The sequence below is a fragment of the Eubalaena glacialis genome, chromosome 8 (genome assembly GCF_028564815.1).
Source record: "Eubalaena glacialis isolate mEubGla1 chromosome 8, mEubGla1.1.hap2.+ XY, whole genome shotgun sequence".
Lineage (NCBI taxonomy): Eukaryota > Metazoa > Chordata > Mammalia > Artiodactyla > Balaenidae > Eubalaena > Eubalaena glacialis.
In genome coordinates, this window is record NC_083723.1 from 122,668,294 (window position 1) to 122,807,037 (window position 138,744).

The 138,744-nt window shown below is 49.5% G+C and overlaps 7 protein-coding genes and 1 pseudogene across 15 annotated transcripts; 6 read left to right on the top strand and 2 right to left on the bottom strand.

Annotated features, from left to right (window-relative positions):
- Positions 1-5,884: 5,884 nt before the first annotated feature.
- LRRC61 (leucine rich repeat containing 61) lies at positions 5,885-20,483 on the top strand. 2 transcript variants are annotated; one of them, XM_061198898.1, is made up of 3 exons: positions 5,885-6,016; positions 8,213-8,367; positions 18,966-20,483. In XM_061198898.1, exon 3 carries the CDS (start codon positions 19,127-19,129, stop codon positions 19,907-19,909), a length of 783 nt encoding a protein of 260 aa, XP_061054881.1. In that variant the 5' UTR covers positions 5,885-6,016; positions 8,213-8,367; positions 18,966-19,126; the 3' UTR covers positions 19,910-20,483. The 2 variants fall into 2 exon arrangements, with proteins under 2 accessions (XP_061054881.1, XP_061054882.1); XM_061198899.1 differs by lacking the exon at positions 5,885-6,016 and adding an exon at positions 6,023-6,150.
- LOC133096962 (putative protein ZBED10P) lies at positions 13,149-18,958 on the top strand. The gene is given in 4 exon segments (XM_061198897.1): positions 13,149-13,167; positions 13,170-13,382; positions 13,385-14,078; positions 16,308-18,958. Coding segments are annotated over 3 exon segments (780 nt in total). The 3' UTR covers positions 13,933-14,078; positions 16,308-18,958.
- A 256-nt stretch (positions 20,484-20,739) lies between the features above and the next one.
- Positions 20,740-23,864, bottom strand: RARRES2 (retinoic acid receptor responder 2). Of its 2 annotated transcripts, none has more exons than XM_061198903.1 (6): positions 23,755-23,864; positions 22,621-22,817; positions 22,276-22,380; positions 21,397-21,492; positions 21,052-21,178; positions 20,740-20,879 (listed from the first exon to the last, which is right to left on the bottom strand). In XM_061198903.1, the coding sequence occupies exons 2-5, from the start codon at positions 22,792-22,794 to the stop codon at positions 21,062-21,064; spliced, it is 492 nt and encodes a 163-aa protein (XP_061054886.1). In that variant the 5' UTR covers positions 22,795-22,817; positions 23,755-23,864; the 3' UTR covers positions 20,740-20,879; positions 21,052-21,061. The 2 variants fall into 2 exon arrangements, with proteins under 2 accessions (XP_061054886.1, XP_061054885.1); XM_061198902.1 differs by having other exon boundaries at positions 20,740-20,858; positions 23,755-23,863.
- Positions 23,865-40,968: 17,104 nt separating this feature from the next.
- Positions 40,969-46,177, top strand: REPIN1 (replication initiator 1). 4 transcript variants are annotated; one of them, XM_061198881.1, is made up of 3 exons: positions 40,969-41,136; positions 41,805-41,990; positions 43,394-46,177. In XM_061198881.1, the coding sequence occupies exons 2-3, from the start codon at positions 41,846-41,848 to the stop codon at positions 45,106-45,108; spliced, it is 1,860 nt and encodes a 619-aa protein (XP_061054864.1). In that variant the 5' UTR covers positions 40,969-41,136; positions 41,805-41,845; the 3' UTR covers positions 45,109-46,177. The 4 variants fall into 4 exon arrangements, with proteins under 4 accessions (XP_061054864.1, XP_061054867.1, XP_061054865.1 ...); XM_061198884.1 differs by lacking the exons at positions 40,969-41,136; positions 41,805-41,990 and adding an exon at positions 41,305-41,804; XM_061198882.1 differs by lacking the exon at positions 40,969-41,136 and having other exon boundaries at positions 41,898-42,333.
- Positions 46,178-49,810: 3,633 nt separating this feature from the next.
- On the top strand, positions 49,811-69,240 carry ZNF775 (zinc finger protein 775). 3 transcript variants are annotated; one of them, XM_061198148.1, is made up of 3 exons: positions 49,811-49,886; positions 59,474-59,553; positions 67,012-69,240. In XM_061198148.1, exons 2-3 carry the CDS (start codon positions 59,520-59,522, stop codon positions 68,547-68,549), a joined length of 1,572 nt encoding a protein of 523 aa, XP_061054131.1. In that variant the 5' UTR covers positions 49,811-49,886; positions 59,474-59,519; the 3' UTR covers positions 68,550-69,240. The 3 variants fall into 3 exon arrangements, with proteins under 3 accessions (XP_061054131.1, XP_061054132.1, XP_061054133.1); XM_061198149.1 differs by lacking the exon at positions 49,811-49,886 and adding an exon at positions 50,300-50,325; XM_061198150.1 differs by lacking the exon at positions 49,811-49,886 and adding an exon at positions 52,424-52,459.
- Positions 69,241-76,410: 7,170 nt separating this feature from the next.
- On the top strand, positions 76,411-81,526 carry LOC133096984 (zinc finger and SCAN domain-containing protein 2). Its single transcript, XM_061198942.1, has 3 exons — positions 76,411-76,558; positions 78,289-79,176; positions 80,802-81,526. The coding sequence occupies exon 2, from the start codon at positions 78,317-78,319 to the stop codon at positions 78,926-78,928; it is 612 nt and encodes a 203-aa protein (XP_061054925.1). The 5' UTR covers positions 76,411-76,558; positions 78,289-78,316; the 3' UTR covers positions 78,929-79,176; positions 80,802-81,526.
- Positions 81,527-81,763: 237 nt separating this feature from the next.
- Positions 81,764-116,115, top strand: GIMAP8 (GTPase, IMAP family member 8). Of its 2 annotated transcripts, XM_061198932.1 has the most exons (7): positions 81,764-81,976; positions 89,612-89,819; positions 102,771-102,944; positions 106,192-106,852; positions 108,483-108,528; positions 111,191-111,817; positions 114,011-116,115. In XM_061198932.1, exons 3-7 carry the CDS (start codon positions 102,889-102,891, stop codon positions 114,685-114,687), a joined length of 2,067 nt encoding a protein of 688 aa, XP_061054915.1. In that variant the 5' UTR covers positions 81,764-81,976; positions 89,612-89,819; positions 102,771-102,888; the 3' UTR covers positions 114,688-116,115. The 2 variants fall into 2 exon arrangements, with proteins under 2 accessions (XP_061054915.1, XP_061054916.1); XM_061198933.1 differs by lacking the exons at positions 81,764-81,976; positions 89,612-89,819 and adding an exon at positions 102,202-102,323.
- A 6,534-nt stretch (positions 116,116-122,649) lies between these two features.
- Positions 122,650-123,065, bottom strand: LOC133096538 (ubiquitin-conjugating enzyme E2 C-like; annotated as a pseudogene).
- Positions 123,066-138,744: the final 15,679 nt, after the last annotated feature.

Genomic DNA, 138,744 nt, shown 5'->3' on the forward strand with positions numbered 1-138,744 from the left:
AAGATGGCTGTTACTGCAGACCGCAGGGTCTGATAAAGCACCTAAAGCAAGGCCCTTGATGAGGGCCTTTGGGTTGCTTTGTACACAGATCGGTTCGTTGATAACATTGGGAATACAAGGAGCAGAGAAATAAAGTGGGGTTGGTTTCTCTTGTTCCTGAGAATCTCCAGGTCCATGTGCTGGACGTGACGTTTGTTTATAAACCTTGGGGTTTCCAGGAATGAAGTCACTTGGCAGCCACCACAGTTTTGCTTGACTTGGAACCAGAAGAGTGAGGGCAGGTGACCAAAGTCTATGCTAATTCAGCCCACACTCCATGTAACGAACCTGCGTAAGAATCACTCGGAACAAACAAACCCATAGAATGCTGGGACCAAAGCCACGTCTGTTAGGACAGGGGTTCCCTACCTCGGCACTGCTGACAGTTCGGGCTGGATAGTTCTCTGTTGGGGACCACTGGGGGCGGGGCTGTCCCGTGCATTGTAGGATGTTGAGCAGCACCCCTGACCTCTGCCCAGTGGATGCCAGCAGAACCACTGTCCCTGCCCTGGGCTCTGACAATCACACACGTCTCCAGCCATTTTGAAATGTTCTCTGGGGGTCCAAGTCCCTCTCCCCCACCCCTACGTTGGGAATCACTACTCTAGAATCTCAACCCCTCAAGTGACTGATAAAAATTTAATCAGTTTATCAACCCAGACAGGAGGTTGGGGAACCTTGAGGGAAGCTGGTATCCTGAGCACCAGGGTTCCCCATGAGCCATTCCCAGCAGGACCTGGAGCTTCTGACCTGGAGACCATGCCCTGGGGAGAAGGAAGCACCGAAGCTTTAGGGGATTATTGGGTGCCTGAGCGGACTCTTAATCCCAGCGCCATGTGGTCCAGCAGAGGCCAGATGGGGGTGGGGTGCTCGGCGGGGGGGTGGGGAGGGGGGAGCATCGCGCAAGCCCAGTAGAACTTTGGCTCACCCTGCAGACATCTGCCCGGAAAAGGGTTGGGACAGATATTCTCAGAAACCCGCAGAAGCCCCACCTCAGCTTCCTAAACTCAGGATTAAGGGCCGGGATTGTAGCATGGCTTCTCGCCTGCTGCAAAGGCCAGCCTTTCTTCCCCTGACCAAGCCCGGCAGACATTAGGGAGATGATTCTCTGCGCCCACCCACACTCCGTCTCGTAAACAGGAGTACGGGAGGCCGGAACGGTTACTGCAGAGGCTGCAGCCTTGATCCGTCGTGATCCTAGGTGCAACGGCCATGCCCTTGGTCTGCAGCAATTGATTTGGCAAACATACTTTTCGCTTGTTTCTTTCTGCCCGGCCTTCCAGAAGCTGTTGACTGAACAGCCTCGGCTCGGCTTCGAGGTCGAGATAGAGAATCGAGACCTGCGCTCCCTGGGTTCAAAGTCCAGCTCCTCCCGATTATGAGTTGAGTGAAAGTTAGTTAGTCTTTCTGAGCTTCAGTTTTTTAATAGCACTAGTGCCTGCTTCGTAGAGGCTTTGACTGTGAGCTGAGAGAATGGATTAAAGTGCCTGCCTCGTCAAAAACTGCCATCAATAAATCACACGACTTTTACATAGTAACTCTTTACTTCTATGGCACCCTTCATTCTGCCAGGATCTCAGCTTCCTTCACCTTTTCTTGTTCCCACCATGGACACCACACTGATCCACCCTGTGGAAAAGGAAGTGGCAAGCCCCCTGAGTACTTTGACGTGTGAGATAGGACCTGGGAAATAAGTGCCATGAAAAATACCTGGGGCCTGTGTATGCATCTGTATTTCTATGCTTCATGTCAAATGTCCTTAATGTAATCTATAAATGTAGTGTCCTCTTGATGAAAACAATGCTTTGGGGGAGTGAGGAGAGAAGAGAGAATGGGTACTAGACTAGATCTGCTGAATTCTAAAGTTCTCAGGGAAAATAAACATGTAAGAAATAACCAGGGGGACTTCCCTGGCGGTCCAGTGGTTAGGGCTCCAAGCTTTCACTGCCGAGGGCCTAGGTTCGATCCCTGGTTGGGGAACGAAGATCCCACAAGACTCGCTGCACGGCCGAAAAAAAAAAAAAAGAAGAAAGGAAGAAAAAGAAAGAAACAGGAAATTTCTGAAAAAAGCAGAGTATTTACAGGGACATTAGCCCTCCCAGATATTTAAAAGTATTATAAAGTCACAATATGAAAGGCTACAGAAATGAAGACAGTGGTGCTGGGACATGAATAGACACATCAATGGAAGAAAACGAGTCCAGAAATAAACTCAAATTGATAAACATGGCAAAGCAAATCCACGAGGAAAAGATGAATAAAGGCAATGAACAGTGTCGGCACTCTCTCCCTCCCGGCAACAAAATAAATGCCAGCTGGATCAGAGATGTAACAAATGTAAATGAAACTATAAATGTACCAGAAGAAAACATAGGGGAATTAAAAAGAAATTATCTTGGGGCTCGCGCCTGCCCGGTCTGCGCCAACCCGCGGGCAGCTCGGAGGGACGCGCCCGCTGGGAATCCTCGGGACCAGCGTGTGTGGAGGTTCCCTCCCGCCCAGCCGTGAATGCGGGATTACCATCCCAAATAGCTCATTTTTTTTCTTGAGGTCTTCGGAGTTAGTCCCACACCACAGATTTTAACTGTTTATTTTTATTTAGAAGCCAGCCTGTTCTCCTGATCAACTGTTAGCATAATTGCTAACCCTTAGACGCTGAATGATTTATGGTGATGAGGGTGGAGGAAAGGGTGAAAATTCTGGTGAGAGCAAGGCGACCATGTACACTAATGTGATTAACAAGTATGTTAAAGTTTGCATTTTGTTTGTTTGTTGTTTGAGTCGAAGATACTGTGACAGATTGGACCCCTGAATTTTTAATCATGTAAACTGAATAGGATACATGCACTTTGGAGTCGGGTAAAATCTTCAATCCAGACCCTCCAACTTGCTAACTGTAACTTTGGGTCACAGTTAAATAACTGCCCTGAGCCTGTTCCGCCTTTGCTTAAAAAAAGAAAGAAAAAGAAAAGAAATTATCTTGTAATGGGGAAGATCTAACTAAGAGGGGGAAACAAGAAATCCAGCAGTGATGAAGATAAAGTTTGATAAATTTAAATTAAAATTTAGATTTTCTGCAAGGCAAAAAGAAAAAAATTAAATAAAAAAGATAAATGACAAACGGGAAACGATTCACAACTCATGACAGACACAGAGGTCATCAACAAGATAAAAAGGACAGAGTAGGTAAATAGAAAAGGAGTCAAGCAGACAGATCACAAAAGAAGTGGTAGAAATGACTTTTGAGCATGAAGAGATGCTTCCCATCATTTATAATCAAGGAAAGCAAATTGAAACAACAATGTAACCCCATCAGTACCTATTATATTAGCAAAGATCAAAACTGATAATAGGTTATAGTAGACACATATATTAGTAGCCATAGTCAACGTCCCCTGCATCTCCCCGTGCTCTGAATACTTCCAGGCATACCAGCCAACTTCCAACTGCCAGCACTGTCTTTGTCCTGTGCCGAAGGCTGGAAGTGCTGTCAGGAAATTATTGCCATCAGCACACTCCTCAACCAATGACTGATGGGACTTGTATGTACATGCTTCCAGGGTTTCTCCAGCTCCAGGCGCCCATATAGCAGATGGCTTGCGCTTCTGCCTTCACCATGAGAAATGCATGCCCTGGGCAGCCTACCGACCCCAGAGAAGAAACATGGGGAGCAGACTAATCACAAAATGACCTGGAGCCAAGTCTGGCCAAACCTCAGCAGAAGCAGAGTCAAATGAGCAAAAAAATAAATGCTTGTTGTTCCAAGTCAGGGTTTTCAGGTGTTTATTATGCAGGATTATGGTGACATAGCTGACTGATGCAGTGTTATGACAGATAGATCTAGCCCAGGGTGATATACATGTTATGTTTCTACTCCCTTGTTGATGACACTTGCATTACTCCAGGTCTTCCTGTTATAAACAATCAGCATCCCTATATATGTCTGTGCAAATGTGCTGGAACTTCTTTAGGATGTATGTCTCCATGTAAGGAGCGGAGTTCTGGGTGATGTTTACTTTCAACATCACAAGATATTGCCCAATGGCCCTCCAAAGCGATTGTTTACACTCCTGCTAAACTTACATGAACTCCTGGACTTCATCTGTTATTCAGCCTTTTTTATTTTTTCAGTCAGATAATGTGTGTGAAATGGTATCTTGTTTTAACTTGCATTTCCCTAATAATCACTGGTGAGCCTGACTCTCTTTTCATCTGTTTGTTGACCATTTGGGTTTCCAATTCTCTAATTTGCCTGTTCATATTGTTTGATTGCTTTTCTATTAGTTTTTTTTGGGGGGGGGTATTTTTCCTATTGGTTTATAGAATTTCTTTATGTATTTTATCTACAAGTCCCCCTAATCCTAGAGAATCTAGTGCCAGGAAGAGAGAGGGAAGAAGACGGTGTGTTTGGAGGGGATGGTGGTGAGATCAGACAGCCCCATCTTTTCTACTGCTCTTTGAAACCATCGTTAAAAAAATGAAAAGCTAATCACAAATTAAGAAAAAATATTTGCAACGCACATATTTGTCAAAGGATTTGTATCCTGAATATATAAAGGACTGAACAAAATATAAGTATATAAAGAATTCAACAATAAGACAAACCCAGTTTTTAAAAGTGGGCAAATAATTTGAACCCACACTTCACAAAACAACAGTTTTTTCAGTTTATTATTTGTATCTCCCAGTTTTGCAATCAAGTCATCCTTGGTTCTAGAGTGCCTCTGGGTTAACACTGCAAAGGGACCAGCTGAGCCCATTTTATACGGACCCTCATGCAACAGCACAAGTGTGAAACCATCTGTGGCTCCCTCCATCTCCTACTTTAACTCTCCGTGTGACTGAGTCTCGTTTCCTCATCTGTATAATGGAGAAACCAATACCTCCATCTCTGAGGCATGGAGAGAATCAAATAAGATTAAAAATAACTTTGATAAAGGGCAAAGATATATACTCTCATTGCAGGGGTCCTAGTTTTAGCTCAAGGTGGAGGACTGCACCAGCCTGGAGTTGATGGGCCCAGAGCGGGGGCGCTGGAAGGAGATGGAAAGAACTGAGATCAGCCCTGGGAAGGTGAGCAGGGAGGACTGCCCAAGGCCCGGTGGTGCCCAAGCCTAGGCCCTTGGATTTGTCTGACTCTGGCGGTGGAAAGAAGCTCAAGGTAGCCTATGAAACAAGAGTTGGGTACTTTCGTGTCCAGGTGGGACCAGCGTGAGGAGAGGAATTCTCCGCTCAGCCCAGGAAACGCGGCCTTTTTGACCCCGGGACAATTCAGTTTGGGGAGTTGGCAGAGCACCTCAGTGGAGGCGCGCACGGACTACCCCTGGTTTGTCGGCGAGGGCTTCGCGGTGTCACCGGGAATTTGCCCCAGGAGATACCCTGGGTGGGTGTCATAATGCTGGGTGAGCCCTCAAGGCGAGAAGAGACTCCGACACACGGATCATTATCATTACCGTGGTCCCTTCCGTCCGCACGTGCGCACAAGCCCCGGGCTGCACTCGGGCGGTCGGGCTGCACTCGGGCGGTCAGACTGCCGCGGCGCAGAGCCGGGGATGGAAAGGGCCTTACGAATCCGCCAGTGGAGGAGGAAGACTAGGCCACCGTCGGGCCGGAGCGCCTGCGAGTGCTTCCTCCCAGGCCACACAGCTAAACTAGCACTATTAACCACAAAGAAACAAAGTAACCCCCCCCCCGCCCCCCCCAAAAAACGCAAAAAACCCCCAGCGCTGTTAAATGTGTACGAACGAGTCCCGGTCAGGTGAGAAAAGCGCGCGACTTCCGGCGGAGGAGGCGGTGTAACACCACCGCTTCCGGCCGCTGCGGCTGCGCCTGCGCACTCGGAGCTGGCTGCCTGCTGGAGGAACGTACCAACCGCTGGAGTGGGGTGGGTGTGGAGGACCCGCCGACTGTCGCTCCCGGAAGTCGCCCCGGAACCTGGACCGCCCACCAAGCTCTGCAGGGCCCTTGGCTCCTCATGGTAGGTCCCGCTGCGGCGCGGGGGTGGGAGCGAGCGGTGGGCGGCGGATGGCGTGTCCTTACTACCCGCCGCGGGAGCTGCGCCGGCTTCACAGCTTCGCCAGCCCAACTAGCCAGCCAGACCTTTGGCAGTAGGTGAGCCGGGGAGGGGGCGTTGTGGTCACAGACGTAGACTTGGGGGCTAGGCGGCTTTCCCTGACCTGCCCTGCCCATCGGGCGGCCCAGGTGTCCCCCTCCCAGCCTCCCTCCCCTTCCCAGTGCCCCGCACCTGAAACACCCGGTGAGGCCAGAACTGGACAGCGGCTCGTATCCATCACTCACTCTGTGCCAAGAAGTGCCCTTAAACACTGCTATATGCGTACATTAACTACGTTAATCTTTCACAAACCAGCGAGGTGGATGCTGTTATCCCTGTTGTATAGACTCGGAAACCGAGGCACGGAGCAGACGAACACAGCTGGTGGGTAGCAGCCAGAATTTAAATCCCCATAGACCAGCTCTGGACTTCATGCTCTCCCAATCCATTGTGGAGAGCAGCCTCGCAGAAAAGAGCAAAGGGTTCTGCTGGTGTGTAGTTTAAAACATCTCATTTTATGTCACTTTTGCATATTGTGAAATCTAATGAGGCTTGGTTATTTAAAATCTCTCCCTTAGGGTTTAAAAGTAGCCAAATTTGCATGTGGGACAAAACCCCAAAATGTGTAGTGGTTTGCTCTACTCTCTTCCTTCCACACATTCCTCTGGTCCCATGCTTTTCTTCATCTTCTATCTCCTCATAGGTGAGCGGGTGGGGGGATGAGAAGCTGAGGACTTGTAGGCTCACCAAGTGCTTTGAAGTGTCCTGGGGTCTGGTGGATAGACAGGCACCACCTCCTCCTCCCCCAGTGCAGGGGCTGAGAGAAGAGGGGGCTGGTGGAACTGGGCAGAGTGAAAACTCGGAGAAAGGTCTGGCATAGGTATCGAATGCCCAGGGTGGACTGAGCTCTGCATGAGGCCCTAGGGTGAGGCAGGCCCAGGAGAAAGAGAAAAGTGACCGCAGTGCTTCTGGGCATGCGTGTGGGAAAAGGCCTGGTGAGTGTAGTGAGGAGGAAATCTCTAATCCATGGAGCCAGCACACGTGTAAGTGCTGAGGCACTTCCTGTCTCAGGCTCAGCCAGCAGGTTGCTAACCCCTTGGAAATCTATAGGCTCTTGGGCATAACTGCCTTGGGCCCTCCCCCTGCCCACACTCAAGGACCTGCCTGCCACCATAGCCGTCCTTCTTTGCTGTGTCAGGAAAAAAAAAAAAAGCTTTCTCATCTGCAAAGATAAACCCACCCACCTGTGCCTTGAGTCCCTCTCCCTCAGGAAGCTCCTGCCATCAATCCTCCCTTTTTTCCCACTGTACCTTTTCTCTCTTTTGGGACAGAGCCCAGCCTTTTCCCTCCCACCCCAAAGCGTGACCCTTTGACATTGCAAGTGCCTGCGTCCCCTGCTTCTCATTGCATAGACCCGGGGCTCCACCTGCTTCATCTGCTGAAGGGACCCTGTCTGTCCTTTCTGGAAAGTCTTCCCTTGGCTTCCCTAACATCACTTAGGTTTTTCTGTGTCTCTGTCCTCTGCCTGTCAGGCATCTTTGGAGTCTGCTCATCCTCTACCCTCCCCACAGTGTCAGTGTTGCCTGGGCAACCACCCTCCACTCTCTTCTCCCACCGGTGTTTTCCCTCAGTTTCTACGGAGACTTTTACACGGATCTGTATCTTTAGCTCAGACTTCAATCGCCTGACCCTGTATCTGTCACATCTACTCCTGAAGATTTGTTCCAGAAGAACCTCAAAATCACTATATCTGTAACTGAACTATATATAGCAGGGACTGGGGTGTCCCTCTTGTATCCCCTCCTCCTCCACATCGCAGCCCAAGTATCATCTGCCCCCTGCATGGCTCTCCAAACTGTCCCTTCCCCTCCAGTCCCACCTCCGTTACCTGCTCCTGCCCTCCTCCCCGCCTGCTTCCCAGGGCTGCACCTACCGCCTGCCTCGTGTGGTCCCACCCGATGCGGCCCTGGAGTCTCCACCTTGTCGCTGTATCAAGTGCGTGTATCAGCTGTTATGAGAAGTGTCACAAACAACTTCTTACTAATAAAGTCCTGGAGTTTGTGGGTGATTTCTTTTTCAATTTTACATTTTTACATTTTCTTTTTCAATTTTACATTTTAGGTTTGTGTAGACTCCAGGCTGGCTCTCCACAGCGTCCACCCCGCTGTCATCCTGGTGTGCTTCAGTGAAGAGAAAGGGGTGCCAGTCATTGCCCAAGATCCTGGACCTGCCCCGGGGACTGTCAGGAGATGAGGTTCCTCAAGCAGTAGCCTAAGGTAAGCGACCCTGCCAAGACAGAATCTAAACTCCCTTGTCATAGACTCGATTTGCCTCTCAGTCAGCCCGGGACCTGGCTCCACAGCACTTACCCTGCTTGCCTTGCCCTGGTGCCGGTAGCCGTTTCCAAGTTGTCTTCTCGTCCTGAGCCCCATGTGCCAGCCAGGCAGTGACTCTCCTGTGTTTGTATGTTTAGGGCATGGTGCTGGCTCATGGTAGATATTTGACGAATTATTGTTAAATGGTCAAGTGGCTCAAGGGTATCTGCAGAATACAGATGGACTGGTGGGACAAGGCTGGTCAGGGAACAGAACAGGGTTGGTGCCCTGGGTTCAATTAGTGCGTCCTCAGGTGAAGGCTTTGGGGTGTAGCCCAGGCTGCAGCCTAACTCACAGGTGTTTTCTTTTTCTCTGCCATCATCAGTGAGATCAGGTGGGACACAGGCCTGGTTTCAGTACCCTGTTCTGTGTTCTCGGGAGCAGTGAAGCCTATGGACTGCTCTGGTCCTCTGCTCTGCCACTGAGCATCACATTGCTGCTCTGGGTTTCTGTTTCTTCAATCAAAATAAGAGTGAAGGTTAGTCCCCTCTGGCTCTGACATCTAGAGCCCTTCCCCTGGACCATGACAGTGTCTTGTACTTCATTTACACCTTGATCCAGCCCCTCCACCATGTCACCTCCCGTGAGCTTCAGACCCCTGGTTCAGTGGAGGCTGACTGGGTCGTCGAGTGATGGGCTTGGGTGGTTGCCTCTCGGTTCTCCCGAGGCCCCTCTGGCTGGAAGGGGCTTCTCAGTGTCGCATTGTCCACCCTGGTTCACGGCCGAGTCTCGCTTGAGCCGCCCAGCGGGCTCGTCCCCAGTAAAGGCTGTCCTGCCATCCCTGGTGATCCTTCTGAATGTTTAACATCACTCAGTGTCACAATGTTCTGGTTTAAATCTCCTCATTTAACCTGCATCTCGCTCTGGTCTGAAGAGATGCCTCACTCTCAGCTCTTTGGGGCAGGGTCTATGCCATCTTACTCTGAATCTTCTCTTTCCCGAGGAGACACAGCCTAGCTCACTGGGCTTTTCCTTCCCTCTCATTTTCTTTTCTTCTTTCCGCATGTTTCTTCTCTGACTTCTTCATGTGTCTTTTTTTTTGAGAGCCCTGAGTTTGACCTCATCTGCAGGAAAATGAACGGGGGGGAAAGGAGTCGAGGATTGTGCTGAGGTTTGCGGTCTGAGCATCTGGGTGAACAGGAGTCCTGTTTGCTGAGCTCGAGTTGACTGTAGGCCGAGCAGGTGAGGGGAAGCCTGCGAGGGAGTCGTGAGCCGAGAGGGGCTGGCAGTGCTCAGCCAGTAAAGGTGGCTCTGGTCAGGGAGAGGGTGTGGAAGGAGAGACGAGACCTGGAGACGAGGAAGCCCGGGAAACACCATTAAGGGGCGGGCAGAGGAAAAGGGACTAGAACAGAGACTGAAAAGGAGTCGCAGGTGACTGGGAAGCCAAGGAGATGTGCTGTCCCACAGCTGCGGGCAGCAGCATTCCAGGTGGAGGACGTGGGCAGGTGCTGCTGGTGCGGAGAAGCCTGCTGAGGCGGGGCACCGGGGGTCCCTGGGGCCTCGGCGGGGGCAGTGTCAGGGAGCAGCAGGGGCCGGAGCCAGAGAGGAGTGGGCTTCGAGGGGAGGGGGCGCGGGGGGCCTGCGTCGCTGGCATCAGGAGCTGCCCCGTACCACGTGCTCTGACAGAGGCTTGGGAAGCCTCAGGCCGCTTCGCTCCCCGGTACCAAGCGACGTTGCCTGTTTAAGAGGCCCTGCGGGTGCCAGGCATGACCCGGGTGCCCAGGACGCAGAGACCGGGCTCCACACCCCCGTGGCCTGTGCTGACAGCGCCAGCGTCCGCAGCTTTTCCCGGGAAGCCTGCCTGACGTCTTGGTGAGGTCCTTCCCGCCGGGGTCCCACAGCCCTGCAGCGCTCCTTTACACCCTGCACCTCGGCTCTCGTCTCCCTTGTCGTGTGTGTGAGCATTTTATTCTCATCTGCCCCCCGCCAGCCTGGGGTCCACGTGCACACAGGGGCCTTGCCTACCTTACACTGTATCCATCGCACAGGAAGACTGCCAAGTGCTTACTAGGCTCTGGATAAACATTGAAGGAAAAAAGAGATGTGAGTTAACGTGGCAAAGAAGATGGACACAGAAACCACTCCTGTGCAGAGGGCTGGGGGCTCTGTTCAAGGGCTGCTCCGTTGGGTCTGGAGGAGTGAGTGTCAGGCTTCACCCAGGAGGTCGGCATCTGGAGAGTTTTGTCCTGGGATTGATTTCATATGGTTACTACGCCTTACATCCTCTGCTCTCTTTTCTCCCCTCTGGCCTCACTGTCCCGTCAGTGGGCCCCGAAGTGAGTAGGCAGCTGGCTGAGAGCCATTCTTTTCATCTTGCCTTAGATCTTGCCTTGTCTTCTGTCATCTTGCCAGAGGACAGCCTGGGCCTGTCTTCTCATTGCCCCAAGCTCCCAAGCACGTCGGAAGTCGGAAAAGTCAAAAAGCCCCACAAGAAACATACACTCTCAGGATCCATGGGGCAGGAGCCCCCTGTGTGTGCTGACTCCTCCATGATCAGAGCCAAGACCCCACCTGCCGCGCTGGCTTCTCCTGGCTCCAAGTTCAACACCGGAGCTATCGACACCCCTTGTGGACTTGGCTGGGGCGCCAGGGAGCACCTGCCAGGGACTGAGGTCAAACTTGAGTTTGTACGCATAGGGGAGGAGGCCGCAGTGGCCCCAGGAAAATCAGAACCCCCGGCTCCCAAAAGAAGAGCGGGAGGGACCTATCCCTGCAGGGGAAGCGACCACCCCGCGCCTCCGCAGCAGCCTGTGGGTCCCTGCACCTGACCAGGCTTTCCGGGAGGAGCAGGAGGAAGGTCTCCTGGGCCTGCGTGTCTGCAGTGAGAGGAGAGCAGCCTGCTCCCTGGAGAGGCCTGGTCTTGGCCCGGCCGCCCCCTGTGAAAATTGCCAACCCGCTGCTGGGCACAATAAGCCAGAGGGAGACTCCGGACCCTGTGGCCTGCAATCCGTGCTGGGGCAGGAGTCCCCTGTGCGGCCTGAGAAGAAGGTGTCCAAGTGGAAGGCCCATGGACGGCGAGAGGAGGGGCAGCTGGCAGGAAGGAAGTCGGGGGACCCAGTGCTCAGCTCCAGTCACGTCCCCTCTGACTTGCTGCTGGTCCAGGTGGCCAGCCAGACAGGCTGGAGGCGGGCCAGCCTGGCGAGGACGAAGAGGCGAGACCAGCCGACATCCTCATAGCCCATCCGGCCGGAGAGGTGCGTCAGCTCAAGACACGGAAGAAGCAGCACTTGCTTCCTGGTGAGGGTGAGCAGCCGCCCCTGCTGAGCCTCCAGAAGCCACTCTGCCTGAAGAAGCTGGTGAGGACCGCGCAGGCCGAGGCCAAGGGCTGGGCCCCCGGGCACTCCCCGGGCCCCCTGGACACCCTGGGTCAGAGACCCGTGCCTGACGTGAGACGCTTCTTTACCATCAACTGCAGGAATGTCGGCCGTGTCACGTGCGCTCTGTGCCACCGAGCATCAGACAGGACAAGATCAAGGGGCGGTCCCAACCTTCAGCTCTGGTCCGTCACTTGGCAACTAAGCACGGGCGGGAGGTGGGGAGGAAGCCAGCTGCAGCCGGCCCTGGGGAGGAGCGGGGAGGGGGGCCCGAAAAGAAGCAGAAGGACCTGCCCACGGGGGCCACCAGCCGTGCCCCTGAGAGCTGCCATCACCATGCTGCCGCCGGATGCCTCACCTCTGGAAGATGGTGACGGACAGGCGGGCCCGAGCGGCTGATGCAGGCTCGGCCTCCCCCGCCTACTCCCCCCGACGGCAGCTGGGGAGGACTGAGGTGGCGAATGTGCCCCCAGCCAGCTCCGAGCACAGGCCCGGAGCCAGAGCACCGCTGAGCTGCTCTGCAGCCTGGTGCTGGCCCTCTCCTTTGTCTCGGCCCCGCTCTGCAGGAGGTTTATGGCCCAGGTGGGCCATCGCCGCCGCCTGCCGTATCCAGTCTTCTTCTCCCGTGAAGCCCTGCCCCTGCTGCACGGGGCGATGGGCGAGCAGGTGCGTCAGGGGGTGCAGTGGGCCGAGGGCGGCCGCGTCCACCTCACCGTTTCTGTGGCGGCCCAGGTCGCGGACGTGGACTGCGCGGCTGGCACTGCCCGCTGTGGGGTGACGCGGCTGGGTGGCCGGCAGGTGGCGCCAGGGAGCCCGAGGAGGCTGGCCGTGCCTGGGTCTGAGGCCTGCCCCTGGGCAGGGCTGCGGAGGACGAGCCGCGGGGGCTGCCGGGGCAGCTCAGCCTGTGGCTTGGCCACGGCTCTCTGCGCCTGGGCTTCCTGGTGTCGGGCGGCTGCCCCAGCCTGGAGCAGGCGGTGAGGACGGAGGGCTGCACCCACGCCCCTTGCGTCGCCCACTGCCTCGACTCCCTGGTGGGAAACTTTCTGTGTCACCGTCATAGTGTCCGGATCATCCTGGGCACGGCCGGGGCCATCTGCAGCCACTTCCAAGGCTCTGTGGAAGCCCGGCGGCTCCTCCCAGCTGCAGCGGCAGTGGCAGTGGCAGTGTGGTATCCCAGCCCCGCAGCCCTTCCTGGGGCTCTCGGATCCCTGGGTGTCCGCCTGCCACTTGCTGGAGCGGCTGGTGGAACGGCAGCGGCTGCTGCAGGGGTACGAGGAGAGGCAGCCGCTGGGGAAGGCAGGGGCGGCCCTGTCGGCCATGCCGTGGAGCCTGGCGGGCAGTCTGGTCAAGCTCCCGCAGCCCTTCTGGATGGTGGTCTGGGAGGCGAGCACGCACAGGCCGCCTTAAGCCTGGTGCTGCCCCAGCTGCGCTACCTGCACGTCTTCCTGGCGCAGGTTCGCGGGCGCTTTGAGGAGCGGAGCACCGGCGAGATGGGCGCGGCTGTGCGGCTGGCCGAGGGCCTGGCCCTGCCACTCTCCACAGACCACCAGCTCCCTGAGCTCTTCCACCGTGAGGGGTTCATGCTGGCGACCCTGCTGGACCCGGCTTCAAGGGCAGGATAGAGGCTACCCTCCCCGAGGGGGCCGACATCAACCATTGGAAGCAAGTTCTCGTGGACGAGGTGAAGGAGCTCGTGGTGTCCGAGTACTTCTGCCACCCTCCCCTTCCCTGCAGGGCCCCACTGCTGTGTGTGTGGTTGCCCCCGAGCCGCGCAGGAGCCAGGAGCCCTGGGGCCGCAGGGAAGGGCCGGGAAGCGCCCGAGCAGAGAAGCAGGACCTCTGGGTCCTTGCTGCTGGGCCAGAGGGAGAGGAGCCTCCCAGAGCCGGTGGAGAGCGGGGGGCTGCTGGTCTCGGAGAGGAGCGGCGCTTCCCTCTCCACGGAGAGCCACCTGGCCAGCGTCATCCGCAAGAAGTACCTGCGTGAGAACAAGACAGTGGGTGCCCAGGAGGACCCCCTGCTTACTGGCAGAAGCGACGGGACGTCTGGCCAGACCTGGCGAGACTGGCCACCATCATCTATCCTGCCCCCTGAGGGGCGCCTTCTCTGCAAGTGTCTTTGCCTCCCTGGGCAGCCCCGCCGTCGTGGAGCATGACCCCCCTCTCCTGGTGGAGGCGGCTGAGCGTCTTCTCTTCTTGAAGACCAGCCTGGAGCACTTCCCGAGCTACACCCCCGCCCCGTATCTTCCCCAGCAGAGACCTGCCGAGCTGCTCTGCAGCCTGGCGCTGGAGGCGCAGACCGGTGAGTCTGACCGCAGGGTCCGATGCCCTGAAACGCTGCCTGTGGGAAGTCTGCGTAGATGACGGGAGGGGGCACAGTGTCGCGTCCTAGGACATTAGACAGGGACAGCCGGGCTCACTTGTTTGAAAAGAATGAGGACAGTTTCTCAGTTCTTGACAGATTGTCATTTTCGTTTTCGCGGAGATGTTATCTTCCATCTGCCCACTGCTGGAGTCACTGCCGGCGGTACGTGCGCGGGAGGGTGAGCTCTGGTCATCGGTGACTCTGTGTTGTACCACGCAGCGTAGGGACCGTGGTGCTCCTTTAAAGTGTCGGTGGGCAAGGGGCCCTACACGCGGCTTGTCTGCGTGTGTCGGGGCTGCAGGCCCTCAAGGTCTGCGTTCTCAGAGAGCAACCAGGCGTGTGTGGGATATCCTCAGCCACCTAGGGCTTGGGTAAGCCGTGGACACTCTTCCTGGAAAAGAAAGAAACCCTAATATGATAGAGTAGCCACTTTAAGAGGGAGGTGCCCACACACACACCGGTCTTCTTAGGGTCTGTACTTTGCCATGGATCCCGGGGTTCCCAAGAGCCCTGGTGAAGGGCACCGCCCAGCTCCTGCGGGTGTGTGTGATCGAGGAGAGCTGGGACGCCCAGTCATCACGTGGCCGTTGTCACCTGTAGTTTGTTTCCAGACTACCGGAAGCCTTGGGGTTTCTTCTTTCTACAGTGAAAGCAGTCTCAGGAAGCAAGAAAGGGCATGTATCCCAGTGACAGACCAGCCTGAGTTCCTTTAGGGTCGAGTGCAGGACCTGAGGGCATGGGGCCCAGGCGCTGGTGGGATGGGTGGGAAAAGAAGGAAGGGCGAGGCCGGAGTGTTTGGGGTGGGGCCCGTCTCACCCACAAGACACAAGTCCAGCTCTGCTGAGGTGCTGGGCCGCTGGGAGAGGGATTCTGAGAGGGAAGGGGGGGTGTAGAGGCACCAAGGCCTAACTTGCACTTCGGCCCTGGCTGTGGGGTTGAGCCCGGGAGCCTCGCGTCCCCTGTGTCACTGTGACTAATTCACTGTAGGACGTTCGGAAGTTACTGAGGATGTAAGGAAGCAGGAAAAATTCACCGTAATCCTTTCACTCAGCCTCTGTGAAAACTTTGACATGTTTCCTTTTTTACCTTGAGATCATACCCTCTGTGCTAGTTAGTGTGCTGTATTTTCAGTTTAACAGTGTAACGTGGCATTTTCTTGAATAAACCTTTACACAGATTGTGTTCAGTGGTTGGAGCACCATGAGAGGAAGTGGAGTCTCAGCTCCACACTGCTCGGGTCGTGTCTCCTTCCCCAGCTGCTGGAGGGCATGTCTGCACAGGCTCCCTGCGAGGAGAGGCCAGCGCCCCCGGGGGAGAGGCTGGGACTAGGGCTGCGCTCCCTTAATGTCTGGACTCTGCATCCCGTGCATTTGGGTGGTGAGATCAGGGCCCGGCCCTGGACCTCGCCCCGCCTCCCTGCCTCCTTTCCTTAAATTGCACGTGCGTCTCAGACTTCAACGAGAATCACCTGAGAGCATCTTAAAACTGAGGCGTCCTGTCTCTCCCTCCCAGATTCGGGTGTAGTAGGTCAGGTGGGGGCAGGGATGTCATGTGCCCTAACTAAAGCTGTCCTGGGGGCCATGTATTGGTCAGTGCTGCCACCCCTCGAGCTCCTCCTGGGAGAGGCACCGTCCCCTTGCTGTGTGGCCTCCCCGCAGCGGCTCTCCTTGTTCTCGGAGAGGGGAGGCCTGGACCGGCAAGGCACCAGGGTGGGGGGGGTGTGAGGAAGACAAGGGCAATGAAAGGGAGGAGAGGAGAAGCTTGACGGTCCCGAGCTTGGGGGCTTGGGCTCTGGAGCGGTGGTTCTCAACCGGGGGCAGTTTTGTCCCCCAGGGGCCATTGGGCAACGCCTAGAGATGTTTTGGTTGTCACAGCTTGTGGGGGGATTGCTACCGTCCTCTCGTGGGTGGAAGACAGGCATGCACAGAGCAGCCTCCGCAGCAGAGACTTACCCCGGCCCCAGATGGCGGCAGTGCCGGGTCCAAGAACCCTGCGCCAGGTTGCGGTCGGGAGGGAATGGGGCGGAGGAAGGGGCCCCAGTTCACCGAAGCGGCCAGGTGACTGTCCACCTGAGGCTGCTCCGAGCTGGACCATTTCTTCCCTAGACTTAGCTGTGCCCTGCCCTGGTGACTCATGGCATCCTCTTCTGGCCCATTTTCTACATAGGTAAACTGAGAGTCAGAACTGCTGGCTCTGAACAAGGGAAGATGGGCCTCCCCACGGAGATCCAGAGTCACCTGTTTCAGTCATAGCCTTGTCCGTGTGACCGAGTCCTTTTCACAGACACACGTTGGGCCAGCGGCCTCTGTTCGCTCATTTCCATGAGAGGACCAGGGTGATTCTGGTTTTTTAGAAGAACATTGACGCTGTGGACGAGCCATTTTCGCATCGCGCGGAGCTTGCTCTCCGCTCCTGGCCTCTGCATTGGCTGGGTTTGCACAGGCGTGTGGGCCCCTGCCTGGTGGAGGTGTGCAGATTTGAGGTAAGATGGGGCCCAGGAGCAGAGCAGAGGTCATGGACACGCTGGAGAATCAGGTTTTGATTACTGTGCTGTTCATCTAACTGCAGACAAGGGCGTGGGACCCAGGGCCGAGGGCACAGAGCCGAGTGCTGGAGGGGCGTGTGTTTCCTGCCAGATGGGACCCTGGGGGCACAGGAGGCCTGATGTCCAGTCCCAGTGTGATCTTCCCGCTCCCCTTTCCTCTTCCGCAGAACGTGGGCACACGCACACCGTTCTCTGCCCGCCCCCTTGTTCTTTCCCTCCCTTTGCGCACCACCTCCATCCCCATCGCTGACGGGGTTCCTCAGGGCATCGCTTCCCCCCCCAGCCCGTCCCCCCGCGGCGGCGGGGCGTTTGAACACAGGGCTGGTGGCTCTTCCCTGGAGGCCTGGCGTGTTGTCCTCCCCACCCCCGGCTGCTCATCAGTACCCTCCGTTCAGCCTCAAGCATGTGGGTGTTCGCCCGACTTCAGCCCCTGACTGTACACCAGGGCTTCCTGACCGCTTTCACCCCCAAAATAGTGTGGCTGCGAGGATGTGCGTACCCCTGGAGAGAGGCCCGCAGATACTTGAGGAGGTGGTGTCCCCCCGAGGCTGGCCCGTTGCGCCTCGCTCTCACAGACGGTGCCTGGACCCCGTCATCCTGGACTCGCCGCTGCCTCCTGAGGCCGATGCCACAGGACACCCCAAGTGCGAGACGGGAGCCCGGCCTCCGGTCACATGGCCAGGTTCTGGGCACACGTTCTCCTCCCTCCTCTCATCGCTCCTTGCCCTCGGGCGGGGTCCTCGTCTCTGGCTAGTGCTTTTATGGCCCGTCTCCGGTGCCCGGTGGCCTGTGGGCCAGAGCAGATTTAACCAACGTGGAGGTGACTGCGTCGCTCACTGCTTACAAACCCGGCAGATGTTTCCGCAGAGTGACCAGGTTTCTTAGCAGGTGCCTCCATGCCTTCTGGACAGAAACGTTGGTAGAAGTGAAGAAGGAGCTGGGCTGCTGCAGACTGGAGGGGGGCTGGGGAAAGATGTAGGGCCCCCTTCTCAGAGATGGGGTGGGGGTCAGAGGTGTTAGCCGCTTCCCCAGCTCCCTGGGGCGTGTGGGAGGAGCTCTGGGTCTGATTTCCTTGGAGGGGGCCTGAGGAGTGACGTTGCTATGGGAACGCAGCCTCGGGCCCGGCTGAGGCTCTGGAGCCCCAGGTTTTGTAAACAGCAGGAGTGAATGGCTCCTTGTTTCTCTGCAGGCCTCACCCTGCCCGGCCACCTGGCCTGGGCCCGGCCAGAGGCTGTGGGGTTGGGGAGCTGCCACTTGGAGCAGAGGTCTGCTTGTTTTCCTCTCTTCTTAGACCCTGACCCTTCTGCGCTTGCTCGGCATCGCCAGCGTCCCTCCCCCTGGCCTCCTGCCTCGTGCTCTGGTCTTGCACTGACACCTGGGTTTCTGCCACCCCACGGCCACTGACGACTAGAAAGTACCCTCCCTCCCCTTTTCTGGATCCAACATAGGTGCCACCCTGCCCCTCCTTCCAGGACAGCTTCCTTGACTGCCCGGCCTCCCCTCCCCAACCCCCCCTTCGCCCGTGTTTGCAGCTGGAACCATGCTATCTGGCTGGCAGCGATGGGCACTGTTCTGTTGGTGCCACAGTGAAGAGCTGGTCTTGACAGGCAGGGGGCGGGGGAGCAAAGGTGAGGGGCCTGGCAGCGCTGCCACTCTCCCTGTGCCTCCGCTGTCCCTTCCCTCCCTCCGCCTCAGTTTCCTCATCAAGGACTGAAGGCTGAGCTCTCAGGCCCCACAGCTGCCACCAGAGGTCACAAGTTGGCCCATGGAACGCGGAAACCACTTTGAATTCCTTGCTGATTTTAAAAAAAATTGTCAAGAAGGCGCAGGTGCTCTCATTTGTGTTTGCCAATGCATGGCTCTCCCAGGAAGGAAACAGAAGAAATTGGCGATGATGGTGACCTGTTATCTCTTCAAAAATAAATGTAAATGGTTAAAAGGAAACACCTCAATTAATACAGATAATCGTGAGCAGTTACCGAGAAAGGAGAGTAATGAGCTTGTGTCTCCGGAGCAGATTTGGGAGACGGGAAGAATTGGTAACGTCAGGCCTGAATCCCATCCAGCATGGCCATAACCGCCATGGCCGAGTCAGGACTCCCTTAGGCAAGGGCCTGTGCCTGGCCCACCTCCCTCGGAGGGGCTCTTCACCCTCCTGCGCCCTGGACTCCAGTCTTCAGGTCCCGCCGGGCCATCTAGGTTTCTGGCCCTGGCGGTGGAGGCTGGGTGGTCACTGAGGTGCTCAGAGGCCCGCTTACTATTTGACTGTTTCTCCTTAGGGACCTGCTGGCCCTTGAGCGGGGGTGTCGGAGACAGGCGTCCAGCCCAGGCCGAGTGGACGGGGCGTCCTTTGGGGTGAGCAGCCCGCTGACCGCCAGTGGCACCTGCGTCACCGTGACGGAGCTGCTGGGGCCCCGGCCACCTGGACCCACTTCGTCTTATGGAGCCTCGGGGTGAGAAGTCGGGAGAGGCCGACGGGGTGCGCGTCACCCCTCAGCTGCTCAAGGCGCGCTCAGGCGAGTTCGCCCTGGAGTCCATACTGCTGCTGAAGCTGCAGGGCCTGGGGCTGGCGGACCTGGGCTGCCTGGGGGAGTGCCTGGGCCTCGAGTGGCTGGACCTTTCGGGCAATGCGCTCACCCAGCTGGGCCCGCTGGCCTCCCTGCGCCAGCTGGCCGTGCTCAACGTGGCCAACAACCGGCTGACGGGGCTGGAGCCCCTGGCCGCCTGCGAGAACCTGCAGAGTCTCAACGCCGCGGGCAACCTGCTGGCCGGCCCCGGGCAGCTGCAGTGTCTGGCGGCGCTGCGGGGCCTTGAGCGCCTGCGGCTCCGCGACCCCTTGGCCCGGCTCAGCAACCCGCTGTGCGCCAGCCCCTCCTACTGGGCCTCGGTCCGAGAGCTGCTGCCCGGCCTGAAGGTCATCGACGGCGAGCGCGTGAGCGGGCGCGGCAGTGACTTCTACCAGCTGTGCCGGGACCTGGACAGCTCCTTGCGCCCCAGCTCCGGCCCCGGCCCCGGCCCGCGAGCCGTGGAGGCCCAGCCCTGGGTGGAGCCCGGCTACTGGGAGTCCTGGCCCACGCGCAGCAGCTCCATCCTGGAGGAGGCCTGCCGCCAGTTCCAGGACACGCTGCAGGAGTGCCACGACCTGGACCGCCAGGCCAGGGACAGCCTGGCCCAGGCCGAGCAGGTGCTCAGCCCCGCAGGCGCCACCTCCTTTGTCTTTTGAATGCGCCCTGTGGCCGTGGCCTGTGGGGTTGGCACGCTGTGGTCTCCCTGCTTGTCTTCATGGTTTCATCATGCTGGCCACTGGCCCTGCACACGGGCCTCTTATGGGCCCCCTTCCCTAAGAGCAGCCCCCCTCCCTTTCACACCTCCCCTCCTTCTCACACCTCCCTCAAGGAAAATTCCCCACCCATCCATCAGGGACACACCTCCCTTGGACCCTCCTCAGGCAGCTGGCACTGTGTGAGGCTGTCCTAAACCTACGCTGTGCTCCTGGGAGGAGGCCCGGCCTCCTCGTGCCCATAGCTGCTGCCACTCCTGGCTGCCTGAGCCTGAGGCTTAGTGGAATAAAGTTGCTTGGTCCTAAGGCTAAAGGTGAGAGGCAGGGATGGCGAGCCTCCTGCCCAGCCCGTCCTGGGAGAGGACGCGGCAGAGCTCGGAGCGTGGAAGCCGCATCTTCCAGGTTGGCCTGTCCAAGTGACCCTCTGCTGTGCCCCCCCGTCCCAGGTCTCCCTGAAGCCTCCACTGCCATGCCCACCCATGCCAATCACCATTAAATTCTCGTGTTTTAATTTGCATCGCTGCCTGTCATTGCACGTGGGCGTGCTTCGTTTTCCCCAGTGTGGGCCCCTGAAAGCGAGCCTGGGTCCCTGCTGCCTCTGGTCTCCCCTGGGGAAGGAGGAGGAGCACACAGCTTTCGGGGTGTCCTTCTGATGGGAGGTGTCCTGCTCCCCCTCGGGGCTTTGCTTCCTCCCTGCGAGGCTGGAGCACTGGGGCCTTTTCCTCCCGCTGCTCTGCAGGAGGGAGGTAGGGAATGCGAGGGTAGGAGAGAACGCAGCTCTAGAGCACTTTTATTAGGGACTATGGGACAGTCCTCCCTAGGCGCAGAGAAGGGAGGGCCGGCTTTCACTTGTTACCTCCCTCACGCTGCTTCCAGGAAGCCGGGTGAAATTCTAGAGGGAAGGGAAGAGAAACTAAGACCGGGTATGACGGAGGCTGTTCGGGCCCCATCCCAGCTGACTTCCAGGCTCCCAGCCCCTCTCCTCCTGCCTCCTGCAGCCCAGCCGCAGCTCCAGCTCCCTCTCCATCCCTGCCCCACCTGGCTGGCGTGCTCCACCTCGTCCTCCGTCCTGGCCGGCCACCTACCAGTCAGGCCTCAGCTCGGGGGCAAGGCTTTGAAGAAGGCGAACTGCCCGGGGAAGTAGTGGCTGTGAGGGTCCTCGCCGGCGCGCTCTGCCCTGCTGCACTGGGCCTCCTGGCGCTCCTCCAGCTCCTGCCGGCAGCCGCGCTGCTCAGGCCGTGCGGAAGGGGGACTGCTGGCGGCCCCCTCCACGTCCCCATCCCCGAGGGGATGTCCGGGCCAGGCCCAGAGCCCCTCCTCGCCCCTCCATCCAGGCTTCCGCCTCCACGTCTCCCACAGGCCCAGTTTCTGTCTACCAGCTCCCTCCCCAACCTCTGCTCCCTCCTCTGCCCAGTCTTGCCCACTCTTACCCGTTGAACCTGTGTCTCTATGGGGCAGTGGACCATCCGGCCCAGGACTTTATCTTCAGAGTCCAGCTTGATGCAGGCCAGGCATTTCCGCTTTCTCTGGGGAGGGGGACATAGAGCCCAGAGAGGAAAGGGGTGAGGGGAGGCCTGCGGCCCCACGAGGGTGAGAGTGGGAACTGGGGGGCAGCGTACAAGGGGGGTTCCCCTGGCCGGCCAGGTGGTTCCAGGCTCAGCCCCACCTCAGACTGGGAAATTTTGGAAGTCAAACCATATAGAAGTCTAGAAGTCTAGAAAACCACTAGTATAATCCAGTTCCTCCCTTAACAGATGGAGGAAACTGAGGCCTTCAAAGAACCTGGGAAGTAACAGGGCTGGTGGTTGGCAGAGCTGAGACTGGACGCCAGAGGGTTGCGCTCCCGGCCCCAGGATCGCCCCCACGGCAGTGACTTTGCCCCCAAGGTGGCTGATGACAGTCAAGCCCTGTTATGAATCAGCCCGGGCTGGGCCATCTCCACTTGAAAACACACAGGAAATGGGGAATTCACCAGGCCTAGGGTGGGGACCACCCGAAGCCCATACCATGGCCTCCTTCCACCAATGACTCGAAGCCTGAGAGAGGAACTTAGATCGCATGGAAGGTGGACCCACTCTGAAGAACACGTGTCCTCGGGGTAGCCCAGCCGTCCCTCCTCCTGCCTGTCCAGGCCCCCAGCCCACCTACAACCATCACAACCACCGGCCAAGACAGGCAAGTCAGCTGCCAGGGAGGCTGCTCCGCCCTGGGGTCTCCAACCTTAGGCTTCTCGCTGGATCTCCTACTGAGCCCCAATCGCACACCCCCGCACTGAGCACATGCGCCATCACACACGTGCCTCCACTCACCCCGCTGGGCTTGACCTTGCACTCAGCTTTCTTCCAGTCCTTCTTCCGGCAGTTCGTCTGCTGGAGCTTAAACTCCAGCCTCACAAAGGTCCCGGCCGGGAAGGGCTACCAACAGACAGAGGAAGGCCAGCAGCCAGCTGAGCAGGCAGCGCCCTTCCCGGACGTGACCTGTCCCTCCTCCCCACCGTGAGACAGCACGTCCCAGGAGACGGCTGGGCCGGTCGGCCTTTCTCTGGAGAGCTGGGTGCTCCTGGGGCCCAAGCACTTCTGTACCTCCTCCCTGGGCACATGCCGGCCTCCCGGGCTGCAGCCCTATCCCCCTCCCCTCCCTGGGGTGCCGCTCACCGTGTCCATGGCACTGTCCACACTGGTCTCCCGGAAGGCCCACTGCACGGGCGGATGCTTGTGGAACTCCTCCAGGGCCACCTGCAGGCCCCGGTGCTGGGCCGCCGTGAGCTCAGCCCTGCCCAGGCCCATCGCGCCCAGCCACAGGGCCAGCGAGAGCAGCAGCTGCCTCATGGCTTCCCCTTGTCACCCTGACCCTGCGAAGGGTATGTGTGGATCCTCAGCTCACGTGCCAGCCCGCGGAGCCACCGACTCCCGGGCCCTGTGGCTTGGGGACCACATCTGGTAGACCTCTGGGCAGAGGTGGAGGGACAGGAAGTGGCGCTTTGCAGAGATTCCCCTGGTATTCCCCTCCTCCTCCCCTGCCCCCACTGTTCCCAGGTCCAGCTCAGGGCGGCTTGGGCCCTGTCCTGGGTAGGTGCTGAGTTGGCTTTAGTCCTCAGGCCAACGGCTTGGGAAGCAGCATTGTTGCCCACTCCAGCCCTCCCCCACTTTTCTGGCCCATCTTCTCTCCCGTTCTCTCTGACCCCTTCCCCTGCTGGCAGTCCCCAGACTGCTGGCTCTGTTGGGTGCTGGGCCCTGACCCTCAGCATCCGGCCCCCCAGCTGGAGGTGGGGAGGGGCAGGCCCAGAACGGAGGCCAGCTGGAGGCTGAATATTTTGGGGAGGACGTAAACACGAGGGAGGGGCCCAGAGCGGGTGGGAACTGGGAGGATGCTTAACCCTCGCTGTGCTGAATGGCCCAGTGCCCTTGGCCCTCCCAGCCCCCACCCCAGAAATGGGGGCCTCTCCTCGGCCCCACCACGGCTTTCTTTCCAGAGCAGACCCTCCCTCCCTGGCTGTTGTTTCTGGAGCCTTCGCCACCACCCCTCTCCCAGCCCTCTGATCCCGCCCCCCCAATCCATGACTGGGGTCTCCTGAGGGCTGGACCCTCCCCGGGAACTCTGCCTGTACAGTCTTCTTAGGACCAGAAAGCCACAGATGTGGAAACTGAGACCCCCGCAGTGAAAAGCTACCAGGGTCTTGCCTCGAAGAGAGGACTCACAGACAAGTTGCCAAATCTTGCCCTTTGGAGCTGCGCCCTTTGCCCGCCCCATCCTCCCGTCCAGCTGTCCTGCCATTCTCCCCTCCTCACCTCCTTTCTTGTGCCTTGGGGTCTCTCCTACGCTTCCCCTCCCGAGGCCAAGGCCGAGGCCAACTCCTGGCCAGGCTGTCAGCCTCTTCCCGGCACCCCCTCCTCCCTCTCTCGGGTCGGCCCCCATCTCCTCCCACTCCCACCTCCTGGGCCCCCTCCAGCTCCCAGCAGCCAAGGCTCCTCCCCACCCGCTAGGACCGGCCTGTGGCCGCCGGCCCTCCCGGGACTTCCCTCCCCATCCCACCCTCCCCTCCCCTCTCCTCCTGCTGCCCCGGCAGAGGAGCCCCAGCTGTTGGCCGCCTCGGCTCAGCTGGCCAGGCCTCTTCGCAGCGGTATGTGGGACTGCCCTGCCCCCCAGGTAGGGCTGCCCTTTCCTTAGGCCCTTCCCGGGCGACCAGTCCCTAGCGTCCCCGAGACACTCATTTCAGGAAGTTCTTGCCAGAAACACAGACATCCGCAAAACCACATGAGACCTCGAGGAGTCATTTGATCCCTCCCCCTGCTTCCCGCGCCCTAAAGCCGCTCTGAGAGGGAAGGGGTCTCCTTTAGAGGTGACTCTGGTGTCTGACCACCTCCAACACCAGCAAACATGTCCAGTCGTGAAGGATCACCTCCCACCCATGGTGGCGACAGACTGCAGCGTCTCACGTGGGTGAAGGGTGAGGTGGGACTCATAAGGCTGATGGGGAGTCAGGGAAAACAGGGGTTCAACTCCTGCTGGTCCTGAGCAAATAAGAACAAGCTCTGGGACTTGGTGTGTCCATCACCAGGGCTGATCTCCCACAGAGAGGACCTCATTTAACTGCCCAGATCCCTGGAACTTCTGCTCCCTTCTCTGTGAGGGGGGGGTCAGAGACCCTGCCTTTAGGGGTTGTTCTGAGGATTAAACGAGCAAAGTGGAAAGTGGAAAGTGACAGATGACCCAGTGTTTGGCACAAGTTTTTCTTCCCTTCCCTATGTACCCCTGCCAGGATTCTCCACGTGGAGCTGAAATCTTCCTTTGCAATGTGCTCTGGGGGCGCCAGAAAGATCCTTGGCTTCAATTAGCCAGTTCTGGTGGCTGAAATCCCACCATCAACATTTCAGTCCCATCTGTGAGTTGTCGACCATCGTTAAGCAGAGATGAAAGCTGGGGTCTTTGTTCTCCAGGAGCTTCCGGGGTGGCTAGAGAGACAATAGGCACGCAGAAGACATTTCCCAGCCCAGGGTCGCGTGCTGGGGGACGTCCTGCGGGGGTGGGGGTGACCAGAGAGAACTGAGCTGAGGACAAGCTGGGACAGAAGTCCTCCTGCCTTTGGTAGGGGCCGTATGAGGCCTGGGGGAGCGAGGGAGGCTGGTGCAGCGTGGTGGCAGCTGGCAAGGAAGGAGGCTGGGGGCTGGGTGCAAATACAGTGTAGGTCACGCAGCGCAGCAAGACGAAGGTCCCTTTGGGTGAAAGGAATGTGAGGGGCGGGCAACCGCACTGCAGGGCAGTCACTGGTGGGGACATGTGAAGGGGCTACTTAGCGCACATTCATGAGCTCAGCACCAGGTGACACGTCCCAACCCAGGGGAGCGGTGACAGCACTTAGCTACTTAGTAGTGGTTAATGATCTTCCCGGGCATCACAGTTGAAAGTGGAGAGTCACATACCCGAGTCGTTCTGGCAAAGTTTTCCAATAACTGAACTGAGTACCCAAAACATTTTCCTTTAATATTTGCTACCACAGGGCAAACTAGTATATGTTTTTTCAAAGAATCAATTTGACCTTGAAGCAAAAGCATATCAGTTTCAAAACTACACCTGCCTGAGTTAGGTACATTCACTACATTTTGTATCAACTCAGTATAATTGACATAAATTCAAAAGAATATTGCATAAATTCAAAAGCAACTATAAATGTATCAAATCAACAAACTATTCTTCAAATTTTTCTTGTAAATTTTGCAGCCACTTTACATCATGCTGTCTACTGTAATTAAAATACTTTACATATTGATTCATGTGAGAAAAGTATGCAAAGTCATAATTATTGATCTCTATTAGTAAAAGATTTAATTTGAAATTCTTATATTTGTCTGGACAGGTCACAAATGAACTTTTCCTTTCTTTGGAGCTTCAGATGTACCTTGATCATACGTAGTGTGATATTGGTGAGAAAACTTACACTGACATTTAAAATCTTTGATTGCTTTGGTTAACATTCTTTTTTGTTTCAAGAAAATCTTGGAGTGAAAAAAAAAAAATCTTGCCGTTAACAGTGCAGTAAACCTTAGTAAAACCCTTCCGTGACTCAACTAATGAGTGTTGGCAACGAAAAGCTTCTTAAATTCATGGTCTCCTACTTCTTTCAATAGTCCCCTAAACTGCTGATGTTTCATAGTATTTGCACTTAAATACCGAACAATTTTAACAACGGTGTCCATGACACTTGCACAGAGTCCGTTCAGAAAAGTGAGCCCCAATATTTTCAATATTCAGTGGAATGAAGCAATGTGGGAAACATCGGTCTCTTGTTTGAAAATTCCAACACCTCAGTCACGCTGGCCACATGTCAAGTGCTCATTATGGACCATGGTGTCTATGTATGTTCATAAATGCATGGGATATTTCTAGAAGGAAACACAAAAAACTTGTAGCAATGGTTGCCTCTGAGGAGAGGAACTGTCTGACGGAGGTAAAGGGGAGAGAGGAAACTGCATGCCCTTCGTATTTTTACAATTTCATACCGTCTGGGTAATTTGTTGCTTAAAGTGTAGAATTCGTTTTTAGAAGTTTAAAAATCACAAAACAAACAGCATTTTTGAAAACTCACCCTGGCAAGTATGTAGAGAGTGGACGAGAGGGGACATGTCCAGGTGCAGGACGCCCTCAGTAGGAGACAAAGGCAGTTGTCAATGAACGTGGCAGAAATGGGGGCGGTGAAGATGGAGCAAAGCAGGCGGATGAGAGGAGCGCCTGGGAAGTAAAAGGGTTTGGTGATAGACCAAATGTGGGCTCCACGGAGAGGGGTATCAGGAGTGAATTCCAGGCTTCCGCCTGAAGAATTACGCTAAAGAATTCTGAGTTCACACTCTTCTTTTTATTTTTATTTATTTATTTTATTTATTTTTTATTTTTTGATGTGGACCATTTTTTAAAGTCTTCATTGAATTTGTTACAATATTGCGTCTGCTTTATGTTTTGGTTTTTTTGGCCGCGAGGCATATGGGGTCTTAGCTCCCCAACCAAGGATCGAACCAGCACCCCCATGCATTGGAAGGCGAAGTCTTGACCACTGGACCACAGGGAAGTTCCACACACTCTTGTTTTTAAAACCTGGGAAACTCTCTGAATTATGCCTTATAATTCCTTATAGTTCCTTTCCCACATTCTCCCTAATATTTCCTTCTGAAATTTTGATCAGATGCTTGTTAGACCCTCTCACTCTAGCTTCCTTATCTCCTAATCCCTTTTGTATTTTTTTATATTTCATCTCTTTATTCTACGTGCTGCATTCTGGTTAAATCCTTCATTCATTATTTACCAGATGTACTAATTTCTGCTTCAGTTATGTGTAATCTGCTTTTAATCATTCTATTAAATTTTAGGTTCCATTAAAAATTTTCTAGACATTCTATTTGCTTCTTTTTCAAATCTTCCTGTTCCTTTTGGATACTCTTTTGTGCTCTTTGGCCATTCGTATACCTTCTTTGGAGAAATGACTATGAAACTCCTTTGACCATATTTTAACTTGTTTATTTGTTTGTTGTTGAGTTGTAGGAGTTCTTTATATATTCTGGATGTTAATGCCTATCAGATATAGGATTTGCAAATACTCTCTCCTATTCTATGGGTTGCTTTTTCACTCTGTTCATAGTGTACTTTGATGCACAAAAGTTTTCAGTTTTCTTGAAGTTCAGCTTATCTGTTTATTGCTTCTGTTGACCAGTTGCTCTGGCTAGAACTTCCAGTACTTTGTTGAATAGAAATGGTGAAAACAGACAGCCGTGCCTTGTTCCTGATCTTAGAGGAGAAGCTTTCAGTTTTTTGCCATTTGAGTATGATGTTCACTATGGGTTTCTCATATATGACTTTTATTAAGTTGAGATAGTTTCCCTCTATTACTGGTTTGTTGAGTGGTTTTATCATGAAAGGGTATTGAATTTTGTCAAATGCTTTTTCTGCTTCAATTGAGATGATCATGTGGTTTTTGTTTTGTTTGTTTGTTTTTTGTTTTTTGGCCACGCTGCACGGCTTGTGGGATCTTAGTTCCCTGACCAGGGATTGAACCCGAGCCCTCCACAGTGAAAGCGCAGAGTCCTAACCATTGGACCGCCTGGGAATTCCCCATGTATTTTTTTTCTTCATTCTGTTATTGTGGTTCATTAAATTGACGGATTTTTTTTTTTTTTTTTTTTTTTTTTTTTAGCCTCCATGTGTTTGTGTTTTTTACATTTTTTCCCCTCTAATTCATTTCTAATCTCATAGCGTTGTGGTCAGAAAAGATGCTTGATATGATTTCAATTTTCTTAAATTTACTGAGGCTTGATTTGTGACCCAAGATGTGATCTATCCTGGAGAATGTTCCGTGCGCACTTGAGAAGAACGTGTAATCTGCTGTTTTTGGATGGAATGTCCTATAAATATCAATTAAATCTATCTGGTCTATTGTGTCATTTAAAGCTTCTGTTTCCTTATTTATTTTCATTTTGGATGATCTGTCCATTGGTGTAAGTGATGTGTTAAAGTCCCCCACTATTATTGTGTTACTGTCAATTTCCTCTTTTATAGCTGTTAGCAGTTGCCTTATGTAATGAGGTGCTCCTATGTTGGATGCATATATATTTATAATTGTTATACCTTCCTCTTGGATCGATCCCTTGATCATTATATAGTGTCCTTCTTTGTCTATTGTAATAGTCTTTATTTTAAAGTCTATTTTATCTGATATGAGTATAGCTACTCCAGCTTTCTTTTGATTTCCATTTGCATGGAATATCTTTTTCCATCCCTTCACTTTCAGTCTGTATGTGTCCCTAGGTCTAAAGTGGGTCTCTTGTAGACAGCATATATATGGGTCTTGGTTTTGTATCCATTCAGCAAGCCTGTGTCTTTTGGCTGGAGCCTTTAATCCATTCATGTTTAAGGTAATTATCGATATGTATGTTCCTATGACCATTTTCTTAATTCTTTTGGGTTTGTTTTTGTAGGTCCTTTTCTTCTCTTGTGTTTCCCACTTAGAGAAGTTCCTTTAACATTTGTTGTAGAGCTGGTTTGGTGGTGCTGAATTCTCTTAGCTTTTGCTTGTCTGTAAAGCTTTTGATTTCTCCATCAAATCTAAATGAGATCCTTGCCAGGTAGAGTAATCTTGGTTGTAGGTTCTTCCCTTTCATCACTTTAAGTATATCATGCCACTCCCTTCTGGCTTGTAGAGTTTCTGCTGAGAAATCAGCTGTTAACCTTATGGGAGTTCCCTTGTATGTTATTTGTCGTTTTTCCCTTGCTGCTTTCAATAATTTTTCTTTGTCTTTAATTTTTGCCACTTTGATTACTATGTGTCTCGGCGTGCTTCTCCTTGGGTTTATCCTGTATGGGACTCTCTGTGCTTCCTGGACTTGGGTGGCTATTTCCTTTCCCATGTTAGGGAAGTTTTCAACTATAATCTCTTCAAATATTTTCTCTGGTCCTTTCTCTCTCTCTTCTCCTTCTGGGACCCCTATAATGCGAATGTTGTTGCGTTTAATGTTGTCCAAGAGGTCTCTTAGGCTGTCTTCATTTCTTTTCATTCTTTTTTCTTTAGTCTGTTCTGCATCAGTGAATTCCACCATTCTGTCTTCCAGGTCACTTATCCGTTCTTCTGCCTCAGTTATTCTACTATTGATTCCTTCTAGTGTAGTTTTCATTTCAGTTATTGTATTGGTCATCTCTGTTTGTTTGTTCTTTAATTCTTCTAGGTCTTTGTTAATCATTTCTTGCATCTTCTCAATCTTTGCCTCCATTCTTATTCCAAGGTCCTGGATCATCTTCACTATCATTATTCTGAATTCTTTTTCTGGAAGGTTGCCTATCTCCACTTCATTTAGTTGTTTTTCTGGGTTTTTTTCTTGTTCCTTCATCTGGTATATAGCCCTCTGCCTTTTCATCTTGTCTATCTTTCTGTAAATGTGGTTTCTGTTCCACAGGCTGCAGGACTGTAGTTTTTCTTGCTTCTGCTGTCTGCCCTCTGGTGGTTGAGGCTATCTCTGACGGATTTTTATATGTTGAAATATCTTGAAAATACCAAGAATAAACCTCACTTGGTCATAGTGTATAATCCTTTTAATAGCTGCTGAATTTTGTTTGCTAATATTTTGTTGAGGTTTTTTCTTTTGCATCAATGTTCATGAGGGATATTGGTCTATAGTTTTCTCGCAGTTTTTTTTTTTTTTTCTGGCTTTGGTATCAGGGCAATGCTGGCTTCATAGAATTATTTAGGAAGTGTTCCCTCCTCTTCAATATTTTGGAAAAGTTTGAGAATAATTCATATTACTTCTTTAAAATGTTTGATAAAATTCACCAGTGAAGCCATCTGGTCCTGGGCTTTTCTTCGTTGGGATATTTTTGATTACTGACTCAATCTCCTTGCCAGTTATAGGTTTATTCAGATTTTCTATTTCTTTGTGATTTACTCTTGGTAGGTTTTATGTTTCTAGAAATTTGTCCATTTCATCTGTTATCCAATTTGTTGGCATACAATTGTTCATAGTACTCTCATAATACTTTTGATTTCTGTCGGATCAGTAGTAATGTCTCCACTTTCATTTCTGATTTTAGTAATGTGATATTCTTGACCTTATCCTTCATACCTTTTATTGAACTTTTAAATTAAAATTTCAGTTGTGTTTTTTAGTGTCAAAAGCTCTTTCCTATTTAAAAATACCGTGCTGTAATTATGGGATTTCTTTTAAAAAGTTCTATCTGCTCCTTATTTCAGTTCATGGTTTTGGTCTTTCGTGTCGGAAGCATTCCTCAAATGCCCAATTGAAAGTTTTGTGGAAAGTTTGGGGCCCCGTCAACTGGTGGGCTGCGTTGTAGGGTGATCAGGCAGTAAGCCTGATTTTTTGTTATTGTTTGAATGATCCCCAGTGTTGGTATTACCCATAGGTCTTTTCTTTGTAGCCGTCCAATTTTTCCAAGAGTCCTGTGAGCTTTTGCTTGTGAGTAGTGCTAGGCTGGTTGTGTTCTGGATGCCAAGTGGGGTCAGGGGGCTGAGAGCCATCACTAGCATGGGGACTTTGACTTTGCCCTTCTGCTCTCATTTGGGCCATTGCCCTCACCTGATTCCATTTTTACAGAGCAAAGCCTCTGGTCTCCAGCAGAGTCCAAGTCCTAAGACTTGGTGCTATGCACCCAACCTGATTATTTGAAGAGGCAAGTTTTTGTCTGTGACACGATAATCAGGTGCTTTGTGATCAAAAGAACAAAGCTAGGATGGCTAGTGCTAAGCTGAAAAAATAAAAATTGCCTTCTTGAGAATAAACATATGAATCTTATTTAGCTCCAAGGAAAGGATAAGAAATCAGGATGCCATTTTTAACGTTTTAATGTGGCAGGAAATGAAACTTGGATTTTAATCAGTGGATGCACTTTACCATTAATGTAACATACCATCATGAGGAGTCTTTAAAGGAAATTCAGAAAACTAATAAAAAGAACTTGCACCTTTATCAAATACATTTAAAAAGACCCTTCATGAGTGCAAAATATTTTCCTAAATCAAAGTGATCACAAGGCAAATATCAAGCTGAATGTCCAACAGATGCCGAGGAGCTCGTTAGACGTCACTCCATGATCTACCACTAGATGGCGATGGTGAGCACAAGCTAGGTCTTTGCCCTTAACAATTCCTTATTTTTTTAAGTAACAAGGCTGTGGAACTATTTTTCTTACATACTTGCGGTAGCCTATCATCACTTTTTGGTCCCTGATTTAATCCTAAGAACTTCTCTTAACTCCATCTGACCCATAAATCATGCCAATTTGTTGCAGCGGTTTTGTATTCATATATCATATGCATGTTTGTTATGACCGTAAACCAGCGCACAGCAGGGATGATAAGCCGCATCTCAGCCAGTGGAAGGCACGTAGGGTAGTTTAGATACTATGAAATTAAACAGTTTTTTTTGTTTGGTTGGTTTTTTTTTTGGCCGCGCCGCGTGGCTTGTGGGATCTTAGTTCCCCTGACCAGGGATTGAACCTGGGCCCCGGCCAGTGGAAGCGCGGAGCCCTAACCACTGGACTGCCAGGGAATCCCTGAAATTAAATACTTTTCAAGTGTTCTTTTTAAAAATGAATTTTACTTAGTATATTATTTGTTGGATGTAGTAATTTAATAGAATGTTACTGTGCAGTAGTTAAACATACTATATTGTTTTAATTTCTAATAACACCCCCCAAAATAAACCTTAAATCCTGGTAAGGGGAAACTCTCTTCTCATGTTTTAAGACAGCGAAGGCAAACCAGTTCTGAGAACATCAGAGACTTCACTGGCCAACTCCGGAGGCACCAAATCTAACTGTGACCCAGATTTGACCATGGAGCTGATCAGAAGGCATCAAGTTGAAGCCAGGTTTACACTCTGATTCCTCCGACTACCTCGAGTGGTTTTTTTCAAGAGGAGTCTGGGTAGGAATGAGCTAAAGTTAGAGGCAGCATTTTTGTTATTTGGTAAACAGGTACAGATGGAGTTCACAAACAGCAGCCCATGGCACTCACAGGAAACAAAACACTTGAAAATACACCTGCTTCTGCTAAATCACAGGCTTCACAGAGATTCTGTTTAGAATCGTCTTGTGTTTCCAAATCAAGCTTGGCTTTTAGTAGATTTTAAACCAAGAACGGATACACACTGGCCTCTAAATCCATCTTTTGAATTTAGTTGAAGAAGAGACAGCCTGATGCCAGTCTGGAGTACAAAAGACATAGATGAGATTTGACTTTGAAAGGGTAAAAATGTCGATTTCTAGGGGAAAGCAACTACTTTCTCTCTTGGCTGAAACACCAAGATGATTTGTGGCAGCTTCTCCTGGCAATGTGTGGTCCTGAGACCAAATCCCTAACTGGTGATAATCGGGGTCTCCAGAGTGTGGGGCACCCTCGCCGCTGCTGAACGTGTGACGGGCCATGTCAGTCCCCCTCAGAGCCAGAGGTTCCCTAAGGATTCCTGCCCTCCAGTTACTCTGGAATAATGTTCCAGATAAAGGAATATGTTCAAGGCACTGCTGCCTACAATCAGAGCCCTTCCAGTGGGAGAGCTATGGACTGAAGTTTTCTCCCAGGTTCCTTGTTCTTTGCCTCACTCACATACTGATTGGAATTTTTCTGTAAGAAAAGTGTTTTTTTCTGTCTCACTAAAAGTTCTGTCCGACTCCATAGCCTGCTTAACAAGCAGTAGCCAAGGGAGAAGGTTTGAAGTTCACTGGCTGACAATTGGCTGGGGCTGCTCTTTCGGCTGCTCCGAGCGGTCTAATCCAACTCGCTTCACCATGGGATCAAGAGCTCATATTTCCTCTTTCATTTGGTCCACAAACACTCATGGAGTTCCTGCCAGGGGCTGGCACCTTTCTAGGGGCGGGCTATGCGGTGGTTAAAAAAGACAGTTCAATCCCTGCCTTCATGTGGCTTATATTGTGCTGGGTAACTAGACAAAAACTATCTAACTGAATACACATCCAAATAATTTCAGGTAGGTGATAAGACTTATGAAGAGCAATAAAGTTGAGTAGGGGGGCTAGAAGGTGACGGGGTAGGAGTGGGTGGTGGGCTGAATAATGGCTCTAATACCTGTCCAGGCCTTAGTCCCTGCTCAGGCCCTAATCCCTGGAACCTGTGAATGTTCCCTTATATGGCAAAAAGGACTGCAGATGTGATTAACCTAAGAATTTTGAGATGGGGAGATTATGTCGGGGAAATAAAATTGAACAGAAAATCTCCTGCCTACCCAGAAAAGCCCTGCACAAAGGTAGAAGAGAAAGAAAACAGTTTTATTATTGGATAAGCACTGTGCCAGAAAGAGATGCACGTCACAGGCAATGCACTAAGAGACGGCAAAGACAGAAAGAAATTTCACCCTAATTTTTTTTTTGGCTGCGTTGGGTCTTCGTTGTTGCGCGTGGGCTTTCTCTAGTTGCAGCGAGCAGGGGTTACTCTTTGTTGCGGTGCACGGGCTTCTCATTGTGGTGGCTTCTCTTGTTGCGGAGCGCGGGCTCTAGGCGCGTGGGCTTCAGTAGTTGTGGCACACGGGCTCAGTAGTTGTGGCTCTTGGGCCCTAGAGTGTAGGCTGAGTAGTTGTGGTGCATAGGCTTAGTTGCTCCGTGGCATGTGGGATCTTCCCAGACCAGGGCTCGAACCCGTGTCCCCTGCATTGGCAGGCGGATTCTTAACCACTTCACCACCAGGGAAGTCCTCACCCTATTTTATAGCCCAGCAAATGCGACCCCACTGCACACGTGTTCTCCAGGGAAAGCATAGCCAGTCCTCGGGTAAGAGGACTTGACGGCACCATTTGTCACACAGAGTTCACGCTAAATTCGCCTGGAATTGGGTGGCCACCCGTGATAGCTAATTGCCTTTGTGCAAAGGAAACATCCACTTCTTGTATCTTGGTGACAGAAGGAGGTTTGCAGCCTGGAGCCCGGTGCTGCTGGAGAGTTAGGCTCCCACCTCCCACGGGCAGGGGACACTGGCCGCTGTTTCCTTGATGTTTGCATTTCGGAGAGATGGCTCCCAGGTCCTTGAGAAAGACGGTCCTGGGTTGTAAAGCTGGCAAGAGGCTTAGTGAGCTTTAAAAAGATTTACATACACCTCAAAGGGGCAGAGAAAGAACTTCCAATTAGAAGTTTTCTAAAGAAAATGCTCTTAGGGAAGGGAGGGGAGAGTTTTTCCCTTTTTGTACCAGGGAGAATTAAAACTTACTTTTCTTGGTTTTAACTTGTATCTTCCCTTACAATTATCCTGGATTATCTGGGTGGCCCCTAAATGTAATCAGAGGTGTCCTCATAAGAGGAAGGCAGAGGGAGATTTGACTACAGCAGAGACAGATGTGATAACTGAAGCAAGATGCTACCCTCCTGGCTTTGAGGACGGAGGAAGGGGCCCTGAGACACAGAATACACACAAGGCAGCTCTAGAAGCTGGAAAAGGCAGGCCAACAGTTTCTCCTTTAGAGCCTCTGCAGGGAACATGGCCTTGCTGACACTTTGACGTCCACCCAGTGAAACTGATTTGGGGCTTCTGACATCCAGAACCATAAGAGAATAAATGTGCGTTGTCTTAAGCCACCGAGTTTGGGGCAATTTGTCCCAGTGGCCACAGGGACTTCCTCATCCGGGTGGGAGTACGGAGGAGAGAGAGGGTCATCGGGGCGCACGTTTTGAGGAGAGGATACTTGAGCCCAAATCTGAACAAAGTGAAGGAGTGCCGCCTATAAAGGGCAGGAGGGAGAGCATCCCAGGCGGATGAAACAGCAACTCCAAAGGCCCTACGTTGGGACGGAGCTTCTGTGGCTGCGCAGAGGGGCTGGCAGGCGGTCAGACCAGGCGGAACCTTAGAGGCCGTGGCAGCCCTTTGCTATGTCGTCAAAATGTGGAGTGAGCAACCTGATCTCTGTTTAAAAGGATCAAATGGTCCGGGAGGCCAGGCTCTGGGGCGGCCAGAGGGGGGCAGGAGCAGCGGGTGGCAGGAGAGGCTCTCGCTGCGGGAAACCTGGTTTCCTTTTGACCAACTATGTTTTTCTTTCCAAAAAAACGGACTCCTGGGGGCTTCCCTGGTGGCGCAGTGGTTAAGAATCCATCCGCCTGCCAATGCAGGGGACACGGTTCGTGCCCTGGTCCGGGAAGATCCCACATGCCGCGGAGCAACTAAGCCCGTGCGCCACAACTACTGAGCCTGCGCTGTAGAGCCCGCGTGCCACAACTACTGAGCCCGTGAGCCACAACTACTGAAGCCCGCGCGCCTAGAACCCGTGCTCCGCAACAAGAGTAGCCACCGCAATGAGAAGCCCGCGCACCGCAACGAAGACCCAACGCAGCCAAAAATGAATAAAAATAAAACAAATAAATGTATAAAAAAGCAAAAACAAAACAAAACAAAAAAAACGGACTCCTGGAACTAGATACGGAACAGAAGTGTCTCGTGCAGCAGAGTTGGGGGGATGACATTTGATCTCCATCTAGGGCTTCTTTACAGTGTCTGCTCTTGCCTGCGTCCTGCAGGCCACGTTCCTGCATTTAAGGACATTTTTGGGACTGCAGAAGGAGGAGCACTTTGATCTCCTCCTGAAGAGTTTCCACAGGACCCAGCAAGGCTCGTTTCACCCAGGATGCCGGCCTTGGACAGTCGGGCTTTCTCTCCAGGTGGGCAGCTGGGAGGGCTCCCGGGGTCGAGGCTGCGTGAGCACCTACGGGTGACAGCACCCGCGCGAGGCTCTCCCTGCAGACGCGGCCCCGCCAAGGTCAGCGTGCGTGTGCTTCCTGCCCCCTCCGCACACTGTCCGCCACCACTGGGAATGACTCTGTACGAGTTTCCAAACCCGCCTTGGGGATGCCGTCTGAAGCCGGAGGGAGTAATACAGCGGATCCCTCTGGAGGGAAGATTTCCTCTCTTCTCTCTCACTCCCCTAGTCATGCATTCAGAAATTAGCAACAAGCATTTGGTTTTGTTTCATACGAAGTACTAACCCAAGAGATACCTCCATCGCTAAACCAGTTCCTCTCAATACCCTCCCACACTGCGGAGAAACAGCACCATTTCTGTCGGGCTCGCGGTCAGGCCCAGCAGCTGGCACAGCAGCAGGTGGTGGGCACTGATTAAATATTTGTTGCTGTTATGAGTGAGTCCTGTAGGACAGGCGCAGGGTATCTGGGAGATAGATGCAGTTTTCCCTCTTGTAGACACAGGGCTGCTGCTAACCAATACCTGGGTGTTTTGGAACTGAGCAGGACCCTCTGGGGCCTTCCTGGGACAGACCCCTCCCCCATACTCTCTGCTTTAGCTCCTCTCTGAAGTACCTAGATAACAGTATCTGATGCACATTTCCTGAGTTGCTTTACAGATGCTAAAATCCCCACCAAATGCAAGCATTTAACTACTTGATGACCATGAGCACGTAGCCCCCAGACCTACTGGAGCCTGACGATTGATCATGTTAACCCATGACAGCGTCCTGTTAACCACCATCAACCAGAGACTTGTGCACAGCTGATCACACACCCTGCGAGTCCCCTCCCTCACCTGGCCTCTAAAAATGCTTCTCTGGCAGTCCAGTGGTTGAGAATCTGTGCTTCCACTGCAGGGGGCACGGGTTTTATCCCTGGTCAGGAAAGTACCACACGCCCCGAGGTGTGGCCAAAATCCAAAAAAAAAAAAAGCTTTGCTGAAACCCATCGGGGAGTTTGGGTTTTTTGAGCAGGCGAGTGGACCCAAGTTTGGTTCAGTAACATCTTCACAGAGGATTTCTGGAGACATCGTTCCCCTCATCCCCTGGCAAGCCCACCTACTTTGCCATCTAATCCAGTAGTGGGGGGTCAGGCACCGCTGGAGGGGAAGAGGGACCGTCCCAGGGCCCCTCTCAAGTTTCTCTGTCCAGTGGGCCCCTGACCCCGTACAGCCCTATCTTTTTCTTGCAGGTGCGTCAAGGCTGAGGCAATCTCCATTGGGCTCGGCCATTTGACCGTTTGGCCGGTCACGGCACCATCCCTCTCTAAGGCGTATTGAGGGGTGAAGTCCTGAATACCAAGGCCTAGAATTTCTGCCTGGCATAAAGGCTCAGGAATCCCTCACCACTCCTTTGCATTTTCTCTCTGCAGAGTGAAGGCCCCGTCGTTCTATACTTAGTGTCCTTTGTCTTTGCCAAAAGAGGAAGGTACAGCAGGTGGATAACTCCTAACTGGGCAAGAGGACACTTCTAGTGGGGGCTGGGGACTGGGGAGTAGTTAAGATGTTGTTTAAGGGAAGAGCCTTTCTGCTCAGAGAGACCGATGACAGACAGATGAAGGCACTTTGTGAGTCTGTGAAGGAATTCCCCTGGAGGGTTCTTGCCGGAATGTATTATATCAAGTAGCACTGATGTGCCACATTTACCCAGGAACTAAGAGGTATTTCACAATTACTCTGTGCTGGGCTCAGCACTTGGTGCTTTTCCCAGACACACAACTTTAGTGGTGAAAAGTGAGGCCAGGTTCCTATCAGCCATGATCCAGCTGTGTGGCGTTGGGCAAATTTCTTAACATCTCTGAGTCTCAGTTGTTTGATTTGTAAAATGAGGACTAGAAAAGTATGTTTCCTAGGGTTGTTAAGTGGATTAAATGAGATACATATGTGAAAAGTTTATCACCATGTCTGACAGAAAATAAGGACTCCCTAAATATTAACTATTATTACTAAGTATTTAGGTAAAAACTCGAATATCTTCTGATTGCACTCATAGAAAAATCCATTCTTCTGTAATCACCAAACTTGACCTACATGCTACAATATACAGTCTACCATATCTTCTGAACCTTAAAACTCTGACAAAGTATCTGACAAAGTTTTGTTCACTTGTAAATTTTATTATAGGAAAAGTACAAAAGTTATACTATTTAATCCACAAATAAGAAAACTTGACTGTGAGAGGTAAAATAAGACCCGAACAAATGGAGGGACATGAATCTTAAATCTCTTCAAGTGGATTTTTAAAATAATGACAAGAAACATTTTAAAATATTGACAAGAAATTCTAAAGTTCATTTGGAAGATTAATGAGTGATTTTATTTTTTATTTTTATTTTTTAGGTAAGAAGTGGATTTATTTAGAGAGAAACATACTTCACAGACAGAGTGTGGGCCATCTCAGAAGGCGAGAGGCAATAAAAGAGTGATTTTAGCCAAGAAAGTTGTGGGGAAAAAAAGGAATCTGTGTATAGGGGGAGTACTTACACTGCTAGATATTAAAACTTACTTTCTTTGACAAAAATACAAACATAAAATTTAATTTGGGGAGGGATGGTGTGGCTGCTGTAAACATAACACCAAAGGCAGAAACGATAAAAGGCTTTTTACTGTATAAGGAGTGCCCCCCAAACAATGTGAAATATTGTAAAACCAATTTCCCAACTTTTTTTGAGGTATTGTTGATTTACAATATCATATTAGTTTCAAGTGTACAGCACAGTGATTCAAAATTTTTATAGATTATACTCCCTTTATAGTTATTATAAAATATTGGCTATATTCTCTGTGCTGTACAATGTATCCTTGTAGCTTATTTATTTTATACCTCTTGTAGTTTATACCTCTTAAACCCCTACTCCTATCTTGCCCTCCCTCCTTCCCTCTGCCTGCTGGTAACCACTAGTTTGTTCTCTATATCTGTGAGTCTGTTCCTTTTTTGTTATATTCACTAGTTTGTTTTATTTTTTTAGATTTGACATATAAGTGATAACATACAGTATTTGTCTTTCTCTGTTTGATTTATTTCACTAAGCATAATATCCTCCAGGTCCATTCACAATGTTGCAAATGGCAACATTTCATTCTTTTATGGCTGAGTAGTATTCCACTGTATATGTACACCACAACTTCTTTATCCATTTGTCTGTTGATGGACACTTAGGATGCTTCTGTATCTTGGCTATTGTAAATAATGCTGCTATGAACATTGGGGTGCATGTATCTTTTTGAATTAATGTTTTCATTTTCTTCAGATATATACGCAGGAGTCAATTTCCCAACTTTTTAAAATGCACAAACAGAAAAGTGGGCAAAGGGATAAAAGCAAATTCACAAAAGAGAAAATACAAACAGTTAATAAATAACTACGTGAAAAAACAAGCCAGTTAACTAGTAATTAAATAAACAACATTAAAAACAATGAGAAATAACAACTTTAAATTAAATTTGAAAAAAATAGCCTGTGTTTTCAAGGATATAGAAAAAGGGGCATTTCTCAAAAGAAAACCAATAAATTTTCCTCGAAGATAGTTTAGAAAACATTTGAAAAATATACTTTGCCTTTGACCTATCAGTTCCCCACTTCCAGAATTTTTAAATTAAGTATATGCAGTAAAAGCATATGCCGACTGACCCTCGGCAGCTCCTGTATCATGAATCCACAATGATATAGAAAAGTAGAAAATTTATGTGCATTTACACTGCGATTAAGAATCATGTTATAAAAGAATATCTAATAAAACGGCAGAAAATTCACAACATTGTTCAGTGAAAAAGGCAGAATACATCTTTGTAAGGCATTATCCCAATAACGTCAAACAAGCATAGATAAGCATTAAAAAAAAATGCCCGATAATGCATACTAAGATATTAAACGTAATTGACTCTAGGAGGTAAAGTATGAGAGAGTTTTGTATTTCATTTCCTATTAATGCAACAGATTTTGTGTTTTAAAAATAATTGTATAATTAGAAAGTTGCCTGTGTTGAAAAACATAAAAGTACGTGAAACTGTACAAGCCTGGAAAATCCAGGAAGTGTTTCGTGCGGAAAGCCAAGGCCACCTGCTAGCCGGTGAGTCACGGACGCAAGACTCGCACCTGACTCCGCACTCGCCAACCGGCTGCGGTGCGTTTCCAAGCGAAACGCCCCGGCGACGAGGACCGCCCTGCGCCCCGGCCCCGGCCCCGCGCCCCGCGCCCCGCGGCCGCGGAAGCCGGGACGCCTGAGCTCCGCTAATTTCTGGAAGCGAGGGCATTCCCGTTTCAAAGTTCACCCGATCGGGCCTTTCCTTTCTCCAGCTCTGAACAACCCAGAAGGCAGACTTTCGGGTCAGCCGCGCCCCCCGCCAGGCTCAGCCCCTGCGGTATCAGGTTCCGCGGCGCGGCCAAAGGTCGAGGTGGCTGGAGAAGAGGAGGGGGCGGCCCGGGGGCGGGGGGCGCCCTCTCGAAGGCTCGGGCCAGCTAGGAGCGCTTAGGCCAGCGAAGCCGGGTCTAGGCGAGTGACCGCAGGCTGACCACGCGGTCGCCCAGGGACGTGCGTCCTCCGTAGGGACAAAGGGTCGGGAAACTGGAGCCGGGCCCATCCCGGAAAATCCGGGCTGTGGTCGCCAAGGCAACGGAGTCGGCCGGGCGGTGCCCGCCCCCGGCCCCGGCCCCGGCCCCGGCCCGGGCCGCGAGGGGGCGCTGGGGGCGGGGGAGGGATCCCGCGCGGCCGGCCCCGCTGCCCGCCCCGCCCTCCGGCCGCGACCGCCGGCCCGAGCCCGCGACTGACCCTCGGCAGCTCCTGTAGTCACGTGGCGCTGGGAACCGGCGGGGGGGCTAGGTACGGGCCTGGCAGTGGTGAACTCGAACCTGCTGCTGTCGCCGCGGCGGGGTGGGGAGCGCGGCCGCCGGCGCCGGCTTTCCGGCCTCATGGACGCGCGACGCGCCTCCGCGCTCCCCGCCAGAGAGGTTCGACCCGGGCAGGACGCGGGGTTCCACGCGGGCCCGTGGCGGGGCGGCCCTACCTGCTGGGCGCGTGACCGAGTGCGCGCTGTTTGGGGGGGGGGCACACTGCTGGACCGAATTGGGGGGGCGAGTCCGCGCACCTGCGCACAGGCTCCGCGAGCTGCGCTCTGCGTGGGGACCGGAAAGGGCCCCCTCGGGGAGCGCGGAGCCGTGTGTCCGCGAACGTGGACGGGGGGAACGCGCGCGAATACAGAAGGGGGATGTGGGGTCTCCACGGCCCTTTGCCACCCAGCACGCGCCGGCGGATTTTGACCGAGTCCTGGTCACACGAGCTCGCCTGCGCAGCCCCCTGGGAAACAGACCTGGAATTCCTGCTGGGAGGAGGGTGGGGGGAGGGGAGCCAGCAGGGATTCCAGAGTTCCTGCCATAGGCCGGCCTTTTCGCCATCGGCCTGGACAATTCATGCTGTGACGTTAGCAGTGGAGGAAGTGACCCCCAAACGCGGCCCTGTGCTTCCTTGGTGAAGGGGGCACGTTCATTTATTAATCCAGTATCCATTAAGGTCACTCTGCCAGGCGGGGTGTGGGGGAGGGGTGGCTGGCGAGGACACAAAGATGACTGCCCTAGGGGAGCTCCTAGCCTCACGCACGTTTTCTCTCCCCTCCGCACAGGTAAGGCTGGCCTCTCTGCGCTCAGAGGTCTGAGCTCTGCCATGGGGGTAGGGGTGTCTTTACTGCTGCAGTTTTCTCTGACGTCTGGGGACTACCAGAGTGTGGGCGGAAGCAGGCGCTCCAGCCGCAGGCACATCCCCGGGAGGAGCTGGAAAGAGCCTCATCTCCAGCTCCACAGCCTCCAGGGTAGAGTGTGGCCTTCTTTGTTGGGTTCTCGAACCATTCCATGGCCCCCGTGCTCCGGCCTCCCCATCCAGGTGGAAGGAGGGCGCCCGTGGGGAAGGGGTCGCGTTCTCACTTCCTGGGAGTCTTCCCTGTGCTCATTCTGACCGCTGGGAATGAGTCATGTCTGTGCTGCTGGAGAGGAGCACAGGCTCTGCGGAAACGAGGAGGATGTGTCTGGAACTTGTGAGCAGGCAGTGAAGGTCCCGAGGAGTCTAACCGTCGCTGCACCCTGCACGAATCTGCGCTCCCAGGCTCTGGAAGAGCTGAATGTGGGGCAGCCCCTGGCGGGGTTGGGGCAGGACCGGTAGGGGCCAGAGATTACAGTCTCTTCTTTCCTCCCCTTTTCTTGCCCCAATAATCCCTATCACCCGAGGGAGGCAGAGACAGGAGCGCCCCCGAGGGCAGCAGGCTGTGGGTGTTCCTGGGATTCAAGAGTGCTCTCCTTCCTGCAGCGGCCTAATTGTGGGTGTGGAGGAGGGCAGGTGGGGAGAATGTGGGCACAGTCTGGGCCAGCAGTGGCCCGGCATCATGCTGGGCCGGCAGTAGCTCCGGTGCTCCCCTCCCGGTCCTGAGAAGGGCCGTTTTCATTGGCGCTCCAGGCTGCTCCCGTGACAGACCAAGGTTAGGGAGGCCAAAGTGCCTTCCCCAAGATTGGATTAGATTAGAGCCCAGGAGAGGATCATAGGAATGAGAGGCCACAGGAATTTCTTTCTGTGGGATCTTTACAAACCCAGGTATTTCAGAGGAAAGAACACTGGCCTGGGAGTTTAGAAGACTTGTCCCCTAGTCTTGCTTCTGCTGTTGGTTTACTCTGTGCCCTCGGGCAAGTCCCATCACCCTGTTATGCCTCACTGTTGCTCCATCTATGAAACAGGGAGCTTAACATCTCTGGTCCAGCCTCACTGAGTTGCTGTGAAGCTCAGATACGGCAACAGGAAATAGTAGAAACAAGGAGAGGGCAGAAGGGAAATACTTGGAAAAGCGTAAAGCGCTGTAGGGAGAGGTGACTGCGTTTTCTGGTCCATCCTAAGGCAGGAATGAATGTTCATACAGCCAGCACTGGAGTGTCTACTCCATGCCAGACACGGGCTGAGGGGGATTCCAAGGAGTGTCAGGGTTCTTCCTTCTGGTAGTTTCCAGGGTCAGTAAAGACTTAATTAACGACAGATATACTTGAAATGGTATCTGGAAGTCCAAGATTTAAATCATATAGTACAAGGAAATAGAAGAGTAGTCTAGTAGTCTAGATTCCAGGGCTCCAGGAGTGGAGAGGGGCGAGCTCCTCTTGGGCCTGGGGTCTGCAGGGGAGGAGCTGGGGGCAGGCTGTGTGGCTCTGTAGAGTGACTGTGCCTTTCCACCCCCAGCAGAGGAAGAACCGATGCTGGAACGTCGCTGCAGGGGCCCCGTGGCCATGGGCCCCGCCCAGCCCCGACTCCTTTCTGGGCCCTCCCAGGAGTCGCCCCAGACCCTGGAGAAGGAGCCCCAAGGGCTGAGGTCACAAGGCACTGACGTGGCCCAGTCGGGCAGCCAGGCCCTAGGTCGGGCCCATCGTTGTGCCCACTGTCGAAGGCACTTCCCGGGCTGGGTGGCCCTCTGGCTTCATGCCCGGCGCTGCCAGGCCCGGCTGCCCCTGCCCTGTCCCGAGTGTGGCCGTCGCTTCCGCCACGCCCCTTTCCTGGCACTGCACTGCCAGGTCCATGCTGCCGCCACCCCAGACCTGGGCTTTGCCTGCCACCTCTGCGGGCAGAGCTTCCGAGGCTGGGTGGCCCTGGCTCTGCACCTGCTGGCCCACTCGGCGGCAAAGCGGCCCATCGCCTGTCCCGACTGCGAGAGACGCTTCTGGCGGAGAAAGCAGCTGCGGGCCCATTTGCGGCGCTGCCACCCCCCGGCGCCCGAGGCCCGGCCCTTCATATGCGGCAACTGTGGCCGCAGCTTCGCCCAGTGGGACCAGCTGGTTGCTCACAAGCGGGTTCACGTGGCCGAAGCCCTGGAGGAAGCGGCGGCCAAGGCCCTCGGGCCTCGGCCTCGGGGCCGTCCGGCGGTGACCGCGCCCCGTCCCGGTGGAGACGCCGTCGACCGCCCCTTCCAGTGTACCTGCTGCGGGAAGCGCTTCCGCCACAAGCCCAACCTGATCGCCCACCGCCGCGTGCACACAGGCGAGAGGCCCCACCAGTGCCCCGAGTGCGGGAAGCGCTTCACCAATAAGCCCTACCTGACCTCGCACCGGCGCATCCACACGGGCGAGAAGCCCTACCCGTGCACCGAGTGCGGCCGCCGCTTCCGCCACAAACCCAACCTTCTGTCGCACAGCAAGATCCACAAGCGCTCCGAAGGGTCTGCCCAGGGTGCCCTCCGCTCGGGGAGCCCCCAGCTTCCCGCCGGCCCCCCGGAGCCCTCGTCAGAGCCCGCCCCGGAGTCCCCGCTGAAGCCGGCCCCGGAGCCTTTGGAGGCCCCAGGGGAGCCCCCCGGCCACCAGGCGGAGGCCCCGCCCTCTCTCTACAGCTGCGAGGACTGTGGGCGGAGCTTCCGGCTGGAGCGCTTCCTGCGGGCCCATCAGCGGCAGCACACGGGCGAGCGGCCTTTCACCTGCGCCGAGTGCGGGAAGAACTTCGGCAAGAAGACCCACCTGGTGGCCCACTCCCGGGTCCACTCAGGCGAGCGGCCCTTTGCCTGCGAGGAGTGCGGGCGCCGCTTCTCCCAGGGGAGCCACCTGGCCGCCCACCGGCGCGACCACGCGCCGGAGCGGCCCTTCGTCTGCCCGGACTGCGGGAAAGCTTTCCGCCACAAGCCCTACCTGGCCGCCCACCGGCGCATCCACACCGGCGAGAAGCCCTACGTCTGCCCCGACTGCGGCAAAGCCTTCAGCCAGAAGTCCAACCTGGTGTCGCATCGGCGCATCCACACGGGCGAGCGCCCCTACGCCTGCCCCGACTGCGACCGCAGCTTCAGTCAGAAGTCCAACCTCATCACCCACCGCAAGAGCCACATCCGGGACGGCGCCTTCTGCTGCGCCATCTGTGGCCAGACCTTTGACGACGAGGAGAAGCTCCTGGCCCATCAGAAGAAGCATGATGTCTGAGGGGGCGGGGGCGGCGGGGGCCGAGGGAGGTCGGGCCTGGGCGTCGTCCACACTGTGCCCTGTGCTACTGCTTGTAGGCAGGGAGGGAAGAGGAGGGGTGAGCCTGCCCCGTTAGAGGGGGGGGGTCCTCTACCCCTGCAGTCAGGGAGTCCGCTTGCAGAGCAGGGACCCCGGCCTCCAGCTGGTGTTTGCTGAGGTTCGGTCCTGACTGCCCTGCGCCCTGGAAAAGTAGCAATAGCAGCTCCACCCACCCCTTAGAGCCCTCCGGCCGGAGGGGCCGCCAGTGGAGAGGAAGACCCCTCTCCTCTGGTGTTAACGCCTTAATGTCTCTGTCTCTTGCTGTGAGTTCCTTCAGCTCGTTTTCTGGAAGTAGGTGTGGTTCAGTCCTTAGTGAATGAGCGCCCGGGAGGAAAAGTGGACCAGATGGATACACCTGGGAGAACCTGCCGGCCTCGGGCGGCACCTGGGCCTTTTCCAGTACTGGGAGGCGAAGCCGAGCTGCTCCAGCCTGCCTCACCGCATCCCCTCCGTCCTGCCCCTGCACAGGCACCCAGATTTGGAGAGACCCATCTACTGTTAGTTCTTGGCTCCCCTTCCTCCCAGAAGATCCAGTCCCCCGCCCTGGGCATTTCCCCATCTGTCTGACTTGCTTTACCCACCAGCCTCCCAGTGCTTAGGGCATCCCCTGGCTGTCAGCCACCCTGCGTCAGGGCTTTTGTCTGAACACCGCAGCCTGCCTTCACTCCCTTCAGAACTCAGCATGTAGTGGGGAGGACTGTCCCATTGATAACGGAGGGCCAGCTGATGGGAAATGGGGGTGAGTTTCCCCTTCAGCATTTCTAGCGTCTGGATGCCCAGCCTCTGCTTGAATACTTAGGTGACAGGGAGTTTCCCCTCACCCCCCAGGCCCTGGTTCTATTGTAGGATAATTCTGATTGTTAGAAATTCTTCCTTATAATGAATGAAGTCTGCTTCCCTGTAATTTCTACTGTTGGGCCTTGTTCTCTGGAACTAAACACAACCACTTACCCTCCTTTTCAAACTAGAGAATAAAGATCTGGTTTTAGAACCGGTGGCTGAGAAGTGTTCCTTTGTCCTGGGGAGCTGTGGAGTTGGAGGGAGGGGCAGCGGCTCTGCTCCGACGGGGTTGGGCGTTGGGGTGGGTGACAGGCCGAGTGGCCGGCTTGTCAAGCTTCTCTGCACCCTGCCTGTACTTCCCCGGGGTGGGGTCAGGCACACTCAGCAAGTGGGGTTTCCTCTTTAGGGGTCAAGTCAGCCTTGCTGGGGGGTCAGTTGTCAGGGAGAAAACGTCTGACTTGATTCTGTCCTACCGTGCCTCCCTGGCTGGCCTGCTACAGTTCTCGTATCTGTAGCAGACATGTACGCTTCCCTGCACTGGTTGCTTCATATGCATTTGAGTGCCTATTTTTGACAGGTATCAATAGGCCCTTTTCCTGTCTGTCTTAGTAGTTTCTGCATAGATTTCCAGCACCTAGCACAGAGCCTGGTGCAACCACAATTTGTTAATATGATGGCACCTTGCAAAGAAGTTTACCTAAATTATCTAACAATTTAGAGTTCGGCAGGTACTCTTTTTTTACAGATGAAAACATTTGCTCAAGGTCATATAACTGGTAATCACCAGAGGCAATACAAACCCGGGTGTGTTCAACCCAAAACCCATGCTCTTGACCACTGCTGCATGTTTATTGGGCGATTGCAGTGCTGCTGCTTTTGGTGAAGACAAGTATTAAATGCCTACTGTGTGCTTGATGTGATGGAAACTGGGGGTTTACAAAAATAAGACTCAGTCTTACCCCTAAGAGGCCTGAGTCTGGGAGGACTTATAGCTGTACACAAATCGTGAGTGGAGAGAGATGGATGAGGGGTTGGTGGGGTTCCAAGTGTGTAGGATGGAAGCAGACAGCTTCAAAGCTTTATGTTGCTTTATGGGGTTGAGGCCACTTCAAAACCTGTGTAGTTGATGGCCAATTCTCTCTCAGGGCCTGGGAGCATTGTCTCCAGAAAGCCTCACTTAAATATGTCTCTCTAAGGGAGCTCAGGGCTTCAAGGGACGGGAGCAGTGCTTTTTGCTAGGTGACCAGGAAAGTAGCTAGATGTCTGGGGATGATGGGCAGGGAACAGAGGACAGGTCCTCAGGTAGCTAGGGTTAGGATCGGGGAGGGGAAGGGTGAAGGAGAGGGAATCTGATCAGGGTTTTTGACTTCTCGAAAAATCATTACTTGTAAAGGAAATGCCCGGCACTGGGTCCTCTAATGCTATGCTGCCCGCTGCTTTTGGGCAGAGATGGTGAGGAGAGGACCAAAGTTCAGGGAGAGCCATGGAAGTGGCCTTGAAGGGGCTGGTAAAGCAAGAACAGAGTGAACTTGCCCGTGGTTCCTCCCCAAGTCTCTCAGGGGGCCAAGTGGGTCCCAAGTCCTTGCTCAGCAGGGCGCATGCTTGAAGTCTTGAAGGAGGGACTGCCCCGTTGGAGGGGTCAGCCCTTTGCTGACGGGAGCTGCCCTCTTCTAAAGAGTCCAGGTTTGGTTTTTGTTTTTGTTTCTCCTTCTTTTATCATCACAAAAGTATTAAATTATCTTGTCAAAATTAAACAATGCAGACATAATTTAGATTTATTTTTTAATGTAAAAGTTCTTTATTTCCCCCACTCCCCCGACCCCATGGCTTTTCTCTTTGCATCCTGTAAAGAGTTTGAGGGTGGCCTCCCAGACATTTTTCCTGTTCATTTGCAAACGCACACGTGCGGCCTCCCCTTTTTTCGCTTAATGGAAATAGGATCCCAGGTGTGCTTCATTGTTTCCACCCTTGAAGCACCCTTGGTCATGAAAGGTCAATCTGGAGGAAGTCTTTCACTCTGTGGAAGGAAGAAACAGGCCCAGAGAGTGGAAATGACTTTCCCACTCATAGCCAGTGGCAGATGTGGAACTACAATGCTGGAATTCCACAAGTCTTGGTTGAACTCCCACTAGGTACTCAGAAAATAAGATGAATGAGACTCTTTATTTAAAGAGTTGATGGCCTAGTGATTTCTGGCCTCTGGGCAGGGTTTTACACTTTACAAATGCTTCTGTAGAGGATAGAACCAATTAGGGTCCTGCAAAAACCCAGCTGTCCCTCAGTATCCTCTGGGGATTGTTTCCAGGAACCCCCCCCCCCCCGCACTCCCCCCCCTGCCCCCCCGTGGATAACAAAATCTTTGGATTCTGGAGTCCCTTATATATAAAATGGCATTGTTTTTGCATATAACCTACACACTCATGTCCTCTTGTATACTTTAAATCACCTCTAGATTACTTATGATACTTAATACAGTGTAAATGCTATGTACGTAGTTCCCTGTGCCTGGGAAAATTCAAATTTTGCTTTTTTGGAACTTTCTGGAGTTTTTTTTTCCCCCTGAATATTATCAGTCTGCTGTTGATTGAAATCACAGATGTGGAACCTGTGGATACGGAAGGCCGACTGTAACTAGAAAATTATTAACTCTTACAGATGAGTAAGTCAAAAGTCCAGGGACAGAAAGTACCCTTTGTAAAAACTGCACAAGAAGATTGTGGCAAAACTGATAGAATTGGGTCCCCCGTTTCTGTTATGAGGCTGAATGAACAGCAGCTGGGCCCATGGCAAACGCTTAGTAGGCAGCTGCTGACTGATTAGAATAAGATCCATCGGCTTAACAGTAAGGTTTGTAGCAAGTCTCAGAGTGAGGCCAGCTTCTCTTGATATCAACCTCCTGTCCCAAAGGCGGTTTCTAGGCAGCTCCGGAGAGCATCTGCCAGTGGGAGTTGCCCTGGCTGGCCGGCCCCCTTTGAGGTAGCAGTGTGGGGAATTTTATTGACATAAAGGAGCATTTCCTTCCGATCTGGGTGAGTAGATGTGAAAATTCTCTTTCCTGAAGGTCTCTGGGAACAGAAAACCCTCCTTGGCCATCTGGACTCTGCCTCTAAATCAGCAGTAACACTCGACCTAGGAACGTTGGTCGCTCTTTCCTCAACAAAAAGGGAGGGGCTGGATTTAATGATGTCTAAGTCTCTCCTGGAGACCCCAGGTTCATTTATCACGCGCCTACGACGTGCCTAGGACCGCGTGAGTGCGGAGGGCGATTTCTCTCCCGTCGCACGAGACTCGCACATCTCACTCTACCACCTGGTGTGCCGTAGTGCCAAGTGCCATAACCATGTCACATGCACACTCGAGTGTGATCGTCGGAGCGGGGATCGTGCGTCTTGTTCCCCCGGATCCCGGCACCAAGGGCGGTGCGGGCGCGTCGCAGGCGTCGGACGGAGAGTTGCCGAGCGACTGGATCGGTTTCAGAGCGCGCGTCTGCGCGGCCTGGACGGGGAGGGAGAGCTCCGCGGAGAGGAGAGGGTGCTGTCGCGCCGTCGGGTCACCAGCTATCCGGCCTTGCCCCCGCCCCTCCTCCCCTGGGAGACCGGGCCCAGCGCCCCACGCCAACGCTTTAATGCCTGGCGGGGCCGCGGCTGGCCCCTAGGGAGGCGAGGTCAGCCCGCCCACCCAGGCCATTGGCTCCGGAGAACAAAGGAGCCGCCCCACAGGCTTCTCCGATAGGGCTGAGCTGGTCATCTGAGAGGTGCAGCCAATCAGATGGCTGGGCGGCCCCGGGGATGGCCAGGCCTGCCAACCAATCAGGGGCGCGTGCCCGCCCCGCCTGCCCCGGGACTGGCGGGGCCGGGGAGCTCAGTGCCCAAGTCGCCCCGAGGTGGCAGTTCCCGTTAACCTTAGCCACAAAGTCAAAGGTATTTATTCCCGTCCCCTCCCTCCGAGTCCCTCTGAATCCGGGCGGGGAGGGGCGTGCGGAGGGACGGACCGTGCCGCGGGGCCAGCGTCCGGCCCCGCTCCTCCCGCGCTGTCTCCACCCAGACTCGGGCTGCAGGCGGCCTCGGGGTCCCTCGAGCCCCCCGCGCTCTCAGCCCCGAACTTTCCCCACCCCCGCACAGCTCACGGGGAAAGGGGCCCGGGTCGTGTGTGGGAAGGGGCTGCAGGCCGGGTCAGAGCTGGAGTGGGGCGTGAGAGCGGGAGAGGCGCGGAGGTGAGCGCGGGGACTGCCCGCCGGCTCCTCCGGGCGCGCTCTGCCAGAGCCTGTCCCGATATTCGGGAGCGGTGTCAGCCTGTCCCAGAGATCGAGTTCCTGCAGGGCGGGAACCCCAGTGCTCGCCGCAGAGTGACACATAGTAGGTGCTTAATAAATGATTAAATGAGTGGGCCTGAGGATTGGGGGCGAGAACAATGAGAGGGAAGCACCACAGAAATTGGAGGTGTGTGTGTAGGGGTTTCCCCGAAACCTCCATTCTAGGAAGACAGGCATAGGAGCCAAGATCTCAGTGGGGCAGGGGGTAGGCGCTGGGGGTTTCTTCCCTCGTGAAGGTGGAGGGTATAGAGATGCCGCCCCCTGCAGCCCTTTGGGAGGATGGAGCCTGGTGTGTGTCTTGGTCCACCAGACCTGGGGTGGGGTGTGGTCAAAGCCCCGACGCGAGGCCGGCTATGTCCAGGCTCCACTATTAGGTGTGCATTTTGGGTCCAGGTGTTCATCTGTAAAATGAAAATATTAGAGGGTATTAGTCTCCTTTCAACGCTAAGGTTCCGTGATTCTATGCTTCTAATCTGTTTTGGACTTACATTTCTTTTATCTAAATGTTCCTTTGTTAAAAATTTTATTAATGGTTTACAGCGTGCTGGGTGTTGGGGAGAGAGAAACACTCCCTGTGTTAAGATGTTTACAGTCTTCTTGTGGAGACAAATTATTATTATACTATGTAGATGGTACTGGGTTGGGTGGGTGCACAGGTTAAACAGAGAAGGGCCCCTAACTGAGCCTGGTGTATCCACAAAGGCTTCCTGGTGAAAGTGATCCTGGATCTGGGCTGGGCAGAGACGAGTTGGGCAAGGGTATTCCAAGACTGATCACAGGTGTCCCTAGACACAGCAAGGTCAGGCAGTTGCATCTGGGGACAATGGGGTAGGTTGGTGGTACAGTGAGAGGTGAGCAGAGGCCAGATTTTAAATGGTCTTGGCCAAGAAATTTTTAGCAGTACCTGAAAGTGCTGGGGACCCACTGAAGTGTTTTAAGCAAAGTAGTAACATGTTTAAATTGTAAGTTTAGGAAAATTGCTTTGAGTCTGGGTGGTGGATGGATTGGAGGGGCAAGATGAGCTGTGATAGCAGTGCAGTCTCCAGGTGAGCAGTGCTGAGGCCTGAACTAAGGCAGCAGCAGTGGCAGGTGCTGCAGGTATTAAAACAGCACTGGTATGATTTAGTGACCTGTGGATAGTGAGGGCTGCGCTCTGCGGTAGTGAAAGGTGGTGGCAGTTTTGAGAGGCCTGCTGAGTCCCACCTGGAGGGGCAAAGGATGCCCAGGGCCAAGTGCAGAGCTGGTCCAGGCACCTGCTCCCCTGGTGAGGGTTAAGCTGAGGAATCTGAGGTTTCCTAGGATGGGGGTGGCCTGCAGGGGAGAGTGGGCCAGGTGGGCAGGAGACCTGAGTTCTAACTTTCTCGGAGGCAGGGAATATCCCCTCTGGGCCTTGCTTTCCTCATCCAAAGAGGGGGAGACACTCCTTATCCTTGCCAAGCTCCTTTGAATGCAGCAAGGGTGAAAAAGTGTTTATAAATCAAAATGTGACAACTGTCCAAAGTGTTGTTAGCAGTTGGTTTCATCCCTTGCCTTCGATCAGGTAATGGGGGTCCCCAGGCCCTGGCAGGCTCCTGAGTCTTGGATTTGGGGCAGAGGAATATGGGTGACATTCTATCCTCTAAAGGGAGACAGGTGAGCAAAGACTGGGGATGGGGATGCCATGGTTGGGGGACAGGCCTGGGGGCGGGGAGGTGGGCGAGTGACAGTCCCAGCAAAGGTGTGCATGTTGGGCAGGGCAGGTGGGGCAGGGGTCCTGGAAGGAGGTGCCTTGGGGACTGGCATGGGATTGAATCCGGGACCTCTGGGAGGTGGGCGGGCATGATGGGATAAGGCAGCTGCCCTGGCTGCCCTGGCTGCCCTGGCCGGCCCTGGACCTTGTTCCCAGGGAATGCTGGCGGAAGCAAACTGAAGTCACTGAACTGGGCTCTTCCTATCAGTTCTGACAACTGGGTAGTGGGGAGGGGGTGATGGCAATGCAGTGACCTCAAAAGAATTCATCTTGCACCTTGTGAACATTTTCCAGAGTCCTTTCTCAACGTTTCCCTCCCACTGCTTAATGTGACAGTTCTATACAGAGGACCAAGCATTATTTCCATTTGCAGATGGGGAAAATGAGGCCCAGGGAAGGAAAGTGGCTGGCCCGGGGTCACGTGACTAACCAGAAGCAAAGCCGGTCCCAAGGTCTCTGGCCTCCCTGTCCTGGGCTCCTGCTGCTATGTGTGGTCTTTCTGTGGGACGATGGCCTGCCCCGCCCTCTTGCTCCCCATTGCTGTCCCCTCTCCTGGGACTGAGGACCACAGTGTTTGGGAGGCTGAGGTCTGAAGATGCTGGAGTAGGAAGTGGGGGATGGGGAGAAGGAGGAGGACGGTGGGGGGAGGGCTTGGAAGAGGTAACAGTGAGGGTGCATGGGGACACCTGATCTGGTAGTGAGTAGAGCCGGGAAGTCGGAGAGGAACGAGGGAGGAGCAGGGAGGTGGATGGGAGAGAAGGATGGGGTGGGGGCCCTGGAGGGGCTCGGGGATTGTTCTGGGAGTTGTAGAAGGATGCCGGGCATGCCTTATGCTGGGATGTGGGGTGGAGGCAGGCTTCTAGGTGGTGGGTGGAGGTGACGCTCACCTGGTCTGGGCTAGGACCTCGGCCTGCCTGTCTGTCCTCGGGCACCGGGCCATAGAAGGTGGGAAGAGCAGTTGCCCTGCCTTTCCGATACCATTTTAAAGCCACTTGTTGGGGATGGTTTGCGTGTCCTCCTTGGTCAGAAACGCTGGAGGAGAGGAAGGTGTGAAGTCTGGTGGGTGCAGGGATGGGGGACCGATGCCTGGAGAGAGCGCTGATTATCCAGAGATCAGCCAGAGCACAAGGCCAGGGACCAGGCCTCGCGCAGGAGTGGCCCGCGTAGGACTGGCTTTGGGAGAGGGCCTGGGGGCTGTGCGATCAGTCCTGGGAGACAGAGGCTACACCAGCTCCTCCCCGCAGCAAAGTCGGGGTGTGAGGCCGTGGGGCTCGCCTGAGCTGAGCCGGCAGAAGCGCTGAGCCGGCAGAAGCGTCCACGGCTCTGTAGTCCAGCCCCCCGCCTGGCGCTCAGGGCCCAGCCCCGGCCCTGCTCTCCTTACCCCCGCCCCACAGCCTGGCCCGGAGGAGGCCCTCCTCCCCAGCCAGTCTCCATCTCCCGGGAGAGGCGGTACCTGGAGATGCTCTGTCAGCACAGCTCTGCAGGGAGCCTTGACCGTGAAAGCTGTCCACGCCCGGTCCCTCTGCGAGGCCAGCTCCCGTTGCTGAGCAGAGTTTGGGGTTCCTGTGTGGGCGCCGGGGGCCTCCAGAGATAATGAAGCAGCTTGAAGGGTAAGGTTTAGGAGGAGTGAGCTGGCCATGGGGTGTTCGGAGAGAGGGCTCAGAACCTCCGGGTGTGGACTGTTCTTAGGCCACGAGAATGAGAAAGAAAAGACTGTTTAGAAAGTCTAGTGTTTCCCCCAACCTGATGCTCACAGCAAGCCCCCGGAGCAGGCGCTTTCAGTCACCTTCGCCATTGGGAACCTAGGCCTAGAGGTGAAGTGATTTGCCAAGGGCAGGTGGGCTGGAACTCAGGGCCCCTGATTCCGGGTCCAGGCGTGCGTGGGTCTGAGGAGAGGGGCAGCCAATGCGAGTGGGGCCGACTCGGCCGAGGAGCCAGCCCTGCAGGGCTCAGGTTCCCGGGGGAGAGGGGAACGGCCTGCCGCAGCCTCCTGGCCAGACCCCTGCAGCGTGGCCTTGGGGCTCGGGCTGCACTGGCCTGCCGGGCAGAGCCTTGTCCTCTTTCTAGGGCTTTGTGTGCCCCTCCAGCTGCAGCGCTGCTGCCTCACGCCGCCCCCCTCCCCTCAGCTTACCCCACCGGTACCCCAACAGTGACTGTTCCCATCACCCGCTGTCGCTTCCTCTCCCGGTGGCTGCATCATCCCCTGAGTTCCGTTCCTTGGAGCAGTGGACCTGGAGGGATGGTCATGGCTTGTGAGGATACTTGTGTCAGCAGGGGGTCACATGGCTGTTTTCTCCAGTGTGAAAGTGATTTGTGGTCGCGCGGTTCACGTTGGCACACTTGTGTCTCTGGGTCTGTAGCTGTATCGGTGGATTTTTTAATATTTCAGTCTCTCTGTACTTTGCATATGCAGTTTTGCAGGTATTCTCATGTGTATGAGTATCTCTGTATTTTTGCATCTTTGAACGTTTGTGTACTTAGCCGCCTTGGATGTTAGATATGATCGTCTCTAGATGTGTTTGTGTGCGTTTAGTGTTTAGATCAGTTTCTTCTCGTATGCCTATGACTGTATTTTATCAATATTTTTTATTGAAGTATAGTTGATTCACAATGTTGTGTTAATTTCTGCTGTACAACAAAGTGATTCAGTTATACATGTATACATTCTTTTTTTTAATATTCTTTTCCATTATGGTTTATCACAGGTTATTGAATATACTTCCCTGTGCTCTACAGTAGGACCTTGTTGTTTATCCATTTATATATGAAAGTTTACATCTGCTAACCCTGACCTCCCACTCCATCCCTCCCCCAACCCCCTCCCCCTTGGCAACCACCTATGATGGTATATTTTAAATGAAACATCCACTGATATTAACTGAAATCCATTTCCCAGGCCAGGGACATCATTAACCTGTCCTGAGGTATTTGTTGTTAGTGATGAAGCACTGGGGCCACAGGGGCCCCGTCTTCAGTCCTCCCATTTCTTTCATTCGTTCATTCATTTATTCATTCATCCAGTATAAACTGAGCACCTTCTGCATCTCAGGCCCGGGCAGGCAGGGCCACCACCATCCTGGAGCTTTATATCTAGAGCAATGTCGCCCAGCAGAACTTCGTGAACCTGGAAATCTTTTCTGCTGGATGTTATGGTAGCTCTAGCCACGTGTGACTGTTGAACACTTGAAGCGTGGCCAGTGTGAATGAGAAACTGAATTTTAAACTTAATTTATACACACTTAAATAACCAACGTGTGGGTCTAGAGGCCAGACTCCTGAAAAGGAGGCCCTGGTGGCTTAAGGTTTGTACACTCTGCACCTTCTCTTAGGGGCAGCATGGTCCAGGAGCAGGAGCTCTGGCTGGGGCAGGCCCACCCCAGTTCGTTCGGTCCTGGCTCCAGCACTTACTAGCTGTGTGACCTTGAGCAAACTGCTTCACGTCTCTGAGCCGTGGCTCCTTAGGATGAAGTGGGCGGGGCTTGCTGAGTGCCTGGTTCACAGTCGGTCTCCCTGTCCCTACCGAGTCTTGGCTGGTCACCCCCTTTTCTTTCCAGAGCCAGGTCAATACCGAGGTGACCAGGGAAGCCCCCGCCCGCTCAGTGAATGAGGGAAGGACAGACAGAGTCTGCATCCCCCCCGGAGGACTCCGAGAGCACGCCCTCAGGGGGAGGGCTAGCTGGAGCCTGCGGGCCCTCGCCGTGCCCTTCCAAACGCTGGCCTGGGCTGCTCCCCGGGGGACTTGACCTACTGGCGTGAGGGCGGTCAGCTTGATGGGGAGGGTACCTTGGGAAGACTGCCTCCTGTGCGCCTAGGTGAACGGTGGCAGGTGGTGTCGCCCTGGGTGGGGCGCCTAGCTGAGCAGGGCCTGCGAGCTGGGCCTTCGGCTGGAGTTTGGGAGATGCACCCCTCAAAGCCTGAGCTACTGGTGGAGGGCACGTGGCCGGTCCCCCCTCCACTGGTGACAGAGGACACATGAGGTGCCATCTCCTTCTTCCCCATGTGGGGCCTGAGTCTGTGAAGACAGATGTACTTGGCTGGTGGAAAAGGTCCAGGGCCCTGAGATCTGGAGGATGTGGAGTGACCCAGACGTGTCCCTGCACCGCCTCTCCTGGCCCGTGGCCTTTGTCCACCCCCAGCTGCTCTCTGCCTTCCCCCCAAATTTCTGCTAAGATCGAAGCCCCTTTGTTACCTTCCCTGCCCCCAGACCTCAGCACCTGCCCCAGGCCACAGTCCCGCTTTGTGTGACGTGGCAGTTGTCATGGCAGCTGTCCCGCAAAGCCTCCCCGTCAAGGGGCTCTCATCCCAACTGCGGCCTGACTCAGAGCCAGGGGCTGGGAAGGAGGAAGTGACTGGGGCCCTGTCCTGAGACCCACCCCCTGCGTGTGTCCTGCCCCCCACGGGACCTGCTGGGCAGGGAGGGGAAAGGTCATCAGAACTTGGGGTCGGGGAGCTGGGTGATAGACCAGGTGGCCCTTAGGGACTCGGTGTGGGCATTGGTGGATGGGGATCGGTCCCCGTTGCCTCCTGTTTTCTGGCCGGGGTCTTCTGCTGGGCGGCCTGCTCGCCGTGTCCCTGGGCATCTCTCTCTCCAGTCAGCTGAGTGACCTGTCTGGGGGGGCGAGAAGAGGTGTGCAGTGCGGTGCATCAGGGTGGGGTGTGCGGGGGCCTGGCCGGCCTGGAAAGACGCTGCCACATGCAGGGACCTTCTGCCGTTCGGCTTGTCTCAGGGGTTTGTCTGAGGACACCTGTTGGCCTGTTTTCCAGACACATCCCACCTGAGCACACAGGTGGAGATGCGCCCCCAAGACATAGCCCCTGCCCCCTGTTCCTGTCCTCTGTGCCTCTCCTCCTGTCCCCTGCCCTCTCCTTTCTTCCTTCTTCCCCTCGGGCCCATGAGGGTCCCTTCCTTCCATTGCCACTTCTGTTCTTTCTCGGACCATGAGCTCTGGTGCAGCTCAGTGACTCCCTGTGAATTGGTCACCAAGAATTGAAACGCTTCTGCCACCTGAGGCGATTTTGAGTTTGTAATACCTCTTAAGACAGAATGGATCAAGTAGGACTGATCTGATTTGGCTTAAGGGGCCTCAGTTGTGTTGTGTAGGCGTTTTGTGAATGAGCCCAAGTCCCACCCGCTGTCCTCGCCCTGAATTGTGGCCCGAGCCTCCACCCCACTGTCTGAGATTCCCCATATCAAAGTGGCCTCTGTTCACCGGTCCTCTGAGTCTCCTTAGGCAGACATTAAATCTCCAGTTGGTGAGAGGCTACCCCATGGCCTGGGATGCAGAGTGACCTGGAAGGAAAATGTGGTGCTAAGGCAGGAGCACTGGCATCCATCAGGGGCCCCGAGGGGGGCCTTCTCCTGCCCTCATTTGTGGCCCCCTTTTCTCTGCACCACAGGCAGGTTTCAGTGTCTATAGTAACCCACAGCAGGAGTGCGTAACAGACCCCTTTTGGGGAAATAGAATTAAAAACCAAATCTCCTGCCAACTCAGAAAAACTCCCCGCAAAAGTAGGAGAGAAAGAAAACAAGTTTTTAACTGAATAAGCATTAGACTGGAATGTGGTGCACATCACAGGCAATTTGCTAAGAGACTATAGACAGAAATCTCACCTGTTACACAGTCCAGCAGGGGCAACCCCACTGCACACGTGTTCTCCAGGGAAAGCATAGCCAGTCCTCGGGTAAGAGGACTTGACGGCACCATTTGTCACACAGAGTTCACCCTAAATTCGCCTGGAATTGGGTGGCCACCCGTGATAGCTAATTGCCTTTGTGCAAAGGAAACATCCACTTCTTGTATCTTGGTGCCAGAAGGAGGTTTGCAGCCTGGAGCCCGGTGCTGCTGGAGAGTTAGGCTCCCACCTCCCACGGGCAGGGGACACTGGCCGCTGTTTCCTTGATGTTTGCATTTCGGAGAGATGGCTCCCAGGTCCTTGAGAAAGACGGTCCTGGGTTGTAAAGCCGGCAAGAGGCTTAGTGAGCTTTAAAAAGATTTATATACACCTCAAAGGGGCAGAGAAAGAACTTCCAATTAGAAGTTTTCTAAAGAAAATACTCTGAAAGAAAGGGGAGGGTTCTCTTTCCCTTTCTGCACCAGGGAGGGTGAGTTTTCTATTTCTCAGATTCGTATCTCCCTGACACCCCTGCCCCCCACCTCTCTGGGCAGGGTCCACATCTCCAGCCTGGGTCCCTGTCCCCGGAGTAGCCTCTGGAAAGGGACCTGGGAGAAGGAAGCGGGGAGACCCTTAGAATGGGGTTTCTGGGAGGCTCTCCGGGGCCCGAGGTGTGGAGCAAGGGGAGGCTGGGTTCCCCGAGCCCGAGCGGTGGCCAAGCAGAGGTTCCTGGTCCTGCAGCGTGAGCCCAGCCTCCCGTCTCGTGGGGCAGAGGCTGGGGCCTGTTGGGAGTGCAGGGGGTCGGGGTACGAGAGGGCGTAGGAAACGAGATCCCCGTCCTCAGGGGGGGCCGCCCACAGCACCACGTGCAGCTGCCACATCTCTGAGCGCACGTAACCAGCAGCATGTTGGTGCCACACATGGCTGTTTGGTGCCCTCCACGTGTGGGCTCTGTCCCGGACCCTGGCACTCGGCAGTGAGCCCGGGAAGTCCTGTCCTCCATTCCTGTCGGGGAATAAGCAGAAAAGTAAATATCCTGTCCGGTGGCGAAAAGTGTCAGGGAGGAATGGGAGCTGGGGTTAGGGTTGTGACTTTACACAGGGTTGCCAGGGAAGGCCACTCGGAGGAGGTGACATTTAGGCTGGGGCCTGGAAGGGGCAGGGGCCGCGCCAAGGGGTCAGATCAGCAGGACCCATCCAATCACGTTCCAGGCACCAAATGAGCCAGTCGGGAGATGTTCAAAAGAGTGAAGAGCATAAAAAGATGAGCCCCAGATTGGTGGATGAGGGATCAGGTCCCTAGGACCCAGGTTGGCCACGTGTGTTCTTGCCCGGGGGTGGGCGGTGGCTGTGAGGCCCCAGAAGGGTTTGCGCTGGAACATGGACGGGGGCTTTGAGAGACGGGGGGCTGGCGATTTTGGAGGGACGGTTCTTCCCTCCAGGGTGTCCTCGTGACCACGTTGCAGGGTAGGGGGTGTCTCTCAACTTATTTGAGTTTCCTGGTTCTCTCTTGTGGCATCCTTCACACCCCACCCCGCAGGTGATGAGAGTATGGGCATGAGGCTCTGGTCTGGGAGTTACAAGCCCAGGGACCTTGCCCAGCTCTGCCGTGTGGCCACCTCTGTGACTTGGGGCATGTCAGCGGCCCTCTCTGGCCTCAGTTTATTCTTCATAAAATGGGAATTATACACATTTTACCTGCCTAGCAGGTATATGTGCTTTTAAAAAAAATCCTGCTCATTTCGACAGAGGTCATAGAAAAGCTTTTGAAAAAGAGGGACTGCCTCCTGTGAGTGGCATTCGTCCTTGTCCCACAGGCCAACTCTCTTTCCTTTGCTCCCATCTCACCCGCAGACGGCCGGGCAGGAGCCGCCGTGCTGATGCCGAGGGGCCTCCGGGGATGGAGAGTGGCCTGGCTGGCGACAGCAGCACAGGTAAGAGAAGAGGGGCAGGTGGGAGCCCACCACGGCCCCCTCCCCAGCCCCGTTGTCCCCGTCCCTCTGTAGCTGAGCAGGAGTTGCTGGTGGCCTGTAGAACCACACGGTGGGACCAGGACACTGAGGTCACGTCCAAGGATGGAGCAAACACAGACGGGGGCAGGGCTAAGAACTGACAAAGCCCAGCCTGTGCTTGCCAGGCAGGGACACACACACACACACACACATACACACACACACCTACACACACACACACCCACACACACACACACCCACACACACACACACCGTGCAGAAATCTGCTGGGGGAAGATCAGGTGTCTGTCAAGCGCTAGATCAGGGAGTGCTTGGTGTTGGCGCTGATCACACACCGAAAGCCAGCGCTCTGGGTAGGACACGTGGCCGCAACAAGCCCTGCTGTTGGTTGGTCAGGAGAGTGTCTCCAGTTCGGTCCATTAAGCTTCCCGGGGTCACACAGTTCATGGTCTGTGTCAGCTGATGCACTTGGAGCCGGTGGTGAGGAAACACAGCAGTTAGTCCTGGTGTCTCCCGGGCAGGGAGCAGGCGCCGCTGAGAGTGGGAAGTGCCCTGTGGAGACCCCTCCCCAGCTGCCCGCTTCCCGCTTCTGGGATGGAGCAGCCCCTGGTCTGAGACCCGCTCTCAGCCTCTGTGGCAGGCGCTGTTCTGGGTGTAGCTGGGCTGCACGGTGGCTCTGGCCCCGGGAGAGGGGACTGGCCCAGGCCCGGGAACTCTGCCCCTCGCTCAGCACAGTGACCAGGTTTCTTTACCTCCCACCCCTTCCAGGGGAGTTGCCCCGTAGACCCCAGAGCCCCCGCCCTCCCAGGACAATCACTGCAGTGGGCCTAAGATGAGACAAAAATCAGGCAATTGGATAAAAAAGAAACAAAACACCAGCTCAAAGGAGGCAGTATGATATCTGGATGCCACACTGTTCTGGGGCTGGGTCCTGACACAGACGGCAGTGAGTTCGGCCACCCCACTTCCCAGTCCCCCCCAACCCCTGCCCTGGGCTGCCGCTTTGAACGCTGAGAGCACTCGAGGTGTGTGTGTGTGTGTGTGTGTGTGTGTGTGTGTGTGTGTGAGGCTGACATTACAGTAATTACAGGAAAACCTAGGGCAGACAGTTCCAAACCTATCAGCTGAAGGACCCTTTTGCCCACGTAAACTCATAAGGGAGATCCTAATTCAGACGTGAGAGATGGGCTCCACCAGGGCCTTCTCTGCCCCGTACGGCAGCTTCAGCTTCGGGAAGAGGTAGAAAAACACTGGCCTGGACCCTGGAGCCACTGGGGCCTGGGGGCCCCCGTGAGCTCAGCCTCCACAGGCTGCCACGCCTGCTGGCCAGGCTGAAGGAATGACTCTTCTGGAAGGCCAGAGCTTTCAGATAATTGGGAGCTTACCTCTTTCAGGTACCTTTTACTTTATATTTATTTTATGTGTTTTTTTAAATTGTGGTGAAATATACATAACATGAAATTTACCATTTTAACCATTTTTAAGGGTACAATTCAGTGGCATGAAGCACAGTCACGTTGTGGTACAGCCATCACCACTATCCATTTCTCGAATTTTCCCATAATGTCAGAAACTACCCATTAAGCAATAGCTCTCCATTTAGCAGCTTTTTATTTTATCTGAACCATTTAGATAAAAACTGATGCTTTTTATGCTGACTGAGGAACAGTACCTTTGGAACAGGCAGGCAGAAGCCTGTTTTCCTCTGTATCAGTGCCTGATCCTTACGGGAAGGTGCCTGTGACGACTGAAGTCCCAGCAACACACGTCACAGGTCTACACGCGCCACCCCTGGGCTTCAGGGCCTCCTCATACAACCCAGCCACCGTGCTGGATATCAAGGCTAGGTTTAATCGGGGAAAGGCAGTGGCTTTTGTGGGGCTCTGGGGCATTAATGGGTGCCCTGTCACTTGGGGACAGTGGTGCCCCGCTGACTGGAGTATATTTTGGATTCACTACATGACCACCAATTTGGACAGCTAACCCTGTTAAATACTTCCGCTGGCCAACAATTCAGTGCATCTAAGGAAACATTCTTAGAATCAATGAAACTCATTACACATGGGTTTTCGATTCCTGCCAGTACACAATTTAAATCACCACTTTCATTTTCAAATTATTACTCCTGATAAAATGACCTCTCACAACCAAGCATCTGGGGAGGCCTCACAGCATCGTTTCGCCAGGTGGACAGCTGGCCCCTTGCAGGTGCTTTCTGTGACACTCCCACCCTCCCATCTCCGCCCCCATGGGCACCACATCGGTTTCTTTGCCCCCATGTGGCCAGTGAGGCTGTGGAGTGGAGCAGAGCTCTTTGGCCTCAAAACTAAAGGCCACCGGATTAGAGGGGAGGTTTTCTCTTTATTTCCTAAGATATTTTAAAGACTTAAAAATTATAATATTTGAATTTTTATGAGAATATTCAAATAACACATAGAAAGTGTGAGTCCCCTTTGACTTCTCCATCTAATCCTGCTATGGTCCATATCACCTGCAGGGTGGCCACCATCTTGGGTTTGGTGTGAACCGTCCTGGATCGGGCATGTGTACGTACACAGAGAGGGATGGTTTTATTTTCCATAAGTTGGATCAGACGACTGATACTGATTTTCAATTTTTTTTTTCTCTTTTAAAATGTTTTCGAAATCTTTTCACGTTCTCAGCTCTTTTCAATTGCTGCATAGTATTCCACATTATGAAGGGAGTGAAAATTTTATTAGACTATTATTGATGGGTAATCAGGTTGTTTCCCCCCTTTTTCCTAATTACAGATAGCACTTCAGTGAATATACTTAGACGTTCCTCTTTGGACTCATATGTATTTCTTAGGATAAACACCTGGAGTGAAATTGCTGGGTGGAAGAGGTGGAAGATTGTACACATTTATAATTTTAATAAGCACTGTCAAGTCGTCCTCAGAGAGTCTGAATTCGTTTAGGCCCCCAGCATATCCATGTTGTACTTATCCTCCTATGTAATTTCCATGTGTATTGTGAAGTCGGGATATTATCAACCTCTTCAATATTTGCTGCTGTGATGGGTGAAAAGATGCTACACTGTTATTTTGCACTTTGCTGATTACTAGCGAGGGTGCACCGCTTTTCATCCTGTCTATAGGAGTCCTTTATATACTCTGGATATTAATCCTTGGTCTGTTATATATCTGCACATATGTTCTCCTAGACGTGTGCTGTCCAGTAGGTGGCTAATAGCCACATATGGTTATTTAAATTTAAATTTAAATTAATTTAAATTTTAAAAAGTAAGTTCAGTTCCTCGGTGGTACTAGCCACATTCCAAGTGCTCTGTAACCGCCTGTGGCTAGAGGCCACATGTATCAGACAGCTCGGATGTAAAATGTTTTCACTCTGTGGAAAGCTCTGTTGGAAAAGGCTGCCCCGCACGATCATTTCTAGTTCGCTCATATGCAGTATCCTTTGTCATACAGGGGTTTTAAATTTAGTTTTTATGTTTTGCATCCTGTTTAAGAAGATTATCAATTACCACTAGATTCTAAACAAATTCTCCTAATTCTTCTAATACTGTATTTGCTTCTTATAAACCAGCACTTAAATGCATCTGGAACTGATTTTTAAAAACAGTATGAACTACAAGTCTAACTTGAATATTTTTCCCAAATGGAGAGTTAGTTGGTCCTAAATTGATGAATAGGCCAGCCTTTCAGTGTTGACTTGGAATGCTACCTTGTATCGCATATCAAACTTTTCTGTTCTTTTGATGTATCTGTCAGTTATGTGTATTGTACACTTTTAATGATTGTTTTTAGCTTTTTTTTTTTTTTTTGGTGGGAGGGACTCTCACTCACAGCCTCACCTCACCTGGCTCACTATGGGACAGCCACGTCAATACAACTGCATCAGTCAAGACTTTTATTAAATGGACTTTATTTTTTAGAGCAGTATTAGGTTTACAGAGAAAATGTGCAGAAAGGACAAAGAGTGCCCTATACCCTTCTCTCTAGTTTCTCCTGTTATTAACATTTTGCATTAGAATGGTGCATTTTTTACAATAGATGAACCTTTATTAACACACTTGTATTAAATAAAGTCCATAGTTTGCATTAGGGTTCACTCTTTGTGTTGTATATTCTGTGGACAGATGCTTAATGTCCTGTACCTACCATTACAGTATCATGCAGAGGAGTTTCACTGCCCTAAAAATCCTCTGTGCTCTGCCTATTCATCCCTTTCCCCCTGACCCTTCAACCCCTGGCAACCACTGATCTTTTTACTGTCTCCACAGTTTTGCCTTTTCCAGAATGTCATATAGTTGGAATCATACAGTGTGTAGCCTTTTCAGATTGGCTTCTTTCACTTAGTCATATGCATTTAAGTTTCCTCCATGTCGTTTCATGACTTGAGATCTCATTTCTTCTTATCACTGAATAATACTCCATTGTATGGTGTACCACTGTTTATCCATGCACCCAATGAAGGACATCTCTTGGATGCTTCCACGTTTTGACTGTTATCAATAAAGCTGCTATAAACATCTGTGTGCAGGTTTTTGTGTGGACATAAGTTTTCAACTCCTTTGGGTGAATACGTAGGAGAGTGATTTGTTGGATCGTATGGTAAGAGTATCTTTAGTTTTGTAAGAAACAGACAAACTGTCTTCCAAAGTGGCCTTAACATTTTGCATTCCCACCAGCAATGAATGAGGGTTCCTGTTGCTGCACAGCCCTGTCAGCGTTTGGTGTTGTCGGTGTTTTGGATTTTAGCCATTCTAATGGGTGTGTGGTGATAGTATTTTAGCTTTTAATGTTGCATAAGCCAAATTCTTCCTTGCTCATTTCTAGAATTTCTGGGTGATTTACACAAATAGTAAATGTTATAATTTACTTAATTAGGATTACACTGAATTGAAACATTTCGGAATGGAGAGCTTCTTATCTAGGAATATGAGGTACCTGTTCTTTTATTTACATTTTATCCCTTCAGTAAAGTTTAATAGTTTTCTTTATGTTTTGCTTGTATATTAGGTATACCTACAGTTACTTTATTGCCATTTTAAAAAGTTATGAATTTTAATGTTTTTTATCTGGCAGTTTTGTTGAAACTTTTATTTCTAAAACTTCTTCAGTGGCTTCTCATGCACATTCTAGGTTAATAATTATCAGCAAATGACAGTTCTCTCCTCCTTTCCAATATTTATATATACCTTTCTTTTTTCACCTTGTTCCTAACTTGAATAGGCTTCTAATCTTTTGCCTTTGGTTATAACATTTGCTGCAGTTTCTAATACAGCTCCTTTGTCAACCTAAGAAAATTTCCTTATGTTCCTAGTTTGCTAAGAGCTTCCTTCCTTCCTTTTTTCTTTCCCCCTCCTTCTCTTCCTCCTCCCTCCTTTTCCCTTTTCCTTCTCTCCCTCCAGAAATGATGTTGAATTTTATCATGGGACTTTTTCACATCTATTGAGATTGTATAAGGTTTTTAATGTTTAAAAGGTTGATGTCATGAACTGTGTTGAGTCATCTTCGCTTTCCTGGAGAAGATCCAGCAAAGCCATGATAGGTTGTTCTCTTAACACTGCCAAACTTGCTTTGCCAGTGTTTTTGCTTGTTTGTTTTTTGCATCTACTTTCAAAGAACGATAAACCTATAATTTCCTGCCTACCCCACCCTTGTCTTATTCTGGGTCATGTTAACATGTAAGCTTCCCCCCTCCCCCTGCCCTAGTCATGGTCACAGTTTATGTAAGCTGGGAATAGTCCTTCCCGTGAAGTTTTAGTAGAACCTCTCTGTACGGTTCAGGGGCCTGTTACCCATTTTCGAGGTTGAACTTTAGCTTTCTTTTCAGTCTCTTCTAATTGTTTCTATAGACATGGTTTCTACCTTTTCTTGAGTCCGTTTTGTTAATTTATTTTTCTTGCAAAATCATCCATTTTACATAGATTTTTCAAATTGATATAATGTCTATACATGGTATTTTGGGATTTATCAGAATCCTTTTTATATCTTTGTGTTCCCTTTATCCTATCATCTCTGCTTTTGTCTTTATTAATTCCTTGCTCTTACTTCCTTGGGGTTTACTTTGTTGTCTTTTTAATATTGGCAGCAGTTTTTTTTTTTTCTCCCGGCTGCGTTGGGTCTTGTTGCTGCGCGCCAGCTTTCTGTAGTTGCGGCGAGCGGGGGCTACTCTTCGTTGCTGTGCGCTGGCTTCTCATTGTGGTGGCTTCTCTTGTTGAGGAGCACGGGCTCTAGGCGCTCCAGCTTCAGTAGTTGTGGCTCGCAGGCTCTAGAGCACAGGCTCAGCAGTTGTGGTGCGTGGGCTTAGTTGCTCCGCGGCGTGTGGACTCGTCCTGGACCAGGGATCGAACCCGTGTCCCCTCCATTGGCAGGTGGATTGGCAACTGTTGTTTATAGAGTTTCTCTTCTTTGTTTACAACTGTTTCATTTATTTTTTATTGAACATAAACTTTTTCTTGAAGTATAACACAGAAAAGTGCACAGGTCGCGGGCTGTATAAATTCTCCAAGTGAACACGCCCATGTAACCAGCACCCAGATCCAGAAGGAGAACATTGCCAGAGCCCCAGAAGTGCCCCAGGCCCCCTTCCAACCACAGTGCCCTCTATCAGGGGGCCATTACCCTTCTAACTCATCCATTAGTTGGCAGTTTTTGACCTACGTATAAATGGAATCAGTCTGTATGCAGCGTCTATAGCAAACCTTTTCCGTCATGGCTGATGTCCATGAGCCCAGAAGCAAAGCACCCTTCTGCCCTGAGCACAGTGTAAGGGGTGGGTTAGCGGCAGAGCGTGCTGCTGGTGTGTGGGGTTCGTTTAGTGCAAGGACGAGGCAACACCTATTCCGGGCGCTGACACCTTTCTGGCCTACTTTCTTGTGCATGGTTTTGTTGAAGAAAGGTGAGGCTGCCAAGAAGGTAAGGTGCTCACGCACCACGGCTGCTGCCCCGGAGAGGCCTGGCAGTGATGCGGGGCTTGGCTGCCCAACCCCTGGGGGGGGGGACTGGACGTGCACTCGTCCAGCAAGTGTCCTGCACATCCATCCCCTTAGGAAGAGAAGGAGATGTTTTGAAACTTGGCCACTTTCTCCTTGCTTCCTGGGTCGGAAGACTTCCCTGGATTGGCTTCTTTACCTTCTCTGCATCCCCTGGGCCTCAGGGTGGAGGAGGCGGGCAGCGGGGTCGTTGGCACAGCAACGCTCACCTATCGTTTCTTTCTTGTCTTTTTTCTTTGCCTTCCTGCACACTCCAATCCCCCCTTTATTGTCCTTTCCACCCTCCCTCCTCTCTTCTTCCTTCTGCATCCTTTTCTCCCGCCCTATTTTCTGCCAAGCTCTGCCCTCCTGACGCTTCTTCCCTCCCTCCCGCCCTTTCCCTCCACCCCACCGAGCACCGAATGACTCTCCCGGTCTCTCTCCCTTCGCCTCCGGCAGGAGATGTGCTGGTCATGAAGATCAAGCAAGAGAAGCCAGAATGGCTGCTGCTGCAGACGCTGGGGCCACAGGCCGCGCTTTCCCAGAAGGATAAGGAGAACATTTTCCAGCAGCGTCGGAGCCGCCCGCCATGCCAGACCGTGGGGAAGCCTCGAGCCTGGGGGGGACAGGAGGAGACTGGGGGTCCAAGGTGGGCCCCTCCCCTTGAGCAGGACGGCGGGCCGGCAGGCCGGGCTCCGGGGGTGACCCCCAGCCCCCTGAGCCCCGCTCTTTCTGCCGGCGAGGGTCACTTCGTGTGCCCGGACTGCGGGAAGAGGTTCAGCTGGTGGTCGTCCTTGAAGATCCACCAGCGCACCCACACCGGCGAGAAGCCGTACCCGTGCGGCAAGTGCGGCAAGAGCTTCAGCCAGAAGCCCAACCTGGCGCGCCACCAGCGGCACCACACGGGCGAGCGGCCCTTCTGCTGCCCCGAGTGCGCTCGGCGCTTTAGCCAGAAGCAGCACCTGCTCAAGCACCAGAAGACCCACTCCCGGCCCGCCAGCCACCCGTGCCCCGAGTGCGAGCGCTGCTTCCGCCACCAGGTGGGCCTCCGCATCCACCAGCGCGCGCACGCCCGGGACCGCCAGGGCGCCCGCGCCGGGCTGCAGGCGCTGCTCCGGGACGCCACGGCCCACCGGGGCTGTCGCCCGCGGCCGGGGCCCCGGCGGGGGCGCCCCGAGTGGGCCTGGCTGGGGCTCTGCCAGAGCTGGTGGCGCCAGCCCGGGGCCCGGACCGCCGCCCCCGCCGAGCCGCGCCAGTTCATCTGCAACGAGTGTGGCAAGAGCTTCTCGTGGTGGTCGTCGCTGAACATCCACCAGCGCATCCACACCGGCGAGCGGCCCTACCCGTGCCCCGAGTGCGGGCGCCGCTTCAGCCAGAAGCCCAACCTGACGCGCCACCTGCGCAACCACACGGGCGAGCGGCCGCACCCCTGCGCGCACTGCGGCCGCAGCTTCCGCCAGAAGCAGCACCTGCTCAAGCACCAGCGCGCGCACCTGCCCGGCGCCCCGGCCGCGCCGCGCCCCAGCCGCGCCGCGCTGCGGGCCCACCAGCAGGCCCACGCCGCGGCCGCCGCGCCGCCCGCCCAGGGCGCCCCCGGCCTGTTGCCGCCGCCGCCGCCGCCGCCGCACGGCCCCTCACCGGCCCGGGGGCCCGGGGACGTGCCGTGGGGCCGGGCGCGGGCGGGCGCGGGCGGGCCGGGCGAGCCGCGCCAGTTCATCTGCAACGAGTGCGGCAAGAGCTTCTCGTGGTGGTCGGCGCTCACCATTCACCAGCGCATCCACACGGGCGAGCGGCCCTACCCGTGCCCCGAGTGCGGGCGCCGCTTCAGCCAGAAGCCGAACCTGACGCGCCACCGGCGCAACCACACGGGCGAGCGGCCCTACCTGTGTGCCTCCTGCGGCCGCGGCTTCAGCCAGAAGCAGCACCTGCTCAAGCACCAGCGCGTTCACCGGGGCGCCCTGGCACCCACCCCCAGCGCCAAGGGCACGGCGCTCTAGGGGGCCTGGACCCAAGCAGACCCACGGGCGGGGTGGGATGCTTGCGTGGTGCGTGTGGGGAATGACCAGGAATGGTGGCTTTTAGAACCCCAGGGGGTGAGACCCTATCAAAAGGTGCTTTCTTCAAGGCTCTCAGACCTGAGAACAGAATTCCACAAGCATCCCAAAACGGGGACCGGGAAAAGTCCCGGGAAGGGCTGAGGGAGGAGGTAAGATCAGACATCCTCATCCTGGAGCCTGGATGTGTCTGTGATGGTTGAGGCCCGTCTGTGTCCTTCCTCGGAGGTGGGACCGCAGCCCTCGGGCACTGAGTGCGGGGGCTGTCGACGGCCCTGGGCGAGGCTCCCTGGGTGAGATGGCGCAGGCCTGGACTGGTCAGCTGTGGCGCCAGCCAGCCGCGGTCAGCTGCCAGATAGCCCAGGGGCGTCCCTGTGGGGGAGTCTCAACAGACTGAGTGATACCCAGATGGGAGCTGGGGCTGGGGAGGGGCACGCCTATGCCCGTGCGAGGCCAGTGCCCAGCACTTAATGGCTACTCAAGACATGTTTTTGGAAGGAGGGAATGGTTTGATGGTCCTCAACACCGAGTGCCCCGCTGCCCAGGGTGCTGTGGTGGCCGGCTTGACCCTAGGACTGGTTGTGTGTGTGTGTGTGTGTGTGTGTGTGTGTGTGTGACGGTCAGGGGCTGGGACTCTGGGGGCGGGGGTGGTCTCAGCTGGGGTTTGGTACCTTGGGGAGGGACCTGCAGCAGGAGAGCAGTGAATGTGCTGCTCTGACTCGGTGGGCACTGCCCGGGATCCTTATCGACGCCGGTGTTGCAGAAGAGAGAAATGAAGGATTGATTGTCTCATGTGGTCTCCTTTCTAAGCCACCCTTCCTGTTCTCTGGGTCCTTGTGTGCTTGGAGGGATCCATTTGCCCCAGGACGAGGGCACGGAGCTTTGGCCATGAGCGTAGCCAGTCCCCATGGCCAGTTCTTGCTGGGGGTGGAGGGCAGTATTCTCTTCCCCTGTTCCCTCTCCAAGACAATTTGATCACTTCCCACATACCCCCCTTGACCTCTAGCCCCTCAGAAGTCACTCCTCATACCCTTCCAAAAGCAGGGTCGGCTGGGGCCCTAGTGCTAGCAGAAGAGCCCAGGGCTCCAGCCCGGCTGTAGCCTTGGACCATGTTCTTCCCACAGGAGAGGAGGGGATTGCAGAGGGGGTGGGTATTGGGGTACCAGGGTTGGATAGCTGGGAAGTGGGAGGAAAAAGGGGAACCCTAGAGTGATTCTGTAGGAGGAGAAACTGTGCCTTCCTGCCTCCAGGGGCCCGCCTGGTTCTCCCTTGAACTCAGAGAAGTGTTATCTTCTCCAGGAGCTGTGCAGTCACCCTGGCTTCCGGTCACCCCTCTTCTCAGGTTTTGTTTAATCCCTTTCATCTGGCAGGAGCTCTAAGTGTTGTAGCATCACAAAAAGACATACGGAGGTGATCCAGCTTACCTGGGTAACACAATTCTCGTGGTGGTTAATGTTCAGCCACGGCCGCTGACTCGTGGTCCAGGCCTTTGATCACAAACCATGCTGTGTGAAACCTCACGAATGGGTGAGGTGTGCCCATCTGGGAGTTCAGGTCTGAGGACCAGCCGGGGGCCAAATCAGAAGGGTTTTCCTAAGCACGCTCTCTGACCCAGCCCTAGGTGCTCCCCTGTCTCCCTGCAATGCCCTGCCCCTCTCCTGCAGCTCCTCCCCCAGCCTGCCCTGCTCAGGGAAGCAAAATGCTTGGGATCTCATCAAAACCCACTTTAATGATGGGGTATTTGCTTCCTCAAATTCTGAGGCCAACTCGAGCAAGCCCTGCTCCTCCAGGAAGCATCCCAGAGGTACCATGTCTGCATTAGAGCCCTGTTGAACCAGGTTCCTGAGGGGCAGGGCAGGCAGATACTGAAGAGGTCAGCTGAGCAGGAGTTTCCATACAATAGAATGTGTTATCGTTCCCAAATGGCCTGTGTTTAATGATCAGGTCAATCAAACAGCTGCACTGGTAAGACTTGGGGTTAATGAGGTCTGATTGCAGCTCCCCTCTCCCACCAAAGTCATGAGAATGAACGCCTGTTCACTGACCCCAGGTGACCTACCTCTTCAAAAATAGGTGCTTTGGGTCACAATGGGGACAAGGCCAAGTCCATCAGAGTGAAGAATTACCGAGGTGCACGTCCCATTGACCAGGTTGGGATGGCAGGGTGGCACAGCAATGATTTACTAAACAAGCCTCCAGTGTGCCAGGCACTGTGTCAGACCTCAGGGATGCTGTGATGAATAAGCCATTGTCTTAGTCGGCTCGGGCCAGTATAACACCACCACAGGCTGGGAGCTTTAATGACAGACATGCATTTCTCACAGTCCGGGAGGCTGGCAGTCCAAGATCAAGGTGCTGGCAGATTCTTTTCCTGGTGAGGGCACGGTTCCTGGCTTGCAGACGACCACCTTTTCTCGGTGTTTTCACATGGTGGGAGGGCGGGAAGGAGTGGGGGAGAAGTAAAAGAGAGAGAGAGAAAGGACCTGGTCTTTCTTCCTCTTCTTAGATACTGATCTCACCAGGCGAACCTCACTCTCACGACTTCATTTAAACCTAATTCTTAATTGCCTCCCAAAGGCTCCATCTCCACATGCCACCACATTGAGGGTAGGGCTTCAACATATGAATTTGCGGGGACACAATGCAGTCCATAGCAGTCACAGACCCCGCCCTTGAGGAGCTCCTGGGCCTTCGTGAAAACTCATTTTGATACACAGCTTGGAACAATCTATATGGTCAACTCTTCAACAAATCGTTCCCAGCCCCAGCTCTGTCAGCAAGGCGTTCTTATTCACCATCTCACCGCGAGTTATGACCTGGGCAGGGCAGTGATATAGGGGAGGGGGAGGGGGACGGTGGGACTAGTCCAGCGGGTCACGCTGCAAGTGGATGGCAGGTCCCAGGTCTCCTGTTAGCCTAAACCTCTTCCGCTGTCACGATGGCAGTCTTCTCCGAGGGAGGCGTGGCATTGTCAACTTCAATTTTAGTTCCCTTTCATTTAAAGATAAACTAGGTCAGAGAAAATTTAGGAAGAGACACGCCATAAAAATCAAAGACAAGAAGGTCAGACCTATCCTCGTGGTTTACAGTTCAAAATGTTCCAGAGCATGCTGAGATTAAAGGCTTGCATGGGGGAACAGAAAACAACCATGAGTAAATAAACCAAGATCTTAAAAGACTTATTTATAGCCTGTCCACAGCCAGGTAAGTGCCTGTCTGCGGTGGGGACCCAGGGCCAAGCTTGCAACACACCAGATAAGCTTGGTGGGGCTGGAGTTCCAGGAACTGCCCTCGTCACCCTTGTGTCCTTTATTAGGAGCAGCCTGGCAGCTAAGACAAATGACTTAGGTACCGGGAAAATGCTCGTCCTTGGCAAGGAACGAGAGCTTCGAGTCAGCTGGCCAGGCGGCATCCTGCTTGGGAGGGTGTGGTTCCCGGCTGCCCAGCCTCAGGGAGCTGCAGGGAGAGGTGCCCTGACCAGGGGAGAGAGGGGGACCAGCAGGGACTTCGTAGAGAGCGCCTGGCAGGAGTAGGGGCTGCTGCTGAGGCCTTTGCTTTTTCTTTTTAAAGTAATTTGGGTTTGGTAAAGAACTATCCTTGACCTTTGGCAAGAGGAGGAGTGTTGTGGCCGAAGATAGTATGTTTTCACATATCACTGCTCTTACTAGATCCTAGCGGAGGGAGGGACATGAATGGGTCCCCATGGGCTGACCTCTGGATTAAAAAGACAATGGTGTCTCCTGGGTCACTCAGATCTGGAGGGGGAGGTACCCTAGAGCAGCACCGTCCAGGAGAACTTTCTGTGATGATGAAATGTTCTGTATCTGTGCTGCCCAAAACCATGGCCACCAGCCACGTGTGGCTGTCGAGCCCTTAACTGTGGCGGGTGAGGCTGAGGACCTGAAATTTCCACTTTATTTGATTTTAATTAATTTAAATTTAAAAAGCCACACGTGGCTATTGGACAGTACAGCCCTGGGAATAATGCTCCTGTTGAGAAGAAGTAGAAATGTTTTCTCTCACCCCTGCCCCTCACCCCGATCTAGAAAGAGCTTTCTTTCGACGTTGGGAATAGTGGGTAGAGTCAGTTCTGGGGCTAAATTCTGGCTTTACCATGTAAGCTGCGGGACCTTGGGCAAGGGACCTATGTAAGGCATGTAGTGTAGTACCTGGCACACAGCAGGCAATAAATGATAGCTATGGTCATTTTAAAAATAACCTCCCCGTGTGGCTACTTGCACGGCATTTGTGGCAATGGAAGTTGTACCATGGAAGAAGAAAAGGATTTTCCCCAAACAGAGCTCAGTCGCCATAGAAATTAACTGGTATCAAGCACACTGAAAGCTTAGAGGCTGAACTGATGTCCTAGGTCACATCTTGGGTTTTAACTTCAAGGAAAAAGAACTTTGAAGCAGATGTGAACTCGTGCCCAGAGCGCCACATCACCATTCAGGTCTCGCAGTGCCTCCCAGCCCTCAGAGCCATGTCTGGGGCCCCTGATCCCTTACATTACATCGGCACATCTGCTGGCCGAGGGGCCACCTTTTCCCTCCACCACTCGTAGGTGGAATCTGCAGACGTGCATTCATTCATTCAGCAGACATTGACCGAGGGCCTATGATATGCTGGGCACTTGGGATACAGAGATGCTGAAAACACAGTCCCTGCCCTTTGAAGCTCAGGACCTGGTGGGAAAACAAAAGTGAGCTAAATCCCTATTTGAAGTCAGCACAGGTGCCTTAGGGAGGGATGTTAGGGATCACTGTCTAATCTGGGGAGACGGGAGGAGCTGGTGGGGGGCAGCATGGTCACCTAGCTGAGTGCAGAAGCCCTGGGGATGCAGCCCAGAGCCGGGGGAGCCAGAGGATGACCAGGCTGATCTCTGCGAGGGACCACGCGGGTCCAGAAGAGTACCTGGGGATCGTTTGTCCAGCCGGTGTACCCTGGAGGTGGGGGAGAGAATACAGGGCCCTGGGCAGGACTCGGCTGAGCTGCACATGCCTCTTCCCAGAATGAGGTCACGGGCCAGCTGTTGTTGGCTGTGAGAAGCCCAGGCCTTTGTTAGGGGCCGGAGTGCAGCTGTCACGTGAGCCTTGTGGAGTGGCGGGGATCGCCATGCCAGCCTCTGGCCCTGCCCATGCGAAGAAGCATGGCTGCATTTGCAGAATGTTTCCGCGCTTCCATTCTATCGTGCTCACTACAGCACGTGAAAACGGAAGGGGAGATGCGTGTGGGAGTGTATGTGTATGAAACCAGAGAAACGAAGTGACTCAGCAGAAGTCACACACACAGAGGCAGAGCAGGGGATGGAGGCCTCCCAGAGCCCTTGGCATTCCCACTGAGAGAGATGAGTTATAGGTGGTGTCGTCTGCTTCCCCCTCCCCCTGTCCCCCAGCTGTGTTCCTTTCTATGTTGGCACAGGTTACCTAGAAAATGCTGCTAAAAATGTAGGTGACATCCTCAGGTATATTATCGATTTCGCCTTTGAAAAAATCTGGTCATTTACTAAGTGTCCCCATTTCTCCTGCAGCCTGCGGGAGGGATGAAAGCTGGTCCCTCTGGCAGGCGACAACTTTTGCAACAGGAGCTGGAGAGCTGGGAGGCATGGCTCTCCACAGGCCCCAGGGCGGAGTGTGGGTATGGGTTATCATTAGTGGTTGGGGGGTCCTTTCGTCAATGCCAGGAGAGCGCCCTGGGGTAAAACATCTATCCTGGTGGATTCATTTCTTTGGACTTCCCAGAATTCCCTCCCTGTTGCCTCTATTTGAAATACCAATCTCCTTGGGATGTCTCACTCATGAAGCTCCACATACCTCGGTGAGGGGCTACAGGAGCAGCATGGATGAGGGTAGGGGTGGGGGTGGGTCCTTGAGAGGCTGAGAGTGACCCAGGGTGGACCTGCTGGGATGCACTGGTCCACGGGGCGCGCTGTGAAAGCTGGTAGGCCTGACCTTCAGGTCTGGTGTCGGGAGAAAGGGATTGGTTTTACTCCCAGGGTTGGAGCCCACCTGGAATTCATTTCCCAGGCTCTGAAAGGCACACTGGGCGCCTGCAGAGTTGCAGGAGGGACCTCCTGAGGCTGGGAGGCCTGTGTCTGCTAGAGCCCCTCATCAGGGATAATGCCACCCTAACAGCCATATCCACTGTCTGCTGTAAGGAGCCCTGCCTGGACCTTCTGGAATCCCAGCTGCTTCATCCACCTGGCAGCTACAGAGGGCCGGGGAAGAAAAGGCTAGCTGATGTTCCTCTAGCACTTTTAATTTAAAAAATCATTTTCCTTCTCCAGCTTCAGTTTCTTTGTCTATAAAATGTAAATTTGGAGGCATTTTCTCACTCTGGATGAGATGATTACCTCTCATCCCGGTCCGCACACCGTTTCTGTTTGCAGGTCGAGATACCAGAGTGATGCCAGGGAGAGTGAGCTGGGCCTACCTTTCCACTGAGCTCTGCCACTTAGAGCTGTGGGTTGCAGGGGAGTAGGGAGGGTAGGGGAGCTGCTCTGTGTTTCAATTTTATTTTACTTTCCCATCTATGAAATGGGATAATAATACCTGTATACCTTAGACGGCACGTGATTATTGGAAGGCTCCCGCGAGATAATATATGACAAAGGACATTGTAATAAGAGAAGTAATATATAAGTAAGGGGTATTATTAAATGACATTTGGAAACGAATTCAACCCCGCCCTGTCCTCGCCAGCTGGTTCCCCTGGGTGTTATAAATGGCTCTTTCACAGGATATCTTTGTCTTGACTATGATGGGCTCACTTCTGAAAAGGACTGGACCGTAGGGGTATAAGTGTCTCCTCTATTCCCCCATTCATCCTAATACCATAACCCGAGCCATATGGTAGGGTGGGCTCTGTCTCCCACCCATGAAACCCCTGCTCAGAAAGGCTCTGCCAGGGGCGTTCCTGCGTTCACCCCCTTCTCTCTCTTGCAAGGAAAGGCTCTGTCCCTCCAGCGCCCCCAGACCCAGTTTCCTAGGCGCTGGGGTCAGTTTGCGGGCCTGACCAGGCTAGCCCTGCCGTAGGATGAGGGAGGTGAAGATGAGGCTCTAACTGCTGAACTGGGGCCTCGGGGAATCCTGAACCGGGAATGGCTGGGGCAGGGGGCCCGGGGGGAGTTGGGGCGACCCGGCCCTTGGGGCGTTCTGCCCCCGGATCGGCCCCCGCCTGGTTCCCTCTCCTGTCCCGGCGGGCGCTGGGCTCGCAGCCCTCCTTGTTCCGCCAGCCAGGTTGTTGGCGAGTTAGACCTCCCAGCCTCACGGGGCTGCTGTGCGGCTGCGGCGACGTCGGCGACTGCGGCGCTGCGGAGGAGACGGAGGGCTGGGGAGGCGGCGCCACGTGAGTCCCGGGCCAGGCCAGGGCTGGGGCCTCGGCGGGAGATTACCGTATTTACCGAGGCCAGTGCCGGCCCCTGGGGGCGGGTCACTGCAGGCGCGCTACCGTATTTGCCGGGAGCCGCGCAGACCCTTTCCGGGAGTGGCGAGCGCCGCGACTTAATTATGTATTTATCCAGGGTTGCGTGGTTTCCCGCTGGCGCTGCGGGAGCGGGAGGGCGTGGGTTGCATGAATTCCCTAAGGGAGCCGGGGCTTACAGCGGAATGGGGTGGGTTGCTGCAGCAGAGTGGGAGGCCTACATATTTTAGTGGGGGTGGGGTTGCGACGTAGAGTTTACCATATTTCTCCAGGATCGCTCCGGCCCCAGGAATTGGCAAGGCTGTGCGCGGGGGGCGGGGGGGGGGGGGTCGGGTGGGTGGGGTCAGCTCTTTTGATTAATGCCGCTATTTGAAAAGAACAGCGGTGCGGGAGGCTGGCCGTCTTTATGAGGGTGAGGGAGAAGAGGCGCGGGAGGCGCTGCGGAGAGTTACCGTATTTGCCTTGGGCAGCGCAGAGTCGAGGAAAGAGCCACTGCTGGAGGCCGGAGGAACTGGGGCGCAACCTGGTCTGTGAGTGTGGGATGGGATGGAGGAACCTGGGGGAGACAGGGGGGCCATGGCCTTGGACCCTCTCGGCGGGCGGGGCCCTTGGTCAGGGGTATAGCTGGGAGAGTGGGGAGGCTGCCCAGAGACAAGGCCGGCCTGAGATTGGCCAAGGGGACGGTGATGATCTGTCTTTGCAAACGTCCATGCAGCTGCCTGGGGAAAGACTTGTGGGTGGGGTCTATTGCAAGTAGAATTTGTCCCCTTCCCCTGGGTGAGTGCTGTTCCACCCCAGCCTGGGGATAGGGGGAGACAGAGGGTGTGCCTCTGGGACCCCACTCTGCCGATAGGTCCACTGAGGTTGTGGTTAGCAGAGAGATCTGGAAGTGTGGAGAAGGTCTGCATGGAGGACCAGGGGAAGGGCCAGCAAGCTTCCCAGTTGGGGGTGGGGGAATGCAGGGGAGTGGCCAGCTCATTCCCTCCGAGCCGGCCTCAGGGCTCTGCGGGAGCAGGAGCCTAGGGTTTTGGGGAGGCACGAGGGTGGTGGCCGCAGACAGTGCCCCAGAAGCAGTGGTCCTTTGGGTATTGATGGCTCTGTGATGGTGGCCAGGAGGGTGGTGGTCTTGTGTGTGTGTGTGTGTGTGTGTGTGTGTGTGTGTGTGTGTGTTTTGAGGGGAACTTAGCTGGTGAGCAGCTACTATGTTGAAAAGAGCTTTTGACAGTGAGGAAACTTAAGGCCTAGTCCTGGTTCACCTTGTTGTGCGACCCTGGGCAAGTAAGTGGGCCTCACTGAGCCTCAGTTTCCCCATCTATAAAATGGGGTTCAATAAGCCTGCCCCTTCCTCAGGGCTGTTGTGAGGACAGTGGGAAACAATTTAAGAGGAACACAGTGCCCTGGGAAAGAGGATCCTTAGGAGAACCAGTGTGAACGGGATGGAACTGAACTTGGGGGTGTTTGTTGAGCTTTGAGTGTTCCTCAGCCTTGGGCCAGGCTTTGCTGGGGCGATGCCAGATGCCAAGAGGAATCAAGCTGAGACCCGCCCTCTGGGAGCTCACACTGTGGTTCAGTGACTTGCAAACCTTTTACAGGCATGCCTCATTTCGATAAACAAAGAGCTGCTGCCTTAATGTTTAACTGAGGTTACTTTCAAGTTTACAGGGCTTTTGTTTCTTTTTTGAAGCTTTGCAAAAATATCTTTAAACCACTGTTGACCCACCCTTCCCTCCAGATTGGGGATGCACCTCCCTACCCCGCTTCTTGAGAATCTGGTTGGAGAGATAAGACGCATCCAGGTTCAGTATAACTTACAACACTAGGAGTCCCTGAATATTACTCATCAGCGTTTATTCAATGCCTTATGTGGCAGGCACAGTGTTTGATGTGGGGCATAAAAGGAAGCGGCTCTGTCCTCAAGGTGCTCACAGGGCAGGGAGACAGAGGTGGCCTGACAGACCAGCATGCTGTGTGATGAGTGAGGGTCATAGGGTTGGGTCACGTGGCTCAGGAGGGGCTGGAGACGTCAAGGAAGGATTCTAGCAGGAAGTGTCATTTTAGAAAGGCCTGAAGGAGGGGTAGGATGTGATTACGGGTAGAGGAGAAAGAAGGGCATTCCAGCAGGGGGACACAGGCTCGAACAGGACTGGAGAGTGGCGGGTTCTGGAAGCCGTGGGAGCCCAGGGGAGTGTCCTCCCTGAGGCTGGGGCCTGGGTGATCCTCAGGTGCCCCCTGACTACTCTCTCTGCTTCCGCCTCCCCAGGGGCCGGTGATTGCAGCCCGAAGTGCCCATGACCGAACTGGCGTCCTCCGGGGACAGGTCCCCTGCAGGGGACGGGGAGGAGGGCCTGGGGGACGATCGAGGCCTGGTCATCCACCACCCTGCAGAGGAGCAGCCGCACCGCTGCCCACTGTGCGGCCAGACCTTCTCGCAGCAGCCCAGCCTGGTGCGGCACCAGAAGGCGCATGCCGGAGTGGGCCGCGCGGCCGCCTTCGTGTGCCCCGAGTGCGGCAAGGCCTTCAGCGTCAAGCACAACCTCGAGGTGCATCAGCGCACCCACACGGGCGAGCGGCCCTTCCCCTGCCCCGAGTGCGGGCGCTGCTTCAGCCTCAAGCAGAACCTGCTCACGCACCAGCGTATCCACAGCGGCGAGAAGCCGCACCAGTGCGCGCAGTGCGGCCGCTGCTTCCGCGAGCCGCGCTTCCTGCTCAACCACCAGCGCACCCACGCGCGCATGCCCGCGCCGCACCCGCGCCGCCCCGGCGTCTTCGGGGAGCGGAGGCCCTACTTCTGCGCCCGCTGTGGCAAGAGCTTCGCGCGCGAAGGCTCGCTCAAGACCCACCAGCGCAGCCACGGCCACGGGCCCGAGGGCCAGGCGGCCCATTTAGGCCGCGTGCTCTGATGCGCGCTGGACCTGCTTCCTCCGGCTGTTTTCTGCCCCAGAGCCGCATCCGTGACCTCTGGAGATGGCGCTGGGCTTCGGCGCCCTCTCTGGCTGGGATCCCGGGAGACTGGGAGGGCTGGCTTGGGGTCTCAAAAGAGTGGGCCACCTCCTTCCGCTCCTTCCCCAGGACCCTCTGGCTGGCTGCACACGGCTGCTTTGGGCCCCTGCGTTGGTTTTCCTCCGCAGGCCCACCTGGCTTAGAGCAGGTGAGACCCGGCGCTGGCCAGAGCCCGTCTCAGGCTTGTTCGGGGTCAGGTGGGGACAGGTGAGGGAGGTGGGGCGTACTGAGCTCCTAGGTCTACGACTAGCTTCTTACTAGATCTTCGTTCCCTGAATGTCAGAATTGAAAGCGACCTGGAGAGGGTACTCTCCACAGTCCTCAGGCCCACCCCCAGCTCCTAGGGTCTCCTGGCACCAGCACTTACTATTTGGTACCCTTGAGAAGTCATTTCACTTCATGACCCAGTTTGCTTATCTGTGAGTTGGGGCTAACGATGAGGGGTCCTCCTCCCTGGGATATTGTGAGGATTGTAATTGCTGTTAGCAGACAAGAGAGGCTGACGTCATTAACTGAGCGCCCCAGTGTGCCAAGCAGTGTGCTGCGCAGGGCTCTTGGGAGGAGCACCGCCGCAGGCCCTGTCCCCTGGGGTGCTTGCTCATACAGGGTGATGCCGGCTGTCGGCTCTCGTGGGGACAGACTGCAAAGTGCTCTGGGAGGCGAGGTGATTGGTGTCGCCCAAGGCAGTTTGATGGTTTGAACTGGGTCCTGGGGACGAATAGGGAGAGCAAGGGTGTGGAAGGTTTCCAAGGCAGGGGTCCTACCTTGGAGGCTCACATTTGCTCTACAAAGGACTTTGTGGCAGGGAGAGGGGACACTGAGATGTTTAATGGGAAGAGCCCAGTGATCTCAAGTGCAGTTCAGGGACAACTGGAAGCACTGAGGAGAGATGGAAGTGGGACGGGCGGGAGCCTCGAGGGTCCTGGGGTCATCCGGGTAAAAGAAAGTGAGGCCCCCCAAGAGGCTTGGCTCAAGGTCATGCAGTGAGAAAGGGGAGAGCCAGAACCTGTCCCCCGGGCCTCAGATTCCAAGTTGATGCTCGGAGGCATGGGCTTCTCAGCCATTTGGCAGACAAGGACACTGAGGCTCACCCAAGCTGGCCCTAAATCACACGTAAGAGCTAGCAGTGCAGCGGTGGAAGCCTGGACCTCATTTTGGGTTCTGGACCCCAAGACCCTTCATTTCTACTGTGTCATTGTTAAGAGAGGCTCTTACAGGTGGGAAAATGGGGCTTTGGGGATGTGGGAATGTGAGCCTGGGCAGCGGCATCGCTAGGGGCTGTGGGTGTCTGAAGGGGACATGGCATCCTGGGTAGTGGGTTGGGAGGAAGGAAGCTGGGGGCTGGCAGAGGACCTGCTCTCATAGAGCCCTTGTTCCACGCCCAGTCCCGTGCTCAGTGCTGGAGACCCATCCCTGCCCTCTGCCCTTCCTTAGAGCCACGGGGCTTCTCAGCGATCAGTTGTCCTCTGCCTGCCGCCCCTAGGTGGCTGTTGCACTGTGGACTAGTACTTAGTGGTGGAGATTAACAGATTAAATCGGGACCCAGGACATCTGGAACCAGTCACCAAGTGCCCTGAACCCACGTTGTCTCATTGGTAAATGGGATTAGTAATCCTTGGGTGCTTGGTAGGGGCTAAGAGGACTCAAAGCCCTGGATGGGTGCAGGGGGTCCATGACTGCTCCCTCCTAGCCCTGGAGAGATGGCTGACGGGGGCTGGGCAGGGCCACGTCCCACCCCAGACCTGACCCTGGTCTCTTTGTCTTTGTGAACAGATGTGGAGTGTACAGGACCTCTGGGCTGTGTGCAAGGCACAGCTGACACAGTGACTAGGAATGGGGCCCTGGGCCTGTGCCCCGGCATGAGGACACGTCCCCTAAGAAGACCTACCTCGGGAGGTGACAGCAGAGGGACCGATGGAGCCTGGAATTGGAGGCAGGTTCTGCGCCCTGGTGGAAAAACTCCCCGGACCTGCTGGGAGTCACAGCCGAAGAAGAGCTCGTGCTGGCTGCCTGGCTGTAAGCCTCCACTCTCCCGTGGCAGCAGGGCCGGTGCCTGTGTGGGGAGCCTGCTTCTGTGCTCCCGCCCGGCCCACCAGAGACGGCAGGTGAATTGCCTAGGAGAACACAGCAAGTTGGTAGCAGACTCGGCTCCAGAGGCAAGACCTTCCCCCAGGTGTGCACATACCTGCAGGCTTCGCTCTCCTTTCAGAGCAACGTTCTTAACACTTTTGGGGTCGTGAAGCCCTCTGACAAGATGGCAAAGGTTATGAACCTTCTCCCCAGGAAGACACACATAGTCACGTAGGTGCAAGAATCTACAAGCAATCCCAGGAGCTCCTGGACTCCAGGCCGAGATCCTTGGCCCCGGGACTAACCCGCCACTCCTTCCTTACCTGACACAGAGCCCCGGGTCAGGGCCTACATTCGAGTAGCATTTCATCCCCTGCCCTCCCCAACCTCTGCCCTTCCTTCCCTTGTTCAGGAATAAAGAATTCTGAGGAGGGGCCTCTTTTAGTCACTCTCTTCTCCCAGACCTAACAAGCAGCGCATCAGGTTTCTGGAGCCTCACTTCCCTTCCGCAGATGTTGCTGGAAGCTCGCTGGGCTGGGCTGGTCTTCTCTGGTTTGCGGTTGCTTGCTCTGGCTGTACCTGGCTGCCGGCTCGGCAGGATTGGGGGAAGGCTGGGGAGGAAGTGGAGCCTCCCTGCGGGGGCCCGCTGGCTCCGGGCAAGGAGAGAGGCTGGCAGACAAGCTTCTGTGTGTCCGGACTTCACAGCGGAACAAGAGGAGGGTGGTGCCGGGCCAGCAGCAGGGCGAGGGCTCCTCCGGGCTTCACACCTGAGCAGGTTGGCCTGGAGCTCCCCAGCCTCCCCAGACTGGCCCACCCATCAGAAAAGGTGGGACCGACTAGGGCCGGGCTGGGTTTTGATGACAACCAGACTTCATGAGGTAGGTTATAGTTAGTGAAAGCCTTGGAGGTGGGGAGAGGCCTTTAGTCATGAAATGTAGGTCAAATCCCAGGGGCGTGAGTGCTGGGGGGCGTGGGGGAGTTGCGTTGAGGTGAGAGGTCCCAGGGCTGAGCTGAGGTTTGGTCAGGGTTGCCAGGAGGCCCCCATGGGTTCCTGTCTCCAGTGCAGTTTGCATGTAGGTTCTTACCGTCTGCCATATGCCTGGCTCAGGGATAACAGGCCGCTCTGGGGGAGGTCAGAGAAATGAGGCCCTGTGCTTCTGGAACTTCCTTCTCTCTGATCCTTGGCCCAACCCGGGGGACCCTCACAGCTGCCCCTTCTCCTCTCATCTCCCTCCTCGGTCCTGCCTCTGTTTCCCCTGCTGTTGATCTGGCCTGTGCCCCTCCGCCTCCCCCCGGCTAAGCCCTCTTCTCCACCCGGCTGCCTTCCCAACCACCAAGCCCACATTCCGCCCTCCTCTGAACAGTCCTTGTGTTAACACACTATCACACGCCTGAAATTCGTGTGGAGTCTTATGCAGTAAGTCCCCTACATGTGAACCTTCAAATTGCGAACTTTCAAAGATGTGAGCGTGCATTCCATCAGTGTCAGGCGTGAGTGAAGTTGCAGCCTGCCCTCCAATTGTGTTAGTTGGTACCTGAGCTAACTTTGCTGGACTTACGAACAAATTGGACTTACGAACATGCTCTTGGAACAGAACCCGTTCGTATGTATGGGACTTACGGTACTCCCGTTTCCCGTGTGTGTGTGTGTGTGTGTGTGCCCGCGCGCGCGTGTGCTTGTGAAACCTCCACTGAGACTGGGAGCTCCCTGAAGGCAAGGGCTGTGTCATTCCGTCTTGAACCCCAGCAGGGTCTAGCACAGGGCTGGGCTCATAACACTCAGGAAGTAGTTGCCGACTGGCTGGTGGGTCCAGTGCTGGAGGCTGTGGGGTGGGAGGTGATGGGAGGTGTGACGGGGAGAGGGACGTGAGTCCTCTGGTAAGTGTATCTTAGTGGCTGTGGGCTGGCTTTCCTGGGCAATAACAGCCGCAGGAGGCCTTGGGTTCTCCCCTCCTTGGGGCAGTGGGACGGGAGAGACCCCCCCCATCGACTCCGCAGGAGTGTGTGTCAATGGATGTCCAGGCTGGACGTCTCTATAGGTCGCTGACGCTTGCTGGAGCTGACCAAGGGGAATCAGCGTTCTCGCAACATCAGCTCGAGTGAGGCGTGGTCATTTGGGGCTCTGCTGGGAGCAGGGAGGTGGCCTCCAGCTCCGCCTCCATCTTTTCTTGAGGAGTTACGTTCAAGGTCACGTAGCTCAAAAGCCACAGCAGTGAGTCAGCTCGGGCTCCCCCATATGGATAACGACCACTACTTGGGTGTGAGTAGTGGATACCGGGGCCCCTTGGGGTAGCCCCCCGGCAGCTTGCTCAAGGCACAGCGAGGCAGACCTGCTGAGAACCTTCGAGGTGGTTCCCTCAGCACCTGAGCGCTGGGCCACTCCAGGGCTGGCCCATCCCCACCCAGAGGCCCTGGCTGGTCGCATCTCTCTCCTGGCTCTGGTCTTCTTATCTGCTCCTCCTGCCTCGTGGGTTGTGAGAATCGGATGAGTGTATGTATACACTGTGCGCGCTGCAAAGCCCCACGGAGGGGCAGGGGCTGCCGTCATTGTCCGGCCACTGTCTCCTGCCGCAGGTGGGCCTGGCCGCTGACACTTCACTTCACAGCCAGGGGTCTTCTGCAGCAGAGGGTCTGGAGAGCGGAGTTACGCCAGGCCTGCCGCCGTGTTGCCGAGACTTGGATGAGCGATTTTCCTCCTGTTCCTGGTGAGGGGCTGGGCCTGGTCATGGCCAAGGCTCACTCCAGAACCTTCCTTCTGTGCCTTGCTCTTTTTATTTCTTTATTTATTTTTGGCTGTGTTGGGTCTTCATTTCTGTGTGAGGGCTTTTCTCTCTAGTTGCGGCAAGCGGGGGCCACTCTTCATCGCGGTGCGCGGGCCTCTCACTATCGCGGCCTCTCTTGTTGCGGAGCACAGGCTCCAGACGCGCAGGCTCAGTAGTTGTGGCTCACGGGCCTAGTTGCTCCGCGGCACGTGGGATCTTCCCGGACCAGGGCTCGAACCTGTGCGCCTGCATTGGCAGGCGGATTCTTAACCACTGCGCCACCAGGGAAGCCCAAACAGAGCTTCTTTCTATGGTTACCTCTGTTGTCTGTTCTGTGCAATCCTCCCCCCTTCCCATTACACTATACCTTCCTCCTCTGCTGCTTTGTTTTTTTTAATAAAAAAAAATTTTTTTTTAAGTATAGTTGATTTACAACATCATATTGGTTTCAGATGTACAGCATAAGGATTCAAATTTTTATAAATTATACTTTAAGTTATTATAATAAAATATCGGCTATATTCCCTGTGCTGTACAATGTATCCTTGTAGCTTATTTATTTTATACCTCTTGTAGTTTGTACTTCTTGTCCCCCTACCCCTATCTTGCCTCTCCCCACTTCCCTCTTCCCACTGGTAACTACTATTTCTCTATATCTGTGAGTCTGTTTCTGTTTGGTTATATCATTCATGTGTTTTATTTTTTAGATTCCATGTATAAGTGATAACATACAGTATATTTCTTTCTCTGTCTGACTTATTTCACTGAGCATAATACTCTCCAGGTCCATCCATGTTGCTGCAAATGGCAAAACTTGAGTCTTTTATATGGCTGAGTAGTATTCCATTGTATATATACATCACTTCTTCTTTATCCATTCATCTGTTGATGGACACTTAGGTTGCTTCCATATCTTGGCCATTGTAAATCGTGCTGCTATGAACATTGGGGTGCATGTATCTTTTTGAATTAATGTTTTCATTTTCTTCAGATATATACCCAGGACTGGGATTACTGGGTCATATGGTAACCCTATTTTTATTTTTTGAGGATCCTCCATACTGTTTTCCATAGTGGCTGCACCAATTTACCTCCCCACCAGCAGTGCTGGAGGGTTCCCTTTTCTCCACACCCTCTCCAGCACTTGTTTGTTGTGGTCTTCCTACTCTTCTTTATCACACTTTCATGGGTAGGCCTTTGCCCTTTTTTTTTTTTTTTTTGACATCTTTATTGGCGTATAATTGCTTTACACTGGTGTGTTAGTTTCTGCTTTATAACAAAGTGAATCAGCTATACATATACATATATCCACATATCTCCTCCCTTTTGCGTCTCCCTCCCACTAGGCCTTTGCCTTTGATCCCTCTTCCTGGAATATTCTGGAATATTCTGCTCCCAGATATTCCCAGGGCTCTCTTGTCACTGAGGTATGAGTATAGCTGTCATCTCATGGAGGCCTTTTCTAAACACTCTAGGTCAATAACTCCCCATCTATTCTTTTTCACATCAACCAGCTCTATTTTCTCTCTTGCATTTATCACAAACATGACCTTGTTTATTTATCTGTTTGCTTGTTCATTATCTCCCCCTTCAGATGTAAGCACCAAGGACAGTACAATGCCTGGCACACGTCAGGTGCTATATAAATATTTGTTGTGTTAACTGACACGGGTTTTTTGGCCATTACTGGGGCATATTCAGGAAATTTTATAATATAGCAAATTAAACTTATTAATAATTTCAAATGAAATGCTTTTGAGACTACATGTAACAGCAAAGTTGATATGTTGCTCTCTGTAGACATTTATTGATTTCAACTTTTCAGTTTTCTTTTGGTATTTTGCAATGAAAAAATAGTCTGCAACATTTTTATAATTTTGTAAAACCTATAAGCCCTAGGCTTTCTGTCTATGATGTCTAATGGAAAAATGGACCTATTTGGGGGAATTATGTAATTTCTCTCTCTTTTTGTCTGTGCATCCAATAAATGGAATTTATTTCGTTTTTAAGGGGAAAGTTGTGTGAGATTCTTTATTTGGTTGACTATGTGGTGAGGTATAGAGAGCTTACATGGGCTGCATAGTGAGTTAGTCACGCCAGACTTTTCTAACAGATGCCAATGGGAGAGTGGCGCCCTCTAGCGCACATTTGGAGAACTGATGTTGAGTGAATTGAACTTGTGTTCTCTAAGGCCAGCCTGGCCACGTTTTTATTATAATGCACAAGTCAGGGACCATGTAGGCAGTCAGTAAATACTTGCTGAATGAATAAATAGAACCATGAAGCTTTTCAGAGTGCCCTATGGAAGTGAGTAAAAAGAAAAATAAAAGCGGAGTTGTAAAGTTAACTGTCCCCTTAGAGATGAAGTGAAGGTTGATGGCTAATACAGGGGAGAAGAGAAAATTGGAGGTAATGAAATTCGACACGTTTCTTTTCTGAGTTTCCAGAAGGGAGAAGAAGAAAACAGAGTAACTTTCCAAACAGAATGAGCCAAAAAGCCGGCAATGAAAGTTTGCTCATGAAAGTATTAGAGGGACTTTTAAAAGGGGAGTAGACCCCAAAGGGGTTGATACGCCAACTCCATCGGCTGGCTGAGTCGACCACAGGATGCGAGAGAAGGAAGCACGTAATAAGAGTGGGAAAAACAACCACTAGCTGAAAAGTTGTGGGCTGTTTTCATCTGTAAGCAAATCTTTAAAATGTAGATGTTACACTTACATGCGGAATCTAAAATATGATACAAATGAACCTATCTATGAAACAGAAACAGAATCACAGACATAGAGAACAGACTGGTGGTTGCCAAGGGGCAGGGGCTTGGGGGAGGGATGGAGTGGGAGGTCGGGGTTAGCAGATGTAAGCTTTTATATATAGAATGGATAAACAACAAGGTCCTACTGTAGAGCACAGGGAACTAAATTTAATATCCTGTGATAAATCATAATGGAAAAGAGTATATAAAAAAAGAATGTGTATATGTATAGCCGAATCATGTTGCTGTACAGTAGAAATGAACACAACATTGTAAATCAACTATACTTCAATGAAAAATATTGATAAAATGTAGATGTTACTGAGGAAATTTGAACACTTATTGGATACTCGATAATATGGAATTGTTAATTTTTTCTCAGTTACAATTAGGTTATTGTGCTTACATAATAAAAGGATCTTTAGCTTTCAGAGATACATAGGGAATGAAATGCTCTCTGGGATTTGCTTCAGAATCGTCTGGGGCATGGGTGTGAGAAGGTGCAGTTAGAGATGAAACAGTGTTGACTGTGTGTTGATGATTTGAAGCTGGGCGAGAGGGCACCGGGGCTCATTACAGCCTTCTGTCTACCATTGTCGTGTGTTGGAAAACTGCCGTAATAACAAGTTGAGGTATGTTTGTGCCTAATCCTTCTGGCCTTTTGAAAGTTCCCTTCTTTTTTTTTTTTTTTTTTTAACTTTTCGTTTATTTATTTATTATTTATTTTTGGCTGTGTTGGGTCTTCGTTTCTGTGCGAGGGCTTTCTCTAGTTGCAGCAAGTGGGGGCCACTCTTCATCGCGGTGCGCGGGCCTCTCACTATTGTGGCCTCTCTTGTTGCGGAGCACAGGCTCCAGACGCGCAGGCTCAGTAATTGTGGCTCACGGGCCTAGTTGCTCCACGGCATGTGGGATCTTCCCAGACCAGGGCTCGAACCCGTGTCCCCTTCGTTGGCAGGCAGATTCTCAACCACTGCGCCACCAGGGAAGCCCGAAAGTTCCCTTCTTAATACTCCTGAAAAAACTGAAGTGCTCTGGATGTTTTGGGGCAGAGGAGGTGTTTGGGGCTGACTGGGAGTGTTGGTTTTGAGCCCTTTCCTTTTGTCCAAGAGATCAGGATGGCTGAGAATGGGGAGGGGCTAAGAAGATGCCCTGCTTAATTTACATAGGGGGTAATGTCAATGTACTAGTCCTTTCAAGATGGGGAAAGATGATCTAATTAGATAATTGAGCCAAATCATTTTGTGGTCGGATTGACTTACAGATAGATTAACTGGAAAATCTGAAAAGTTTTCCAAATGCTACTGAGGAAATAAAATTGCAGCAAAGACCTCTTTGCTGTCCGTCAGATAGTTGAGTATGAACCGACTTTTGACCTCTAGAATGGCAATTCTACGTTGGAATGCTTTGAGGGTCTTTGTTGTTGTTTTTGAACGAAATGTTTTTAAAAGGAAAAATGACATAAATAATTTTTGAGAGAATCCCAGTTCTTTAGAGTGACTATGATCCGGGAGGGCAGCGCGGTGCCTCTGGAATACTAAGAGGGCAGGTGGGGGACCCTGAGCCCCCTGCCAGTACTTCAGAGGTTGATGCCCAGCTGTAACAGAATACTGTGAGTGAATTTTTGGAAGTAATTTCCGTATTTGCCCTAATTTAGAAAACTTCTGAGGAACACTAGAAATGACTAGGGATCACATCAGGAAATGCAGCATTAATGTCAACTTCCAGTAGAGACAGGTTCTGGGCTCCACGCTCTGGGTCTTCTTTCTGGACAAGGTGCGGGGGGAGGGTGATGCCATGGGACTGATAGAAGCAGGTATTTGGATTGAAGAGGCTTCCGCTGACTTTTCAGTGGCCACTAGACAGAAATGGCTGTGGTAGGAAGAGCATGGGTCTTGGTGTTAAAACTGGGTTAGAATTCCAGCTCTGCCACTTCTAGCTGTGATCTTGGGGAAACTGGCTCCTAACAGGAATTGTCTGGTTCTCTGCACCCCAAAGGTTGCCCGAAGTAAGGCACGAGTGCCTGTTGGGGAGCGTCGCGCTCTTTCTTTCTTTTTTGTTGTTTATTGCTAACTTAAAAAAAATTGAAATACAGTTGATTTACAATGCCATGTTAGTTTCAGGTGTACAGCACAGTGATTCACATATATATATATATACACACATATATCTATTCTTTTTCAGATTCTTTTCCCTTATAGGTTATTACAAAATATTAAGTATAGTTCCCTGTGCTAGACAGTAGGTCCTCATTGGTTATCTATTTAATATATAGTAGTGTGTATATGTTAATCCCATCCTCCTAAAATATCCCTCCCTCCTTCCCCTTTGGTAACCGTAAGTTGGTTTACTATGTCTGTGGGTCTATTTCTATTTTGTAAATAAGTTCATTTGCATCCTTTTAGATTCCACGTGTAAGCGCTATCATATGATAGTTGTCTTTCTCTGTCTGGCTCACTTCACTCAGTATGATGCGTCCCCCTCTTTCCAAAGCACTTCCTTCGATGTCCGTTTCCAGGCTGCACCCCTCAATCCTTGTCCCAGCTGAGCACAGGCACCACCCCCTCCTGGCCACCTGCTTCCCACCCAGCAGGTGGAGGAGGTGCATGATGGGGAAAGTCAGGGGGACCCTCGGGCCCGGAGGGGCATGGCTAGCCCCAGGGTTCTGAACCTGGGTAGGGGTATGGAAATGGAATTGTCAGTGGGTTGAGATTTCCAGGACTTCTAAAAGGGCCCCAATAAACCCTCCAGAACTTTCACTCGAGGCTGGAAGAATAAAATGAGCAATTTCTGTTTCTCTAATTTGAGGGGTTTTAGAAATGGAAGTTGGGGCTCCAGACGTTTCTTCACTTCCACAGTGAATAGAATGGAGGCAAATTTTCCTTGGGTTGGACTTAGTGCCTGAAACCCTTCTACTGGTGCCACCTTCCAGCTGTTAGTCCCCCCCATTGGGTGGGGTGCTGAGTCTGAAATGCCCCCCGCACCTCTTCTTCCCCTTCCAGATACTGCAGTCCCACCTGGTGAGGCCCGGATCCCTCCTTTCTGGCTGGAATCGTCCTGGGGCCAGATGAGATCTGAGGAAGCCCGTGAGCTGCGGTGGGCACTGTGCCATCCAGAAACAGGGGAGCTGAGGAGGTCCAATTGGGCTGGAAAGACCCCAATCTGTTGGGGTCTCAGGCCTCACCTGTAACAGGTATATCTTGGTTGAAGGTAATGTACAAGATGTTTGAGGGAAGTGCTGTAAGTTCATTGCACAAAAGTAAAACCATGTACAGGGCTGGTGTGGAGGAGACCGAGAGAGGATGCAAAGAATGTAGGCCTGGAGATGGAGAGAGGATGCAGGAGGGTGGGTGTGGAGATGGAGAGAGGATGCAGGAGGGTGGGTGTGGAGATGGAGAGAAGATGTATGTGGGTGTGGAGATGGAGAGAGGATACAGGAGGGTGGGTGTGGAGAGGGAGAGAAGATGCATGTGGGTGTGGAGATGGAGAGAGGATGCAGGAGGGTGGGTGTGGAGATGGAGAGAAGATGCAGGTGGGTGTGGAGATGGAGAGAGGATGCAGGAGGTGGGTGTAGAGATGGAGAGAGGATGCAGGAGGGTGGGTGTGGAGATGGAGAGAAGATGCAGGTGGGTGTGGAGATGGAGAGAAGATGCAGGTGGGTGTGGAGATGGAGAGAGGATGCAGGAGGTGGGTGTGCAGAGAGCCTAGTGCTGCGCTCCCAGGGGAAACGCCTGAACCAACCCAAAGGAGGGTCCATCCAAGCTAGACTCTTGCAACAGGCCCAGCCCAGTGGGTCTCTGGGCCCTGGGCAGTTGGAGGAGAGAAGGGCAAAGTCAGACCAAGTGTGCCTGGAAGGCTGCTCCAGGCAGGGCGGGACTGGAGGTTGCGGGGAAGATGCTAGGAGTGATGCCCTCAGTTGGCGACCAAGGGGTCACTTCTGGAGAAAGCCCAGAGCTGCAGGAAGTGGCCAGACACCTGCTCCACTGTTGCCAGCTGGGACCCCGCAGGTTTTTCTGTACCTCCCCAGGCAAGCTCCCCCTTTCTAAAAGCAAGATAATAAAACCTGCTTCCTGTTTTCACTGATGCAGATTGTGATTACTTGGTGGGTTATTTTTAGGAGAGTCGCCAACATCTTCTGATGAACAGCTAATTCCAGGTGCTCTGTGGGGCCCTGGAGAAGCTGCAGGAAGATTGGATGCCTGATGCCTGGCTTCTCTTATAATTCATTAGGCTTCTGGAACGCATGTAATGAAAGACAGAAAACATTGTGACCAGAAGTCAGGGGACCTGGGTGTCACACCTTTGCGGTGAACTTTATTTTTTATTTTTTTTTAAATAGAAGGGTGACTTTTTAATTTTTAATTTTTTCTAGCTTTATTGAGATATTCTTGACATATTATATATGTAAGTTTAAGGTGTATGATGAGATGATTTCATAACCGTATATATTGCAAAATGTTTACTACAATGAGGTTAGTTAACACCTCTGCCCCTCACCTTTTTGTGTGTGTAGTGATAACATTTATGATCTAATCTCTTAACGACTCTCAAGTACATAATGCGGTTAACCTCATTCTCTGCTTCTTAGAAGATGCTGACTCAGTCCTGGGCACCAAAGAGAGAGGCTTGTGGGGACCCCAAGGCCACCGGCTGCAAGCTAGGCTTTTGGGGATGTTTTTGTTTATCTCAAAAGTTCTTAGGAGTGTTGAATTGTTCTTCATTACCTATCCATACTTATCTAAAATGCTCTGGAGGACTGCCCTGGCAGTCCAGTTGTTAAGAATCCACCTTCCAATGCAGGGGACGCGGGTTTGATCCCTGGTCAGGGAACTAAGATCCCACATGCCGCGGAGCAACTAAGCCTGCGTGCTCTAGAGCCCGCGTGCCACAACTAGAGAGCCCGCATGCCACAACTAGAGAGCCCGCCCTCCGCAACTATTGAGTGCACATGCTCTAGAGCCTGCATGCCGCAACTAGAGAGAAGACCACGTGTTGCAATGAAAGATCCCGTGTGCCACAGAGAAGATCCCATGTGCTGCAACTACTGAGCCCCATTCGCTCTCCAGCCTGCACGCTGCAACTAGAGAGAAGCCCATGTGCTGCAATGAAAGATCCCACGTGCCGCAAAGAAGATCCCGCGTGCCACCACTAAGACCCGACGCAGCCAAATAAATAAATATTAAAAAAATAAATAAAATGCTCTGGAAGGTGGGCCATGGCTGGGCTGTGGTCTGTCTGAGGCCGGGCTCTGGCCCTCAGCCAATGAAGCAGGAGCACCTGGGTTTAAGATGCAAGAAGCAATCGGCCTCTGAGGTCCCTTCTTGCTCCTGGCTTTTTACCTGTTTCTTTTTTTTAAATTAATTAATTTATTTTTGGCTGCATTGGGTCTTTGTTGCTGCGCACGGGCGGTGAGCAGTCATTGCGGTGCGCGGGCTTCTCATTGTGGTGGCTTCCCTTGTGGAGCACGGGCTCTAGGTGCGTGGGCTTCAGTAGTTGTGGCGCACGGGCTCAGTTGCTCCACGGCATGTGGGATCTTCCCGGACCAGGGTTCGAACCCGTGTCCCCTGCATGGGCAGGCGGATTCTTAACCACTGCACCACCAGGGAAGTCCCTGGCTTCTCACTTGTGTTTCGGCCCCACTTGTTCCTGGTGCGCCCGTGTCGGCTTCCTCTTGCTCATTAAAAATCCTGCTCTGGCCTCCCTGCCAGCCAGCAGCCCGGATGGCAGGGGCAGATGTCCTTCTGAGAATACCAAGGTGGTAGAAAAGTCCTGCCAGATGTGGTGATAGCACCTGCGGATGTAGCAGCAGCCCTTGGCATTCACCATCCAGCCTCCCTCCCAGCGAGGGGACGACAGCCCCGAGAGACGCCTCCTCCCAAGGCGATGCTGCGTCTAGACACCTACATCAGCATCATGTGCTGGAAAGGGGAGAGAAATTAGATGGCAGCTGGAGGGGGAAGCGGGGTGAGAGCATATTCTTTTTCAAAGATGGGAGAGGAGCAGGTAGGAGAGTTATGGGGCTGGGGGGCGGGGGAGGTGAATGCACTACAACACAGAGGGATGATGCCCGTCAGAGCCCGTTGAGGATGGTGATCCTAGTGTAAAGTCACTTCCGCCAGTAGGTTTGTGTGTCTCCCCTCGGCGCCCTCAGCGGTGCAGGCGCAGGCATGGTGTTGATGAATCGGCGCCACGTTTCACCCAGCACGTTCATGTTCTCCTCCACCTGACAGCCTCAGACTGCCCTCCTCCTGACTCTTGACCTCCCTTTCCTTGGAGCATTTACTTTAGAAAACTTGTAATTGCAAACTCTTTCTCTGCCCCTTTGAGATGTAACTCTTTTTAAAAGCCTCCTGCCAGTTTTACAACCCAGATCTATCTTCCTCAAGGATGTGGGAGCGGTCCATCCCTTTGAAATGTAACCACCAAGGGAGATAGCGCCCCACCTCCCTTCTCCCCGGGGCGGGGTGGGGGGGGAGGTCAACCCTGACTCTGATGGGCTCCAGTACTTTTCCAGCAGCTCGCCCCAGCCCGGAACATCCTTCCTGGTGTTACAGCTGTGGGTTCAGTCTTAGTTCTGGCCTCGCTCCCCTGTTATCAGAGCCTCGAACAGTCTTCCCGGCCTGGTCGCCTTTGTCTGCTGCAGCTGTTGCTATTGTTGTTGTTTTAATTTATTTTATTCAGGTAGAGTTGATTTACAATGTTGTGTTAATTTCTGCTGTACAGCAAAGTGACTCAGTTATACATACATACCCATCTTTATCCTGTTTTGTTTTAGTTGTTTTCAGTGGGAGGGTTGGCGTGAATAACATGGGAAACAGGAATCAGTCATGACCTTTTGGCTTTCTCTGCCTCCCCTGCCTCTAGTGCCTCAGACTCAGTGTCCCCAAGCTGAGGCGCTTGTCTTCCCGGAAAACCCCGGTCTCTCACAGCCCCAGCTGCACAAAGGCCACTAGAAAGTGCTGTGACCCCTGACATCCCACAGCCGGTCAACCTGGGGTGACCACTAACCTTTATGTGAATGAGAAAATGGTATCTCTTCTTCAAGTTAAGTGTGTATAAAGAGCCATATTGGGTTTCCCTGGTGGCGCAGTGGTTAAGAATCCACCTGCCAATGCAGGGGACACGGGTTCGAGCCCTAGTCCGGGAAGATCCCACATGCCGCAGAGCAACTAAGCCCGTGTGCCACAACTACTGAGCCTGCGCTCTAGAGCACGCGGGCCACAACTACTGAAGCCCACCCGCCTAGAGGCCATGCTCCGCAACAAGCCCGCGCACCACAATGAAGAGTAGCCCCTGCTCTCTGCAACTAGAGAAAGCCCGCGTGCAGCAGCGATGACCTAAGGCAGCCAAAAATAAATAAATAAATAAATGTATAAATAGGCATATTATTTCTTTTCTTTCTTTATTTTTTTATACGGCAGGTTCTTATTAGTCATCAATTTCATACACATCAGTGTATACATGTCAATTCCAGTCGCCCAATTCATCCCACCCCCACCACCACCCCCTGCCGCTTTCCCCTCTAGTGTCCATACGTTTGTTCTCTACATCTGTGTCTCAATTTCTGCCCTGCAAGCTGGTTCATCTGTACCATTTTTCTAGGTTCCACATATATGCGTTAATATACGATATTTGTTTTTCTCTTTCTGACTTACTTCACTCTGTATGACAGTCTCTAGATCCATCCACGTCTCAACAAATGACCCAATTTCGTTCCTTTTTATGGCTGAGTAATATTCCATTGTATATATGTACCACATCTTCTTTATCCATTCGTCTGTCGATGGGCATTTAGGTTGCTTCCATGACCTGGCTATTGAAAATAGTGCTTCAATGAACACTGGGGGGCATGTGTCTTTTTGAATTATGGTTTTCTCTGGGTATGTGCCCAGTAGTGGGATTGCTGGATTATATGGTAATTTTATTTTTAGTTTTTTAAGGAACCTCCATACTGTTCTCCATAGTGGCTGTATCAACTTACATTCCCACCAACAGTGCAAGAGGGTTCCCTTTTCTCCACACCCTCTCCAGCATTTGTTGTTTGTAGATTTTCTGATGACGCCCATTCTAACTGGTGTGAGGTGGTACCTCATTGTAGTTTTGATTTGCATTTCTCTAATAATTAGTGATGTTGAGCGGCTTTTCATGTGCTTCTTGGCCATCTGTATGTCTTCTTTGGAGAAATGTCTATTTAGGTCTTCTGCCCATTTTTGGATTGGGTTGTTTGTTTTTTTAATATTGAGCTGCATGAGCTGTTTATATATTTTGGAGATTAATCCTTTGTCCGTTGATTCGTTTGCAAATATTTTCTCCCATTCTGAGGGCTGTCTTTTCGTCTTATTTATGGTTTCCTTTGCTGTGCAAAAGCTTTGAAGTTTCATTAGGACCAGCACGTTTATTTTTGTTTTTATTTCCATTACTAGGAGGTGGATCAAAAAAGATCTTGCTGTGATTTATGTCAAAGAGTGTTCTTCCTATGTTTTCCTCTAAGAGTTTTATAGTGTCCGGTCTTACATTTAGGTCTCTAATCCATTTCAAGTTTATTTTTGTGTATGGTGTTAGGGAGTGAGTGTTCTAATTTCATTCTTTTACATGTAGCTGTCCAGTTTTCCCAGCACCACTTATTGAAGAGACTGTCTTTTCTCCATTGTACATCCTTGCCTCCTTTGTCATAGCTTAGTTGACCATAGGTGCGTGGGTTTATCTCTGGGCTTTCTATCTTGTTCCATTGATCTATGTTTCTGTTTTTGTGCCAGTACCATATTGTCTTGATTAGTGTAGCTTTGTAGTATAGTCTGAAGTCAGGGAGTCTGATTCCTCCAGCTCCGTTTTTTCCCCACAAGACTGCTTTGGCTATTCAGGGTCTTTTGTGTCTCCATACAAATTTTAAGATTTTTTTGTTCTAGTTCTGTAAAAAATGCCATTGGTAATTTGATAGGGATTGCATTGAATCTGTAGATTGCTTTGGGTAGTATAGTCATTTTCACAATATTGATTCTTCCAATCCAAGAACATGGTATATCTCTCCATCTGTTGGTATCATCTTTAATTTCTTTCATCAGTGTCTTATAGTTTTCTGCATACAGGTCTTTTTTCTTCCTAGGTAGGTTTATTCCTAGGTATTTTATTCTTTTTGTTGCAGTGGTAAATGGGAGTGTTTCCTTAATTTCTCTTTCAGATTTTTCATCATTAGTGTATAGGAATGCAAGAGATTTCTGTGCATTAATTTTGTATCCTGCAACTTTACCAAATTCATTGATTAGCTTTAGTAGTTTTCTGGTGGCATCCTTAGGATTCTCTATGTATAGTATCATGTCATCTGCAAACAGTGACAGTTTTACTTCTTCTTTTCCAATTTGTATTCCTTTTATTTCTTTTTCTTCTCTGATTGCCGTGGCTAGGACTTCCAAAACTATGTTGAGTAATAGTGGTGAGAATGGACATCCTTGTCTTGTTCCTGATCTTAGAGGAAATGCTTTCAGTTTTTCACCATTGAGAATGATGTTTGCTGTGGGTTTGTCATATATGGCCTTTATTATGTTGAGGTAGGTTCCCTGTATGCCCACTTTCTGGAGAGTTTTTATCATAAATGGGTGTTGAATTTTGTCAAAAGCTTCTTCTGCATCTATTGAGATGATCATATGGTTTTTATTCTTCGTTTTGTTAATATGGTGTACCACATTGATTCATTTGTGTATATTGAAGAATCCTTGCATCCCTGGAATAAATCCCACTTGATCATGGTGTATGATCCTTTTAATGTGTTGTTGGATTCTGTTTGCTAGTATTTTGTTGAGGATTTTTGCATCCATATTCATCAGTGATATTGGTCTGTAATTTTCTTTTTTTGTAGTATCTTTGTCTGGTTTTGGTATCAGGGTGATGGTGGCCTCATAGAATGAGTTTGGGAGTGTTCCTTCCTCTGCAATTTTTTGGAAGAGTTTGAGAAGGATGGGTGTTAGCTCTTCTCTAAATGTTTGATAGAATTCACCTGTGAAGCCATCTGGTCCTGGACTTTTGTTTGTTGGAAGATTTTTAGTCACAGTTTCAATTTCATTACTTGTGATTGGTCTGTTCATATTTTCATATTTTCTGTTTCCTCCTGGTTCAGTCTTGGAAAGTTATACCTTTCTAAGAATTTGTCCATTTCTTCCAGGTTGTCCATTTTATTGGCATAGAGTTGCTTGTAGTAGTCTCTTAGGATGCTTTGTATTTCTGCGGTGTCTATTGTAACTTCTCCTTTTTCATTTCTAATTTTATTGATTTGAGTCCTCTCCCTCTTTTTCTTGATGAGTCTGGCTAATGGTTTATCAATTTTGTTTATCTTCTCAAAGAACAGGCTTTTAGTTTTATTGATCTTTGCTATTGTTTTCTTTGTTGCTATTTAATTTATTTCTGCTCTGATCTTTATGATTTCTTTCCTTCTGCTAACTTTGGGTTTAGTTTGTTCTTCTTTCTGTAGTTCCTTTAGGTGTAAGGTTAGATTGTTTATTTGAGATTTTTCTTGTTTCTTGAGGTAGGCTTGTATAGCTATAAACTTCCCTCTTAGAACTGCTTTTGCTGCATCCCATAGGTTTTGGATCATTGTGTTTTCATTGTCATTTGTCTCTAGGTATTTTTTGATTTCCTCTTTGATTTCTTCAGTGATCTCTTGGTTATTTAGTAACGTATTGTTTAGCCTCCATGTGTTTGTGTTTTTTACGTTTTTTCCCCTGTAATTCATTTCTAATCTCATAGTGTTGTGGTCAGAAAAGATGCTTGATATGATTTCAATTTTCTTAAATTTACTGAGGCTTGATTTGTGACCCAAGATGTGATCTATCCTGGAGAATGTTCCGTGCACACTTGAGAAGAAAGTGTAATCTGCTGTTTTTGGATGGAATGTCCTATAAATATCAATTAAATCTATCTGGTCTATTGTGTCATTTAAAGCTTCTGTTTCCTTATTTATTTTCATTTTGGATGATCTGTCCATTGGTGTAAGTGAGGTGTTAAAGTCCCCCACTATTATTGTGTTACTGTCGATTTCCTCTTTTATAGCTGTTAGCAGTTGCCCTATGTATTGAGGTGCTCCTATGTTGGGTGCATATATATTTATAATTGTTATATCTTCTTCTTGGATTGATCCCTTGATCATTATGTAGTGTCCTTCCTTGTCTCTTGTAACATTCTTTATTTTAAAGTCTATTTTATCTGATATGAGTGTTGCTACTCCAGCTTTCTTTTGATTTCTATTTGCATGGAATATCTTTTTCCATCCCCTCACTTTCAGTCTGTATGTGTCCCTAGGTCTGAAGTGGGTCTCTTGTAGACAGCATATATATGGGTCTTGTTTTTGTATCCATTCGGCAAGCCTGTGTCTTTTGGTTGGAGCATTTAATCCATTCACGTTTAAGGTAATTATCGATATGTATGTTCCTATGACCATTTTCTTAATTGTTTTGGGTTTGTTTTTGTAGGTCCTTTTCTTCTCTTGTGTTTCCCACTTAGAGAAGTTCCTTTAGCATTTGTCATAGAGCTGGTTTGGTGGTGCTGAATTCTTTTAACTTTTGCTTGTCTGTAAAGCTTTTGATTCCTCCATCGAATCTGAGTGAGATCCTTGCCGGGTAGAGTAATCTTGGTTGTAGGTTCTTCCCTTTCATCACTTTAAGTATATCATGCCAATCCGTTCTGGTTTGTAGAGTTTCTGCTGAGAAATCAGCTGTTAACCTTATGGGAGTTCCCTTGTATGTTGTTTGTCGTTTTTCCCTCGCTGCTTTCAATAATTTTTCTTTGTCTTTAATTTTTGCCAATTTGATTACTATGTGTCTCGGCGTGTTTCTCCTTGGGTGTATCCTGTATGGGACTCGCTGCGCTTGCTGGACTTGGGTGGCTATTTCCTTTCCCATGTTAGGGTAATTTTCGATTATAATCTCTTCAAATATTTTCTCGGGTCCTTTCTCTCTCTCTTCTCCTTCTGGGACCCCTATAATGTGAATGTTGTTGTGTTTAATGTTGTCCCAGAGGTCTCTTAGGCTATCTTCATTTCTTTTCATTCTTTTTTCTTTATTCTGTTCCGCAACAGTGAATTCCACCATTCTGTCTTCCAGGTCACTTATCCGTTCTTCTGCCTCAGTTATTCTGCTATTGATTCCTTCTAGTGTAGCTTTCATTTCATTTATTGTATTGTTCATCCCTGTTTGTTTGTTCTTTAATTCTTCTAGGTCTTTGTTAAACATTTCTTGCATCTTCTCGATCTTTGCCACCATTCTTTTTCCGAGGTCCTGGATCATTTTCACTATCATTATTCTGAATTCTTTTTCTGGAAGGTTGCCTATCTCCACTTGATTTAGTTGTTTTTCTGGGGTTTTATCTTGTTCCTTCATCTGGTACATAGCCCTCTGCCTTTTCATCTTGTCTATCTTTCTGTGAATGTGGTTTTTGTTCCACAGGCTGCAGGATTGTATTTCTTCTTGCTTCTGCTGTCTGCCCTCTGGTGGATGCAGCTATCTAAGAGGCTTGTGCAAGTTTCCTGATGGGAGGGACTTGTGGTGGGTAGAGCTGACTGTTGCTCTGGTGGGCAGAGCTCAGTAAAACTTTAATCCGCTTGACTGCTTATGGGTGGGGTTGGGTTCCCTCCCTGTTGGTTGTTTGGCCCGAGGCAACCCAACACTGGAGCCTACCTAGGCTCTTTGCTGGGGCTAATGGCGGACTGTGGGAGGGCTCACGCCAAGGACTACTTCCCGGAACTTCTGCTGCCAGTGTCCTTGTCCCCATGGTGAGCCACAGCCACCCCCCACCTCTGCAGGAGACCCTCCAACACTAGCAGGTAGGTCTGGTTCAGTCTCCCCTGGGGTCACTGCTCCTTCCCCTGGGTCCTGATGGGCACACTACTTTGTGTGTGCCCTCCAAGAGTGGAGTCTCTGTTTCTCCCAGTCCTGTCGAAGTCCTGCAATCAAATCCCACTAGCCTTCAAAGTCTGATTCTCTAGGAATTCCTCCTCCCGTTGCTGGACCCCCAGGTTGGGAAGCCTGACGTGGGGCTCAGAACCTTCACTCCAGTGGGTGGACTTCTGTGGTATAAGTGTTCTCCAGTCTGTGAGTCACCCACCCAGCAGTTATGGGATTTGATTTTACTGTGATTGTGCCCCTCCTACCGTCTCATTGTGGCTTCTCCTTTGTCTTCGGATGTGGGGTATCTTTTTTGGTGAGTTCCAGTGTCCTCCTGTCGATGATTGTCCAGCAGCTAGTTGTGATTCGGTGTTCTCGCAAGAGGGAGTGAGAGCACGTCCTTCTACTTCACAATCTTGGTTCAGGGCTGCATATTATTTCTTAATAATAAATATTGTAACAAACAAGGAGTCTGCTTGAATAAGACTTTTAATTCCATCTGAAAACTGTCAAAATATACAAATTTAGTTACAAGACACTTTTACTGCCATCTGCCAAAATTGTAGTAAGCACACATGTCCTATCTTGGAAATAAAACAACTTATAAATTTTTTTTTTTTTCGAAATAAGAAATGTCTATGTTGTGAGTAGCACTCCCTTTGATGTGACAACTTGGAACACTTGTAAGAGCAACCCTGAATGAGTCTTTTTTATTCTTGTGCTGTTTCTAGCTCCTAAATCTATCATAAATCTGTTCCTTTTCCCACATGCATTTTCACTGTCACTATTTTCGTTCATGTCCTTGTTTCTAGCTTGGACTATTGCAGTAGCCTCTCACTGGTCCTGCAGCCTGACCCCATTTCCTCCACATGCCCAAGCTGCTCTCATCACTCTGACTGCCTGTGGCATTTGCCACTCTCCCTCTGCCTGAGTGTCCCTCCCAGGGAAATTTCTACTTGCCCTTCAAGACTGCGGGTAGGCTTAAGCTCCCCTGTGTAGCTTCTGCCTCTACTGTGCCCGCTGATCTCCTCCATTAAAGTCCCTGGCACAGTAAAGGGCTGGTTTATGGGTTTGTTGATAAGTTTGCTTCCCACTTGGTTGTTTCTCCATCTTGCGGGGTTGACAGGCTTCCTCTTTGCTCCCATGGCCTCCTGAACACGCTTCTATGGCAGCACATGTACACTTTTCATAGCCATAGATTTAGTCTCTTTTCCCGTCATTTGATTGAGCTTCTTGAGCCAGGGATGTGTCTGGAGAGTCTTTGAACCTCTGTGTCTGAGACAGTGCTGGGTCCTGGTAGCTTCCTCCTTGCTCGCATAACTTGTGCCTTCCAGGAGGAAGTACACATGTTACATGTGTACTTTCTGGAAGTCCAGTCTCTCTCCCTCCCGCCCCCTCTGAGAGTCTGGGAGGGGGAGGGGAAAGAGGGGTGTCTTACTTGCAGAGTCCTTGCAAGAGCCACCTGGGGAGTGGTTTTGCTGCCCTTGTCATTACCCACACAGCCACTAGGGAGCAGGAAAGCCCCATACTTCCCTAGATTGGGGCCCAGCCAGAATCAGCCGCCTTCCCCACAGAAGTCCATTCTCCAAAAGCAGATGTGCTGAGGATCATTTTGCAAAATCGTTGACTCAGCAAATAATCAACTGCTAACTCATCGAGGAGTTATTTGAGGCTTTGGTTTTATTCAGAGTGCTCCCCAAAGCTTCCTATTTCATCTAAGAAGGAGGGAGCTTTTCTTGATCTCAGTTTACTGTGTTCTCTGTTTTGGGGAAATGGTATCCCACCAGGCCTGTGACCCTGCCTTGACCTGACCTCCACTTCTGGGAGTGACACAGCTGGGATGATTGACTGGCCATGTGGCAGGCTTCTGTCTGATGGTATTGATGTGTTGATTTTATGTGAATTGACCTAGTGCCCCATGGAGGGTGGGGATTCTTCCTGGACCTGGTCCTCCTTACTAAGGGGGTGGGGGGATGGGAGACCCTCTTTCGGTTTCCCCTCCAAGGTGTAGCCGTGTCACCCCAGCCCTTGGTAGCGGTGCCAGCAGACTGAACTTGAAGACCAGAGGCGAGGGGGACCCCAGGAGACACGGCAGCCCCTCAAAGCCCAGTTCAGCCCCCACTGCTCCTCCTTCCGTGGGGTCTCTGGAAGGCTCAGCCCCACCTCAGACATTTCATAGACCCAGCCTGGCGTGACAGTGTGAGCTCAAGGGCCTCTGCACCGTGACTGAAAGTCCTCTCACACAGAGAACATTAAGCTAAGTGAAAAAAGCCAGTCACATAGGACAAACCCTGTCTGATTCCAGTCACAGGAAGTATCTAAATCAGACACAGAAAGTAGACGGTGGTTACCAGGGGCTGGGGACGGGGGAGGAGGATTAGCATCTAATGGGTCCAGAGCTTCAGGCTGGGGGATGGAATAGTTCTGGAACTCTTGGCACAATGTCGAGAATGCACCTGAAGCTGCTGAGCTGTACATTTAAAGATGGCTACGATGGTCAATTCAATGTTACATGTGTGGTTTTTTTTTTTTTTTTTTAGCACAATAAAATAAAATAAGGTCTTTCTCTGTGTTTCACTTCCTTCTCTAGAAGGAAGCTTTGAACGCTTATGGCTCACAATAGGGTTTCGTTTTATGAACTCTTTGAAAGCATCAAAGTTCTAGCATTTCAAATGTTTGGCTAGCTCCGGGAAAGAACACTTTCTCCTGGGAAGCAGCGTTGGTCCGAGGCCCAGAGTTTGTCCGGCGGGGGCGTTCGGGGAGAGCCCTCTGGAAGGCAGGAGAGGAGCTGAAGCTGTAAGGGCTGCTGCAAGGCAGACGCAGGGCGAGGAGCTGGTAGGAGACGGTAAACTATGTCTTTCGCTTTTCACCCCAGTCTCGGGAAAGGGCGGGGCTGAGCGGTGAAGGCGGGGACCTGCTGGGAGCGGAAACACCTGCTCCGGGCCCTAAGCCACCCCCGCCTCCCCCCGCCACCCCTCCCCGCCCCCCGGCTCGCCCAAAGCCTTGAAAGGCCCCAGATTGTTCTCTGTCGGCACAGCGATCCTTCTCGAGGGACCCTTCCGAAGCTCGGATGGGGCTCAGCCCGGGTCCCAGCCCGGGTCCCCTCAGCCCCAGCGGAGCCTCCGCCTTCCCCCTCCCACCAGCCTTTGGCCGCGCCGGGAAGGTGGGCGCGGTCCCTTCCTGACTCGGACCGCCGTGCCCCAGACGTTCTCACCCTGTGGTCTGGCATCACTTCTGAACTTCCCCTCCGACTGCATTGGAAACCTATTTCTAAAAACCTCTTCCTCCTCAGAAACACTATGTCAGGAAGATCCCGACCCTGCGAAGCTGGTCCAGCCCCTGCTTTCCTCTCCCCGCGCGGCTGCCCCATCCTCTGAGGGGATAGAGTAGCCGCTTCACCCAGCCGAGCGATGCAGGCGGAACCTGGAGGTTCTGAGACCGTGACAGGTCAGGGGACAGGACCGAGGTACGTGTGTGCGTGGTGGCGGTCTCTGTGCTGGACACGTGAACATGAGGATGGGAAAGGCGGCCGAGCAGGGCGGGGAGACAGCCACCTGGAGGGCTTGATTTCAGGGGCTCTGGGATGTTCCTCCCGCTCCAGCGCAGGTCTCCCCAGCCTGGGGGGGCACAGAGGTCACCCCCCTCCCCGGGGAGTCGTGCCTGTGGGCAGCCTTCCTAGGAAGAGGCCGGTCTGGGAGGGGGCTGCTCGCCCCACCCAGGGCTGAGAAGAAGGCCTGGAAGAGAAAGGGGGGTAGGTCCGTTCCTCTGGCATCCCCTGACTTCACGACTGTGACACAAAGCAAACTCCCACTCTCACCCCGGGGAAGTCAGCGGGAGCTGCCTACCTCCTTGAGAAGAAGCGGGCAGGGAAGCTGGCCGTTTGGACACTGATTTTCCACATTCACTCTCCCGATATTTCCCAACCCTTGCACAATTAGGATTCCATGAACTGAGCATTGAAAGTGGTCAGTGTTTGCCAAAAACACTCTTTCTGATTTTATCTAAATTTAAGCCTCCTGGGCTTTCACCCATGAACTCTCTTCCTTCCTCCTGCTGGGCTGGGACTGAGTTCTCTCCAGGCCGGGCTCCGGAAGCTTCTCTGACCACCTTTTTTCTGTGCACCTGAACTGCTCCTGATGTGGGACAAATCCCTACATCATTGGAAGCTTTGCTTGGATGCCTGAAGCCACGTCCCCCTTGGGCTATATCCTGAGAAGAAGGTGGAGGCTGCTTTAGAATCTCAGCAAGGGTTCTGGAGAAAGCTTTCTTTCTTTCTTTTTTTTTTTTTTTAAGTTTTTAAAAAATTCTTGAATTTTATTTTATTTATTTTTTAATACAGCAGGTTCTTATTAGTTACCTATTTTATACGTATTAGTGTATATATGTCAATCCCCATCTCCCAATTCATCCCACCACCACACCCCCTTCCCCCCTTTGTGACCATACGTTCGTTCTGTACATCTGTGTCTCTATTTCTGCCTTGCAAACTGGTTCATCTGTACCATTTTTGTAGATTCCACATATATGCGTTAATATTCGATATTTGTTTTTCTCTTTCTGACTTAGTTCACTCTGTATGACAGTCTCTAGGTCCATCCACGTCTCTACAAATGACCCAATTTCATTCCTTTTTATGGCTGAGTAATATTCCATTGTAGGTATGTACCACATCTTCTTTATCCATTCGTCTGTCGATGGGCATTTAGGTTGCATCCATGACGTGGCTATTGAAAATAGTGCTTCAATGAACACTGGGGTGCATGTGTCTTTTTGAATTATGGTTTTCTCAGGGTATATGCCCAGTAGCAGGATTGCTGGGTCATATGGTAGTTCTATTTTTAGTTTTTTAAGGAACCTCCATACTGTTCTCCATAGTGGCTGTATCAACTTACATTCCCACCAACAGTGCAAGAGGGTTCCCTTTTCTCCACACCCTCACCAGCATTTATTGTTCGTAGATTTTCTGATGATGCCCATTCTGACCAGTGTGAGGTGATACCTCATTGTAGTTTTGATTTGCATTTCTCTAATAATTAGTGATGTTGAGCAGCTTTTCATGTGCTTCTTGGCCATCTGTATGTTTTCTTTGGAGAAATGTCTATTTAGGTCTTCTGCCCATTTTTGGATTGAGTTGTTTGTTTTTTTAATATTGAGCTGCGTGAACTGTTTATATATTTTGGAGATTAATCCTTTGTCCGTTGATTCGTTTGCAAATATTTTCTCCCATTCTGAGGGTTGTCTTTTCGTCTTGTTTAGAGTTTCCTTTGCTGTGCAAAAGGAAAGTAGTCTTTCTTTCTTCTTCTCTCTTTTGCTCTGCTGGGGTCTCCAGAGTGGTCTGGGAGATGATGAGGGAAATGTGGGTTATCAAGGAGAGAGTGAGGGAGGGGAGAGCTTTGGTTCCCTTTTGTCCTCAAAAGTATTTTCTGTACCCTTGGGAGGAAATGGTACAGGTGGGTAATTGTATGCATAGAGAGAGGGGGGGAGGGGGAAGAGAAAGAGAAAGAGAGTTAGTTCTGATTCAATATGATGTCATTAGCTGGAAGGAGTACAATAAAGACTCATCCATTTCGTCACACCATGATGGGGAACCATATAAAACAACAGTGTGTACTTGGGAAATAAATTCCTTTTTTTGACCTGCTGGAGATCTCTGCTTCCTTTACCTTATTTACTCACTAGTGTCTTAAAAAAAAATTAATGTACAAAAATATACTACTACTTCTTCCCTTGGTTGGGAAACAACATAAAGTCACTTCTCTTTTATTATTCAAAGTGACGTCACTTTGGTCTCCCTCTCCATGTCTAAAAACAATTTTTCTTCCTTTCCTCACATCCCCCACTCTCACCATCACTCATTTCACATCATTTATTGAGCATTTACTATATGCCAGACACAATATTAGGACTTAGGGACACAGAACAAGATGGGCATGGTCTCTGCTCTTAGAGAGTTTCATACTAAGGACAGCAAAGAGAAAATGAAAAAAGTAGACACAATAAATAATACCAGATAGAAACAGTGCTATGATGACAATAAGGAGAGTCAGGATATGGGGAGTTAGGGTGAGGCTTTCTTTATATGGGGGTGTGTCAGGGTCAGAAGAGGCTCTTAGAAGAGTCCCAACAGTGACTGGACTTCTCGGCTTGGCATAACCTTGGAGGTGCGTGTTTTGAGCTGAGCTGGGCTTTGCCTGTTGCACTGTGCGGAGATCCAGACGCTTGTAGGGAGGAGCCCAGGCCTCCATCCTTGGCCCTGATGAGATTCTCCCTGCCTCAGCCGTACGTCTCCTCTGAGGTGAAGCTTCTTGAGGGCAGGTGTACGTGCTTCCTTTGCTACCTTCTCTGATTCCTTCCTCACACTCCAGTGACACTCTTCTTGAAAGAGGAGTGAACTTTCAAATAACTACGCAGAAAAGGGGCTTTTCTCCTTCACTTTCTTCAGCTGTGTTTCTTTATTTTTCAAGTTTGTATCCTTTATTTTCCTTGTTTGTATCCCGGGGCCCTATTATTGTATAAAAATACAAATACTATGTATTTTTAATCTACGGTGTTTTGTGTAAATAGCATTTTCTCAGTTGTCAGACATGACTGACGTATATGATAAATAAACTTCAATCTATTGAAAAAAAAAAAAGAAACAGAAAGTCCTTTCTTGTTGTTCCTCTATCCACTCTGTGAGTTGAACATTGCTGTGTTGCTTTTCGTCCCGACAGAACCAGCGGAAACCTGTGTCAGGAGAGAGAGTCAGAGCCGGGCTGCTCCATGATGGAACTGAGGCTTCTTCTTTTAGGGAAACACGGCGCAGGGAAAAGTGCCACAGGAAACACCATTCTGGGCAAAGCTGTGTTCAAGTCCAGGTTCAGTGAGCAGATGGTGACTAAAACGTGCCAGAGAGAGAGTGGGGCCACGCAGGGGAGGGAGGTTGTGGTCATCGACACCCCTGACCTTTTCTCCTCAATAACTTGTGCCAATGACAAGGAAGGCTACATTGAGCGCTGCCTGGAGCTCTCGGCTCCCAGCCTCGACGCCTTGCTTCTGGTAATTCCCATCGGCCATTATAAGGTGGAGGACAGAGAAACAATCAAGGGCATCCAGAAGGTGTTTGGAGCTAAAGCCAGGAAGCACATCATTATAGTCTTTACTTGGAAGGATGATTTGATGGATGGCTTGCTGGAAGATTACATTGAAAGTGACGAGTCTGTTAGGGACTTGGTTCAGAACTATGGCGGCCGATACTGTGCTTTCAACAACAAGGCAAGTGAGGATGAGCGGGACGCCCAGGTGAAGGACCTCCTCTGCAAGGTCAAGGGTTTGGTGGATGAGAACCAAGGACCATACTGGGTGAGCTTCAGAAATGAAGACAGTAGAGTCCAGGTGAGGATTCTTGTGAAGGTCTCCAAGGGTCTCTGTTGTTAGAGCTAGCGGGATAAAGGCACAAATAAGTGAAATGTTGCATAGGCTTTGTTTAAAGGGATATTTATCCGTAAACTGGAAAGATGAGGTTACTTTGAGTATTATACTTCATTGGCAAATTATTGGATATATTTAAGAGCTTATCTGACTTTACCCCTCATAGCATTGGACACATAAATGACTCATTAGACCCTCTCTTCCCTTGGCTTCAGTAAAACTATCCTCTTCTTGCTTTTTCGTCCTCGCTTGCTCCTCCAGAGAATGCTGAGTCCTCCTCTAATGACCTGCCAGCTGGCATCTTCAGGGCTTGGATCTCGCCCTTCCTCCCTTCTCTATACTTGTGTCCTCAGGTGATTCCACATTTTTACAGCTTTGAGCTTCATCTGTTGCTAATAGTTTCCAAATTAGTAACTCCAGTCCAGGTCTTTCCTCTTGAGTTCTGACTCCTTTGTCCATCCAATTGCTATTTGACATCACTCTCTTAAAGAATCTCAGAGTTGACATGTCCAGACTTTTGTTTTTCCCTCTTGAATCTCTGAGACTTCAGTTTTCCTCTCAGCTCTGTCAATGGCTGTCCGGCTTATCATGCTCTTCAAACCTATTGGCCCAGATGTCAGCTTTGATACCACGGCCAGCTTGCATCTGATTTCCAGGAGATCATCGTCTTGTGTGATTAAGGCACCTGGAATCCGCCTGCTTCTCTCTGTCTCCACTACCATCATCTGGTCCAGGCCAGCCTCTTTTCTTGCCTGTACTATTTTACACATATTCGCATAACAATTTTCCCCTCATTCCTTCTTGTGCCTTACCCTCCCCACCCCCATCCATTTCACGCACAATAGCCAGAGTGATATTTTAGTTGATTTTAAAACTTCTGATTTCATGCCAATTTAAATGTTGGGAGTGAGGCTTCCCCAGGCAGGTGAAGGGGATGTTAATTATGTGTTTGGCTCTTCATCCTTCATTGTCTCCATTTGTCCATCTGGATGGGGAAGGTTCCAAATTTTACTGGATCTCACGTTAGAAGAAGCTTCATCTCTATACTGGGGGTGCAGTAAGGGAAGAAGACATTGGAGATACATGGGGAGCTTGATTTCCAATCTCCTCCCTTCCCCTGTCCCTCAGATGCACCGCACAGCCATCACTTGACTAGTTTCTTCTTCCAGGGAGTCCAGAAGCTTTTCTTAAGCTTCTGGATTTTCTCCAGGAATAGCAGGAACTCTGGGAGACTCTGGAAAGAATTACTATTACTACTGGGGACTGCGGAGAAGTAAAGTTAGAAAGTGCTTCAGGAACAATGCCTGGGTTAGATGGCATTTGTGGGGCTTCTCTGAGTGAGAGCAAAACCCACCTTCTTACTTCTGGGAAACCTGTTGCAGCAGCAGCGGGGTCTCAAGGTCAGCTTCATCATGGACAGGACTACACATGCCAGCAGCGAGCATGACCATGACCATGACCATGACGTTCATTTGACCACATCCTAATCATCGAATTACTCTGAATTATATACTTGTGTCTCCATTCCTTTACTTTGTGAAAAGCTGAGATTTTACATCTGTGTGCATCATATTCTCCTTTATTTTCTTTCTAGGATTGTGTGAATGAAGCTACATCTCAGAGGGAGGACCATCCACATGGTAAGATAATTCTTTTTTTTTTTCACACAAATATTTTAATAAAATTATCACGCAAAGTTGTATATATACACATACAACTATTTACAAATATGTAAGCATATGTACAAAGACTAGAAAGGAATATACAGAAAAAAATATGTGTTAGGATACTGGGGTTCTGTTTCTTTTAAATTATTTTGTAATTATTTTACACTGAGGTAGGACTATTGTAGTGTTAGAGAATCTTGTATAAATGTATTTGTTCAGGAGCTTCCCTGTCAATATCCTTTTCTGGGTATACATCATAGTTCAGTGGTACCTCTTCAACCCAGGGAGATAACTGTATATTAACCTGAAGACCTGAGAGAGAATGAAGCTACATCTCAGAGGGAGGACCATCCACATGGTAAGATAATTCTTAAAAAAATGTTAAGCTCATATCTGTATTCTTTTGAATGCATCATGCATCAAAATGAAGTGGAAAAATTATCTAGATAAGTCAGAACAAAAATGCACCCTGGAGCCCAAACTCAGGTTGGTGCCCACAATCTGTCTCCCAGGGAACTGCTAACACTTGTGAGTAGGTGCAGCACCAGCAGAGGTTCTGGACACCGTGCGGGTGTCCCCGGCCTTCCCTGAAATGTTACAGAGCTGGGCTTGTCTCTTGCGGCTTCTTTCCTGACTCAGCCTCTTCTCCCCAGCCTGGGATCCAGCACTACCCAATTTTGGACTCCTACCGGGAGGCAGAAATCACTCCTTCATGGATAACACTAAACAGAATAACACCTGCAGAATTCAGTGATGGAGCTCAGTATCTGTGTGATGATTGCCATTAATGGTGCATTGTGCGCACCGCACAAGTCAATACACATAGATCTACCTTGTTCTGTTCGGTGGACGTAATGTGGTCCATGGTATGGGCATACGCGACAAATTCACCCATCTCTTTGTTGTTGGACTTTCAGGTTATTTCCGGGCCAGCTCTGTGCAAGAACTGAATATTTCCCAGTGAATAAGATAGATGAGATCTCTGTCCTTGTAGGACTTCCCAAAATAATAATTAAGATTAAAATTACAATTTTAATGATAATTATTGCAACTGACATTATATGCTGGGAGATATATATATATATAATATATAAATTATTCAATCCTCGTAGCATATAATATATAATCCTCATAACAACCTCACAATATAGCCCTTAATAACAATCCTATAAAGAAGGTGTTATTTTCATTATTCTCGTTTTACAGTTGAGTAAATTTAGCCAGAAATACGTGAACTTAGCAGTAGGGAGTTAAAATTCTGTCGATGCCCGTCAGCCAAGACCCCCAGGAATATTCCTGTTACTGAACAAAACTGGGTGGAATGGCTTGTGGCAGTGAGGGAATATAGCACATCATGGGGACCAAGGAGCATCTCAGAATGAGGGTGTTGACGAAGACGTTTTATAGGATGTGGGCTTGTGTGAGGTGATTTGGGGGAAAGTAGAAACTCTCCCAAGGCAACATAACATGGACATGGTGTCACTAGCATTTCGGCTGCTTTCTTTACATGCTATGTTCTTTCCCCTTCCCAGACTTGGGGCTCAGACGCTGAGTATCATCCACTCTGATAGTGCCCTGGATGATACAGACTCAGTGACTATCCTTGTAACTGTGGGCTCTGTCATGTGCCCAGTGGGTCTGGTATTGACTTGGGATCATGGGAGAAGTGGTGGGGATGGTGTATGTGTGGAGAGACAGTTTTGTGGTGCAGGTTATTACAGTAATTTACTGAGGTATAATTTACATAGAGTGAAATGCACAAATCTTAAGTGTACAACTCGAGGGTTTTTTACATATCTACACATATGTGACCATCATCTAGATAAAGATATGGGGCATTTCCATCACCTTAGAAGTTCTTACTGTCCCTCCCTAAAGGGAACCACTCTCCAGACTTCTATCAACATGGATTAATTTTGTGTGTTCTTGAACTTCAGATAATGACATCATGTAGCATGTGGTTTTGTGTTTGGCTTCTTTCACTTAGCATGTTTTGGCGATCCATCCAGGCTGCATATCAGTACATCACTTTTTGTTAAATTGCCGAGTTGTATTCTATTTTATGAATATACCACTAAGATGCATTTTTTTATTTAAGTTTTAAAAAATTTAATTATTATTTTTTTATTTGGTTGGCCGCCCTTCACGGCATGTGGGACTCCCGGTTCCCTGACCAGGGATCGAACCCTTGCCCCCTGCAGTGGAAGCACAGAGTCCCAACCACTGGACCACCAGGGAAGCCCCCCACTAAGATGCATTTTAAACTCATCCTCCCCAGTTCTGCCTTAGCCCACGAACTTCACGCCCCAGTAGTTAACTTCGGTAGCAAAATAAGAGGAATCCTGAGGCTCAAGACCAGTGAAGGCCAAGTTTAACATTTTCATGTTCCTGGGAAATCTTAAGCCCTTTACACCTCTCTTAAGTTGTTCATGGCCCTTTTCATGGCTTTCACTTTGATGGGTAGCTTCTGACTGGGTCTAGAGTTCTACTGGTTCAGAGGACCACTGCCATTCTCTATAAAAACTGACAAGAGATTTTTAAAATCTCAAAAGAGATTTATGAGAAATCCTAAAACCTGTCCACATCTCTGTATTCAAATGTAAGAAGAGACTCTGAATCTGTCCTTTTGTCCCAGGGTCAGGGGAGGATCATCACCAGGCTACAGGATGTGAGCCGAACCAGGGGCCGTCAGCACTGAAGGTCCTGCTCGTGGGGAAGCACGGTGTGGGAAAAAGTGCAGCCGGAAACAGCCTTCTGGGGAAGCGGGTCTTTCAGACCCAATACAGTGAAAAGCCAGTAACCCAGAGGTGTAAGTCCGAGTGCAGAACCTGGAGAGGGAGGAAAGTTTTGATCATTGATACTCCAGACTTCTCATCTGCAAAGGATGTTGAACAAGACCTTTTGAACAGCACCTTTCCAGGTCCCCATGCCTTCCTGCTGGTGACCCCACTGGGCTCTTTCAATGAGAGAGATCGCATGGTGCTGAGTACCATCCACAGCATTTTTGGAGATAAATTCATGGAGTACATGATTGTTCTCCTCACCAGGAAAGAAGATCTAGGGAATCAGGATCTAGATACGTTCTTAAAAACCAGAGCTAAAAGGCTCTACGAGCTCATCAAGCAATGTAAAAACCGATGCAGCATCTTCAACTATAGAGCAACGGGAGAAGAGGAGCGGGGCCAGGTGGATGAGCTCCTGCAAAAAATTGTGAGCACGGTGCAGCGGAATGGGGGCAAGCCTTGCACCTTCAGGGGGAAAGGTAAACGATGTCTAGAAAACCTTTTCTGCATACTTAAAAATAGATATAAATGTACAAGAACTTTATTTTCTGAAGGGCACAGCGGAGGTCAAAAGGACAGGTCTCTTCTATTAACCGACTCTTTCTCCTTTCTATCTCAAATTTTACTAAATTTATGTGCCTGTGCATGCACTGTCCTGACCTGGTCTTTAATTTTCTCCCGACTTTTCTCCCATCTCTTCAACTGGTTGCTGAGCATCTTGAGGGAAGGAGTTGGCCTTTTCCAGTCTCTTGTCTTCCCCACAGCGTATCTGTTGCCCAGGGCTTAGCACTCAGTGCTGGTGCTGAGATAGTCCTGGTTCCTTGGTTTTACCCTTCCCTTCTTCCTGCCGTCTCCTCTCCTTCCCCCACCCCCACCCCCCTCCCCCGCCTCTTCCTTTCCTCCCTGCCCTCTGCCTTTCTTAACCTCTTAGTTTACTCTCTTGGTTCTTTACTCTTCCCTCTGTTGGAGAAGTGGGGCTGTTTTGACCGGACAAGGACAGGGAGCCTGAAAGCTCATGATGGTCATGCCCCACATGGCACTCGGTGGACTTTATTAGTCCAGCCACACTACCTTACCTACTGCTTAAGCCACGCTACCTCACCTACTGCCTAAGCCACGCTACCTCACCTACTGCCTAAGCCACGCTACCTTACCTACTGCTTAAGCAGAAGTCCCCTTGTAGCCCACTCAGTGCTACAAATTCTATTGACCTGAGCTGAGATTCTTCCCATTCTACTCATCCCATTCTCTGCTGCTTCAAAGATCCTCACCTAGGAAGAACATCAGACCAAAAGGAGCAGACCTGTTTGTTGTGCCCTTTCACATTCTTAATGGGGAGCCAGGTGCTGGGCAGCCTCCTGAAAGCACAGACATGTGGGAAAGTCAGGAGGGGCTGTGTGGAGGAAGCACGATTTGAAGCAGGCTTTGGAGAATGGGTAGAGTTTGGATGGCTGAGTACAAAGCTCCAGAGAGTACACTAGCAACTTGAAGCAAGGAGGTAGAACTGAGCATCTACTTGTGAGAGGACAAAGGGGCGTGGTCCTGATGGAGATGAGGGCTTACACCTCTAGATGTGGGATGGGGAGTTTAGACCAGATTGCAGAGGGGGTGAGAACCACACCCTCCGAGGGCATGGAAGAGGGACTTAATCAATTTTTTAATCCTGTATGTTTAACTATGAGATTGTGGGTTCAGGATAAGCAATTGAATAATTTCTCCCAGAAGGAAGAACGTAGGATGGGCTTTCCTCTCTCTTTGTTTTGAGGCAGATATCGGTAACTTGGTAAAAACTCACAATCGAGAACTGTGAGACCTGAATGGAAGAGAGAGATCACAGTACAAGTGCAAAGTCATAAGGAAAACCCCAATAATACATATTGTAAGATCTTTGTGCATCTATTATCTCATTTATAGGGGAATTTATTCTCCATTATTGACTCCCCACAGAGCAGTGTTAGTGGATATTCATTATTATAACCAGGGAGTGCCTTTTGACTCATTGATGAAAGATACAGTTAGACACAATTAAGAGTAATGTGGTTTTTAGATATATATGTATATATGTATAACTGAATCATTTTGCTGTACACCTGAAACCGTTGTAAATCAACGGTACTTCAATAAAAAAAGATTAATGTGGTTTTAACGAGAAATGAATTTTAGCACGATCCAGCCGAAGGAACTGGTAATCCATTAATGACACATGTAGTTGTTTTTTCATGAAAAGTCAATTCTATGGAATAATTTTTCAAATACATCAAGGAGATTTTGCTACAGTTAGCATTAATTGGCAGTAGGAAGGCATAGTCAGAGCAGGAACAGAAGACAGAGATGAGGTGTATGGACAGGACCCGGCTAAGCAGGTGAAGAGTAATAAAGCCACTGGCACTCACAGGGTATCAGGGAGTCAGAGAAGCTACCAGAAAAAGGAAGCAGAGTAAATTCAGAGATGGGTACAGTGCTGTGTCAATGGATGAGCGCTGAGCAGAGACTGTGGTCCACGTCCTGCTTCTGAGTTTACAGACTGTGTAATTTTGACAGACTGTTCCAGGGCTTGGAGATGGAACTTCCTGAGCATCCTCTGCTGTAAAATTAATGGCAATAGTCTGGAGATGAAAGTTGTACCCAGATCAGCGCATGGTCACGAATCTTTCCTGCTTTCTTTTCAACAGAGTCCCTGTGTATTATCCTCGTGGGGAGGAGTGGGGCTGGGAAGAGTGCCAGTGGGAACACCATCCTCGGGAGGCCGGAGTTCCACTCTCAGCTGGGAGCACAGCTGGTCACCAAGACATGCCAGAGCGGCTGGAGGACGTGGGATGGGCAGGATGTTGTGGTTGTGGACACTCCCTTGCCCTGCCTGGTGTCCGGAGCTGAATGGGGTCCATCCCAGCTAGATGAGGAGGTCAGACGCTGTTTGTCCTACTATAAAGAAGGGAGTACGGTTCTGGTCCTGGTATTACAGCTAGGACGGATCACTCAAGAGGACAAAAAGGCAGTGGCAGAATTAAAGACCATCTTTGGAGAGGAAGTTATGAAATACACGATTGTGCTGTTTACCCGGAAGGAAGACTTAGAGACTGGGAAGCTTGAAGATTATGTCAAAAACACAGATAACAGATATCTTAGGGACATCATTGAGAAATGTAAGGGGAGATATTGTGCTTTTAATAACAAAGAAACTGGCCAAGCCAGGGAAGAGCAGGCAAGAGAGCTTTTGTCAGAGGTTAGTAACCTGATAAAGCGCCGTGGAGAGCATGAATATCCCCATCCATGGGGGAATGTAGGCAAAATAATGAAAAATTTTCAGCCCCAAAAATTACTAAATAATTTAAAAAGTACGTTACTGTAAAATTACTAAATAACTTAAAGGGTAAGTTACTGTAGGAAGCCCCACATTAGTAAATAATTTAAAAGGTAAGTTGCTATAGCAAGCTGAAATGCCTGGGGTCTCTTTTAAGTTAGAGATACCCTCAGGCTACAAGCATGGGGGGGCATGGTAAGACTGGTGGGATGGGAAGAGGGTTCATGACTTTGAGGGCTTGAGAGGTAAATGCATATCACACTGTGGTGCTTCAGCTCTTTGTAGGGAAATAAATTGTCAGGCTGGGGCAGGTAGTAGGGGATAATAAAGGAGAAAGAAAAAATAAGGTGGGGAAATCTGGGAAAAGGCTTCAGAGATTAGGCTGATATTAAGGATCAGAATCAAGTTCATCTGTGTAGGCAGATCGGAGTCAGGACAGACACTGGGACTGAGGCCAAGGCCAGCCTGAGGTCAGAATACAGATAGTCACACAAGAACCAGAGGATTCAGATACATGAAGGGAAAACAATGTCCAGTCAACTCCTGGGTGTGGCAGAATGGAGAAGCTGGACTCCTGTGGGCCTCTCTGATGCCCAGCACTGCTTGCCAGGTGCCCTGAGCTCTCCATCTCCACTGCGGCAGCACTCAGGGCCTTCCTTTCTTCCCATGATGGCTACTCCTTACTTCTTCCCCCAGTCCAAGCTGGAATGGAAAGTGGGACCTAGTCTACCTTCCTTTGCAGTCCCTGAGGAAATGAACAGGAGTCTGTGAAGTATCAAAAGATTTTATTGCCAATCATTCACAGTGAAATAGACTAGAACAAAAATTAGAAGCATGGTAAAATTGCCAAGATTAGACAATCTTGCAAAAATTTAAAATTCTAAGTAAAATTCTAGATTTCCTCTAGAAAAAGTTATTGAAAACTCCTTTATACTTCTCTCTCTCTTTCTCTTTTTTTTCCCTCCCTCCCCCACTCCCCTTGTCCCTGAGGCTTAGGAATTAGGTTAAAACTCAAAGAGGTCAAATAATAATGGCTTAAACACATTAGGGGTTTATGGTGTCTTACATTAAGAAGTCCAGGAGTAGGCAGCCTGGGACCAGTGTGGCATCGACGTTCCAGCTTCTTTCTGCCTTTCTGCCCCCATCCATCGGCATGCAGCCTCCTTACTTAAGGTTGCTTCTTACGGTTCCAAGATGGTGGTGTCCTACTCACGGCTGAGCAGGTTATATTGAGAGCTGCCTGGTGTGGATGACATATGGGAACTACGGAGTCTTCTCCCAGTTAGATGTAAGGTCAGATGTTTTCAATATTAACCGCTTTACACATGCTTTGAGGACATGATCTATGTCATCATCAGCTTTTTTAAAATTTCAAAGTATCAGGTTACCTCAAGATTAACCCATTTATAAGAGCATGGACTGTCACCATTAATACTTTTGTACCCTGCATAACCCTTAATACGACAAATTCTGGAAAGTGTGTGTAAATATATTCAGTTGAGTGAAATAATAAAGATGAATTATATGAATTCACGTCCTCCTTCTGATTCCTATTTTTCTGACTTGGGGGAAGAGCATGCTTCCATGGAGTGGAAATGAAAATGTTTAAATACCTTGACTCTGGTGAAGTTTTTGCATCTTTGATGCCTGAAGACCTTTAAACTGGGTGACAGTCACTTCACTAGGCCTCTGCCAGTTCAGGAATCTTCTACTCTGAGCATGTCATTACAGCAAGGACAAACAGATGTAACCAGTATTAGAGCCAGGTACATGGGAAGAATAAAGTCTAGAAGACATTCTGTGCCTCTTCCCAGAGCTTCCCTTCAGCTTGAAGGCAGGAACAAATCCCAGAGTGCTACCCATGATTGAGCAGGTGACACTGGACCTGCATGAGGTGGGGAATGTGTGGGCTGAGCAATGTGATGTACGTTGCCAGAGGAGAGAAGAAAGAGGCAGGAAGAAAATTTGAAGAAATAATGGCTGTGAACTTCCAAAATTTGATGAAAACCATTAATGTACACATCTAAGAAACACAATGAACTTTAAGTAGGATAAATTCAAAGAGACTCACACCCATTATAATCAAACTACAAAAGACAAAGACAAAGAATCTTAAAAACAGCAAGAGAGAAGTGACTCATCACATACAAGGGATCCTCAACAAGATTAACATCTGATTTCTCATCAGAAACCATAGAAGCCAGTGGTCCATAGGATGGTATATTCAAAGTGCTGAAAGAAAAGACTATCGACCCCACATTCTTTATCTAGCAAAACTGTTCTTCAAAAATTAAGAAGAAATTTAAAACATCCCCAGATAAAGAGAAGTGGAAAGAATTTATTACTTGCAGAGCTGCCCTACAAGATAAGATCCTGAGAAAAAAGAACAAAGCTGGAGGTATCATGTTTCCTGACTTTAGACTATACTACAAAGCCGCAGTAACCAAAACAGTATGGTACTGGCACAAAAACAGACACATAGATCAATGGAACAGATGAGAGGGCCAAAAAATAAACTCACACACATATGGTCAATTAATCCACAACAAAAGAGGCAACAATATCCAATGGGGAAAAGGCAGCCTCTTCAATAAGTGGCATTGGGAAAACTGGACAGTTACATGTAAAAGAATGAAATTAGAACATTTTCTCAAACTGTATACAAAAACAAACTCAAAATGGATTAAATATCTAAATGTAGTACTGGAAACCATAAAAATTGTAGAAGAAAACATAGGCAGAACACTCTGACATAGCCTTAGTAATATTTTATTGGATCTGTCTCCTCAGGCAAGGGAAACAAAGCAAAAATAAACTAACGGGGCCTAATTAAACTTAAAAACTTTTGCACAGCTAAGGAAACCATCGACAAAACAAAAAGACAACCTACTTAATGGGAGAAGATATTTGTAAATGATGTGCCTGATAAGGGGTTATTACCCAAAATACATAAAGAAATCATACAACTCAATATAAAAAAAACCACAATCAAACCATCCAATTAAAAAATAGGTTGAATTCTTATTGACACAAATATGTGGAAATTAAACAACACATTCCCAAATAACCAATGGGCCAAAGAAGAAATCACAAGGGAATTTAGAAAATATTTTGAGATGAATGAAAATGAAAACATACCAAAACTTATGAGATGCAGCTAACACAATGATGCTTAGAGGGAAATATAAAGCTGTAAATGCCTTTATTAAAAAATCAATAAAGTAATCTTCCACCTTAAGAAATCACAGAAAGAAGAGCCACTAAACGTAAAGCAAGTGGAAGAAAGGATATAATAAAGATCAGAGTAGAAATAAATGAAACAGGCAATAGAAAAGCAATAAAGAAAATGAGCGAAAGTACAACTTGGTCCTTTGGAAAAAAAATCAACAAAATCAACAAATCTTTAGCTAGTCTGACCAAGAAATAGAAGGCTAAAATTACTAAAATCAGGAATGAAAGAGAATACAGTGCTACTGACCTTACAGAAATGAAAAGGATATAAGGAAAAACTAAGAACAACTGTATGCCAACGTATTAGATAACTTGGGTGAAATGGACAAATTCCTAGAAAGACACAAACTACTGAAAGTGACACAAGTTGAAATAAAATCTGACTATACCTATAACCTGTAACTAAGAGATTAAATTAGCAATTAAAATAACTGCCCCCAAAGAAAAACCAGATGGCTTCACTGGTGAATTCTACTAAACATTTAAAGAAGAATTAACACCAATACTTCTCAAACACTTTAAAAAAATAAGAGAGGAGGAAGGACTTCACAATTTTTCCATGAGGTCAGTATTATCCAGACAAAGATATTACAAGAAAAGGAAACTACAGACGAATATCCCTTACGAATATAGACATAAGAACCCTCAACAAAATACTAGCAAATAGAATACGGCAACTTATAAAAAGAAGTATGTACTTGGATTTATCCCAGGAATGCCAGGTTGGTTCAATATATAAATATCAATCAATGTGTTTTACCTTATTAGTAGAATGAAGGACAAAAATCACATCATCTCAATAGATGCAGAAGAAAAGTTTGACGAAATTCAACACCCATTTAATGATAAAAACACTCGATAAACCGGGAAGAAATATAGTCATGATATTCTTCTGCTGATTATCCTTTTATGCTTCTCAAACTGCCCTCACAAATTCCAGACTTCTTGGTATTTTAAGTAAAGCTCTTAATGCTGGGGCATCCATCTAGATCTCCACTATTCTCACTCTTATAGTCAGACCCGAGCGTCCTGCCCTTCTGCCTGAATTGCTTCCTACAGCAGCTCTCGCACTTCTCCCAGTTCCCCCACCTCCCCAGACATACACACACGCTGTGGATGACTACCCCAATTCATCATGGAGGTTTAAGGATTCATCTTAAATCTCATCTCTTTCTTAAGGAAAGTTTCCTGACCCACCCAAGGCTGACTCATGTGCCCCTATTTGATTCTGTCATGTTCTATGCACAGCCAGATCAGTGCTTGCTATTTCTTGTGTGTATCCCCAAGTATATTATAAAATCCTTGGTGACAGAAGACTCCTTGTTAAATTATATCCTGATATTTAATACGTCCAAAGCCCTCAATTTATAATTTGTCACTCAGATGTCAGCTGAGATCCCCCATTCCTTGATGAACTGGTGAAATTTGGTCCAAGCTATAATGACACAAATGTAAGAGTTCAAAGTCCTCCCCACTATTTCCAAGAGTTCTCTTTACTTCTTCTTCAGCTTTTTCTCTGTTTCCTCATTCCTATGAAATTTTGCATTGTTTCTATTTCAGCCTATGACTCTAATGCAGTGTTTTTACTGTGTTTTAAAAAACCAGCATTCACACACAATTATTCATATTCAGCCTTTCCTTTCTTTTTTCCGTTTTAGAAACTTTACCAGAGGTTCTGCAGAGTACAAGAGTCAGCACACAGAATTCTTCTCCCTTTTTGGTCACTCTCTTTTCCTTGGTCTCCTCTCTTGAAAAAAACAAAAATTTAAGACGTTTTAACTCCTGTGTATGAGATTCTGTCACTTAGTAGATAATGACATCTCTCTTTTAGTTCATCAAGCTTTAGTTAAACAAACAAAAAGACCTTACTCCTCATCCTTCCCACATTATATTGAAAGGTTGGAAAAATCAATTGAACAAACATTGAAACATTTCCCGTGTACTCAGAATATTAAATAAACTAAGATGAACATCAAATGTGGGCCGAAGAATATTTGCGGTACTCCATCAGGTTTAACAAGAAGATATATTTGTACTTATTTCTGGTATCCAACTTGTTTTCTATGAATATTTAAGAGACTCAATTCTAAATCTTCTAGCTCCTGGAGAAGGTCTGTCTCTTTTTGAATTTTCTCCAACTGTTTTTTTTTTTTTCTGTTTGCTGCCTGTTATTTCAAGTTGTTTGATTGCTTTTGAGACAGGCTGGGACCTGAGACCTTTTGCTGGGGCCTGAGGCCCTTTGCTGCAATGCTGCAAACATTGCACCTGGACACACCTCTCCTCAAGCTACAAAATACAAAGAAACTATATGGGACTAAAAATAACTGCGTGCATGCGCAGTTGGGGCAAATTCTGGACCCAAAGGATACAAAGAGACCAAAAAAAAAAAAAAAACAACCAAAAAACCGCAACTGCCACTTTTGAAGGGCCTGGAGCAAAAACAGGGTGTCAGGAGCAAAAGCAGGGCACTGTGCATGCCCCCTGCACGCAACGCCACCAGAGCGGCGGGCAAAACACCTAAGCCACCCCTCTGGCCCGACCCCCAGACACATTCCTACCCTCACCCCATATAAGAAACAAGCTTGCCTCCCGCTTGGGGAGCGAGCAAGCAAGGGAACCTGCTGTTTGTTCTCCCTCCCCCCTGCTGCAGCAGGGGCCCCGATTAAAGCCTTGCCTGAATTTCTCGTCTGGCCTCTGGTCAATTTCTATTGATTGGGGAAGGTTAAGAACCCTGGTCGGTAACACTTTCAGTTTCTTCTCTAGGTTCCTGACTTTTTCCCCCCTCTATCTCAGGGTCTCATGATGTTGACTGAGAGAAGATATTTTGTGATGTGCTTCCTGTTTTGCAGCTTTTGGCCTCATTCTTCTGTATTTTGTAGGGGCTGTTTATGATAAGGTTTGTTATTTTGCCTTTGTGGTTTCATATTCTGGGGTGGTTTCTCATGCAGCTTGAGAAGAGTACTTGTTTGTTTCTTAGAGCTGGATTTCTAAAAGTCATTCCAATCTTGGCTCTTCACTGGGTACTGGGGGAAAGCCTGACATCCACTGATACAGACATTGGACTAGTGTTTTGAAACCGTGTACACAAGTCCTTGTCTTTTGAAGCAAAATGCTGACTCAAGAGTGAATGATTGGGAAATGTGAAGATGTAGAGACAATAGCTGTTGGGCTGGGGAACTGGTAACAATTTAGACTATAATTCTGCCACATCGCAGAATCAGGGAACTCCCAGTTCCCTGAAAGACATAGATAAAGGCCTGACACACATTCCTAAGTTGTTTGTACAGGAAGTTGACCCACCAGATGAAAACTGCTGACCACAAGCACATAGACCCCAGACTGGTTGGAACCAGAAGGTTGATGATGCTTGAAACTTCACCTTGATGCCAACCAATCCGAGAATTGTCCATGAGCTGATTACACCCTGCTCCTTGAACACTATAACTCCTCACTACCCCCTCCAGGGTGGGTCACACAGTCTTGAGGGCATTAGCCCACTGTGGCCCCCTTTGCCTGGCAAAGCAATAAAAGCTACTCTTTTCTACGTCACCCAAAACCCTGTCTCCGCGTTTCTATTCGGCACGGGTGAACAGAGGCCGAGTTTCGGCAACAGTTTCTCTGCCTCAGATCAGGAAGCAGGCTCCACATCCCCTCTCTTGTGTTCCTGGGTCTCCCTGTGCCCATGTGCAGTCTGCTTGGGGCTCCCTGTTTCCATGCTCTAAGTTGACCAGAGAAGATCTGTTTCTGAGACTCAGGTTAGTCTCTCCTCCTCAGGCTTACTCTTCTGAGTCTCACATGGTCTGGATGTTAGCTGGGTACCACTCTGGACCAGCCCTCTCCCATTCAGGGAGGTGGTTTGGGAAATGCCATTATGACCTTTGATTCCTGCTGCATTTCTTCACCCCAGCACTAGGGGGCTCTGTGCTTTGGATGAAAAGGTGATAGTTGGCCCAGTTGACTCGTTTTTGTTTTTTTTTCCAAATCCAAAATGTATTGATTTAATATATTCATCACAAGGGCTCAACCAGAGACTTAAAATTAAAAAGCAGAAACAATGAATTGGGAGATTGGGATTGACATATATACACTAATATGTATAAAATAGATACCTAATAAGAACCTGCTGTATAAAAAATAAATAAAATTCAAAAAAAAATCATCTCAAAAAACAACAAAACAAAATAAAAACAACAACAACAACAAAAAAACAGAAACAAAACAAAGATGACACTGTTACCAACCCAGGTCCTTGGACACTTTAATCAATAGAAACTGATAAGAAGCCAGATGAGAAATTCAGGCAAAGTTTTATTGGGACTCATGCTACAGCAGGAGGGAGTGAGAACAAGAAACAGGTGACCTTGCTCACTCTCCGAGGAAGGCAGGCTGGTCCCTTAAATGGGGTGAGGGTAGAGGCAGACCGGTGGGTCGGGCTGGAGGGGTGACTTAGGTGGTCTGCCCTCCCCCTTGGTGATGCTGTGTGCAGGGATCATGCCAGTACCCTACTCAGAAGTGTATCTTATTTTTCATAATTGCCCCGACTTTGACTGCACATGCGTGCAGTTATTTTTACTTCCTTATAGTTTCTTTGTATGCTGTTGCTGCAGTAGCCGTTTGTCCAGGTCCAAGTGCAAGCACTCTGGTAAAGCGTCCCAGGTCCCAGCCTATCTCAACAGCACAGTTTCAGTTACATAGTCCTATACAGAAATCAAGGAAAGGACAGACCATCTAAGGAAAATATAAAAAAGACAATACAAGGAGAGCAGCCAGACAGCTGGATCAGGGTTCTTGGCTGGAGACCTGCTTTGAGTAGGTTTCTTGCAGGTATTTTTTAAAGGCTGTGGGGTTTTCCCAGAGGTTGCCAGCATATGTTCAAAGGGCTATGGGTGCCGGGTTCTCCTAGCAGGCTCTGCATGGAGAGCAGAATGGTCCTGACATTGTACAGGATGGACCACTTGTCCTTCAGGATGTTCAGACAGATGTCACCCTGTGTGTCACCGATGGGGTGGTAGCAGGGTGTGAGGACCATCACTGTGGTGGACAGATAGCCCCTGGGAAACTCCAGGGAGAGCATATACCTCAGGTCTTCATATACTGGCCAGCTGTGCCATGGATGGTCCCCACCCATTTGAAAAAGTTGTCTGCTTCAGGGAAGGTAGAAATTCCTCTGTCAAATCAGACATTCTGAGGGTCATCAGCTCCTGCCATAGCCTCTTGCCTCTGGAGGCCCAGGCAGTGCTGCTAGGAAGACAGAGCTGCAGGGCTGCGGTGCCAGTTCTTTGTGTGCATGGCTGTGAGTCAAAGCTATGGAGGGAAGAAGGGGCTCATTGACGCTCTGAATCTAAACAGTAACATCTGGAATGTGAATAGTAGTTCAAAATTTATGAACATGCTTACTATTTTGTCTTTCTAAGCATGTGAACGTGGATAAAGTCTGTCTGAGGCACCCATCTGTCCTTAGGGAAGTAAGATATGTTTAGTTACAAGAGAAAAGCAAAGAGAAAAATCAAAATAACATTCAGATTCAAATATTTTAGAAAATGGTTTTGCACAAAGCCAACGACATTGCAAGCTAAAGTTTTTCTAAGGCTTTTAGGGGTCATGTTTGGTGGCCTAGGCACTGCAAGAACGTATCAAAATATTTCAGTCTCATTTGTCTTCCTCAAAATGTGCTCTGATTTCAACTGTTTACATTATAATATGTTCCTTTCTTAAAAAAATGAATGAATGAAGGAATTAATCCAGCTACCAACTACTTAATTCCTTCCACTACAAAAATCTTTTAATGATTTCTAGGGCTTCTGATATTTGTGTTAGACTTCAGGTTTTAATGGGTGATAGTTTCTGAAAAATCCATGCTTTTTTCTTGCATTTGTGAGTTAAAATAAAACAGATAGTAAAAGTCTTGAGGTTCAATCTGAGAATTAAATTCTGTATGAATAATCATATGTAGGTGTAATAATAACCTCTGGTTATTGGGGCAGCCTGCTCTCATACCTACAACACAGCATACGTTGTTTTTTTTAAAAAATTATTTATTTATTTATTTATTTATGGCTGTGTTGGTTCTTCATTTCTGTGCGAGGGCTTTCTCCAGTTGCGGCAAGCGGGGGCCACTCTTCATCGCGGTGCGCGGGCCCCTCACCGTCACGGCCTCTCTTGTTGCGGAGCACAAGCTCCAGACACGCAGGCTCAGTAACTGTGGCTCACGGGCCTAGTTGCTCCGCGTCATGTGGGATCTTCCCAGACCAGGGCTCGAACCCGTGTCCCCTGCATCGGCAGGCAGACTCTCAACCACTGCGCCACCAGCGAAGCCCCAGCATATGTTTTACATTCAAGTTCCTTTGTGTTTAAAAAATAAAATTAAAAATGTAAATATAAAAAATACGACTGTAAAGAAGATTGGGGACTCTTTTTAAAATTTAATTTTTGAATAGAAAAATACATTCAAATGATTCAAAATTCAAAAAGTATGAAATTCTACTTCTGGATATTTATCCAAAAGAATTTTCTTTCAGGTTTATTGAGATGTTATTCACATATAACATTGCATTACTGTAAGGGGTACAGCATGAGAGTTTGATACATGTATATATTGCAAAATGACTACCCCAATAAGGTTGGTAACACCTCCATCACCTCACATAATTACCTTTTTTTCTGATGGTGAGAATATTTAAGGTATACTCTCTTAGCAACTTGCAAGTATATAATACAGTATTGTTAACTATAGTTACCATGCTGAACATTAGATCCTCAAAATCTATTCATCTTATAACTGAAAGTTTATATCTTTTGACCAACATCTCCCCATTTCTCCCACTCCCCTGGGCCTTGGCAACTACCATTCTGTTCTCTGTTTCTATGACTTCGGCTTTTTTAGATTCCACATATAAGTCATATCACAAGTATTTGTCTTTCTCTGTCTGGCTTTTTTCCCTTAGCATCATGCCCTTAAGTTGCATCCATGTTGTGATAAATGGCAGGGTTACCTTTTTTTTTAATGGCTGAATAATATTCCATTGTAAGTTTTTACCACATCTTATTTCATCCATCAGTAGATACTTAGGTTGTTTCCATATCTTGGCTATTATGAATAATGCTGCAATGAATATAGGGGTGCAGATATCTCTTTGAGATCCTGATTTCATTTCCTTGGGATATTTACCCAGAAGTGGGGTTGCTGGATCATATGATAGCTCTATTTTTAATTTCTTGGGGACCCTCCATAGTGTTTTCCATAGTGGCTGCACTAATTTACATTCCCACCAACAGCACGCAAGGGTTGCCTTCTCTCTACATTCTCGCCAACGCTATTTCTCTCTTGTCTTTTTGATAATAGCCCACTGTAACAGGTGTGAAGAGATATTATATACTATATATATGTATATGCAATGGAATGTTGTTCAGTGATTAAAAAAAAGAAGGAAATCTTGTTAAAATGCTACAATATATGATGAACAATGAAGACATTATACTAAATGAAAAAAGCCAGTCACAGAAGTACAAATACTATGTGATTCCACTTATATCTAAAGTAGTCAAGTTCTTAGAAACAATAAGTATAATAGTATTTGCCAGGGGCTAGGGGAAGGAGGAAATGGGGAGTTGCTGTTCAATGGGTACAGAGTTACAGCCATGCAAGATAAAAAAGTTCTAGAGGTCTGTACAACATAGTTCTTATAGTTAACAATATCATACTATACCCTGAAAAATCTGTTAAGAGGGTGTATGTCATGTTATGTGTTTTTTACCATAATAAAAAAATTATGGAAAAGCATATATTAAGAGATTTTGGTTCTACCTTGTCCACCTGATTCTCCCACAGTTCTCTAAAATTAATCACTTTATTTCTTGAATATACGTACACTGTTTCTTTCTGCAAATGTAAGCATATCTGAGTATATATCCTTAATTTATTCTCCTTTTTTTTTTAAACATCTTTATTGAAGTATAATTGCTTTACAATGGTGTGCTAGCTTCTGCTTTACAACAAAGTGAATCAATTACACATATACATATGTTGCCATATCTCTTCCCTCTTGCATCTCCCTCCCTCCCACCCTCCCTATCCCACCCCTCTAGGTGGTCACAAAGCACCGAGCTGATCTCCCTGTGCTATGCGGCTGCTTCCCACTAGTTATCTATTTTACATTTGGTAGTGTATATATGTCCATGACACTCTCTCACCCTGTCACACCTCACCCCTCCCCCTCCCCATATCCTCAAGTCCATTCTCTAGTAGGTCTGTGTCTTTATTCCCATCTTGCCACTAGGTTCTTCATGACCTCTTTTTTTTTTTTCCCCTTAGATTCCATATATATGTGTTAGCATACTGTATTTGTTTTTCTCTTTCTGACTTACTTCACTCTGTATGACAGACTCTAACTCCATCCACCTCATTACAAACACCTCCATTTCATTTCTTTTTATGGCTGAGTAATATTCCATTGTATATATGTGCCACATCTTCTTTATCCATTCATCCGATGATGGACACCTAGGTTGCTTCCATGTCCTGGCTATTGTAAACAGAGCTGCAATGAATATTTTGGTACATGACTCTTTCTGAATTATGGTTTTCTCAGGGTATATGCCCAGTAGTGGGATTGCTGGGTCATATGGTAGTTCTATTTTTAGTTTTTTAAGGAACCTCCATACTGTTCTCCATAGTGGCTGTATCAATCTACATTCCCACCAACAGTGCAAGAGTGTTCCCTTTTCTCCACACCCTCTCCAGCATTTATTGTTTCTAGATTTTTTGATGATGGCCATTCTGACCGGTGTGAGATGATACCTCATTGTAGTTTTGATTTGCATTTCTCTAATGATTAATGATGTTGAGCATTCTTTCATGTGTCTGTTGGCAATCTGTATCTCTTCTTTGGAGAAATGTCTATTTAGGTCTTCTGCCCATTTTTGGATTGGGTTGTTTGTTTTTTTGTTATTGAGCTGCATGAGCTGCTTGTAAATCTTGGAGATTAATCCTTTGTCCGTTGCTTCATTTGCAAATATTTTCTCCCATTCTGAGGGTTGTCTTTTGGTCTTGTTTATGGTTTCCTTTGCTGTGCAAAAGCTTTTAAGTTTCATTAGGTCCCATTTGTTTATTTGTGTTTTTATTTCCATTTCTCTAGGACCTGGGTCAAAAAGGATCTTGCTGTGACTTATGTCATACAGTGTTCTGCCTATGTTTTCCTCTAAGAGTTTGATAGTGTCTGGCCTTACACTTAGGTCTTTAATCCATTTTGAGTTTATTTTTGTGTATGGTGTTAGGGAGTGTTCTAATTTCATACTTTTACATGTACCTGTCCAATTTTCCCAGCACCACTTATTGAAGAGGCTGTCTTTTCTCCACTGTATATGCTTGCCTCCTTTATCAAAGATAAGGTGACCATATGTGCGTGGGCTTATCTCTGGGCTTTCTATCCTGTTCCATTGATCTATATTTCTGTTTTTGTGCCAGTACCAAACTGTCTTGATTACTGTAGCTTTGTAATATAGTCTGAAGTCAGGGAGCCTGATTCCTCCAGCTCCATTTTTCGTTCTCAAGATTGCTTTGGCTATTCGGGGTCTTTTGTGTTTCCATACAAATTGTGAAATTTTTTGTTCTAGTTCTGTGAAAAATGCCAGTGGTAGTTTGATAGGGATTGCATTGAATCTGTAGATTGCTTTGGGTAGCAGAGTCATTTTCACAATGTTTATTCTTCCAATCCAAGAACATGGTATATCTCTCCATCTGTTTGTATCATCTTTAATTTCTTTCATCAGTGTCCTATAATTTTCTGCATACAGGTCTTTTGTCTCCTTAGGTAGGTTTATTCCTAGGTATTTTATTCTTTTTGTTGCAATGGTAAAAGGGAGTGTTTTCTTAATTTCACTTTCAGATTTTTCATCATTAGTATACAGGAATGCAAGAGATTTCTGTGCATTAATTTTGTATCCTGCTACTTTACCAAGTTCATTGATTAGCTCTAGTAGTTTTCTGGTAGCATCTTTTGGATTCTCTATGTATAGTATCATGTCATCTGCAAACAGTGACAGCTTTACTTCTTCTTTTCCGATTTGGATTCCTTTTATTTCTTTTTCGTCTCTGATTGCTGTGGCTAACACTTCCAAAACTATGTTGAATAATAGTGGTGAGAGTGGGCAACCTTGTCTTGTTCCTGATCTTAGTGGAAATGGTTTCAGTTTTTCACCATTGAGGACAATGTTGGCTGTGGGTTTGTCATATACGGCCTTTATTATGTTGAGGAAAGTTCCCTCTATGCCTACTTTCTGCAGGACTTTTATCATAAATGGGTGTTGAATTTTGTCGAAAGCTTTCTCTGCATCTATTGAGATGATCATATGGTTTTTCTCCTTCAATTTGTTAATATGATGTATCACGTTGATTGATTTGCGTATATTGAAGAATCCTTGCATTCCTGGAATAAACCCCACTTGATCATGGTGTATGATCCTTTTAATGTGCTGTTGGATTCTGTTTGCTAGTATTTTGTTGAGGATTTTTGCATCTATGTTCATCAGTGATATTGGCCTGTAGTTTTCTTTCTTTGTGACATCTTTGCCTGGTTTTGGTATCAGGGTGATGGTGGCCTCGTAGAATGAGTTGGGGAGTGTTCCTCCCTCTGCAATATTTTGGAAGAGTTTGAGAAGGATAGGTGTTAGCTCTTCTCTAAATGTTTGATAGAATTCGCCTGTGAAGCCATCTGGTCCTGGGCTTTTGTGTGTTGGAAGATTTTTAATCACAGTTTCAATTTCAGTGCTTGTGATTGGTCTGTTCATATTTTCTATTTCTTCCTGGTTCAGTCTCGGCAGGTTGTGCATTTCTAAGAATCTGTCCATTTCTTCCAGGTTGTCCATTTTATTAGCATAGAGTTGCTTGTAGTAATCTCTTATGATCGTTTGTATTTCTGCAGTGTCAGTGGTTACTTCTCCTTTTTCATTTCTAATTCTATTAATTTGAGTCTTCTCCTTTTTTCTCTTGATGAGTCTGGCTAATGGTTTATCAATTTTGTTTATCTTCTCAAAGAACCAGCTTTTAGTTTCATTGATTTTTGCTATTGTTTCCTTCATTTCTTTTTCATTTATTTCTGATCTGATCTTTATGATTTCTTTCCTTCTGCTAGCTTTGGGGTTTTTTTGTTCTTCTTTCTCTAATTGCTTTAGGTGCAAGGTTAGGTTGTTTATTCGAGATGTTTCCTGTTTCTTGATGTAGGCTTGTATTGCTATAAACTTCCCTCTTAGAACTGCTTTTGCTGCATCCCATAGGTTTTGGATCGTCGTGTCTCCATTGTCATTTGTTTCTAGGTATTTTTTGATTTCCCCTTTGATTTCTTCAGTGATCACTTCGTTATTAAGTAGTGTATTGTGTAGCCTCCATGTGTTTGTATTTTTTACAGATCTTTTCCTGTAATTGATATCTAGTCTCATAGCGTTGTGGTCGGAAAAGATACTTGATACGATTTCAATTTTTTAAAATTTACCAAGGCTTGATTTGTGACCCAAGATATGATCTATCCTGGAGAATGTTCCATGAGCACTTGAGAAAAATGTGTATTCTGTTGTTTTTGGGTGGAATGTCCTATAAATATCAATTAAGTCCATCTTGTTTAATGTATCATTTAAAGCTTGTGTTTCCTTATTTATTTTCATTTTGGATGATCTGTCCATTCGTGAAAGTGGGGTGTTAAAGTCCCCTACTATGATTGTGTTACTGTCGATTTCCCCTTTTATGGCTGTTAGTATTTGCCTTATGTATTGAGGTGCTCCTATGTTGGGTGCATAAATATTTACAATTGTTATACCTTCCTCTTGGATTGATCCCTTGATCATTATATAGTGTCCGTCTTTGTCTCTTGTAATTGTCTTTATTTTAAAGTCTATTTTGTCTGATATGAGAATTGCTACTCCAGCTTTCTTTTGATTTCCATTTGCATGGAATATCTTTTTCCATCCCCTCACTTTCAGTCTGTATGTGTCTCTAGGTCTGAAGTGGGTCTCTTGTAGACAGCATATATATGGGTCTTGTTTTTGTATCCATTCAGCCAGTCTGTGTCTTTTGGTGGGAGCATTTAATCCATTTACATTTAAGGTAATTATCGATATGTATGTTCCTATTCCCATTTTCTTAAATGTTTTGGGTTTGTTATTGTAGGTGTTTTCCTTCTCTTGTGTTTCTTGCCTAGAGAAGTTCCTTTAGCATTTGTTGTAAAGCTGGTTTGGTGGTGCTGAACTCTCTCAGCTTTTGCTTGTCTGTAAAGGTTTTAATTTCTCCATCAAATCTGAATGAGATCCTTGCTGGGTAGAGTAATCTTGGTTGTAGGTTTTTCTCCTTCATCACTTTAAGTATATCCTGCCACTCCCTTCTGGCTTGCAGCGTTTCTGCTGAAAGATCAGCTGTTAACCTTATGGGGATGCCCTTGTATGTTATCTGTTGTTTTTCCCTTGCTGCTTTTAATATGTTTTCTTTATATTTAATTTTTGATAGTTTGATTAATATGTGTCTTGGTGTGTTTCTCCTTGGATTTATCCTGTATGGGACTCTCTGTGCTTCCAGGACTTGATTAACTATTTCCTTTCCCATATTAGGGAAGTTTTCAACTATAATCTCTTCAAATATTTTCTCAGTCCCTTTCTTTTTCTCTTCTTCTTCTGGGACCCCTATAATTCGAATGTTGGTGCGTTTAATGTTGTCCCAGAGGTCTCTGAGACTGTCCTCAGTTCTTTTCATTCTTTTTTCTTTATTCTGGTCTGCAGTAGTTATTTCCACCATTTTATCTTCCAGGTCACTTATCCGTTCTTCTGCCTCAGTTATTCTGCTATTGATCCCATCTAGAGTATTTTTAATTTCATTTATTGTGCTTGTCATCGTTTCTTGGTTCCTCTTTAGTTCTTCTACGTCCTTGTTAAATGTTTCTTGCATTTTGTCTATTCTATTTCCAAGACTTTGGATCATCCTTACTATCATTATTCTGAATTCTTTTTCAGGTAGACTACCTATTTCCTCTTCATTTGTTAGGTCTGGTGTGTTTTGACCCTGCTCCTTCATCTGCTGCGTGTTTTTCTGTCTTCTCATTTTGCTTATCTTACTGTGTTTGGGGTCTCCTTTTCACAGGCTGCAGGTTCGTAGTTCCCGTTGTTTTTGGTATCTGTCCCCAGTGGCTAAGGTTGGTTCAGTGGGTTGTGTAGGTTTCCTGGTGGAGGGAACTAGTGCCTGTGTTCTGGTGGATGAGGCTGGATGTTGTCTTTCTGGTGGGTTCGTCCACGTCTGGTGGTGTGTTTTGGGGTGTCTGTGGCCTTATTATGATTTTAGGCAGCCTCTCTGTTAATGGATGGGGCTGTGTTCCTCTCTTGCTAGTTGTTTGGCATAGGGTGTCCAGCACTGTAGCTTGCTGGTCGTTGAGTGAAGCTGGGTCTTGATGTTGAGATGGAGATCTGTGAGAGATTTTCGCCGTTTGGTATTACGTGGAGCTGGGAGGTCTCTTGTGGACCAGTGTCCTGAAGTTGGCTCTCCCACCTCAGAGGCACAGCCCTGATGCCTGGCTGGAGCACCAAGAGCCTTTCATCCACACGGCTCAGAATAAAAGGGAGAAAAAATGGAAAGAAAGAAAAAAAGAGGATAAAATAAAATAAAATAAAGCAATTATAATAAAAAATAAGAAAAAAAAATTATTAAGAGTAAATTTATTAAGAAAAAAAAATTTTTTTTTAATTTTTAAAAATAGATTTATTAATTTTTTATACTAAAAATAAGAAAAAAATTATTTAGAAAAAATTTATTAAGAAAAAAAATTTTTTAATTTTTTAAAATAAAAAATATGGAAAAACTTATTAAAAATTTTTTTTAAAAATAGAAAATAAGGAAAAAATTATTAAGAAAACATTTATTAGGGAAAAAAAAATTTTTTTAAGCCAAAAAAAAAAAAAAAAAAAAACGTACGGATCTAACCCTAGGACTAACGGTGAGAGCAAAGCTATACAGACAAAATCTCACCCAGAAGCATACACATCTACACTCACAAAAAAAAGGAAAAGGGGAAAAGTTAATATATCCTGCTCCCAAAGTCCACCTCCTAAATTTGGGATGATTTGTTGTTTATTCAGGTATTCAACAGATGCAGGCACATCAAGTTGTTTGTGGAGCTTTAATCTGCTGTTTCTGAGGCTGCTGGGAGAGATTTCCCTTTCTCTTCTTTGTTCGTACAGCTCCCGGGGTTCAGCTTTGGATTTGGACCCGCCTCTGCATGTAGGTCCCCTGAGGGCGTCTGTTCCCTTTTGGGAGGTCTGACGTCTTCTGCCAGCGTTCAGTGGGTGTTCTGTAGGAGCAGTTCCACGTGTAGATGTATTTCTCATGTATCTGTGGGGAGGAAGGTGATCTCCGCGTCTTACTCTTCCGCCATCTTGCCCCTCCCTCCTCTCCTTTTTAAACGTAAAAAGTAGTGTACTATTTTTACAGCTCCACATCTTGTTCTTTTCATGTAACAATATGTCATGGAGATTTTCCCATATCAGTGTCTAGAGTGCTTGCTTATTCATTTTATACAGCTGCATAGTAGTCTTTTGTGTAGTTATGCAGGGGGTTATTTTTTCACATGTCTCAGTTGATGGTCCTTTGGGGATTGTTCCAACCTTTGCTATTTGAAATAACATTGCATTCTTTGCTAAATTTCCCTACACATGTGTTATGCCGTTTTGTATTTTCACTAATGAAGTACGAAGGCACCTGTTTGTCTCATACTTTCGAGTTTTGAAAACCAAATAGGAGAGAAATCACATCTAAGAATTATTTGATATGCCCTTCTTTCCATGTGAGTGGCATTAAGCCTATTTTCATATGTTTAATATATTTGTTTTTCTGTTGATTCTCTTTATATTGTTTTGTCCATTTTTACAATGGGTTGTTGGTTTTTTATTTTTCAATTTCCTAGGAATTCTACATGTTAGAGAGACTAGACATTTGCCTATTAGATGAATTACAAATACTATTTTCTAGCTTGTCATTCAAATTTTACTTTAAAAAATGTTTTTTTAACGTTTTAAATTTATTTATTTATTTTTAGCTGTGTTGGGTCTTCGTTGCTGCACATAGGCTTTCTCTAGTTGTGGCGAGCGGGGCTACTCTTCGTTGTGGTGCGCGGGCTTCTCTTGTTGCAGAGCACGGGCTCTAGGTGTGTGGGCTTCAGTAGTTGCAGCACGTGGCCTCAGTAGTTGCCACATGCGGGCCCTAGAGCTCAGGCTCAGTAGTTGTGGCACACAGGCTTAGTTGCTCCACGGCATGTGGGATCTTCCCAGACCAGGGATTGAACCTGTGTCCCCTGCATTTGCAGGCGGATTCTTAACCACTGCGCCACCAGGGAAGTCCCTCAAATTTTACTTTTGTAATGTAGATATGTATCACTATTATTATATAGGCAAATTAATCAATAAATTTATCTGTGTGTTCTGGCTTTTGAGTCACCATTAGAAAGACCTTCCACGTGTACAGATTACATGTAGTGGAATACTTTTCTGTTTCCTTCTAGGACTTTTAAATTTTCCTTTTTGCTAACATTTAAATCATTTATTCATTTGTAATATATCCTGGTGTTTATCAAGCATTTATCTTGTCTTTCCTGCATAAACTATACTTCAGGTTACTAAATACATGAAGAAGGAAAGAATATCCTAATAGAAATATTCTAGCTACTTAATGAAAAAGAAATTTTAGAATAGGATATCACCATTTTTAATACCTATTAAAATAATGGATCTACACAATGATCACCAATGAGTGCTAACATAAAAAGAGGGAAAACCAGACGTTGAGTACCCCCTATGGAAATATAGACTATCATCTCTGAATAACATTGTAAAAAAAATTGAACTTTATTCTGATCTGTCTGATCAAACCAACCACAACTAACTTCTAGTTTACAAAAATGGTGAGGCAGAGGAACACGTTAAATGACATCATAACGATGTAAGCAGCAAAATTCAGAATGTGGGGAAATCAATAGTACAAATGTCTAGTGTCTTCAATTAATACTTTGCATAAAGAAGAAATGAGGGAGGAGTCTTCTGGTTTTGGCTATGATGGAGTAACTAGTATTATTATTTACCTTTTCCCATTAACAAGCAGAAAACTAGAGAAAAATATGCAGGCAGACCTCATTGTATTGTGCTTTGCAGATATTGTGGTTTTTACAAATTGAAGATTTGTGGCCACTCTGCATGGAGCAAGTCTATCAGTGCCACTTTTCCAATAGTGTTTGCTCATTTTATGTCACATTTTGGTAATTCTCACAATATTCATAACTTTTTTCAATATTATTATATTTGTTATGGTGTTGATGGGAGCAATCCATAAACAGTCTACAATAGGAATAGAAAAGAGTTTTATCTGAGCCAAACTGAGAACTATAGCCTGGGAGACACAGATCCAAAAGCATTTGAATTGTGTTCTGCTACAAATTGTGTTCTGCTTCTACAAAATGGGGGGCTTATAAAGGCAAAACTCGTAAAATTACATAATTGTTTGTCAAGAATTATAATTGGAGCTGGCAAGAAGTAAAGGTGCTTGTTAAGCAAGGTTTGGTTGGGGTCCAAAATGGTTTCACAGTTACCAGGGGGACCTTGAAGCCATAAAGATGCAGCTGGCAGTGGCTAGCAGATATATTTTGAGAACAGCTGGTGGTATCCTTGAGCTTGATACATTTCAGCAGATTCAAGTTCTCAGTGACACAAGACTGTGTCTGAAACCACATCCACAATGGCCACCCAGCTCCATTTTGAATGCCTGAACCACAGTTATTCCATTTTTATTTTTATTTTTGTTTATTTATTTGTTGGCTGCACTGTGTGGCTTGTGAAATCTTAGTTCTCCGACCAGGGATCGAACCCATGCCCCCTGCAGTGGAAGCGCAGAGCCCTAACCACTGGACCACCAGGAAATTCCCTCCATTGTGATTTTTAAATGCATTCTTTTCTTTAATGGTTAAAGCAGATGTACAATGTACATTTAATACGCCACAAAACAGTCTGTTCTAGCGAGCATAAAGTTCAAGTTAAATCACGTATAAGCCAGAATGACTTCCCCATGCCTCCTTCCATCACGGTGATCTGTGATCAGTTGTCTTTGAGGTTATTGTTATAATTGATTAGGGGTGCCACAAACCGCACCCATATAGGACAGTGAACTTAATTGATAAATGTGTGTGTTCTGACTGCTCCTCTGACCAGCCATTCCCCTGTCTCTTTCTCTCTTTTGGTCTCCCTACACCCAGGAAATAAAAATATTGAAATGAATAACCCTACAGTGGCCTCTAAGTGTTCAAGTGAAAGGAAGGGTGCACACATCTCTCACTTTAAATCAAAAGCTAAAAATAATTAAGCCTAGTGAGGAAGGCATGTCAAAAGCCAAGGTAGGAGGGGCGGAGTCAAGATGGCGGTGTGGGAGACGCAGAGTTCGCATCTCTTCACAACTAGGGTGCCTGCTGGTCGCTGGTGGGGGACACTGACGCCCAAGGAGATGGGAAGAACCCCCAAGGGTACCAGTAGGACATGGGGGGACTGAGGGGGGAGGAGAAGTGGAGGCCAGACAGGACCAGTGCCCTTGAGGGGTGGCTGAGAGGGCGGAGGGGTTCCCACGCCTGGAGGGACCCTCAGGGGCTCAGATCAGTGGGGAGTGGGCCCAGCGTTTCCCCTGCCCAATCGGCCGGGGAAGTCTGCCCAGCTCTCGGGCCAGGTCCTATGCCCTCAGAGGTCCCCTCTGGGCTGGGTTGGTCCTGGAGGCATAGGAGAGAGGCTGCGAGAGAATAAAAGAGGCAGGCGGGAGGGGTCCTCCAGGACTGGAGGAGCGGGAAAGGAGCAGAGGGCATTTGCCCCAGCCACTTGGGCACAGGGAGCCTGCTGGGCTACCAGGTGGGGTCCCCCACCCTCTGAGACCAGAGGCAGGAGGCATGCCTGGGTCCCTTCTGTTCTGTTGAGCCTAAGCCCCACCCCCTTCACCCCTCGCCCCACCCTTCCCCCCCCACCCCGCCTTTACCAACCCTGTGGGTCCTAAGCATAGGACCCACCCACCACCCAAACCTCACCCCTGCTTAGGCCCCGCCCTCCACAGCCAAGGTCTTTTCCACCTTTCTTTTTTCTTTTCATCCTCCTCTTTTTTACTATTGTGTTTCTGTTTTACCTTCTGGTTGTTGTTTCATCTATATTTTTATTTTTATATTTTTTCTAATATAGCTGTTAATTTCCTAGTCTAATTTTATTTTTTACTTTGTTATTGTTCTCTTTTTTTTTTTTTTTTACTGCCCCACGCGCCTTGCAGGATCTTGGTTCACGAGCTGGCAGTCAGGCCAAAGCTCCTGCGGTGGGAGCTCTGAGTCCGAACCACTAGACTAACAGAGAACCTCAGACCCCAGGGAATATTCATCAGAGTGAGGTCTCCCAGAGGTCCTCACCTCACCACCAAGACCCAGCTCTACACAACAGCCTACAAACTGCAGTGTTGGAAGCCTCAGGCCAAACAACCAGTAAGACAGGAACACAATCCCACTCATATAAAAAAGGAAAAAAAAAAATAAGACAGCAAAAAAAATATGTCACAGATGAAGAAGCAAGGTAAAAACCTACAAGACCAAATAAATGAAGAGGAAATAGACAATCTACCTGAAAAAGAACTCAGAGTAATGATAGTAAAGATGATCCAGAATCTTGGAAATAGAATGGAGGCACAGATTGAGAAAATACAGGAAATGTTTAACAAAGATCTAGAAGAACTAAAGAACAAACTAACAGAGATGAACAACACAATAACTGAAATGAATAACAGAATAATGGAGGCAGAAGAACGAATAAGTGAGCTGGAAGACAAAATGGTGGAAATAACTGCTGAGGAGCAGAATAAAGAAAAAAGAATAAAAAGAATTGAACACAATCTCAGAGACCTCTGGGACAACACTAAATGCACCAACATTTGAATTATAGGGGTCCAAGAAGAAGAAGAGAAAAAGAAAGGGTCTGAGAAAATATTTGAAGAGATTATAGTAGAAAACCTCCCTAACATGGGAAAGGAAATAGTCACCCAAGTTCAGGAGGTACAGCGAGTCCCATACAGGATAAACCCCAGGAGAAACACATCAAAACACATATTAATCAAACTAACAAAAATTAAATTCAAAGAAAAAATATTAAAAGCAGCAAGGGAAAAACAACAACAGAAAAACATACAAAGGAATCCCCATAAGATTATCAGCTGATTTTTCAGCAGAAACTCTGCAGGCCAGAGGGAGTGGCAGGACATACTTAAAGTGATGAAAGAGAAGAACCTACAACCAAGATTACTCTACCCAGCAAGGATCTCATTCAGATTCAATGGAGAAATCAAAAGCTTTTCAGACAAGCAAAAGCTAAGAGAATTCGGCACCACCAAACCAGCTTTACAATAAATGCTAAAGGAACTTCTCTAGGCAGGAAACACAAGAGAAGAAAAAGACCCACAAAAACAAACCCAGAACAATTAAGAAAATGGTAATAGGAACATACATATTGATAATAACCTTGAATGTAAATGGATTAAATGTCCCAACCAAAAGACACAGACTGGCTGAATGGATACAAAAACAAGACCCGTATATATGCTGTCTACAAGAGACCCACTTCAGACCTAAGGACACATACAGACTGAAAGTGAAGGGATGGAGAAAGATATTCCATGCAAATGGAAATCAAAAGAAAGCTGGAGTAGCAATATTTGTATCAGATAAAAAAGACTTTAAAATAAAGACTGTTACAAGAGATAAGGAAGGACACTACATAATGATCAAGGGATCAATCCAAGAAGAAGATATAACAATTATAAATGTTTATGCACCCAACATAGGAGCACCTCAATACATAAGGCAAATGCTAACAACCATGAAAGGGGAAATCAACAGTAACACAATAATAGCAGGGGACTTTAACACCCCACTTACACCAATGGACAGATCATCCAAAATGAAAATAAATATGGAAACACAAGCTTTAAATGACACAATAGACCGGATAGATTTAATTGATATTTATAGAACATTCCACCCAAAAGTGGCAGAATACACTTTCTCTTCAAGTGTATGTGGAACATTCTCCAGTATAGATCACATCTTGGGTCACAAATCAAGCCTCGGAAAATTTAAGAAAATTGAAATCGTATCAAGCATCTTTTCTGACCACAACGTTATGAGATTGGAAATCAATTACAGGAAAAAAACTGTAAAAGCCACACAAACATGGAGGCTAAACAGTGCACTACTAAATAAGCAAGAGATCACTGAAGAAATCAAAGAAGAAATAAAAAAATACATAGAAACAAATGACAACGACAACACAATGACCCAAAACCTATGGGATGCAGCAAAAGCAGTTCTAAGCAGTTTGAGATTTCATCCATTCTGTAGCCCATGGATCAAGGAGTAATTTTGACTTTCAAGTATCATTATTTAGGAGATACATTTTGTAAAGCTATAGCTGCCATAGATAGTGATTCCTTTGATGGATCTGGGCAAAGTTAATTGAAAAACTTCTGGAAAGGACTCACCATTCTAGATGCCCTTAAGACTATTCATGATTCATGGAAAGAGGTCAAAATATCAACATTAACAGGAGTTTGGAAGAAGCTGATTCCAAACCTTATGGGCGACTTTGAGGGGCTCAACCCTTTAGTGGAAGAAGTAACTGCAGATGTGGTGGAAACAGCAAGAGAACTAGAATTAGAAGTGGAGACTGAAGATGCGATTGAATTGCTGTAACCTCATGATAAAACTTTAACAGATGAGGAGTTGCTTCTTAGGAATGAGCAAAGACAGTGGTTTCTTGAGATGGAATCTACTCCTGGTGAAGGTGCTGTGAACACTG

What these genes read in the sequence shown, in the direction of transcription:
- LRRC61 (XM_061198898.1), top strand. Translation starts at nt 19,127, where the DNA reads ATGGAGCCTCGGGGTGAGAAGTCGGGAGAGGCCGACGGGGTGCGCGTC.
- RARRES2 (XM_061198903.1), bottom strand. Translation starts at nt 22,794, where the DNA reads ATGAGGCAGCTGCTGCTCTCGCTGGCCCTGTGGCTGGGCGCGATGGGC. An exon ending in GCAAGGTCAAGCCCAGCGGG is followed by an intron (nt 21,493 to 22,275) that starts GTGAGTGGAGGC and finishes CCCCCTCCCCAG; the next exon opens with AGAAAGCGGAAATGCCTGGC. An exon ending in TAGAGACACAGGTTCAACGG is followed by an intron (nt 21,179 to 21,396) that starts GTAAGAGTGGGC and finishes GGCTGCCGGCAG; the next exon opens with GAGCTGGAGGAGCGCCAGGA.
- REPIN1 (XM_061198881.1), top strand. Translation starts at nt 41,846, where the DNA reads ATGGGGGTAGGGGTGTCTTTACTGCTGCAGTTTTCTCTGACGTCTGGG. An exon ending in CCAGCTCCACAGCCTCCAGG is followed by an intron (nt 41,991 to 43,393) that starts GTAGAGTGTGGC and finishes TTCCACCCCCAG; the next exon opens with CAGAGGAAGAACCGATGCTG.
- ZNF775 (XM_061198148.1), top strand. Translation starts at nt 59,520, where the DNA reads ATGGAGAGTGGCCTGGCTGGCGACAGCAGCACAG. An exon ending in GGCTGGCGACAGCAGCACAG is followed by an intron (nt 59,554 to 67,011) that starts GTAAGAGAAGAG and finishes CGCCTCCGGCAG; the next exon opens with GAGATGTGCTGGTCATGAAG.
- LOC133096984 (XM_061198942.1), top strand. Translation starts at nt 78,317, where the DNA reads ATGACCGAACTGGCGTCCTCCGGGGACAGGTCCCCTGCAGGGGACGGG.
- GIMAP8 (XM_061198932.1), top strand. Translation starts at nt 102,889, where the DNA reads ATGCAGGCGGAACCTGGAGGTTCTGAGACCGTGACAGGTCAGGGGACA. An exon ending in ATGAAGACAGTAGAGTCCAG is followed by an intron (nt 106,853 to 108,482) that starts GTGAGGATTCTT and finishes TTTTCTTTCTAG; the next exon opens with GATTGTGTGAATGAAGCTAC. An exon ending in TTGCACCTTCAGGGGGAAAG is followed by an intron (nt 111,818 to 114,010) that starts GTAAACGATGTC and finishes TCTTTTCAACAG; the next exon opens with AGTCCCTGTGTATTATCCTC.